At 38.3% G+C, this 144,179-nt stretch overlaps 2 protein-coding genes across 9 annotated transcripts; one reads left to right on the top strand and one right to left on the bottom strand.

Annotated features, from left to right (window-relative positions):
• Nucleotides 1-58,796: 58,796 nt before the first annotated feature.
• On the top strand, nt 58,797-105,328 carry VRK2 (VRK serine/threonine kinase 2). 5 transcript variants are annotated; one of them, XM_030021925.2, is made up of 16 exons: nt 58,797-58,995; nt 59,295-59,435; nt 69,872-69,927; nt 70,450-70,519; nt 71,337-71,424; nt 71,563-71,671; nt 73,114-73,206; nt 81,867-81,999; nt 92,078-92,198; nt 94,777-94,835; nt 95,811-95,843; nt 96,655-96,836; nt 100,897-101,070; nt 101,409-101,585; nt 102,335-102,424; nt 104,655-105,328. In XM_030021925.2, the coding sequence occupies exons 2-16, from the start codon at nt 59,300-59,302 to the stop codon at nt 104,895-104,897; spliced, it is 1,764 nt and encodes a 587-aa protein (XP_029877785.1). In that variant the 5' UTR covers nt 58,797-58,995; nt 59,295-59,299; the 3' UTR covers nt 104,898-105,328. The 5 variants fall into 5 exon arrangements, with proteins under 5 accessions (XP_029877785.1, XP_029877786.1, XP_029877787.1 ...); XM_030021926.2 differs by lacking the exon at nt 95,811-95,843 and having other exon boundaries at nt 58,798-58,995; XM_030021927.2 differs by lacking the exon at nt 102,335-102,424 and having other exon boundaries at nt 58,799-58,995.
• FANCL (FA complementation group L) lies at nt 104,312-137,041 on the bottom strand. 4 transcript variants are annotated; one of them, XM_030021931.2, is made up of 14 exons: nt 136,886-137,041; nt 133,754-133,807; nt 132,714-132,774; nt 131,640-131,696; nt 129,849-129,946; nt 123,086-123,200; nt 117,620-117,688; nt 109,531-109,681; nt 107,646-107,729; nt 106,970-107,015; nt 106,799-106,880; nt 105,879-105,995; nt 105,478-105,549; nt 104,312-104,994 (listed from the first exon to the last, which is right to left on the bottom strand). In XM_030021931.2, the coding sequence occupies exons 2-14, from the start codon at nt 133,777-133,779 to the stop codon at nt 104,959-104,961; spliced, it is 1,014 nt and encodes a 337-aa protein (XP_029877791.1). In that variant the 5' UTR covers nt 133,780-133,807; nt 136,886-137,041; the 3' UTR covers nt 104,312-104,958. The 4 variants fall into 4 exon arrangements, with proteins under 4 accessions (XP_029877791.1, XP_029877789.1, XP_029877790.1 ...); XM_030021929.2 differs by having other exon boundaries at nt 133,754-133,812; nt 136,886-137,038; XM_030021930.2 differs by having other exon boundaries at nt 123,086-123,182; nt 133,754-133,812; nt 136,886-137,038.
• Nucleotides 137,042-144,179: the final 7,138 nt, after the last annotated feature.

Raw genomic sequence — 144,179 nt, 5'->3', positions numbered from 1 at the left:
CCACATAGAAAGCTGAACTAATCTAGAATGAACAACAGAGTGGAAAATTTAAGATCTTCAACAGGAGCCAGTAAACTTTACTTTAACGTAAGATGGAAATAAGCATTTAACTTAGGGGCACTAAGGTAATACCAGTGACAAGACATTTTCTTCATTTTTTCTTTTGAAATTAATGTTAACCAGTACACTGAAAATGTAAGTATTACATTATTTCCTTGACCTGCCAAGAAGAATGAGGAGGAAGAAATGTGGATTCTTAATTGTAGGACGGAAAGAAGAAAAAAAACCAACCAGTGCTCCAAAAAGTGAAAGGATCATTTCAATGAAACAGGTATCCACTTCAAGCTTTACTAGAGTACAGAGATTCTGACCAAGAGTGGCTGTTTCAATCCAGGTGCCTTTATTAAGCAAAGATTGACATACATGCCCAACATGAAGGAGCTTTGTGATTGGTAACAAATGTCTGCCAAGGCTATGATGACAACAAAGCAGCAGATGTATGTAGCTTTCAGTAAATGTGATTTGAACATAGGTCTTTAGAGATGAAAGGCTAGCAAGCTGAGTTGCTTGCCAGCTTCACCTCACTGTCACCTAACTTACAACAATTCCTTAGAGGAAAACACATTATGTAGGACAATATCTATAGTAAAAAGAATTATATGTACAAGAACTTCCATGCACTCTATGGTCCCAGTCTAATTCACACACCAAACTACTCTGTCAGGCACTATGGACTGAACTGCTTCTGTTGATTTTATTTAGGCAAAATCTTTTGAAATAGCCAGCACAGAATGATTACTACAGAGTTATCAGGGTGTACAGTAACTACATGCAAAAGATGAGGTTCTTGCTTTGCATTTTGGTGGCTAAGGCCTTAGGTCAGAAGTCATATAATACGGACACTTTATATTTTGGGAATTCAAACATCAAGGAAGATAATGTGTGGAAGAAATTTTTCTTTTTCAACTCACTTGCACAGCCTTAGTTTATACTAAAAAGGAGACAGATGAACAGAATTGTCCTGACACAAGTCCTAGTGAAGTGTGCAACTAGTACCAGACCCAAGGAATCTAAGCAACAAAAGACTGAGTCTATCCTATCTACTCTGATGGTGTGTTATCGCAACAAGTCTCCCCTGATGCACTTCTCTGCGCTGCTGACAAGGAGTAAACCAGGTATAAATGCCAGCAGGAAAATACAGAGTTCTAACAGGTACCCTAGCCTGAACAGCCAAGGGAGCTGGCCTCCATACCTTGGGAAGTGGACATTGACCCCACAGCTGAGACACACACAACACATCTTTCCACTGTATTTCATGTTTGGTGTATGCTTAGATGCCTGTTGAATGGGAGGCTGCCTGTAAGGTGGCTCAAAAATTATTTAAAACAATTGCTTCAAAACCAGTATTAGAAAAACAAAAAAAATCCAGCAGCAATTATTGCAGCCTAAACCAATTAGCCATGTTGTTTCTTTGTGTAGCTGGTGATGGCTCCTCATCCAAAGAACGATCCATTCCCATCACTCTTCTTCAAACATTACCTTGCAACGTGTCCAGCCCCCGAGCTCATCAGAACCACTGTGACCTGATATCCTGCAGGTAAAGACTTGACTTTCTGCTGATTTATTAAAAAAATCTTATATTTTACTGCTCACATGTACTCTCTAGAGTGTGGTCACATGACAAGTATAATGACAATCTGTCTCTCTGCTAACATTTCTCTACTTTGGTTATTTGTTTGATAAAGTGAGGAGCTTCCCTTTTGTTGCCCTTCATCAGAGCTTAATGTCTTTACTTTGGGATCAATATACTTTATGAATAATTTTATTTCCTTCTATTTTTATGGTCTTTTCTCCTCATTATCATACTGAGTTTATTAGCTGGTGCTGTCAGTATCTTTACCCTGTCATATGTTCCTGAGGTACAGTAAATATCACTTGTGTTGTAATTAATATGCACACCCTCTGCAGTAATTAAAGCACAGACCCCTTCAACCAGCTGAGCTTCCTACACTAATTCCACCTTATCTTCATAATGAACTTATTGTAATCTGAAACTACCACTGAATATTGTTCAGTAAGGATAGAAGAATGAAATCTAACGAGATGCAATAATATTTGTGAACATGCTAATATGAAAAAATGAATTTAATTAGCCTTAAATCTAATTAAATTTCCTGTACAATCAAAATCCCCCCATTTATCCCACAAAAACACTAATGGTGCAACACTAGTGCCCCTTCGGAGATTTACACAAAGATGGAGACCAGATACCTCATCCTCTACCCATGAAATTCTCACAGTTAGTTATCTAGAGGGTTCCCTGCCCATAGATAATTATAGAAAGGACTTAGAATCTCTGTTCAGGGATGTGATTTGGAAGTAAGATTGGAAGGTGAAGATGGAGAGACAATTCGAGCCCCCTGAAAAGGGACCCAGCAATAAAACAGTTTGGCAAACGTTTCCAACAAGGGAGAGGAAAGGAATACTGAATATATAAGCATGATAGTATAACGCAGAATGATTAGAGGGAGACTGGATACAAGAAATTCAGTTCTTATTTTCTGAAAACATTTCCATATGGGAGACTAGCGCCTAAGGTGCAGACTCACACAATAGGAAGAAAACTGGCAGGCTACATAGACTGAAAATTGGCTGAAGGGCAAGAAACAAACAGTGGAAGTAAATGGGATTATTTCAAGGTGGAAAGAGGTTACCAGTAGGGTACAGCCCAGCTTTCTAATTATTCACAGTAATGACTTGGATGATAGTATGGAAAGGATCATTTCCAAGATTCTAGTAACTGGGAAGAACAGCGGTAACAAATACCAATGTAATCCAATAGCCATTTCATTAATAGTTAATTTGAGAACCAGAGAAGTTGCATAGGAAAGTGTTCGCATGTATCATGAGGCAGGATTGAGACATACAATGACACAAAAATTGAATGACCTTCTCTTGTAAATGGTCACTCTAGAAGAAGCTTAAGCAACAGTCATTGAGCAGCTCCTTGTGCTTTATTGATTGATGTCAATCTGTCCAGTTCCAGAGCGTTAACTTCACTTTAAAATGTGCCCTTTTCTGTCATTCTTTTCCTGTAACCCCCTAAACATGCCTCATTTCCTACACCAAAAAATTACGTGGTCAGATATTGATTTGTGACTCTCTGGCTGACATCTGAATAGTGAGAAAATGAATTGTCTTGAAGACATATGTGGATAAATAAGTAAAGGAAGTAAAAAAAACCCACCTAAATTTCTGCTAAACTGGACTGACACAATCTAGTGACTAGGAGAGCAGTATCATTATTCTCTTCCATCAAACTATGGAGAAGTGTCCTAAAATGAGAAGATTGTTCCCCAAATTCCCCAAAAGAGGAAGAAGAGTCATATTCCGTAAGCCATTGTGGAGAAATCCTTGGTCTGGAAAAAAATGACATCATCATAATTTTTTTTTCCTACTCATGAAAGAATTAATATATAGATGATTTCACTCACCTTCCAGACCCTATAAGGTACACACAGCCAACCAAAGAAGGAAAAAAAACCCAAACAAAACAAACCTGCAGTGCTTCATCTGTTCAAAATTCATTAGGTAATGCTCACAACTAAAATGCACCGCTGCACCGCACAAAAACTACCCTGTTTGTCAGCGCTCAGATCACAAAAAAAAGCAATCTATACCCAAGTACAGAAATTTCACACAAGCCTCCCTGCCCTGGAAACTGAGGGTTACAAACAGGCACTTAAATCCCCCCCTCACTGCCTTTCTGCACTTCGCTTCCAAGACAAGCAGCAAAGACTGACTCCGCATGTTTGCTGAAGTTGACAGTCTAAAAAGCAAGCAAATCTGAGCATTTTTAATTTTCTCTCAAACTGTACTTGGGAACTGGTGACCTAACTTTTAACCTTTCACTAATATGAAATAGTTCAGCTATTACCACTCAAAGCCTTCAGAATTTTAAACTTGGCAGTTCAAAAGAGTGCCAAGATTTTAAGCTACAGTGTATCACATCATGCCAGGGAAGGAGCAAGAGAAGAGAAGGATATGGAAGGGGCAAGAAAAAAGAATGTGCAAAACTAGGAGTGATAAGAGAGCAGAAATAAAGATATAAGGGCAGAAAATATGATCGTTTTTTCTTCTATATCCCTTTCATAAACCCTGCAGTCCTTATCTTGCTTCTGCTTTCTACATTTTTACATGTTTTTTTTTTTCCTCTGGCTGCTTCTTTATTTCTAGGCATGATCACAGCATTCTTCAGTTTAGAAGAGCAGACTCTTACCCTCAGACTGGATACCCGAGGACACCTTCTAGGAGCCTGTGTCCGATAGACTTGAATGGAGGCAGGTTCATACTTTTCAGTCTGCAACTGGTACCTTCTGCTCTCACTGCTGCAGATGCAGGGTATAGATGGGCTACTATTCTGACTCAGTAAGGCATTTCTTAGGAACTTATTAGTAATTACATAGCTCTGTCCCTGCAGCGGGCCACAGTAAGACTGTTGTTACCACAGATAAGGATTCCTGGCACCAAAGGATTTTAATTTCAGGGAGCAGCAATAGTGGCTTGCTCCTCAAAGGAGATGAGAAGGGAGCTGAGGAGCTGAGGAGCAAAGCGCGCAGGGCAGTGTCCTCACCATGAAAGGGCACAGTCTCACAGTACCCAAAAAACGTCCCGTGACAGTAACCGGCATCAGCCAAGAGTTCACTGATTGCCAGACAAGCTTATGGTGAAAAGGGTGGGTGAATCCAGAAGTTGAGTCAGCAGATCAGGGGTCCAGATCAGGATCAGCGAGGTACATGGCCAAGCACAGGCTCACCTGCAGCATAGCTCAGTCAAAGAGCCAGGCAAGTGCCTGAGTTTAAAAGCAGCTCCTGAGCGAAGTGGAGGAAGCCCCCAACACCACTTTTCACAGCAGTCTTGTCCAAGGTTACACAGCTGTGCCGTAGCAGAGCCAGCGCTGAGCACAGGCAGCTAAATTTTGACAAGGTTCCTGACACTAGAAGGGAAAATGTTAGCTTAATCAAAAAGATTGCTACAAATCTCACTTTAATGTCATCCTTAGCTAGTCTAATACAATTCCTTGTCTTCCATTCAAGCATCCCCTATAATCCAGAGTCACAGACCAGTTCTGGCAGTAGCAAACGGCAAAATGCCCAGCCATACAGTCCTTCTGCCCTCCAATTCCTTCACCCTCTTTCTCTCTTTGTAATTCAGAAAGTGCTCTTTTTTCCTGAGTTATCTTTCAAATTGTGATCAGCTTTTTTGAGTAAAGAATACTATGCCCACATATATATATTTGATCATGTAAGTACTTAACTCTTACAAGCTTTCAATAAATTCTTTGTCATAAACTTATGTTCTGCAAGCAACATTTGCAGACCATATCCCAAAGCATCAGACTGAATAAAAACACAAATTATGAGAAAAGATCTCTCTCAAACTCCTTGTGATATTTTAAATAGCAAGGAGAGGAGGGAGCAGGGATGGCCTCTCTTGTCAAATGCGGCTTTTAGACAGTTCAAGAGAGGTATCTAGGCCAATGCTACCTCCCTGGATGGCAGAGAGGCTGGGCAGACATCAGCTAATGACTATCTCCTGCCACAGCAGACAACCCACTGGGGAGAACCATCATCATGAGCCACCTGAGAGCTGCTCCAGACATCTTTTCTCTGGAATCTGGGTTGTGCAATGTGGGCCCTGTAGCTTTCAGCCACATAGAGCTTTCAGTTTTCAGCTTGCAGAGTGGCATTGGTTGGCCACTCCCAGAATTAAGTCACCCATTCAGTTGTGGGATTCAATAAAACCCCTGCAGACCTGCTAGGGGACCTAGATTTTAAAGGTTCGCTGTTCGTTTTCTTTGCAAATACAGCTTTTCCCCCATGATTAATTGCAGACACAATATCTGTTTCAGCACAGCCTTGTCACAGAGAGACCAGAACTGAATGTCTTGACCTTACAGCTTAGAAAGGCTGAGTCCAAAAACTTAGCTTGACCAACTACTTACCTTCTGGGCCAGATTCTCTGATGTTTTAATTCAGAGCAACTCTGTAAAAATTTAGTAAAGTTTTGCCAGTTGATCCTAATTTATCACTAATCAGTTATAGTCCTTTGAGTTAAAGCAATCAGATTCTACTCGTATTAGCAGAAAAAAAAATCCAAAATGAAAACAATCAGCATTTAATACTTGGCCCACTCAGCTGTCTAATACATTAGCTTTTCTGCAGCCAAGTACAGGAAAACTGTCTGTACCCTCTACCTCTCTGGGTCCAGGTCTCCCTCCCCCTCCATTGCCAGACTGCTTCTACAACTGCTGCCTTACTCTTCCTTTTACCAAAGATCATTGCCACCTTGTCCTCATGTGCCTCATCTCCCTCTTGCCAACATTACATACCACATTTGTTCCTCTACTCACAGCCTAGCAGCTGACCTACCTCACCCATACCAGTCCCACTGTAGATGAAGTTTGCATCAGACAGAGCCCAAGTTATTAAACCTGGAGACAGACACCATTCAGAGCCATAAATACTTTTGCCTCTACACCACCCATCGCGCTCCCAGTTCCAGCAACATGGCCCACTGCCAGCCTCACTGGCCATTCTCAAGGCCAGCAGAAGCCCAGCAGGGCTCAGCAGCGCATGCTGTGCCCCATCTCACACATGCTATGTGCTTACAGTTCCCTACATGGGAGGAAGGGACCTGGGACACTAGTACATGTGAGGTGAGGCTAAAGGCAGGACATGTTTTACTAATGGCTAGAATGAATTCTTCTGAAGTCCAGAGGTGGATCAGGTAACATCAGGTCTTTGTGTGAAACTGTCTGGTTTAGCTAACGAGCAGTAGGAAAGTCCAGCAGATTTACTCAAAACCTGTCCTAGGGTTATTCTAGGTCTGACAAGTTGCTCTTTTCTGACACTGAGATTTTTCATTGTTTTGCAGCTCATTCAGCCATCAGTAACAGTCGAAAAGGTGTGGAAAATGACTGTCAGTTTTCCTTCACATTTTACATCCACTTTGCTTAAGTGTGAATGATTATATAAGGTAGATAGGAATGGATAACCAAAATGCCAAAGTCCATAATGCAGACTTTTGCAAAACAGAAGCTAGTGTCCTTAGCATCCTATGTGTGGTCTTGCTCTATTTCCAGAGGAAATCTGGTGGGGATCTCCATTGCACTAAAGCTAGAGAAGCTGTGTTACAGCTCCTTTGGCTGAACACTGCATTCTGTCACTGAGCAAGCCCCTCTTGAAATCAGTGGCAGTTTTGCTTCTTTAGAGGCCTGCAGAACTTGTTCCTAGACAGATATTCAAAAGAAAACCCTTTGAATTAAATACAGCTAAATAGTGTAAGCCTGTGAGTGAGAGAAGAGGCAGCCAGTCCCATTCACAACAGGCAAATGCTCTTTCCGTTCAGTCTGCTCATCCTGTGGGTTTGGAGGCACTGACAAAGTGAACCCACTGAGAAATGGAAATAAATAGAGGTAGATGAAATCAAACTGAACTAAGAAAAAAGTTTACTGTCAGCTCCCCACCTCACACGTTCGATTACACAAAAGGACAGCTATGCCAATATAGTCAGGAAAACACAGTACTGTAAAAAAAAGAAGTAAGAGAATATGTTGAAATGCAGATAACTGAGTGCTCCATGATTAAACAAAAGGGCAGGAAATGCCCCTACTTGCTCCTGTCTCTGTGGGTTTTTTTAACTGCTACCATGTTAGCTACTTCATTAGCTAGAGATTTTTTTTCCACTTACCTATTCAACAGAAAGTAGCTTTAGATAATTAAGGTAGTTATTATTTATATTGTATTTTATAAAATCCCTAAAGGACCTGTTTATACAGTTACACGTTATAGGCTCTCGCTGAGAGGGGTCACAGCTCAGAAGACAATACGTTGTATAGGCGTCCTGGTTACAATCTTTCCTCTTGCCACTAGTCTATGCTGTTGTATAAAGTTCAGAACAGGCCTGGGGAAGCTCAGTGCAAATGTTGTGCACTTTTGTCTCAAAATCTTCTGAATTCAATTGCAGAACGGTATGCTCTATTGTTCTGTTCTGTAAAGTCTATTTAGCTTGCTTAATTAACCTATATTTCAGACAAGTCATGCAGGTGTTCACCTAACTCGGTATATGCCTTTGTGATTAAACTTTAATGAAAAGGAGTCTAAAGTAAATTCCTCCATGCTATGGTTCTGAAACAGACAAAAAAAAAAAAAAAAAAAAATTAAAACATACTATTTCTGTCAAACGAATTATTATTATTATGAATTTTCTCTGCAAAATGAAAAATAATATGGATCTCAATGAACAGAGGGTTGAGAGGAAAGGGTGTTTCCGCTTATGCTTAATAAAGGCTACTTCAACTAAAACCAGGTACAGAGATGTAAAACAGTTTGATGTGAAATCTGGATGAGGCACAGAGCACAAGAACTAGTCCATAGTTGTCAGAAGAAAGTTTATATTTCTTTGTAATGTGTGAAAAAACACATAATTCTTTATATTTGTGTCTTCTCCTAAACAAATATGCAGTAGTGCTATTCCTAAATAAGGGCAGGAATAAAATTTTAAAAAAATCAATGCCAGGCAGACTAGCATTCATAAGCAGCCTTATGACAGCAAACCAGCATGTGTCCATGAAGGAAGAAAAAAGGATTAGATAAGAAAACAGATTTCACTTTTTCAAGCCTCTAATGGATTCTTAAAAACAATGGAAGGAAAAAATTATTTTATCCACTGTTGGGAAAAAAAAGCTTTGCCCAGTGTCCTTTAAACTTTCAATTAGAGCAACTTGAGAGTCACAAAAATACACATTTGCTTGCTCCTCTGTTTTATGTTAAAAGACCTTTTGAAAACATATTTATTACTAGAATGAGATGAAGGTTGGTCTGATGAAACACTGGCATTATTATGATCTTAGTACATATTAATGAACTTTTAAAATGCAAATCATTGACCCACTAGGTGGTCTCATGGTCTCATAAATAGCAATCTTTTGCATTCCAGCATCCAAATACCTAGTTAGGAGCTTTACAGAATGCACATTATAGGTGATACAGACCATAACAAGTACTTTGGCAAGGGAAAAAAAGCCATTCTAGCCTATTGTGTCAATTAAAATGAAGGGATTTTTATGTTATGAACCATATGTTCAAAGAACATTACATGTAAAATTACATACAATCATTCTGACTACGAAGAACACAATAATCCTGGTACATTAGTATATGGCTTCTGGTGAAATTTGATACTGGTGTTTTTTCTGCTTAGCTTGCGTCAAATAATAATTTGGATTGCAGCCATTCCTTACTCTGTGCTGTGATCCCACCAAAAGTCAAGAGTAAGATTAGGGCAATTAGCTGGGAAAGCAAAGTACCAGTGAGATCTTTCAGAAGTGATGGTGGCAACAGTGTCACCACTCCCTTTCAGCCAGTGAAAATACAACTACATTGGTGCTTCAGAGGAGGTGTGGTTTAACGGCAGGAAAAGGACTCAGGTATGCTGTTGGCACACATATCCCGAGCCTCTTTTTCCCCCCTCCTAAATTTTGCAATCTAAACAGACATACAACCAAAGTCTTCAGGGCCTAGAGTAATGGGATGCATACCTTAGCACAGAATGCCTTTAAGTGGTACTGCATTAACAGCACATACCATCTTTTATGTGCCTTGAAACCAGAACAAAAATCCTGAGCAACAGTTCATAAGAAGTGCAGTGGCATGCAAACTAGAATTCATAGCATCCCAACTGCTGATGACACACATACACCCAAGTGTTGCTGCCTCTCTGATCACAAGGTTCAGTGGCCTTTGGTGATCCTAACCCATCACTAAGGACTGAAGCAGGTGCCTGACTTTGCAACTAAGCAGGGGTGCTCAGACAATTCACTCTGGTGTAGCTGCTACTGTGGGAGCAACCCACAGTTTTAAGGAAGGATTTAAACACAATTAATATTAAACTACAGAAAATGTTTACCAGTTTGTAAAATTATTAATTCTATTTTTTACTTATCTGTCTATTTACCAAATTAAGCCAATATATCAAAACTAATGTCTACCCTCTCTAATTATTATTAATAAAGACTGCTTATTTCCCCTTAACAAGAATTCATTTTCTCTCTTCAATTTAATAACAGTCTGAAGTAACTCAGGCACCACAGGGCCTGATTCCAGGCTCATTTTCAGTGAAGTTAATCTGGAGTAGCTCCAGAGCTTTCATGTAGCAAGATTTATAACTGTGTATATGGGAGCAGGATCTATCCCTCCACCTGTAGGCTCGCTCTCAGAAAGTTTTTCTGGTCTAAACTCCAAATCAAACTCTCCCATAGTACTAAGCAAATGAAAGCCATCAGCAGTACTATCTTAGCTTATGCTTCTGAAGCCAGTGGAGCTACGTATGCTGATTTTCACCATGTGAGCACCTGGTTTGGCCATAATCGTTAGAAAAAATGATTCCACACACTTAAGCAGATGAGGAAATATGCAGAAAGGGCAGAAGAAATGTTGCTGAAACAAAACAAGGCCACCTTGGGAACCCTGGCTACATTTCTGTAGTTCTCAGGATGTTCGTACACGAGGCTTGTGTGTACGTCCTGGACCACCCTTCCCTTGCCATAGGGCTTGCCAGGAAACGCCGCAGCCCCAGCCAGGGGCTTTCACAGCATACCCTCTCACACAGGAGACACCTGTGGCAGCACAGCAAGGAGAAGTCACAAACTTTAAGGAAGAGGAAGCTGACACCTGCTCCTTTGCCTGAAACCACAGGTTTTATAGGAAGAGAAGGGGGGAGACTGAAGGCTCCCCGCCTGCGCTCTTCCTTTGCTCCTGCCACCAGCAGCTGGGGCACAGGAGGCCGGGTGAATCGGGCACTGCTGGCCTCAGCCCAGAGCTGAGTCCTGCCTCCCACCAGTCTTTTCACAACTTTTTGCCCTAGTTTCATGCAGTTGTTTGGCTTCTGTCCATGCCTTTCAGTAGAAGAGAGCCTAAGATGAACTGCAAAGGAGCGAGTGCTTGCCGTTTTGTTTGGGTTTTTTTTCTTGCAAAGCCCTGCTTGTTGTTTTATAAATGCCCTTCTGACACGTATTTGTGCTTGAGGAGGTTAAGGAACTTTTGCCTCTCAGAAATGATGTCCTCAGTTTATCCACAACCTCTGTACAGTGAAAGCAACTGCAATCAAATACCCTCATGTTACCCAGCATTTAGCACAGCCCTGACCTGACAGTGCCATCCTCTCTAGGGAAGAGAGGTAATTTAGACTCCCTGATAGCTTTCTTCTGCCCAACTCTATAGTACCGGATGTTGCTTAATTATATGTGGGTTGTGCTTTGCTTTGTGCCTTTTTCCAAATTAAACCTCCCTTCATAATTTTAGCACAGCTTTTGTACTCCTGCTTTAGCTTCCTAAAGCTGCATCTGTACAGCATCTTCACCCAAGCATCATAAAAAATGCTAAATGACTTATGTAGGTCTTCTCACTTAAGGTCATTTCAATTATGGCAACATCAACAGATGTATATGTTCATTAATAAAAGTGTGATATGTGTTTGTGTCCCTCTGAAAGTTCAGTCAGAAAATTATAGATTATACTGAGACACTGCAGGAATTGCTACTCTGTAAGTCAAATGCTCTATTATTAAAAATGTCATCCCATATGAATTTCATAAATAGCAAAGCCAAGAACAGAGTAACCATTTTAAAAAGTCTAGAGGGGATTCCATAACAACATTTAAATGCATTACTACTCAAACAATTTGATTGGATTATAAAATATTTAAAACTGCAGCTGTACTTGTGGTGTTTAATGTTGACTATTTTGATTTCTGGAACATCTTACCTAAGAAGTACAAGTTTACAAAACTAGTTATATAATTAGTATATAAATATATGAGAAAATCTATAACCCATGGAAATACATAGTTTCTAACATACTGTATATAGCTGGCTTATTCTTCATACACAAATAAAAGAAAACTGAAAAAGAACATTAGGCATTAGAGTTCATTTAAGACTTTCCCCTGGAATAAAGCAGGACCTTATTTTGGCAAAGGTATCCTAATGACTAAAAATAAATAACCCAAGAGATGCTGGACAGTGTGTACTAAATAGATATTATTGGCCAGATTCTCAGGTGGTGTAAACTGGCATTGATCCATTGTAGTTAATGGTTACACTGACAAGTTTTGGCTTTATTTTCATTCTGTGTCCTCTAAATTTTTTTTCCCAGGATCTCTCTTACATATGTATTAGGTATGTTTGGGTTTATAATTAAATCTTCATTGACTTTTTAAGCAGAAAGGACAATTTTAAAACCTATTTTTCAGAAGAATAGCTATGTATTAATCCACAAATATATACTGATGCCCATATGTTATAGATATCCTTTCATATGCTAACTGTACCTCTTCTGCCAAACTATCTGTCATCTCCACTGCTTTACCTGGATGAGTGTCAAGACATAATTCATCCAACAAACTCATGTTATTGGTCACTGCATTTCCATGAAAAGCAACCTCGTTTCAGAAGCAGTGACTATAGAAGTACCTTTTGTAATGGCTGACGTTTTGACTGAGACTTCATGAATTAGACTGGGGCTGAAAGCGTAAAGCTTTGCAGCTTTAGCTATGGGATCCATTCTGTAGGCAAGTGTTATATCCACATCCTTTGTGCATGTGCAGAAAACAGTGTGGGCTACCTATTTTTGCCACAACTGTCCCAGGAATGCTCTAAATTCAAAGTTGCCATGGGACCTTGCTGCTGGTGTCTGCTTGTCTACTGCAGGCAGTCTGACCAGCTAATGAACTCAGGCAGTGCACAACCTGTCTGTCCTTACAGCAGGGGACAATGGACAAGGTCTTCTCTGCTTGACATTGCTCCTGCAAAGACAGACAGAAGCTGGAAGTGCAAGCATGCCCACAATGCATTTAAGTGTGTGCTACTGGGAGTTTCAAAGCTGTGGGTGCATCTGAAGGATTACCCAGCAGGGTCATCCCAAAACACACTTCTACCTGGTTTTGGCCATTCAAGAGCACAGCTATGATATTTCACTTCAACTTGAAGAGACACAAGGACATCCTTCCACACTTTCGATTCCTTTATATGACTCTCATTTCTCAAGAAATTTTGTTTTAGGCTATCTGATCTGCACATATGCAAATTCAAAATGCCTTTCTGAACCTTCTCTAATCCTGCCCAGCATTTAGGCTTGGCATAAAAGCATCATCCACATGTCTCAGCAAGCCAAATGACCTTGCAGACCCTGTTTTCCTGAGGGAGAGTCACCTGTATTTATTTCTATTAAACAGAAATTAACTTGGACCTCCATATGCAACCTCATTTGGCACAGTTAATTCCAGATTCCAGAGTTATCATTAAAACAAAAAGCACATCTTACACATTGAAATCAGTGAGAATTAGACTTCAGTAATGCACACAAGGCTATAACAAAGATAATCAAACAGCATAAGGATAATCCACTAATTGTTGAAATGAGGCGGAACATGTCCATGGCTTGTCTCAACAGCTAGCCTTGGGCTGAGTTGTGTTTGGAGTTCAGGAAGTTTTTATCATTTTAAACTGTGTCAAGCCTGTGCACTTCAGGGCACAGCAGGAAGCAGAGGGAGGATTTTGCCTGCCCTGAGGTAGGCAGTTCTAGTCAAGGAAATGCAGATCACCCAGTTCCAGTTGAGCAAGTGAACGCTCCTGGTTCCAGTTGAGGACACGCATATCCACCAGGCCTTCAAAACCAGGCCACTGCCTAACTGGTACACATTCTGCTTCCTTAGACGGTCTTTGAAAAATCATCCAGTCTTTAAAAGGAACACAAACCTGAAGTTTCTATAATTTCCTGGGTTTCTATATGACAAAGAGGCCAAAGGCTGCTGAAGCAAATTAGGATCATGCTCTCAGTATATCTTTAGAATTATTTTGTTCTCAGCCTGAAAGCAGAATCTGACATTCAGTAACCTTTGTAAGTCCAAAGAAATGGTATTGACTTCACTGCAACTACTAAAAATTTACACTCGATATAAGTGAGAGTGGAGCTGTGTCACAGTTTGGTCAATGCTCTATGAATTCGTATGATATAGAACAAGCCCAGCTATTATTTGTGGTGTTTTTATTTTAAACACCTAGCTTCTTGGCGCATGGTAATTTTCATGAGTAGTCCCTGCCCTTGATCATTTCAAGGTGTTTGAAGCATTTGGATCTTAAATATCTCACTGGCTTCCAGGAATAGTGCCTTTCCTATGACTGATTTTGAAGTTAGAGCTGTGCCATTTAAGAGAGAAGTTCAGAAAAAGGTGCATCAGAAATTTGTGCGTGAACCCATGTATATAGTGGAGAGGTGAAAACATCACAAAATTAAAGAAAATGTAATGCCAACAGAGCTCTTAACTTTTGGCTGCCTTTATGCCTCTCATTCTACCTATGTGTGGTCTCCTTGAAAACATAACTAAGTATATGGTAAATACATGATCAAACATTTATATTCATGTGTAGCATGAAGGAGCCTGCAATACCTTTCCCCCTTACTACAACTTCTTAGAATGATCGTGCTGGCAAGAAATTTGCCAGCTTGTGGTTATAGGGTGAGCAGCTCACACCTTGAACAAGATCAGTGCCCTACTGCATTCATATATCATCTTGGATGGATATAATGGACGTACATCTCATAGCCTTAGATACTTAGGAATGTACAATACTTTTGCAGATGATCCTATAGGTCCAAAAAGCCCAAAGACTATTTGAGAGGCAAAGTGCCTCTGAAAGGGACCAAATGTGAACAGACACCCAGCTTCATTCTTCACCATTAAAGCAGTGTTTAGGATTCAAGTTTTATAGTGGAGGGGCTCTATTTTATCTCAGTGGAGTTATTCTTGGTTTATACCAGATTAGAATTAATCCTCACAACTGGAGAAATCTATTCTACCAGGATGGTGATGGAACCATTGATCCTAAACAAATATAATGACCTTCTCTTTCAATTACTTTGGGCTTCACTAATTAAAATAATTTTGCTAATGAAAGCTGCAAAAATATTCACACAATTCTCATGCAGTCAGTCTGACCTTCTGCTGATGTTTCTGATGATGGCAAATACTTTACTCACCAGAAAATGTACAAGCTGTAGAGCCTCTTCTACAATGTAAGAAACCAGAAAACCTGAAAATAATAGTTCATTAGATACTTCAGTATCAGTGGCAGGCACTAGGTTCTGTGCATACATGCATGGTGACTTAAAGGTGCTAACACATCTTCTGATCTCATGGCTTCATTATTTCTTACTGACCTGTTGACCAAATCCATTGGTGTGATTTACAAACCACACCTGCGGATCCTCTGCAAATAGAGGTAATTTTTGTTGAAATAGTGTTCCTAGGGACAAAATTACTGACTCAAACAGGCAGTCAAAACTTAGGCAGAACTTCTTTTGAAATCAGAGTATTGAATGAACACTGTAAGAGCTGGGCCAAATAATATGTTTTGCATTAACATAAGCATCTGTGAAGTATGGCTTAATGCTGAAAAAAATGCCAGTCACATGCTTATGAGCTTGTACACTGGTAAAATGTAGGAGTTTTCACACATTGTTAAGAGTTATGATTGTTGAGATTTTTTTATCAGCACTAGCACAGATTGCAATGATATTCTAAACAAAAGGAAACATTTTGTTTGGGTGGACTTGGATATATAGGTGCCCTGCTAGTGAGCAAGAGAAGCACAGTGATCATTACTAAATTCTCATATTTTCATTTCAACATCTATTTTCTACAGGTATTTCATTCCAAGTCCTAAAACAATACTGTTGTACTAAAGAAATTTTGTTAATTAACCAGCTTCTTCTGATAGACAGTTCCCATTTTGACTTTTTTAGTGTTTTGACACACTGACATACCATTTTTAATTGCGGTACAGTCTGAGGTCCATGGCTTATCCTTAGAGGTCTCCCAAGACAAATCCAACTAAATGCTGGTTTAGCCATGCACATGGTAGTTGTTCCCAGAAGTAAAAACAAGGAAGCAGACAATGGAGGGGAATGGAGGTGAGGAAGTCTCAACACTGAAAAATGCTAATCCCCATAACATTTTATATGTTGGAAGCAACAATTAAAGTGCTGAAAAATACAGATGGAGTTAAAGGATCATAGCAGGGACTAAAGCTGACTCCAAAATAGTCTATCAGTTTTGTCTACACTTCCTTACAGTTTTGGTTACATTTCCCATTAATCTGTACCTTCCAAACTGTGCTGGTTTTGGCTGGGATAGACTTAATTTTCTTCACAGTAGCTACTATGGGGCTATGTTTTGGATTTGTGCTGAAAACAGTGTGGATAACGCAGAGATGTTTTTGTTACTGCTGAGCAGTGCTTACACAGAGTCAAGGCCTTCTATGCTTCTCACCCCACCCCACCAGCAAGGAGGCTGGGGATGCACAAGAAGTTGGGAGGGGACACAGCTGGGACAGCTGACCCCAACTGACCAAAGGGATATTCCAGACCATACAACATCATACTTAGCATGTAAAGCTGGGGGAAGAAGAAGGAAGGGGGAGACGTTCAGAGCTACAGAGTTCTGTCTTCCCAACTCACCATTATGCATGATGGAGCCCTGCTTTCCTGGACATGGCTGTACACCTGCCTGCCGATGGGAAGTAATGACTGAATTCCTTGTTTTGCTTTGCTTGTGTGCACTGCTTTTGCTTTAGCTATTAAACTGTCTTTATCTCAGCCCATGAATTTTCTCACTTTTACCTTTCTGATTCTCTCCCCCATCCCACTGTGAGGGAGGTGAGTGAGCAGCTGTGTGGTGCTTAGTTGCCAGCTGGGGTTAAACCATGACACAAACCTTTAGGTAGATTTAGCTGTGTGTTTATCATTATCAAGAATGAAAGATGTGTGCTAAATACCCTGTTCCATTTTGAAAATTTCAGCGTCTGTTATTTTGTGTAAATTCAGCAATCACTACATTGTATTTTAAGAAACTTCTTCCTGGAAAGGTTCAGACTCCACTCAAACACAGCACCACTTTGCAATCAAGAGTAAGGGTCATAGCCTAAAAAGCCCCAGGATTTATTAAAGAATGCATATAATTTTTCCTTTCCATTTCATCAAAGTGAAGAAAAACAATTAAAAAAAAATTATGTATGACTGGGCAGATCACAGGACTGGTGTACTTAGTATCCAGTAATCTGTTATTGACAAAGGTTATTACCAATTGCTGCAGAAAGATGAGCAATCAAACAGCTACCATAATGAGCATGCGTAGTTGCTCCCTAGCTCACATTAGGTAATGTCTGGCATATGCTTTGAAGCAGGATGGTTTATTTCCCTACAAAAATTTTTCTTCCTGTCTTTAAATATTTGCCATTAGAAATCTGGATAGTCTTGTTATATTTATATAAATGTCACTCCTTAGGCTTCACTGATATCTTCTGGCAATTAATTATTTATTCTAAGAGTGCACTGTATACTCATTTTTAATGTACAACCTTTCAATTTCATTTTAAGTTCCTTTTGCTCGTATTATAAACACTGCATGGTTGAAAATCAGAAAGGAGGAATCCCAGAAACCCAAGTCCTAATAGATGCAATATTAACTAGACGTCCCTGAACAAGCATGTAGTTGTGTATTTTGTGTACAGTGGTGTGTGTATTTTATCCTCATTTACTATTTGTACAGCTGCAGCATGCAGAGAACCACACAATTGTGAATCAGGGCTACATTATTCTATATACACTGCAAAGAGACTGGCACATCCCCAAAGGCCTTCTATATAGGAAAGGACAACATAAAATACAGAAGGTTTGCAGAGCACCCAGATCTACTATCATTTAAAGTTCCCAACTTCCAATGGCCTTACATTCTCATTACTGTGCAAATTTAGATTTTGAGTCTCGCATCTCTCACTGCAGATGCAGAACTGGTTTGATCCAGTGAGGCAACAGGGCAGCAGTAATTTGGCTAATTTCCCTGTAAACTAGTGTACAAGGACTGGTGTACAAGGAAGCAGAGTATGAAGGCAGAGCAATGCAGAATGAGCTACCAACAAGGCTCCTTTGGTCCTTCCCCCTTTCGCAGGAGCCCACTGAAGGCACAAAGGCTGCCCTACCCACCAGGCTGAAATTGCCATGGCAAGATAGCTCTATTGCCTTTCACAGCACAGAGGGCTACATCCCCCATTTTCCACAGGCAGGGCTCTCACCCACTCACAATTAGGTGTGGGTGCTGAGCAGAAGAAAGCGGCTTGTGCTTGTGATACCTTTTCATGTTTCATATAGCAAAACACATGAATTGCTGCCTACCTCAAACCAGCTCTGTTTAACTTTGCAGTTTTCTGGCTTTCTGGCATTTACAAAGGATTGTGCAAGGCTACATCCTCCCTAAGCAAAGCCTTAATCTGTTCTCAGTCAGTTTTTTTCTGGCAGCAGATAGAAGGCCACACAGTCAAATAATGAACTTGTCTTTCATTTGAATATAGTTTATTAATGACAAAAACGCTAATCCATTAATCAATTTAAAACAAGTTGGTAAATGAAAAAAATTCTCAGTCTCCTTTAGTAACAGGATCACATGCATCTTAAAAGGGGGCCATTATCTCCATGGGTTTCTCAGCTGAAGTTAAAAATCTAAAAATGATTTTCATTCATTTCTCATTAATATGCAAAATTATTCAAATTAGATAGTAATTAACCATCTACTCAGTAGAAAACCTTTTCATGATAATTTATGATAAACTCAGTAGCAGCTTTGATTGAGATTGATTTTTGGTGTTGAGAAGCTATCATGAATACAAAAAAGCACCTGAAAAAATATTTTTAAACACCTAACTTACTGCTCAGCTAATTATATGGTAACCATGTTCACAGATTATTTCAAAGGGAGGCCTATAGGCAAGATACTAATGCTGAATGAAACAGGCAAAACATCCTTTTGAGTTTGTCCTACATTTCATCTTAAAGCTCAGCTTTCTTCACATCTCCCAGCCTAATTCATTTAGAATGTTAAATGTTTAGCGCTGTTTAATTCAGCAAACGGATACATTGGAACTAGGGCTTTGCTTGATAAGGCTTACAGGATTGCTTTCAAGATAAAACTGTTTCGAAAAATCAAAATACATTCAAGACAAACTGTTGTTTTACAACGCAGTTTTCCTGGGAATATCACTATGATTTGTAAACAGACTCCAGATCTATTTTTGCAGATGGCAACGGGAGCTCAGTGGGTTACGGGGTTAATATCATGGGCATGTTGCACTATGGAGAATACGGTTTTGTTCTTAGTAGCAAAGATGAGCTTCAGGATTGGGGGACATCATGGCTCTAAACACTGGGGATTGCTGTTCAGCAATGTTACTCTCTTGAGGTGGGAAAACCAGAGGGAAAGAAGCATCGACCTTGTGCTGCTGAAGCAGCATTAAGGGGAGAAAAATCCCTATTCAATACCTACTGCTACTAGTGGGAATTGCTGTGAGCACCCATGCCAAAAAGGCAGGACTATGGAGGAAAGAAAAAACTGATATTCCTAAAGGCTTTTCCTCTGAACTTGATCACAGAACCAATGCAACCAACAACTGACGATCTCGTAATAACTAAGGTTTATACTGCACATTCTGGGGATTTTGTGTTATTTAAATAATTACCAACAGTAACAGGAAAAATAGGAATCTTGAAGCCAGACCTCTTGAACTATGTCATCGGGGGAAAGGAGAGAAGAGGAGGAGGGAAAGGGATCAGGTTTTGGTTATGAGCTCTGTTACTGTCCCTAAGGTTTAGCTCCAGCTCAGATCCAGAACTGAAAGGCCTGTTCTCCAGGGTGAAATCAAGGCTATGCATAAACTGCACCTCACCACAGGTAAATCGTTTTCAGTCCTTAAACCAAGACTCAGAATTGAGTAAACATGTATATGTCTAATAAACATGTAACTAGCAGCAAAAGGGTAGAGTATGATAGCTTTGAACAAAGCTCCATTCCTATAAATACAATGGCATCAGCTTTCACATACATTAGGTCTTGGCTGAGTTTTATTTACTGCCCCACTGCAACCCGCAAAATCCTTTTCCTCATCAGCGTGCTATATAAATGTTCTGGTTAGTAAATAATCCCCAACTGTACTTCCTGGCCCTGTATTATTTTCTACATTGAAATGTATTTGTCATCTATTGACCTAGTACCTACACAAGCTAAAACCTATTGAATCTGACTGCATTGTTCCTCATTATTTACCCTGCCTCCAATTGCTTCCAGATGGTACCATGTTACAATGACTCTATTCATTCCTCCCTAGAAGGCCCAGAGGGTGGCAATGGACAACCTTCCCCAAGAGCCCTCCTTTCTGCAGGCATAGAAGGGACCACATTCACCCTGACTCCATTCATCCACAGTCATGACATGAGAATGTTTTCAAAGGGTAGTAAAAAACTCTGTCAAGAAGCTACTGATGATACCCAAGTTAGTATTTCTTCTTCCAGGGACACAGTGAAAATCATCTCAGATGTGGTACAATACTTGCAGGATACTGAAACGGAAATTCCTGCTCAGGTGACATGTCACAGATGGGCCTCAAAAGGAAAGGCCATTTTGGGGAACAAAACACCATCTCTCAGCTGACACATTTAACTACTGGATCAAAGAGGGGGGAATCACACAGAGGAAGATGATAGAGAAGAATTTCAGAGGGACTGATGCAATTAACAGTGTTTTCTGAGACAGCAAAGACTAAAAGAAACAAGACATTTGTTCTGAACTTCCACATCCATTGCTTTTCAATGATCTATTTTTCCTACTTTTTGAGATTCAATTAAATTGAAGGTAGCCATGTCTTTGACAAAAGCAGCAATAATAACAATCCTCCAAGTACTTATAAACCTTTTATTCCTTCCATTGGAATATCTCAGGGGAGTTCGTAAGTATCAACTTCTCAAGCAGTGAAATACTATTCTACTTATTTTACCAATGGGGAAATTGCAGCAAAGGACAGGTTTGGTTATGTGTCCAATAGGTCACATAGGAAGTTTTTGTCGGAAGTAGAAACTGTTACTTAACATTAACCTGGAGCCCTAAGCATTAGTCACTAGATTTTCTTTGTGGTGTGGGGACACCAGATGCCAGTAACAAGTTTGGCTGAGTAAGTCTAGAACAAGCTCTGATAAGTGTGTGCTGTTCAGGCAGCTGATAGGTTATGGTGAACCACAAGAGCAAACAATATCACCCTTTAATGCAGCACACTTGAATCTGACAGACAAAAGCTTAACATTATCCAATGGCTGGCAGTCGACTCCTGAAGAAGTCCAACTGGAAATCAAGTGGCATCTCTCGGACCACTTCGCACCACTTAAATGAGAACAAAGCAGCTGGAAAGCTACGTAAGCCAGCAAGTTAAAGCCATCACAGCTCTTTTGTTGCAAAAAGAATCCAGCTCAGAAAGGTTTTGCCTCCTCAGGAGTGCTGGAGCAACCCTTTTCAACAAAACGCTACACACATTCTGGTGCTAAGCTTGCAGCTTCAAAGAGGATTCAAAATGAGGTGGGATAACGTATGGCCCAGCTGTAAAATTGGACAGCAGGGAGACCGCAGCAGCTACACAGGGCAAAATTGCCCTGGTCTCAGTCTATTTACTCATCTTCAGTGGGGTGAAACTGTAGCTTTGCCCTTGTGGTTTTTTAGTTTAATTTCTCTTTGCTGCTTGTGGAAATGTGAAATAGTTAACAACCTTCTTTCAATAATATATGTAATTCTGAAGGAGGAAAAATTGGGGACCTAAGGAACCTGGCTTTTTTTCCCCTCCCTTATTATAAAGTCATTTTTCAAATCACCTTTCTGACACATTTGTCCATATTGATTAGCTGCTTTTAGAATGACATTGTCTGACCTGTCTAAATCCATCAATTGCTCTCCTGCTGATGCTTAATTCCCAGGCTACTTTAGCTTCTAATGGTATGGTATGAATATTATTCATAAAGTCTTTTTGCTGAAAAGATCAATAATCACGTACATCTTAAGTTTGCTTTCTGGGTGTTGTTCAACTAGCCCTTTAACTGGCCACAGACTCTTCTATTTTCCTTTTATCACTGTAGACTGTAAATGTTTCATTAGTAGCATTTAGAGAGTACATACTTGATACTATATCCCCAGGAGTTTCAAGTGAGTTATTAGGAACTTGTTCAGCATTAGGATTAATGCATATTCCCAGTAGTTTTCATTGCATTTCCATTCTGTGTGCCACAAACTCTACTGTTAAATATGTTTTGTCCACTTAGAAACTGTTTGGTAGGGAAGGCATGCCTTAATTGTTCCCAAGACATTGGGTAATGCTCTACTGATGGGCCTAAGGTTGAACTAATAGGCAAGTAAGATGCAGTTTAGCTTCAGCAGGTTTTAAAGTACTAATGAGGCACAATATACTGAAGTTAGGAACTTGTCAAGACAGGCAGTTAATGTAAAAAGTTGAAACAACCTTTACTTTTTTTTTCTTTAAAAACCCAATGCTGAGAGGATATATTTAAGTTAAATATTTTCTAGATTAATGGACAGATATTTGCCTTACAAAACCTGAAGAATTCAAACATCACCTGAATTTTACTAGAAGTATGTTATTAAAAGAATTTTTAGGAAAGACTTTTCAAAACTAGACCCCCAAGTTGAACAAAGGACAAAATGTATCTGCCTGAACACTAGTAGGTCAATATGCTTGTAAAATATAGAGTTTTCAGTTTGCAAAATGTGAAGGTTGGATATCCTGTATTCCAAGCTGCAGTTTACACAACTGCTTGTCTATATTTAGCAGCCTTTGCAAGCTGGGAAATTTTAGAGTCTTTAAAGTACAAATACTGACTAGTCACCATTGTAACTTTACGACATTTTCCTGGAAGCCCTCTCAGAACAAAAATGCAAGATTCTAGGTATTTTAGTAACTACAGGATTGATTGGAACTTCATTGGCTTTTAACTACTGCATGCCAGCCTGTTGTGTTCAGTGACATAAAATATTTCATTTTCATTTTATGACATAAAAGTCTAAATGTCCTTCTGCTGAGATGTATCAATCAAATCAGAGGTTCAAATGGAATATTATCTTGATGCTGGTATGAGAGTGAAAATGATGCTTTAGTTCACAGTTAATCGGTACCGAATGTCTTCGCAGTCAATAACAGACTTCTGCATATACTTTTGCAGAGCCATTACTTCAGGGTTCATAAAGTGGAACACAGCACTTCTGACAATGCTGTAGGATTTATTTTTTTTTTTAGAACATAAAAATGTTGCTTACATTGAAAAGGAAAAATCAAACTCGTTTTTAGAAGGATCATTTTAAGAGAGGCATTTCAAACAATTAAGTCCCAAGTGTTTTGTGGATAGTGATATTTCACAGATGTTTAAAGAATGGTTATAACCTGCCCAAATCCATTTTTTATGAAGACCACTGGGGACCTGCAACAGTGGGTAGGGACACTTCAGGCTACGCAATAGGATTTTTTTTTTTTTTTTTTTTTTTTTTTTTAATGTGACCACCTCTCTGGCCATAGAGCACATGCTTAGTGTGGTTAAGTGGAATGTAATCTTCTCTGCACTTGAAAAGCTCAAACTGTTTTAATGCTGAGGGATGAACAAAACCATTTAATTAATTAAAAAGCAACTTCGCTTATATTACACTTACACCTTAAGCAGGCTTTTTCTTATACACATGCTCACCACACATGCTTAGTATACAGACTTTTAGTTGCATGCTTTACAAATTTAATGCAAGCGTATACCAAGTGGACAGTACATGCCCCAAATACTGTGTCTAGTGGCTCAGTGGAACTGTGGAGCACAGGTACTTTTCTTCCATAAGAGCTATTCAGCACCATGTTAAATTTCCTCAGTCAGGCACTCTGTTGAAATATTCAAATGAAAGCTGTTGCTGTAATTATAGAAAAACAGAATTTGGGATTTGGTTGTTTTTTCTGTATCTTTCTTGCAGTAAAAGAATAAAAAGATGACTGAACTGCTTAAATGTTAGAAAAAAGAAGGTATGACCTGCAGGTAGAAACCCAATTTGGAAAAAAAAAAAAAAAAAAAAAGTCCAAAAGATGAAGTGCTAAGCCTCCAGGCTAGACTGCATGCTGATTTCCAATGACTTGGCATGGGAATGAGCACATACCAAAAGGCCTCAATCAGTCAACCAACCAAAATTTGACTTTTTGCACCTCTCTACCAGAATCCTTCAAGTCCATGTTGTAGCCCAAGTAAATGCTCAGTTTCATAGGAATGCAGGATTGCCTTGAGTCTGTGACTCTCCAAGTACAGGAGAAAAGACTCAGCCTCTGCAGTCTGCGTTCCTGAAAAAAAACCAGTCTGCTTTACCCACTGTACTGGAGCACAACAGGGGACAGGTAGCCTTTTGCACCTGAAAGCCACAGAAAACATTTCTGCACATGCTTTAGATGCTTCTCCTGGCATGCTGCCACTCTTCTCTCTCCCTACGTACAGCTAGGCCGTGTAAGAGTGGCTAAGTTTTCATGAACCAGATACCTGAGACTGCTCTGCAGAAAGACATCAGGGGATAAAAACTAATAAGTGAAAACCTGCAAAATTTTGGTGGTATTAATTGCTTCTTATTTTCCTTAACAAGTTGCCCTCCTCTAAGGGAGACCTGAATCAGAACCTAAAGAGGCTCAAATGAACTTCCAGGACACTGAATGTTACTCTTAATAAGATTTCACTTGGTCTCTTACCTGTACCACCAACACATCAGACATTTCCCTCACACACACAGATATACCTTGTTACTTTGCTTTTGCTGATCCTTCACAAGACGACCTCCTTTGCAGCTTCTTATAAGTCAGTTTGAAAGTGCTGCTGTACTGTGCTTAACCCTGACTCAAAGGACAAAAGTCACTATGCTGCAAGGAATACTGCAGCATTTGTGGTGGTTAACACTTATACCTTACTGCTAACCTTGTGCTTTCTGCCCACCACATCACGGAGTTTTTCTGGACTCAGTATCAAGTAACAGGGAAGAAAGGGAGAAATCCAAATAAAGTAATTGCTCTGAAGGCTTGCTGCAACATAATTTATGATGCTTCCTTAGCAAATGACTAAGTAAGGCTTAATTTAATATTATTGTAGAGATTTTCACAGTAATATCCTTTTTCTCCTAAGCAAGGTAGATAATATTGACAAAGTTGCCAAGTAATTACAACAGCAAAGCAAATGTACGGCATTGTGCCCCTACAATTCCCTCTTCTGGCCACCCAGCAAGCAGCTCAGCAAGCAAGGATACAGGCCACTGACAGTAGAAGAAATGGTTTTATTTATTAATTGCGAAGCTCCAGGTTACAGAAATGCCACTTAGACTTGCTATGCTTCCCATATAAATAATTGATCATTTTATAGCTCAGTGCAGTTACTATGAGAGCACATAATGCACAAAGGATCAGGCATTTGTTGATACTTAGTGCAGTATGTAGGTAATGCAGTGGAAGCCAGACAAAATTTGTTCACATGGTTCCTTCTTTCACCCACTATTTGACAAGACCATAGGCTGAATGTAGTTGTGGGAACTGCTAGTTCAAACAAAAACCACCTATAGAGCATACCGCCTCACCCTTTGCAGGATCATCTTGCTCTATCATTGCCAGTAGATTTCTTGGAAATATCTGAAAGTCAGTGAGGGTCCCTTCAAATGGCAAGCACCTTGCCTCACCATCCTGAAGGTTAATCAGGCACATTTACAAATCTTAGTCCTCCGGATCCTATACTATGTCACTTGGTCAATCCAACCCACTAGTTTCCAACACAGTCCATGCTTTTCATCTTCATTGAGGCATCTAGCAGTCAGAGAACCTGGCAGAAGCACAACTAGAGGAGACACTCCAATAATCCTTCCCTCTATGGATGGCTCTGCTGCCATGACTATGTCTGACACAGCCTTAGCCTGATTAAGTTTAATGTAAGAATAACGTTCCTCAGCATGAGACACTTCTGGATCTCTTTTTCAAGACGTTCCATCTCAACCACGAAGATGGTTGTCAAATGCACCAACAATCCTCCTTGCATACCTATGAAATATGGATGCATGCACCCAGATGCAACAAAAAAGAATGACTACATGCTGACCTGCACATGCTAAAGAGAGCTTCAGAGACTACAAGCATTATCAGTGAAATAGCTGTCTTCCCTGACAACAGCAGATTTTACTGCAGCAGCTCCTGTGGTGGATTTCACTTCTCAAGTCTCTTTCATGTCCTATTGTATCATAACACATCCAGTCCAAGAGGTAAGACAAGTTCCCAAAGCTGATGAAAAGGAGCTGACAAAACCATTTAAGCCAAACTTACATTTTGTCCTAAATTGACACCTGTGATTTAGTGACACTTAGAGTAACAATTAAAGCAAACTCTGGAAGTGAGTAAACAAAAGCCATTTCGGGCATTTGCTCATGCTTTAGGAAAAGGCTTGGAAACTCCAACTTTCATAAAGTCCTTACCAGTACATGAGCATGAAAGCCTTTTTTCTTATGCATATGGACTGACTCAGGATTTTTTTTTCAGCTGTGACTAACTGCTCCCAATTATCTAACATAAATTACATGGTAATTTACTCTGGTTAAAAAATGGTAAGAATTTTTTGCCATTTACTGTGGTAAAAAAAGTTACAGTTATCTGCCCAGTGGATCAACTTTTATTTTTCTCCTACATGTCAGAATTGCCAACTTGATAGCATGGAAGTCTGCATGCCCTACAAGACACACCTGTACAGTAAATAAAGCAGCAAGTTATGTCTCCCCACTGCTGTACTGCAGTGTTTCAAGCCTCCTTTGGAAGGACAACCACAAAGAATTAGAATATAAATCCTTTCTAATGTCCATTCAATCCTTGGTCTATCTGCTATCACTGCTAAGCAGAGTGCCAATTAGTGTCACTTGTAATGGTGGTTTCTGTACTATGAACATTCTTCAACGGGGAATTGGACTAAAAGACCATCATCTCATTTCACACTGGAAACCAAAACAGTCATCATACAGTAATAACTTTTGGTCACTACTAACCCAGACCTCATCAAACCAGTGACCTTGAAATGAAAAGGTCCGTGTCCCATTCCCCTTCCTTCCATTTCTCAAGCGGAACAGCAATGCCAAGAGTTCTTAGGATTGGAAGGAATCCAAATGTAATGGATATGTCATTGAACCCTGAGCCCTAAACTGGAAGCCAGTGAGATCTATTCTGTACCACTCTTCTAAGGGAAGATTAAAAAAACAACCCAAACAACACCCCCCAAAAACCAAAAAACCAAGGATTCAATTTTCAGCAACAGGCTATGAGCTGTGCAATACCTACAAAACTCATAATCGCTGACCCCAGGACATCTCTCACCACCAGCTGATAACCATCCAACATTTTGCTATTGCAACCACTTTTGCTATAGTCTGATTTATATGTAGAACATTGCATATTTTGGACTCAGTCCACTGTAACTGACCATTTAAATTACTGGGTCCTTATTTATTTGAATTATTAGTTCAGACTAATTGAAGAGGTTTGCTACTGAGCCAATGCTGCTGTTACCCCTGTACAACTTCAGCCAAGAAGTAAGGTTGTTTGGAATAACAGAGATTAAATTTGGGTTCACTGTCTTTTATTTCTACTTTAAAAAGTTATAAATACTATATTAACTGGGTTTTAATATACATGGTGATCTCTTTAATTTCCACTCTTTTTATGTTGGTTTTTTTTTTGTACAACAGTTGCTGTCTTTTCACTTTCAGAAAATCAAGACCCAGAATTTAAAGTGAGATCTGTGTATAACTATATATACATATATGCATATATGTGCTATAAAAATTACAGCACAAATATCTACATATGCTGTCAGTTTTAGACACATTAATCTAAGGCTCTGAAAATATTCAATATGTGAGCATCCTACTTTTAGGTCCATGATATTTAAAACTACTAAGGCTGGCTTTTGCATCAGACATCAGGCTTTTTTCTGTTAAAAAAATAACAACTCTAAATCTGTTTTTTCATGCCCAAGTAGTCCTTTACGAGACATGTAAGGAAATGCAGTGTGGATTGTCACGAACAGAGCAATAATCATAAAATTAGAAACAAAAGAATCAGACAGAACAAAGCTTTTTTTTAAAGATTCTAAATCACACACAAAACATTTGTTCTGCTCCAGCTCTTTGTGAACTAATTGGCTCTCCTGGAGGGACAGGTAATTGTACTTGACTACACAAGCTGTCCTGAAGCTCCCTTGGAAAGCTCCAGTAAGCTTCCAGTGTTAGCAGCCATCAAGGATTTCACAGGTCAGGCATCGGATCGATACAGCTAAAAGCAGCAGGGACTGTAATGTCGACAGCAGGTTTCAGAAAACGCTGCAAGTGCCAGTTTGTTCCCCTTCATGCAGAAGCTCAAGACAGCTTAATTAACCCTTGGAAAATACAATTTATCCAGAGGCTCTGCGGGTCTGTACTAGGCCTTATTGGTGAACTGATAGCAGAGATACTGTAGCTGGCAGCTCTGAATTCCCATTTCCCCCTTTAATGCTGTTTCAGTTAGGATGCAAACAAAACATGATTTTAGGTGAATGTGTTCGCCTTGTCCTGAAGAGCATGCTACAGGATGCCACGAAGGCAGCTGTTTTGTTAGAACTCACTTGTGATTTCAGCAGGAGCCTGGCCCAGCAGGTGCATTGATCACTCATGTCTTGGGTTGTGTGTGTGTCTGAGCGTGTGCATATGTGTGTGAGAGAGAAAAAGAGAGAGGGGGGAAAGAGTCATCTCCCACAGGTCTAAATGCTTCTTTGCCCTCTTGTAAAGATGTTCCCTTGTTAGTTGTCTATTTTTACTGTCTTTTAATACCACATTGCCATGAAAAGTACAGACAAGGTAATTTTCCACATCCCAAAACACCTACATTTTAGAAGACAAAGAACTTGCCAGGGGTGACAGACCAGTAAGAAGTTAGCTTGTCTGATGTGATATTCAAATTTGCGTCTCCAATGTCAGGCCAACACACAGAAGGGTTTTTCCTTCCACAGCTCTTTTCAAGCTAAGGAAATCTTCTTAGAAGACAAGCACAGAACAACTAAGAAAGAAAAAAATATCCCAAGTTACTGAGGCTTACCAATTTTAACATATAAATCTGCCTGTGAATTCAATTAAATTATTTAAAATAGTAACTGCTTACACTTCCATTAGTACTGTTTTTAATTTGTATAATTTCAATTAAATCATGTAAATGTATCTTGTTCATTTTATATTTACTTCCTTTAGTGAATGAAAACATGCTGCTTTTGATCCAGAACACTGAACTCACTGGAGTAAGCAAGGTAGGTACCACTTCCTTTCCACTGGTTTGTTACTGTTTCTGATGGTAAAAGACCATGTGGATGAGTAGGTTGAAGTAGATAAAAATCAAGTTAGAAGGAGATTTTTTTGTGTGTGTGTGCATATCATCATATACAGCCACACATATACATGAAGACTTGGGACATTAACTACGCAACTTTGAATCCACATTTTCATCTTCAGTAACCAGTAGAGGCATAGGAATTTATGATGAAATACAAAAATGTTGAACAATAAGCAACTGGGATTCTAAAAAAAGCAAAAGCAGGCCAGACTATATCCACATGATTCTTGTATTAATACACTCACAAAAACGGCGCACAAAAAGCACTTGATAGAATTATTTAATACATCTATGTCACAGTCCCTCTATCCAAGCAACTAGATATTAATTTTTCAGGATAGCTTGTAGGAGACAGTCTGCCAGAGGTAGTGAAAGATGCTGCTTGAAGGCCTGCAAGCAAAGGGTAATGATAGATACTTAACACATTTCAACCTGGTATATTGCTACCTACTGGGGAGCCAGAAGTTTCTGAGGTAGGCCCACGCTCATTTGACACTTGTATTAATGACAGGCAAGAAAAAAATAAAACAGCACTTGAATGACAAATGCAGAAGTGAGAAAGGCCTGGACTGTGCCCAACATAGGTGTGCAAATACAGAAGATACATTGTGGATTAAGAACTTGGACTTCCTCATGTAAAGGCTAGTTTCACATGAGCAAAACCATGTTAAATACAAGTACACTGCACTCTCCATGAGGAGAGGGTTTTACAGGTGAATTGGCAACAAAAAAAGACATAAGTAGGCAACAGAAGTTTTATGGCCACTTACACCAACTGTAAGTCTGCCTCCAGAATCTGAGAAAACATCCTACCGTTTTAAAGTCTTTACTTACAGTTTGGACTACAACCAGAACATGCTTGGAAAGACCACAGAATCCAGCTGGTTATCTAAGATTTGTGGTATCAAGAAGAATAAAAGCGTTGCTTAACATGTTGTCCCAGTTCTTAGGCAAGCTTGAAGCTGGACTGAAGAACCTGCAAGATATAGTATTAAGGGAAAGTTTTATGATTACTGCTAGAATATCAATTAAATAAGTGAACATTTTTTACTCCAGACTACACATGCATGTCCATGGAAAGATGATGAGGTACACAGGTATGAAAAAAAGAGCTGAATTCTCTTTCTACCTCTGCCACCAAACCCCTTGCCATTTCTGTTTTTCCTGTCACTCTATCTTTTCATCTTTACCCACACCTTTGGTTTTGTTTTTACTGTTTTGGGGTGGGTTTTGTTGGTTTTTTGTTTGTTTTTTTGCAATACTTACCACCGTAAGGACCTGACCTCTGCTGGAAGCGCTTGGTGCTACCACAACACACAGTAACATCTGACCAGCTGGTGTGCGTGTGAGAACAATCACAAAATTTGTAGTTAATGCCACAATATGCTCTTGTGCTTAACAAATTAAGTATTGCAACATGTTATGTTCCAGAGCTCGAGAGGCATGCTGGCATCTATGCTGGTTAGACTGCTTGCTTTCACCTGCCACTACTTGCAATCAACTTTAGAAAAACAAACCAAAACATGTTGCAAGCATTTTCTTCAGGAGATACAAATGGTTTCTGAGGACACACACTGAAGTGCATTTTAGCATTTTTATGACAGTTCCAGAATATAGCAGGTAAAGATCCTTAAGGAGAGCTCTGCTCTGACATATTCTAAGCAGTGTTATTCATTAGAATCTGTAAGAGCAAAATCTAAATCTGTCATAGCTCAAAAAATTCAATTTTAATAATATCAACAAAGAGCTTTTACATTCCCACAACACAGTTTAAAAACTAAATCCTCCTGTTAATTATCAGGGAGTGCAGGCTCTCCAAGGTTGAGTACCTATTTCTGTTTAAAGGTCGACACTAAGTGGTTTAAAATCCACATACTTGCTCAAATTGCCTTGAAATTTGGTGTGCCTCATGGGGATGCAAGGTAAGGTTAGAGTCATAAGCTTAGGGTCATGTTTGCCTGTGCTTTTCAAGATATGGCTCGAAAAAACAGCTTTTCCTAAGTGATAAAATTCTGATAAACTGTTTTTTCTGTTCTTGCATATCCTTAGTGGATCAAATCACAGCTTTCCACAATGCTCCAAATGTTCTTAACATTCAACATTTGGCGCCCCGAATAGGTAAGTGTCTAAATTCCTGATCCTAAGCGACTACAGAACATTTTAGGATTCTGAAATCAAAACCGGCTTCCACCTTACAGACCAACTTTAGAATGAGCTGGGTGGTACAAGAGGATGAATAATATTAACTTATTGTATACCTAGTGGCAGTTTGCATTTGATCCTCAAAAGGAATTCTGAAAACCAACTGAGTAGGTATTATTAGTAATGCAAAAACCTTTGACAAAGACATACTTTATTATTTGGGGTAAATACAGTTAAAATATTTTTTGAAAAATAAAGCAAGTTACATGCACAAATTCTTGCTTTGGAGGACAGGGGAACTAATGAACAGTGAGGAGACCAAGGAAGGAAGAGCATTTTAAGGCAGTGGGGAGCCAGAGAGGAAGGTCATAAGATCCTGCAAAGAACTTGAGGAGACGAGGGAAGAAGGGAGTGAGCAACTCACACGCTTTTTCTACCCCCTTACGTGTGTTTCTGGAGTTTCAGAGGCTCCTCCACATTTGCGTAAGGTCCTGGGGAAACCCTGTTCCTCTGGGAAGTAAGGATGGGTGTCCAAAAGCATGTCCTGTGCACATGCACGAAATAGAATTTTAAATCTGTGAAAACCAGGACATTCAAAGTCAGGTACCTGCCACCTCTTTGTAGGGGGGGGGGCATGATGGAATAGGCCAGCCCTCACAGATGACTTGGACAAAGGCACAGGGAACAAGGCCACAGAGGTGGGCTAATAAGAAGTCATCAGGATACAAAAAAGTAATCTTATGACCTTATTTCTAAAGGAATATTGGCTTAATGAGACAGGAGAAAGGGCCTGGAAATGGTAGCTAGGGAGGCTCTATTTTTTTTAAGAAAATTACAAAGACAGATTCACTCACTAGTTTTATACTACATATTTAAAATTCCTGTAACCATCCCATAATAAAAAAAAAGCCCAAATGTTGGGCAATGTGACATATTTGTGATTTCTCTGTTAGTAAGCAGGAATTTCTGATTACATCAAGCATCTGCTTGCTGGTGGTGTTGTGAGGAAAATATGGCATGAGTTGATGACCATACGCTTAGTTATTTCCCTGCAACAATTTGTTGAGGGGGCTGTCTCAGCTTAGGGCATGTAGTGTCAGCCCTATCAGGAGAAAGTAAAGTTGAGCTTTAATGCTGTTTAAGCTCAAAAAGTCTTAAACTCATGCATGTCCCTACGTATATAGATGCATGCTTCATTCAAACTCCATGCAATCTGATCCATTTGTTTTTACTGAGAGCTTTGATATTGACAGTTTGAAAGTGTCATATACAGTCCAGTACCACCGGCCCCTCCTTTTCCACTTTTACATACTTATAAATTTGGGGGGGCAATGCTATCACAAAACACCAAATGCAGAGTTTGCACAATCTTATATATGTGGAATGGTACGTCCATGTATGTGCTACTGTTGTGTATTAATCAGTAAAGTGTTCTGAATAGCAATTCTCTCAATAATAAATGTGGTTTAAAACATCCCCAAACTGTTGTTGTAGTAAGGCTGAAATACCTTAGAAGTTCCAGCTCAAAAGAGTACTTGAAGAGAAAATACCCCAATATGAAATTTCCAAGAGGAAATTTGGCTAGCACCAAAAATGTGTCATTTGAGGTTGTGCTTGTACAAAATTTAGTCTAAGAAACTCTTGACAGTGGTATCACTTATTTTAAGTATGACTTTTTCTGTCATTGTTTCAGAGAACAGACAGACTTTGAAAATCAGTATATAACCTTTTGGATTTGATCTAATTAGATTTTTAATATTTCATTCATATATTCCCGCTGATGTATCACATAAAAATCATGCAAAATACAAGTTTATCAAGCCATAAATTCATTCCTTTTAAGTTTTGTTTTCTTTAGGTTCAGTGACTTAACTCTTCTAAACTTTCATCACCATCAACCACATACGGCCAAATGATTTCAGAAAGCCGAAAGGCATGAGTTAAATCTTATAAAAACTGCTCCATGAAGGAAGGATAAAACTGCATCAACAAGAGGTAGGAAGAGCCTTTTGTAAGGCTGCAATACAAGAAACTTTGTTAAATCTCCTGTAAGAATGTCACAGCAGAGCTGCTTGTCCATCTGTTGCTGAAACACATACACCTCCTGGCACCACATCTAACAGCATCAGATTCACAATGGTGTTGGATTAGGGTTTCCTGGGGGTGCTCAGCCAGGACATGGAACCTTTTCAGCCACAGTCTAAGCTTTGAGCAGTAAAAGAGGAAATGCAGCTAGAGCATATCAAAGTTGCCTAAAAAACCCCCAAGCCACTGCCTCCCTTCAGAATGTGCCCAGTGTACTCTGAAACATGTATTGTCCCCTTCTGACCACATTACAAGGCAGTTGATTGCTGTTTTTTTTAGAGTCCTCATTGTAGTTTGACATACATATGCCTGGTACAGCATTCAGGCATGTGAGTCTGCAGGTATGTACAATTGATTATACACAAGAAGAATGCTCATAGAAGCCAGTGAAACTGCACTGCAGAAGGCTGTCTTGCAAACGTGAGCACGGATCATGCTCCTGTTAACAGCAGACAGTTAAAACTGCAGACATCCAGAGCATATTGCCAAGAATGTGCTGGAGGTCAGAACCGCTGCTCTAGGTTGGCGCAAAGCGAATGAGAAGGGGAAGCAGGTGGCATAAAGACAGTCAATACAAACCCAAGTGACAGACAGAAGTGTACCTGACACTCCTGGGTGAGCAGCACGCTGCCCATTGTGAAGAAAGTCTTAGCTTCTCATAGTTATACACACTTAATACAGAGTTGAATTTACTATGTGAACCAATAGCTGTATTTTCTCCAAGCCCAAACAGATCATGATAGAATTAGATTGAGCAAGATGGCCCAAAAACTGGGGAAACACTGGAACATTAGGTGTTGTCAGAAAAGATCACCACAGCCATGAAAACCACCAGCCATTGCTCTACCCCAGAATGGGGAGACAGAGAGGACTGGTACAGAATTAAGACAGAATCAGGTCAGGAAAGTCATCCTACTACTCCTATTACTGCCAGAAAGAGAAGATAATCTTGCTACTTTTGAAAGGAACAACTGCCTTTTGCAGCAGTTTAAGTAACCTGGCCTAAACATGTCAGGAAAACTAATTTGCTTTTCAAATCTAGCCAAGATATACCAACGTCCAGCCAAATTCCTGAGAAGTGTAATGGTTCATGGTTTTACAGATAGCAAAGACATTTTCCCATAAGAAATAACATAATAGAAGAGGGATGGACTCAGGGACTTAAAAAATACATACCATTTAAGTGCACAGGGTCAGTATGGTGAGACAGAAGATCTTTCCAATTATCCTAGCAACACTGCTCATAAAAGTAAGATCTAAATGGTGGGAATGCAGAAGAGGCACGCTACTGTGTAGCCACACAGGTGATACTCCATGCATTTCTATCAGCATTGATGTGATACATAAATATTACTTAAACATTAAAAACACTGAAGACTATCTTATGTCTTATTTTAACATAAAGAAGTTCTCATCAGGCACCACTTCAGTGCAACTGGTTGGCTCAGGGCAGTCTCTGTCAGAAGGGTGAAGGAAGAATTATGATAACGGGTTAATTGATGGTCAACCCCTAACATGATGGCTAGAGAAGTCACAGACAGTGACACATTACTGTATAGACACAACAGCTCACAAAGCCAAAAGTCTTTGCTAACCATAGAAATCTGTTGCTCTAGGTAGCTACCTACAGGTGAAGTTAGTCCCAGTTTTCTCTTTAGAGGTGTTGTTGCTCCATTATCTGAGATTTTTAAGGCCCACTCCTCTGAAAGCAATCCTGGGAAATAAGCATATGTAAGAGGTTTTTTGCCTTGCTAGAAAAAGAATGTAAGGACCATATGGTTAGAAAGGGACAGGCTTCAGTTTCTTTGTCAGCATGAGGACTATGTGCTCTAAAGTACAGAATAAAGCTTCTGAAAACTGTGGGAGAAAATGGTTAGCATAAGCTATTAACGCTGTAACTTTCTACATGTGCTGGGCAAGTATCCTGTGAAATAGCAGGACTTTCTCTGCGGTTACAGGGACTATAAAGCAACCCTCAACAACTGTTTAGACAGGAACCTGTTTTAAATCCTGAAAGCCTGGAATCACTTTATTTAGTCAGCAGTGGGGCAAAAGATGATTTAGAAATAGCTTCCTGGTGTGTCTGGAAATACATCTGTATTTCATCATTTAATGGAACAAACATGGCATAGTTCAAATGCAGGAATCTGTTATATAGATGATGTGTTCATTATAGGTACAAATTAGGAAGCTCCTTTGGGAAGATCAGCCTATTCTGAAGGTCACTGTCAGGTCAGATTTATTCCAAAGCAGCTTCTTTTTACAGAACCTGGAACGAACACACTTCTCTTACATGCTCAACTTTTGTTCAGCTGAGTTTTTATTTGTGTTTTGCTTTTTAATTTCAGAGAAGCCCCAAACTTAGGCATACTCATTGCTGTCTTTACAACATTTAAAACCTTCATGCTGCAGTATCATACCTGGCGAGAGCTGACACTTGCCATGGCTGTCATTCCGTTTCTGCTGCTGATGGCAAGGCTCCTAAGCCTGAGCTGTGTGCACTGAGCCCTGCTTCCCCTGCAGCTTCACTACAGCCACAGACTACACTTTGCATTTCTGAGCAGAGGAGAAGCAGCACAGCTGTCCCTTATCCTTCTCACCCCAGTTGAATCTCACATCACAATAAAGCAGGATTACAATTGTACAGAAGAACAAAAGCTCAGCATGAGAAGGATCTGAAAAGTTTTTCTGTGAACAAGTGAAAGAGAAAGGAGTGTGGAGTGGTCTGGAAAGGAAGAACTGGGAGGTAAGGTGGGGCTTTCCAAGAAGAGGGGAGTGCAATGGGAAGGGAAAAGCAAGGGGAAAAGCAAAAGGATTAATAGGAAGAACAGGGTGAAAATGCTAGCAGAAAGACAGACAAGGAAGGAAAGGTCTTCTAGCTATACATTTATGTATATACATACAAATCTATTTCAGTCTTTGATACTGATTTCCTGTGGGACCTTAGAAGAGGCATGACTCTTTCATGTGCATATGTATAGGGAAGATAAGAGACACTTCCCACCCCACAAGAAAGTGGCAGCAGTTTCAGCTACTTGGAATGAAATACTGCTGCTTATATAGGTTCTATCTGTACCAGAACAACTACTAATGTTTTTGTGTATAAAGTGGGTAGTGAAAGTAATCAATGCAAAAGCTTAAATAGTTTATTGTGGAAAGCCAGGCTGAGGAAAAATACACAGAATCTTTTCTTCTCCAAGCAGTTAGCCAAAAACTCAAGAGTCTTAGGAGTTTATTCTAGTTAAAGGCAGAACTGGCAATGGAGCTGTGTATCCCCTCCAAGCAATTCTGTTCATCTGTAAAGAGCATACAAAGCTCCATTTCCCTGAAGACAGCAGGACTCAACAAGAAGCACTTTTTTTGCTCAAATTCCAAGACCCCTTCTCAGTCAGTGCCTAAGCATTCCTCCCTGGGATTTTTCTGTGACCCAAACACCTGGCCTTGTTTTTCTTCTCTCTCCTATACTCAGAAATGCAGATGCACACATTCAGTTAATTCCACTTGTTATGTGGTAGATGTATCAGTCCCTGGAAATACATCTTAGTGCTATTTGTCCTCACTTCTGTTCAATTTTGACAGACTAAGATATGGTGTGTCACATTTGGATCAAAAGTAAAAAAAAATTTGCCCCTTCTGAAGCCTAGATGGTAGGACAATTCCTAGACTCACCACCTGTTTGTTCACTGTATTAGCCTCTCTCAAAAATGAGCAAATTATGTAATAAAGTTGTATCGCATCCAGGATCTTTTTTATTCTTTCATTGTTGTCCTCTGATACTTGAAGTATCTCATAAAGCCCTAGGTTTCTTGGGGTATTGTGAGTCAATACAAATTTCAGCTCTTATTCTAAAAGATTGTAAACCTTGCCATTAAAAAGAAAAGTTGGAAAACATGAAATCATAGAAACCCAGGAGATAAATAAAAAGCCTGACAAACATTTACTTAATCACTTAAAGTCAATGCTAAAATGTTATACATGGATATATATTTTTTAACACTTGAGACTGACAATTCTGCAGATTTAAAAACTGAATTTTCAAGTTACATAGAATTTACATGACAGATAAGAGACTTACAGCTACTTCCCAGCAAAAGCAAATCCATGTATGTAGGAGCTGTGTCCATAACTGTCAGAAAGCTTCAATAATTTTTAACTCTACCTAGTTGAAATGGAAATTTCACCACTTTACCGTAAGTCCTGAATATAGGTAATAAGTCTGATGAGATGGTCCTTATAGAAGATCTTATTCAGACTAGAAAATATAATAAGATACATGAATATAGCAAGAAGCTGCAGATACCTTCAGCCTACACTTCTGTCAGGATTAGAATTTGAAAATTCTAATTTTCAAACCTGCAGTTGTGGGTGACTTCCTATCATGTGAAATATTAAAAAGTACTAAAGGGTAAATTACTTTCAGAAATCAACTTTTCTTTAAAGAAAAAAAAAAACAACCCAAACCAAACAACCCAACGCCACCAAAACCCAAACAAAAATTCCCACAAACATAACCATTAAAATAAAAGAGGATGCTCTAAGTACTTGCAGGAATTTGGAAATCCTGTAGATTTCTCAATAGGAAGATATTTACATTTTTATTAGATCACAAATATCTTGTTAACTTTTTAGGTCAAAAAGTTAAATGGTTAAAAAAAGGCTCTTTTATCAGTAAGTGAAAGAATCTGCCAAGTAATTTCAGTGAAATCAGTCAAATCAATGGAACACTTTACAGATGCATGACCCTGCATGTTCAGAGTTTACAACACTATGCAGGGATGGACAGCAGAAAACTGGCTTGCAATCACCTGCTAAAGCCAGCTAAAAAATACAGAAACGGATGCAATCTTTAGCTGCCATTACACATAATAGATCTACCATCACCACAGCATTTTCCAAGAATGAAAATTCTGAAATCTTGCAGAGCCTCAAAGAAAAACTGAATCAGACTGGAAATATACCTATCCCAGGGAAGATAACCCTGTTAAAAAAATTATGTCTGACACTCAGATAGGGTTCCTTCTGAATTCATCTCAAGAGCCAAACACTATAAGGAGAAGAGATATAGACCATATTTTGTGATGTTTATGTATAATGACAAAGGTCTTGTTGACAGAATTGCTTGGAAGAATCTCCTGAGAGACTGGGATAAACGTCAAATCAGCAAAAAGTAATTTTGGGTGCCATATTTATAGATGACTGGAGAATAGAGCAGAGACTGGTAAGTACAAAGCAGTCCGCTGAGTCTGGCAATGCAGTCTATTAGGAAAACATGACAGACCATAAGGAGCAAATGTTCCCCATAATGTGCTATAATGCTAAAGACTGCCAAACATGCTTTAAGCAATATGGCTTCCAAGAAGACTTCCGAAATTCTTTTTATTATGGTTTTTGCATAAACGCTTACAAAAACTTTTCAAACATTCACCTTTATATCTGAAGAATTCTAAACATTTGCAGAAAAAAAAAGATATTAAACACACTGACTGGCTTCTTATCACCTTGACTCAAATAGGTTTGCAAAGATTTTGGTCCAAATATCAGCATTTTGGGGAAAGGTATCCTATCCACTCTATTGATGAGTCACCACATAACTAATCTAATCTTTTCTTCCTGTGCTGACCTCCAAACAATGCTACATTGAAGTCCAGCTAACCTATTTAAAAATACCATCTTTGAATCCAATTTCCATTTTCACATGAGAGAATAACATAATAAACAAACTAGAAAAAAGTAAAAAAGCAGAAGTGAAAGAAGGAAGAACCAAGTATTATGTTCTAAGCCTTGTTTCCACAGAACACAGTGAGTTTTCCACTGACTTAATTGAGCTGGGACTTTACTTCAAGTGGGTGAGAAGGAAAAGAAAATAGAACAGTACTTAGATTTGTAATATAACTTGTAGCTACAAAATGTAAAAAGTTTAAAAGGAACTAAGTAATTTATCTAGCAGATACAATCATAAGACTTTTCACATCTTTGAAAACCTTCTGCAAGTAGAAGTTGTGTAGAAGACAGTTACCTTCCCTTTATTTAATAAACTAAATTTTCATACCACTAGATCAAACAGGCTTTTTGATGTTATACAAACCTTGACTAAATTCAGATTATTCTAGATATTCTGTTCTATATGTTACAATTTACTCAGTGGATTTGTTCTGAATTATAGAAAAATGACAAATCATTAATAACGATATTTCTTAAATGACAATTTTAACAAGGGGTAGAAAAACAGCGTAGAAAGCAAAATACTTGAAAGAATTTTCACTTGATTTAAAATAAAAAAATCATTTAAATTAAACTGTATCTAACTGTGAAAAGCTATTTTTGTAGTGGGTTGGAATATTACATATCTGTCATACAAGATACACTTCTATGAATTAAAATATAAAAATATAATATCCAAATATGTTTTATACACATTCTTGGTAATCTGTAAATCATCTGATATGTCACTATCTTCCTGGCCTACCAAGAGCACTGTAGCCTACTTCAAAAACACTAAGCAAATGCACTTTAATACAGGCTTGATAGTTTGCTGCTTTTCTTGGAAGTCAATGGTTTAATTAAAAAAAACAAACAAACAAACACACACAACAAACAAACCCCCACACAGATATAGATGTTTTGTGAAAAAAATCCAAATTCTTATGAATGATTGTTATACACCTTGGACAGGCATCTGCAAAACAGATGCAAGTTTCATGAAAATCTAAACAGATAAAGGTGAATTTGTTTGGTTCCCTTTGGTACTTCACACTTCTGCCAAATATCCATTAATCATGTCATCAGACTAATTGTCTGTTGTACCTCACCAAAGCAGAGACCTGAGATTTGTTTGGATTCCATTTAAACCCTAGAAGCAACTTCAATAGTCTGATCAGATCAGTAAAAGCATGTGCTTGTACTCTTACCTTCAATTGCTTCCCCTTCCAAAGCAGTAAAAGTTCTCTAACAGGTTCCCCCCCCCGCCCCTTTTTATCATAGTCCATAGTCTCAAGCTTGGTGCAGACAAAAGACTTACACTTGTAAGTTCGTAGTTTGATGCATAAACTACAAAGCTTTTGCTTTCTTTGCAAGACTGCAAAATCCTCAAATGACCTCATATGCGAGCATCATATGTCACTTGGGACAGTCCATCACATACTAGCTCATAGCACACTATAAGCTATGAGGTTTTTTTCAAAAAAAACCTTAAAAGTATGTTGCATACCTTAACAGTAACTAGTAAAACAGAAGAATAACACACTGAACTCTTGGACTTTTCAACACTTTATCTACATTTCTGTTTCATCTGCTTGTGTTTCTTGACTCATTCAAATGTCAGCATGAAATTCACAATTATAAACACAGCCCTCTAAGCATTCATGGTTTTTACTGTGCATTTTGAACAAGCTTTTTGATATTTTCATTTTACAACCAATTAATGAAAAACCACTCTGAGCTATAAAGAGGAAATAATGTCAGGTTCTGACAGATGTTTTGCATGCCTGCTGCATTTATTACAATGTTTTCACTGTAAAGCTGGAAAGAGAAGCTGCAAATAATATTTTGTTTACCACTGCACCTTAAAAATACATCTTGGGGAACCCTCAGGAAAATCAATGAAAAATCATTCCAGACATTGAAAACAAAGTTCCTTGAAGTTACAGAAATCTCCAACATTCCTGCCCCCCAAAATAAAAGCTAGGTTCTTTCCTTATTCTCTTTTACTTCTCTTTTTACAATCTCCTTAAACCTGGAATGTAAAATATCTATTACCCTTTTTCCACTTACTACACTTGGATGTCCTTTGCCTTCTGTTCTCTGGATTTCACTGCACGAATCAGAAGCTGAATGACTATCACTAGAACCATTCTGCAGAGGGTGAGCTTGTGTCTTTATCACAATGATTGTTGTTTGCAGTAGTCTCATAAAGCTGTTTTGTCCCCAACTACAGAGTTCAATAGGGAGACGGTTTTTATGCTTTTGCTATTTAGAAATGACCTCTTTGTTTAATCCATAAACCTCCTTCTTCTTCCCTTAAATATTTTTTTTAAAAGCTATATTATGCCAGCAATTTTTCTTTTTCTATCAGGAAAAAAAATCTCTCCTTGCTATAACAAAAATTTAAAAATAAAGTTACCCTTGAACTTTACCAAATGGCCTTGTACAAAAGATCCCAGACTAGCCAATGATAAGAACATAAATCTTTTAACACTTAGACACTTGCTTAAGTTCTGCCTTTTCTAACTGAAAATTATAATGACTTTTTCATCAGCCTGCCTCACACAGTTGCATTACAGCAACATTCAACATCAGCAACACAGTGTCATCTAGGGCAGCGTGGCTCTGAGAAGGATAGAGCTCAACTGAAGAAGGGAATTCCTCTGAGGGCTGCAGTGTAGTCCCTCATGAAGCTTATCAGGAATCACAAGCACAGCTGCATTAAGGCTCTCTGTACTAAGCAGTAGGTTGCTTACGACAGCAACTGCTCACTAAAGGAGATGAACAAAAACACGGGAGCAGGAGGGTTTCCACAGGGCAAGGTAACTTTTCTGCCATGGACTGACACCAAGTTTTTGCTCAGTGTTACTAAGACCCTCTAGAGCGGCCGTTCTCGAAACAGATCAAAGGTGATCTGGCAGTTACCAAGCACACACTCTTATTTAATCAGGAAGCCTGCATAAGAACACTGATGAAATTAAAGCCTTGCATTAGACAAATACAAAAGCATCACAGTATCGAGGAGTCAAGAAATACAGAGTAGCGCCCAGAGAGTGCGTTTGGAATTATCTTACTCTTCCCTTTTGCCAAAAAATAAGCTTGTAATAGTACAGAAGAACTGGGGACAAGAAATATCTCCCAATACCTAGAAACAAACGTCACTCCCTTGTGCATTTAGCTATTAAAAAAGAGATTTAAAAGTCACAGTGAAACTCCACTATAGAGTCAAAGAACAAAGCACATAAGAGCTAGAGAATGGCAAGATCACTGATAGCTTGAGGGAAACTTTGAGAACTTAGAAACAGAAAAAAAATATTGTGAAAATTAAGCAATTCCAACTCATCTAATTGTAGGGAACAAGTACATTCTGCAGGGCAGTAAAACAGACTGAACTGATTTCTATTTGGATTACAAAACTATGTTAAACTACTGAGCACAATTGCTATGAAACCAGAAACAATGCATGTATGTGATTAACAGTATGCTATGGGTAAAATGTTCGGGTCACTACATGATGATATTTATTTTCCAAGTTAGGGGCAGCTATGCAGAGGTGGGGAGCAGAGCTTCCTTTTAATGAAACAGGAGTGGCAACCAGGGTTACAAATAGCCAGTGGGTACACCTTTGCCTGACTGCATACAGTTGAAAGGTCTAGAAATTTCAGAGATGCAAAGGCTGTGACAGCCACTGTGATCATCTGTTCAAATAAGCACAAGCTATAAAACTTCACCCTGTAATTTCCATGCCCAACATAGTTAATGGGGCCAAATCTGTGGCCTGTCATAACTTGGTAGGATGGAAGAACTGATAGAGATTTACTCTGAAATAAAGATTACTTTTTTACAGACTGTAAGCAAGAAATTAATCTCACAAGACACCTGCAAATCTTTCCTCTCTTCCATATTTCATACTTCCCAGTCAGTACACAAGGCAAACCAAAATGGTTTCTAGACGTTTTTAAAGTAACCCCAGTTTTGGAAAGCTGAGGTATGGATTTGCTTCCTCTCTCCCAATCCTGTGACTTGACCATTAACTTCATCTCATAACTGTTGGCTGGGAGCTTTTGGCTTTGTGTCATTAAGCCTTTTTAAAATAATCTGGCTACTTTTCATGGAGAAAAATAATCTATTTGTCAATATGCATAGTGTGTAGCCATATGTCTGAGAACATCTATACTTGGTGACTGGCCATCTTTCCCTCCCAGAAGAGGAAGGAGAGCCTGTGGCCATGTATGCATTATGCAGTTGATGAAATGGGAAGGCATTCCCAGCACAGTATGCTTTCAAATCTGTGGTTCCAGAGTTTGTAAAGAAGGCTTAGCAGCACTGCAGATGTTTTGAGGCCTGGATGGGTGCTGGATTAAAGCCGATAGCGAGGATTCCCTGGAGGCCATCACCTTTTGGTTGCGGTGCTCCTTATACATATGTTCTTACCATACTGCACAGTACATATAGCCCTTCTATACTGTTAGTACGTGGTAGGCTCATCTTCTGTATAGGTAACATTTACCTTGGCTGCATTATTGCTTTTTCACATGCCTTGTGAACAAATTTACAAACAGCTGCTTTATAGATTTTCTGCCACTTATTACAATAGGGAATGTAACTCAATTTTCTTTATGCATATTGTCTCTCTCATTTGGATTCAGGTGCCCTTCACTCTTTAAGAGTACGGTCAGCTCTTTAAGAGAGAAAAAGTGCAAGATTGTATTTCTCAATCCAAAGGGGACGCTATCTACATGGTGATACTGCTGCTGGTTTACACATGGCTCTTGTAGTGTTTATAATGGTTTCATAAGAATGCGAATACAATTCAATATAACTTTATAAAGCTATGTTGCATACAATTACTGTATAGCTACAGTTACTACTTTCTCCTTACCAAAGTTTCATGCCCACCTCTTCCAGAAATTTAGCCACGTGTCTACCAAAACCTCTCACCAAAATTCCTAGGATGCCAGGTAGTTTCTAGCACTCTTTCCCCAAGCATTAACTGCATCATGTGCTGAACTGAGCCACATCGACAGAAAGGATACATTGGAGAAGATTTACTGGCTTACTCTGTGTATACACAGGCAGTGATGTAATAGGGGAGAATGGAAGGTGCAGGTTTTTTCCCCGCTCCAGCCCCCTAGAGACAGGAAGAGAGCCATAAGTATGTAGGTTTCTTTTCCCAGGTAACAAGTGATAGGACAAGAAGAAATGGCCTCAAGTTGCACCAGGAGAGGTTTAGACTGGATATTAGGAAAAACATCTTCACTGAGAGGGTTACCAAGCACTGGAACAGCCTACTGAGGGAAGTGGTTGAGTCACCATCCCTGGAGGTTATTTAAAAGACGTGTAGACATAGCGCTTAAGGACATGGTTTATTGGTGGACTTGGCAGTGTTAGGTTTACAGTTGACCTCAATGATCTTAAGGGTCTTTTCCAACCTAAACGATTCTATGATTCTAGTCTATGTGAACAAGGGGATGGACTGGGATAGATTATTAGAGCTTAATGACCTCTTGAGTAATTTGTTGTTGACATTTAGTCAGAGGAGGCAGCAGAACAAGAGAAGAGAGCCATAAGCAAAGGGAAGGATATCTCTGGAGATTGTCTAGGGTTTGGTGCGTATGTAAACAAAAGTTAGTACATGCTTGCAATGGTTAAGCTAAACAGCTGTTTCATTATTTATGTAAAAAGTAGTAGCATATGAAGACTAGGATTCTTGGAAGGAAATCTTTTTTCTTTTCCTAAAGACATGCCTCTGGATTCCTGCAAATGATATTTATATCCTTAAGGGATTTAATCAAATGCCTTCTCATGACAATCTACTCTCCATAAAGCCTCAATCTGATGAACCACTCAACTACAGTAGGTCACTGTAGTGATATAATGACAATGTCAGGGACAGACACTTATACAAGGCAGTAAGGCAGTTTTATGTTATACAAGCAGAAAAATTGTAGTCATCTCAATGGAATTTCTAGTTATTTCAGTTACAGTACTTTATTTTGGAGTCGCTTTTACCTTCTTGGTGCAATTTTCCAAGTGGGGCTTGACACAGTTTGCAAACAGTACATTCAGCACAACAAAGTCTGTGTACCATTGGTACTGCTGCTGGAAAGTTCCCTGTGTAACTAAAGAATTCAAAGATGGTCTAAACAACAACTGCTTCCCAAACCTGCCTGCCCCAAATTTCAGTCGCAATCTCCTTCCTACCCAAGCCACTCCACCCACAACCCACTCCAGAACATGAGCTGCAAGGTGGACAACACAAAGCCTTGAACATCTGCTGTCTCTATCTCATGCTCCCACCAAAGACAGGTTCTTGTAATCTACATACTAGTGATGACACCATGCAAGCCTCTTGTGATTTATGCATAATGCTGTAAAAAACTACAGTGAGCTCTTCTTTCCTCCCTTTCTGCCAACTTTTTCTCCATTCTCATTTAATCTTCTAATCTTTGGAAATGTTTCTGCCACTTGGACTCTAACTGAGCAGAATCCTTTCTTTTGAGTACTCAATTGCTCAAGTTCCCTTGGACCTCTGTAGCCTCATGTGTGCAAAATCTCTGCTCTGTTTCAGTACTGCAGAAGGTATGGGAGACCTCAAAGAATTGTCCAGAGCTTCCAGAATTGTGCCCAGAGAGCACGAGAATGGCCACTGTGCAACTCCTTCCTGCAAAATGAAACTGACTGTGCAAACATGTGACAGTGTCTAAGGAAACATTCAGCTCAGCTTTCTACTACTCAGCAATTCCATGACAAGGTGGCTTCAGAGTTAATAACTACTTTGCCTTTCGATGTGAGCAAAATTTATAAGCACAAAAAAAAAAAAAAAAAGACTGTCAGATGAACAGACCCCTCAATACTTACTGCCTCCGGCATAAAAGTCTGTAATCCATTCATTAGCTACCTCCAGGTCATTGTTTCTCCAACAAATTTATAGCTTAATGTCTTGAGCCCATCTTCCCCAGTGATGCTGAAGCGCAGACACTACAGAAGTAGGTTAAACAGTATTTTTAGAGGCTATAAGTATCTCAATATAAAGAGCTATGGACCACTACTGAAATGTAAATGATATTCACATTAATTAAATCATAAAATACTTCAAACTGATGTATACAAGATATATAACGATATATGTACTGCTAGGTTACCATGTATAGACTTGAATGAGTACTTGTGCATATTTTTCTTAAAGGTAGCAGTAAAAGCCTGTTGGTTTTGGTCAGATGAAACGCTGAATGTGTTCCCAAACAAATCTATCACAGTGGAACAGGAAAATTTACCCCCTGCCTTCTTACTGTCCACATAGTACACACAGATGATCCTGAGTCATGAATGCAGACATTGTCTGTAAGGTGCTGTACAAACAAAGCAACAGAAAGATGGCTTCTACTACCACAAAACATTTTTACCTTGTGATCATAAGCCACATTTCAGAGAGCAGCCACTTCCACCTCTTTATTTCTACCATGTTTGCTATGGGAAAGATCCAGTCCTAACAAAGGCCTGTGGATGCCACTGTAATATACCTCTGTTATTAGTGCAGATGAAAGCAATCAGAAAAAATGTAAATTGTAATAAAACTGCCAGACATTCAATAACAAACTATTACAGCTTTCAAGTGACAGGGAAGCTCTAGCCCTGAGCAATTTGATTTAACTTCGAAGATTGATATAACTTCACAATTGGTCCTGCTCTGTGTACTGGCATTGGACCAGATGACCTCAAGAGGTCCTTTGCAGCCTAAATTCTATGATTTTGTGAAATTACAGTTACCAAAGTGAAATATAAAATGTTTTGAACTTTTATGCAATATTAATTTACACCTTCAAACTGTAACTTGTATGTATGGTACAATTAGTTCCATGAGCAACATAAAAGCCTTCATTAGATGTGATGAATCACAAGAATTTATGTATCATCTAAGGAATCAAATCCCCAATAAAGAAATTAATACAAAGAGAAATCAGATATTTCATACAAAAGCTTTCTATAACCAAAGTCCTTTTATCATCATGTGCAACTTACAGACTTTCCTGCCTAAAGATGGTAGATTAATAGTCATGCTTGAGACTTGCACCTGTTCTTGCTTCACCTTTTCTTCTAAACTATGGATGCATCTCCACCAGTGTTTTAGTTCAGATCAGGGTTAAACTTTTGAAGCAAAGCTCCTATTTGTCGCCCTTCGTCATGCCTTCATTTGTGTTACAGAACAGTTGTGAAGTATGAGAACTGACTCCTTTTGGAGTGAATAAAGCTATGTAAATGTGAATTTTGGAGTGAATGTGAATATATCTAGACAGGTATTTCCTGGTGAGTTCTAGGATACTGATGCTGTTAAGTAGAGTTGCCTTTTTCAACTCTGTACATCAAGCATTACTAAAAAGTAACCCTGTGATATACCTAAAGGGTAAGTAAATATGATCCATATATTACTAATGATGGGAAGAGAAGCTGAACATAATGGCTTACCCAGTTAACAATACAGCTTTGGCAGAGCAACTGATAGAAAGCCAGCAGCGTCCTGACTTCCTGCTCCCCTCCCTTCTTAGGAATTGAAATGTCAGTAAATGAGAACTATTGCAAGCTACTGCTCAGCGGGCCAAAAGTCCTTTTAATGCCCCAGCATGGAAGGAACAGTTTATGGCTTTCATACAACCTTTGGCGCCCTATTTGCAACTTTGAGAGATGACTGCTGTAATTTGTCCTAATGCCCATCCCCTGGCTTGCTCACAAATTCACAGTTTCACTGCTGTGTCTATATAATACCTTAAATATTGGCAATATAGTCTCCATTCAGCAGTTAGAGCAAGTATGGAGTGTACTGTAGTAAAACAAACAGCTGTACCCTACACAGAATAGTTCAAACCTCCAAATGAAATACTGAAATGAATCTCTACAGTGCATCTAGCTTTATTGCACAGAGAGATGAGTCCATGAAGACTATATACACAGAAGCATTATTTTTTGATGGAAGTATAGTACTTAGCTTTTAGAAAAGCAGTGCTGACTGGTTTTCCTGTGCTCCACTTGTAAGTACCATGTACCCAGCTGTCCCTTTTACACAGCTTTATGTATCATTCTATGTATTATTTATACTTGGAAAAGGCAGAGCCACACAGGAGTCAGAACTCGTTTACATATCAGTTATGTAGTAAGCTATTGGTGCTATTGTGTCAAAGGTATATTTGTTTATTCAGCAGTCGTACGGTCCACAGACAACAAAAATAAATTAAAAAATAAGAAATGAAGTTTCAATTAAGCGACAGTTGTGATATTCCCCCCCAAATATATTATAGTTCTATATTGATTTAATGGCCTGTTACTTTTAAAGTGACTGCTTTTAAAACAGTTGCACATAGTTGCCTTTACTATTACAAAATCACTGTCAAGTGTAGAAGTATGGAATTAGTGTACTTACATTAAGGAAAATTAAGGCAGAATGCTCATCTTCTTAACTTTATCTTCCTTTAATAGGCACTCATTCTTCATCTTTTTCCTTTCAAATGTAAGAAAGCTTGAAAGACTTAAACCAGGTTGAGTTTAATAAAAGAAAATAAGAAGCCTGCCACACAGAAAATTACTAAATTATGCTCAGTTTAGGGGTTCCACTTTTCTTTTTTGCCTCAGGCTTTTGGGACATTAAGGCCATGTTATAAATCCTGGTCAGTGTTTTTTTCTAAAGAGCAGAAATGAGAGTTTATTAGCATCACAGTGGTTGCCTCAATAATGACAAAACAGTTGCTCATTACTGCTCATTAGATTCATATTAGGTTCATTTGCAATAGCAATACATCTTCTATTCATACTCGATTGCAAAACAACAGATATGATTTGACACCTGCTGTAGTGCAGAATTCATTAGAAAGTAATAATACAAATAGGAATTCAATGGATGGACTTAGTCTTCTGTCTCTGATGGGTCTAAAATTTGTCATTTAATGTAGAATTTATAAGGATAAATGCCACAGGAGGCAATCAGCTTCTTCAAATCATATGTGCTCCAATAAAATATCACACACAGAAGATATCCAAACAGCAGACATACAAACAAGCAAATTAACAGTACCATATGCAGTATATTATGTACACAGTAATATACATAAACTGTTTCTGTTGATATCCCTAATATATAAATGTAGTTACTAATTTTTAAAATCACAGCAAAATGCAAAAAGTTACATTTTCCACAAAATATTAAGTCAACAAGTGAACAGGTCTGATTTTGCCTTGAAAAATTCTGGGACAAACTGAGCCCAACATTACTGAAATACTACTTAAATGCTGTTGTCTTAATTTACTTGAATAGTGCATAACTATTATTGTATCACTATACTTTGGAAGGACCAAACTAATAATGGTGCTTAAATGGGCTGAAATCTCACCTTTTTCTAGAAAATCCCATGGGAAAAAAGAAAATTATCTCAAAGCTCAGCAGTTCTTGCCTTTTTTCCTGTGCAAGGGATAAAAGCATACCAAGTAATAGGTCTTCAGATCATGAAGTAGAGAAAGAAAAGGATAGGTTGATTCCAAAATTTAGCCCTGCGTATCCTAAAATAATTCACATTATATTACCCTCAGCCTCCCTATTACCTTTCATGGTATTTCCGATGTTATTTCTGAAGATACAAAACAGATATCGCCTTTCTGTCCTCAGCACAGCTCCTAATTAATCAAGTTAATTAATTCCCTACCACTTACTGTTTATGTAAAGCAGTTTCTGTGTATTCCTATGCCTCAGCACACCTAACATCTGAAAAACTATATAATTTTGCTTACTCTACCTCTGAAAAGAAATTTCTTCACAACTTCTTTTCAGATCCGTTTCTTACAAGAACTGCTTTCCAGCAAAAGAGGTCCTCTTCCAACTCAATTCACAGTCATAATCTAGCTCTGCTTTCCACAGCAGAACTGAATATGATCATCATCCTCTGCATGCATCGTTTGAGATAATATTCATGATTTAACATTTAAGGAATACACAGGACAGTAAAGATTAATTCTCAGTGAAAGACTACCAAATATGTATTCTGAATTTCATAATAAAAGTACTTGATCTGATACGGCCTAGAATGAGGCCTGACTTTTCTTCAAACTTCTTAAGTCATGTTACCAGCCCATGGTCATTCTGCGATTCTCCTCCTTTTCCTCCAAACCAGCAGCCTCAAAAAGCACAGCCTCAAATTGTGTATTATGAAATTCTGTTCTGTTTCTCTTACACCAATTGCCCAGTGCCTCACAACTTTATATTCATCAGCAAATTATATACGGAAATTTCTGTTTTGGTTTTATTACTCATGAAATTAGTAATACTGAATTAAACAGGTCCTGAGGTAGATTCTTAGGAAACTGGTAACCTCTCTGTCATTCACTATTTCCCCTTTCAGTTTATTACTCCTTGCCCATTTCTCCACTGTTTCACACTTTTTGCGCTTACTCTCACATTCTCCAGCTTTATTAATAATTTCCCATGTGATTCTGCATTAAGTGCCTTGAAGTCCAAATGAATTGGTTCTATCACATTTCTCATCTAGCAAATGAGTTATCGTAGCAAAGATAGATACCAAGTTAGTTTGGCACGATGCAAAGCAATACTGTATTTTGTTCCATTTTCCATTTATCATCATGGACTGTTACTATTCTTTCTTTCAGAATTAGTTCTAAAGCTGCAAACTGTAGAAGTCAGGCTACCAGATTTTTAGTTGCTCAAATCAATTTCTTTTCTTAATTTTAAGTATTTTCTGTATGGAAATATGTCATACTAGACACATTTATTTTCCTTGCTGTCTGTAACTACGGAATGCAAGCTGCCATCTTCCCTCTTGACTTATGCCACCTGACATAAAAACACTCAAAATGTGTATTAAACAGAAAGACCGCTCATAAACCAGCATTTATAAAAGCCGTGCAAGTATTCCTCCTCTAAGTGGGCACTGTTTTCTCAGCAGCTCTAGAAACTATACAGTATTATTTAAAGGTTATTTCAATGCATGATCTCTAAAAGTCATACACAATTACTCCTTGAGGAATATTTAAAAACAACGGATCTGCCTTGGTTCAGCTAACCATTAGAACAGCAGTACTAAGCCTGGATTTTCAAGAGTCACTATAAATGCAAAAAAGGGAAAAAAAGTCACACAAGCAGGGCAAAGACTCACTTGAATAAGCTAACTGATTTTAAGAATCAGCTATTAAGAAAATTACTAGCATGATTATTGGAGAAATCAGAGCCCCAGATACTGAATCCAAAACTGTCAAATTATCCCATCAGTCTCCTTTCACAACTATGATTCTGCTCACGGAACTGACTGCATGGCAATGGGTAGCGGAGCACTATCAGGTAAGGACAGCACCTTGCTTTCCCGGGCATGCTGGCAAAGCAACACATCGCTATCTTATTAGATGTATTATACAATCTATTTGCCACTTCATCACTGTTTTTAATTAAAAAACCCCCAAAAACCAAAACCCTACAACCAAAAAAAAACCCCAAAGCACAACAACAAATTGAAAGCAGTCTGAACAGTCGTTAAAATCAATGGCTTCCTGATTTCTCCTGGGAAAGAAGGCATCGGCACCCTGCCTCTTTCCTTCTGAATAGGAGCTGAGAAATAACAATGCAAATATATTAAGATTGCATGGTCAGGGCTACTTTCTATTAATATGCCATTAATATAACAACCTTTGCACTACATTTAAAGATCATGAAGATCAATATTTATTCTGAGGTCAGGAAAAAAATCAATCTTGCAGTAAAATGAGTCATATTTAATATATCCTATCATCATAATTAAGTTTATACATAAAAAGTAGCATTGATATGTGAATAATGAATGCTATGACAGATGAGTTTCCCTTCTCAGACAACTTTATGTGGATAATCTCAGAAATAGAAAGACTTAAATGAGTATATGCACCTTCTCCCTGAGTGCTTTGCCAAATTCCTCTTTGTTTCTCTAAACTTTTTCACATACACTGCTGTATAGGAAAAAAAAAAAGTCACTGCCTCCTGCAGACCAAGAACACTGGTGTGCTACTGCTAATATTCCTGTAATTTCTTCATTTCCATTCTTAGATATCCTTTGAAAAGACCTAGTGCCTAAGTAATAACCACCACAGAAGCTTAGCAACCTTCCTCCTGCTTTTTTGACCAGCGTATCTTTGCTTTTATGCCTAGGATAAAATGCACAAAAAAACCAGTGGAGGCAAACTACTTATTTTCTTTGCAAGGCTGTAATAACTTTAACTTCATGCAAATTTTGTGTGTTCCATGTGTGTTTGGTTTTGGAGGGGAAAAGCCTGAATAAAAAAAAGCTTGAAACAATGACAGAAAGAAGAACATACGTTCAAGCTGCCTATATGCAAAACCAGTTCTAATGCATCACATATTCCATGATAAGGGAGGGCTAATGTTCACCATCAGGTAATAGCCATGGCAATAATACATACACAGTAACTCTCATCTGAGAATCTCAGTGCCTTAAAACAAGCCACCCGTCTGCCTCAGATGGATGAAATGAAACAGATATGAAATTATTTGTATAAGGTCAGTCAGTAGCAGAGCCAGGATTGGGATTCCTGGAATTACTCCCATAAGGAAAATCATTCCCGATCCCCCTCTCTGCTCTAACCACTAGACATTCTGCTCTCCCTGCAAATACAATCCATTCCCACAACAACAATAAACTTACATTATCTCTTTGCACATTTCTGAAAGTAAATAAACATGGTTAAGAAAACACTTTTTCTTCAGTGCTCATAAATAATTGCTTTCTAAAGGTATGAGCAATAAAACCTCTAACATACAAGAGATAAGGAACACACCTAGGGTCTGGCTGTCTCTTCAGTTATAGTGATAGGAACTGGGAGTAACATCTCATCCCAACAGCCATTAAAATGGCACGAGAGCAGGAACAGACTTGGTGAGAGGAATCCTGACCCTGAATGGACAGAGAGATTCTGTAGCTCATTAAAAACCAGACATCACTTCTTCCCTGTTTCAGGGCTTTTGGTGCTTTTGTTGCCAGAAGGTTTGACCTTCTTGTATTAATCCCCTGTTCTGGCTGGTTCAGGACGTAGAACTGGTTACACATTTCCATGGTATTGGGAGCGAGGTGAGTGTAAAAGGGAGACTGGGTAGACAAGTTACAGAGGCTAAAGCAGCCCCTCTAGAAGTGTGGGAGTCATTCATTCAGGCTACTTTGTGTTAAAGCAAATGTTACCTATTGCCACTGTCATCTCTTGTACTTTAATAGAGCTTTTCAAATAATTTGTTTGCAGTATTATATTTAAGATGAAAGTTCTAAGATCTCTAATTTTTTGTATTTTCTTTAAAGAGAGGACTAATTTCTTGCCTGCCTTTTAAAAGTCTCAGCTGTTTTCTTCCGCTCTGTTTAACACATAAAAGCCTTTAATACTTTGAACTTATTGTGAGATGCAAAATACAAGAACTGTCTGTGTGGAAAACCTTAATCAGTCAGGAAGTTGGTAAATTATGTCTTCATGCCATCCATATTGAGTGTCCATTACTCCTGGACATAGCACATTAACTGACTCATTAGCTATTTCAAACCATATGGACTTAGGTTTGGGTGGGTTGCTCTGATAATATCCTGAGGTGAGCTTCCTAATTATTGTAATTATGTGATCTCAATCACAGGGCCAGTCACACAAAATAGAGTCAAGAGTCTTTAAAATGGGTGTCAATGCACCTAGACAATGACGGAGTTGAGCAACATGCCCCCTGGATGTTGGAGATCCCTTGATACTGCAAAAAGTAATTACTTTAAAAGTTCTAAGAAACTGGCAGCAAGCACAGTGACAACTGAATAAGCACGGCAAGAGCACGGGACTCTGCACAGATGCATGAACACAAATAGATTTCTCAGCAGAAACTGGGAAACAGTCTGAAACTTGATGCCTTGTTGTCAATGGTCTTAATGCAGAGATGTTACATCTCTAGTGTAAATTTAGCAATGATATTTTAAGCAACAAGGAGATCCAGAGTGGAAGGGGGGAATTAAATGTGGAAGTGTTAAAGTGTCAGTGTTAAATACCACAAAAGCATCACAAGGCAACACTGAGAGAAGCTACAAGTTGCTCACCTACTGTAGCAAATTTAAGGGGCTTTGTGTATTGGATACTACAAGATTTCATATAATTGACTAAAATCTTTCATACTCAAGCTTAGGTTTGAGCAAGGAGAGGAAAAAAAGGATTGAAATAAATGGAAAACAGAGCAAATGTTTAATGTACAGTGCTTTAAAACAAAGACAGAAACAAATACAGTCTCAGGACAGAGATAAAACCAGTTCGCTGTATTATTAAACACTTAATGAAAGCACTCACACCCTGAGAATCTCACCACACTTTTAAAACGCAACCCATGATAACATAGCATAGCTTTTTTAACCCTCTAGAACTTACTCTGGGAAAAGGATTAGGAGTACAATACTGCTTCTGAGCCACAGACGACAATAAAACTTCAAAAGTTTGTACCTTACAGGCTTACTTCCAACTTTCAAAGTGCCTCTTGGGCACCTACAAATCCAAAAGGCCAGATATTAAATAGCACCAGACACCTGAATACACAGCTAGACAGAAAACCATACATTCAAAAGTTACTTGGGTACCTAACTTTGATCTACTATGTAAAATGATCTACACTCACATCTTCACCCCCAAACTAGATCACTGTATTTACCTTTGCAGAAGAGCCAGCCCAGGATATTAGCAATGATCTTAGAATAACCTAAGTAGTACAGTGCCACCATTTTCTTTTTCAGTAATACAACAGTGACCACACCTGTATCAACTCTGCAGAGACACTTAGATTTTCTCATGTATTGTGTAAATATACACCAAGTAAAACAAATTAATAAAACCCTAAAAATACCCAGAACACTAAAACAAACATCTAAACTGCATCTTTTCTACCACTTCTAATATATAATTCTGAGTAATGAGAAAATGCCCACCTGAGCTGCATGAGGGATAGATTCTTCACGAGAAAGGCCTGTGGCCCTCAGCTGTTTGCAGCAATGTGCCATTAGGAAGTAAAATAACAGTAATTTGGTAGCATTTTCAGTTGTATGCTGGCAGGATTTGAATATTTTTACTCTTGTTAGCATACACACCTTTCTCCTATAAGGATTCTTGAATTTGGCAGTAATGGTGCCTACATCACCTTGAAAGGAAATTGCTTCCATCATAATTTGGCTTTCCTGAAAAAAACCCACCGTAGAACAAACTAAAACCCACCCTCATATCTATAATTATTTTGGCCATTCATCCCCTTTACATCACAACCCCAAACTGCTGATTTGAAGCAACTGTGAAGAGGCAATGGAGGCTTCAACCTGAAGCTCATGTTTCTTGGGAGGGTTGCTAGTTGGCTGATGATAAGCAGGGGGAAAAAAAAGCCCCATTTCCAATTCAGCCCGACAGGAAAAGAGGTTTCCTTAGTCCTGCCCACAAAACACAGGGATGTGCTATTTATAGGGCAAAAGGCCCTAGTATTAAGTTTTAATCTGATTAGAGTTTTTCCTCATGTAACGTCTTTGATCTTTGTTGATTTTTAAAAAGATTTGTGTGTTAAGTTTTTATTTCACATTGTCTAGAACAGAATTGTATAAAAAAAAAGTGACATTTGCATATATTGTTTCTGTGGGCCTACTAGTTATGGTGGTTTATTAATAAAGATCTGGATTTAAGTGACAAACTCATTCTTCAGGAGTAGCCTGGTATGTGCAAGAAACTTCTCTTTTTAGTAATTTTTTTTCTTTTTGTCTGAGTGATATTATTAGTCTCTATTACATTCCTATGTGTTTGCCTTTGAGGGTTTTTTAACTGTTGTAGTAAATGATAAAAGCTTTAAAAGTTTGTACTTTGTCCTCTCTCTCAAAAAAAAAAACAAATCCAACCAACCAAACCCATAAATATTTTCTGTGACTTGTAGGGTATATATCTTAAACCTTTTATACTACATGATAATGTTGAACTGTGCAAGTTATGAAAGAGCTGCATGATATTAAAGATGGCTAAGACTTCAGATACTCCTCCATTTTGGATGGAGTTGAAGCTGTAAACTTGCAATATCTTTTCTTTTAGTAGTACAAGAAAACTTTAATTTAAAAAATGAAGACCTTAAACTTCGACTACCTATGTAGGTATCTTTGTTGTACAAGTCAAACAGCTGTATACAACCTGACTGAAGTTTTCAAAAACAGTAACAGATTGCATATGCTACTGTATTCATTAACAATGAAATAGACCTTTGTATTTCTAGTTCTACTTTTAGTTTTGCTGTTAGCTTACAATGACTATTTTCAAAATAGCCTTTTCTGATGACTTCATTATTCCTCAGAACTGTAGGAACTTGTTTTCTTTCTGTGATCTTATCCTTACTCATGAATAAAAAGCACTAAATAAGCTCAGAACAACTTATATTTCTGAACTGTAAAGTTTTGCATTGAACCCCAACCTTTCATTAAATCAATACATTCCACTAACTTCCTGATGTTAGAGTATTCTCAATGGTTTTGTGGGAACAAAAGGGAAATCAATTCCAGTTCTTCTGTACTTAAATAAAATAAAAATATCTAATGAGTTCTGTTTCTGTAGGATCATGTATCTTTCTATTTATACTTAATCTGTTTTTTCCTCCACACAGTTTCTACAATTTTGAGTCTTCTAGTTTATGGGTTTTTTCCTCGTTCTAAAAAAAAAAAAAAAAAAAAAAAAAGCCTTAAACTATGTAACAATGTAGGCATCTGCTAGCAATCTAATGCTATCACTGGTATCTCCTGAATGTGTAGAAGACAGATGCAAACCTCACCTGATTTGTTTCACTATCTTGTCCTGATGTTGTTGTACTTTTGTGGGCAGGGAAAGATAGCTCAGAAGCAGTAAACCCTCTAATACATGCTTCCATTTCAGTTTATTCATGTGAATACCTCTTCACAACAGTTCAGCAAAAACGCTTTCTCCTTAAACAGACGCTTGTTCTCTTTTTCCTAGGCAACTATTTGAAGACAATTTTCTTCTGAAAAGATCCTTCACCCATGGCAGAACAGTGGCTGTCATACCAAGTGACAGACATCCCGAGAGCTTTGCCCAAATGGTCTCTGAATAAAGGTGCTAGCTCTCTCCAATGAGTGGTAATGGTTTCTTTGCAGCATGGGGCATCTGTGGTTTCGTTTGGTTTTTTTGAAGAAAAAAACCCCAACAAACAAAATAACCCCAACAAACAAAATAACCCCAACCCCACCCTCCTACAGTCTGTTTTGACTTTTGCAAAGGGGAGAAACCCTGTGAAATGCTTTATGGCAATCTTGAATTTGTTTGCTTTATGGTTGACCTTTCTACTGGTAATTCCTTAGCTGTTCCTTTCAGTAATGGTAAAACCACAATGCCTGCCACACTGATGAAGCTGAAAGGTTTGTTGTGTTAAGGCCTACTGTACTGATGGCAATATATACTTTGTAGTCATAATCTGTGTTACTACTGTTAAGTTCACTTGCAAATTACGTGGTTGCTGAAGATGTTCTGGATTTTGATTATTCTTGAACCTATTTTTTTTTTTTGGTAAAAGGACTGGTAGTCATTGCTTGGAAGACATGGTGGTCCCCAGTGAGCTCTAACTAGGTGTGGTGTGCTGGCAGGGTGGGTGGACCCTATTAATAAAGCAAAGATAGCACAAGGTGGTTGCTTGTGATTAGAGGCATGCCCTGTGAGCCTGGGGAATAAAAAAAGCACTCGTGTCCTTTATTCCCAACTTGCAGCCTAGTGGTGGTGATGGGGTGATCCACCGCTGGGTCAGCTGCATCTGTTCTCTGTACCTGCCTGGAGCAGTGGCTGACTAGCCTGTGAGGTGGCCATTGCCTCTTCCCGCTGTGCTATGGGGCTGCTGGTGGCTACCAACACTTGAGGCAGTGTGAGCCTCTGTCATCTCACCCGGGGATGAATGCAGGAGGTGTTGCATGCTGGTTTGGGGCAAGTTTCTATGTGTAGAAGTGATCCTCGACCTACACCTGGAAGATCCTGAGGTAAAAATGAAGCAGCCTGACTAAGGAGTGGCACTATGACAGCTCTGTGGCTTCATGACAGCTCCTGAAGTCTGTGCTGCACCCTGAAAACCCTGTGAGGTAAGATTTTTTTTTTAAATTATTATTATTTTTTTAAAACCTCGGGGAACAGTATCATTAACTACTTCTATATGCACCAAAGCACTTTAAGAAAAAAAAAAAGTAAATTGCTCACTTGCGAAGTGCGGCTCAAAAAGAGGCAAAGCCGAACCAGCTGGGGCTCCTCCAACGCCTCCGTTTCCCCCTGAAGCGAAGTGCCGGCGCCTCACGGGGGAGCGCTGCGCGAGCGGCCGCCGGCCTGAGGGGAAGCGAGAAACCGCGCGCGCCTGAGGGAGGCGCGCGACACCTCCCCCACCACCCCCGCGCCGGGCTCCGCCTCGCTGAGGGGAGCGGGGCGGCTGAGGGAGTCCCGCCCCGCCGCCGGCGAGGCAGGGCGGGTAGCGGCCGCGTCCCGGCCGGAGGCGGTCCGGCCCTTCCCAGTTCCCCGCCCCGGTGTTTGCCGCGGGAAGACGGCGGCCGTCCTCCTCCTCGTCCTGCGGGCGGGTCCTCGCCGCTTGGGCCCGGCTTGCGGGAAGTTCCCAGCTGGGAAGTTCGTAGCTGGCGGAGGTGGGTGTGGGGGGAGCGGGCGGTGGGGCCGAGCGCGGGCCGCTTACTACCCCCGTCCCGTCGGCCGTTGGAGGGGAGGCCGCTGCGAGTCAGCCGCCTCGGCCTGCCGCGCAGCTGAAAGGCCTTTTGGCCCTGAGGCGGGGAAGAACCGCCCGGCGCCGCCCTGAGGGGGATCGCCGAGGGCGGCCGATCGCGGAGAGCTGGGCCCCTGCTCGGTGCCTGTTAGCAAAGGGACACTGAGGGATATTGTTTCTTGTAAAAAAACCTCAACTTCTCCTTTAATTTTCCCCTCCCTCAAGGTGCGATGCCGCCTAAGGATCGAGGCAGAGGCAAGCTGCCGGTTCCTCTGCCAAGAGACATGATCCTGAAAGACACCGAAGGAAAAGTCTGGAGGCTGGGCAGTCAGATCGGCCATGGAGGATTTGGCTTGATCTATTTAGGTAAAATACGCGTGGTGATTAGAAGGGTGACTTCTAAATTTCTTTGTAACTTTCTGACATGAATAAGACAGAATGGGTTTAAAAAGTTACTGTTGTTTACGTGCTGGTGGTCATCTGTGTTGAAGTGTGGTTTTCTGACATTTGCAGCGCCCTGTTAGGTGTCCTTGTTCAGAAGTGTCGCTGATGGTGCAGCGTGTTCTCCGTGGGCTGTCTAGCCCAGTTCAGTGGTTCCTAGTGCGCTTTTCTGTGGAGCTTGGGTGGGGTAGGCAAGTTGCTGCTGCTGTCAAAAACTACCGAAGAGCACTGCCAGGCGATGCTCTTCAAAGTAATGGTGATGCTTTCGTTAGCCACCGCTTTGGACTTATGCCAGTCTTATGCTCTGGAGCGCTCTCTGGGTTTCTGGTTATTGGAAATGTTATCTTCTGGCCAAGACTGAATCAGTTTTCATCCAAGAAACATAACAGTAACAATAGTTAGCTGGGTGTTGCCTCCGAATTAAAACCTTTCGCCGGAGGTGGAAATGCTGTTCTTTATTTGCTCTAGCCTAGATACTTTTTTGTATTTTCTTCAGAAGAAGCTGCTGTGTTTCACTCAGCCAGTGTTTTATGAGGAATGAATGGTTCTCAAAGGCAGTTTGTAAAGCATGCTGGGTCACTGAAGAGGATATAATGTATGTAACTATTGCTGGTCTCTATGAAAGAGCAAATCCTGTTTTCAAAACAATATTATGAGTTTGGGTTTTGGTTTTTTTTTTTTTTTTTTTCATGGCAAACAAATACATGCGAACTAGCCAACAGTGACTGGTAGGGACTAAATTGAACTTGTATTAAGGCAGCAGTAAAGAATTATCTAGAAGCAGTTTAGTACATCATTCCTGGAACCAAACATGATCTTTTTAAGTTGGAGGTATGTTAACTCTCTATTTGGAGTATTAATGTTTAAAACTTGATAAGCAAGTCACTCCTATACATAAATCGACTTCTTTTTATGCATAAATCAGCTATACCTTTTTTTTTTTTTTTTAAGCTTTTCCTTGTTGTGTGTTTCTGCCATGGAAAATACAGTTTTGATTGTTACCTACTGTTGTTTTTTTTCAGTTGATCTCTTAATGATATTTCCTTCACATTGAGTGATTTGTTGGAAAATAATCTGTTAATACACTGTTAAGCAGCATGAGCTTTCCACTTAGTGCGATTTCCAGATTTTTATAACGAGACAAGTTTTCATTAGAACAGGCGTTACATGCCTTCTCAATTCTTTTGTCTTTAGTAACTCCTTTCAAATATGCAGAGTTGTGCTAGATTCAATGTGGTTTCATGGATGTGAAGGAGTTGTCCATCAGTGTCAAATTGTAGCATCAGGGACCTACTGTAGAGAGAAAAAAGGCGGATTTTCTATAGAAGGGTTAGCATGTTTGCTCTTTTCGTATTTGGAGACATAAGTGTAGCACTTGCATGCCACTGGCCTCTTGGTGACATTTACTGTGATCTTTGTTACATCTGTCTGGCTATCTCATGGTGCTTGTCTGCTTTCAGCTGTTAAGGAACATTTTATATTGCACTGAAGTGTTCTTCCTCTCCCTCTTTTTTTCCTCCTTATGTCCATTATAGTTAATCACAAAGAACTGAATGGCAACTGAAGACTCATATTTTATTTCATGGTGTGATAGTCCCATATGTGGTCAGATGTTGCTTCTCTAAAGTGGTTGCCCAGTTGTACTGTTCTTCCAGCTATTAATGTGTGGCTGTAAACTGTAGGAGGGTGGACAGTTTTACTTGTGCATCTGGACTTAAGTTGCATCTAGGCTTCAGGTTTGAGTGGAGAAACTTTCTAGGGGGGAAAAAAGGTGTAAGCTAGCACTTTGTTCCACTGAATGCCTGTGTAAATGAAGCAAAAAGATTTTAGTAACAACCTAAATGCCACTGCTTTTGCTTTTCTGCAGAGTAAACACAGTCACTGAAAAACCTGGAGAAAACTAAGGCAGTGTATATGTTTGCAAGTAGTTCAGTGTAACAGAAGTGAATGAGTAAATGGCAACAGTTGGTGGGTACATCTACCCTTTATTTAAGTTGAGGGTTTGTTTTACTTTGGGCTAGATTTGGTGTGGTCTGCTGCATTGAATTTCTTCACCAAGTGCATGGTTGGAGGCTGTCTGAAGGAACTGTTTTGAATGTGTAAGACAAAAAATGTATTCCTGAATCACTCAGAATATAGCTCTGTCGTTTGCTGTTGCAGTCAAATCACACTGGACCTTGTGGGTGATATAGCACGTGGGATTCAGTCAGTTTCATGCAGATTTGATTAGTTTTCTGCCTGAGCACACAGACCACTGAAGTGATTTCATATATTGTGGTGTTTGTTGCAGTTTGGCTCCCACTAACGGAAGTGGAAAGCAGTCAGTCAGTTAGTTGAGAATGAGAATACAATCTGGGACCCTTGGTATTACTACTCTGTGTTTCTTCGTAAGTGACAGCATGGCTGAAGAAATATAGCTGCCACTTCTATAATGGTATTTGTGTTCATTTAATCTCTTCTTTCAGAAGGGGTAGTGAATGTTACATGTAGCACTGAACTGAAGGCTTAGTTCTCCTTGTAGCTCATCCTACAATTAAAAGAGGGAATGGGCAAGATTTATTCCCAAGTATTGACACTGACTGTAGCTTTTTTGTTTAGTCCACCTCTTTATCTCTGATAAGTATTTATATTATGTAAAGTATACCATTCAGTAGCTTTTTTGGGGCTTGATCCTACCAAAGATTTGAGCTGTCTTTGAGAGTCAAGGGGAGTGAAGTAGATGATGAACCTTTGAGGGTATGATATGGATGCTTGGTGCTGAGAGGCACCTTCTTTTTCTGTGGTGTTCAGACTAGTTTTTAGTGCATATACAACAAGATGTGAGAGGACCACTAAACTTTCAGTGAGAAGCTAACCCAGAAAGAGCTGTAGAGAGGTGGGCAAGATAGGAGAGAAGAGACAGATTCAACTGCCTGCCAGATATGAACAGCACAGCCCTTTTGTAAAAGTAAAGGTTAACTCTGCCGGCTGTATCTTTTAATAAGTATTTTTACAGTAGCAGTGTAAAGATTTTGATGTGCATTGTTATAGCTTAATTTCCCATTAAGGGTACTCCATACTCCATTAATCTGTAACAATGTTCTTGAGAAATTTTACAGTATCTCTGCAAAATATATTTACAAGGGATGCATTCTGTGGAAGGTTCTGTTCGCTAGATCAAAGCTGCTGAAAACCATTTACTGATCCTGAGCCCTAAGATGCAAATAGTCTCTTCAGGTGCAGGGCTTCTAAACTTCTAGTTATGTACATGAAAGTTATCACTATCTATAAGTTCTGTCCTGCCTCACAAATGTTTCCCTGGTTTCGTAATTATTCTTTCTCTTTCCTGTCTGTGCCATGTTATCTGTTCCTTTGTTGACTTTTTCCTTCCCTTGGACTCCCTTTGCATTTTCATCTCAACCAGAGCAAATCCAGCAGCAGAAGGCTTACAAATGCTGATTCCTCCCAATGCTTCTGAAGAGGAGAGCTTCCTCTGCTGCCAGAAGCAATAGAAGCCATCTAGAGATGTTCTCTCAAGCATTGCTTTTGTTGTAGCAAAAGCAATATGGATCATAAGCTGGAATTAATTATACTGTTTTATGTTAGAAGTTTTATTTTATTTTATTTTTGTAAATGGGGTTGATTTGCTGTCAGGCATCTCAGACAGAACTGCTACGCTTTGATAAGGGGGAGCAGAATGGAGAGCAGCTGGGGAAGAATGACATTGGTGATCTCACGGCTAGTTTGTAGCCTTGTGGAGAACAGCGGCAGTACACTGGAAAATTAAGCAAGAGTTGAGGAGGGTGCTACTGAGAGCCTTACATTCTCTCATTTATCTTCCTGATCACAGTCAGTAATTAACACCAGTCTTTATATAAATCATTCTCTAGTTCTGCTGCAAGCACTCTATTAATGCACAATTTGGACTGAAAATTTAAATGCAGAAAGGTCACACAATGTTTTGTTAAGATTCCACTGTCACAGTGAAATCTGCTGTACACAGCACTATCTGCTTGAAGGCTTCTTTCTCGTGGAAACTGATGGGTTTTTTATATATATATATTTATATATGCACATGTTTGTTAGCGTCTTTTACAATAGAACTTACTACATTGTAAATGTGTTTTAATTGTATTATGTGTGTATATTGTAATGAAACTTTGTAAGTGATAGGTGAAAACTTAAGAGTTTTGAAACCATTTGAAACCTGGCTTTGCAGCAGGTGTTTGTGTGTTGCAGTTTGACTGCTATTTTTGCGTGTGTTGTTACAATATGGGAAGCTCAGGAAAGTACATACTGATAAAGCTATAACCGGTGATAATTCTGCCCTACTTGGAGATCTGTCACCAATATAGCCAGCACACTATCCTTTTCTTTTTTTTCTTTTTTTTTTTCTCCCTCATTTTCCAAGAAGAGGCAAAGAATATCTGCTTCAACAGTAAACAGCAATTAAATGGGTGAGCATTGTCTTTTAATACCAGCAGCACAGGGAGCTCTGCTGCTGGTGGAGGTAGGGAAGAGGTGTGGTTGTGGCCTTTTCTACTTTTAAGCTTGGACTATAGTACACTCTGCCATTGATATTGTGAGGCCTGGTGTTCTGGGAATCAGGCTGAGGTGTGAAAGAAAGGTTGTCTCTATTTCAGAAAGAGTAATTTCCATGGATAATTTATGTAGCTGTGAGCAGGGGTGTACATGTGTCAGGGAAGAGAAGCGTTGATGGAAGCACATTCTGTCGTTGTCATAGTGTTCATTCCTTGGTTTGCGTTAGGAAGCCAGCTTCAGCAATTGGTTCTAGAGAAATGAAGTACTTCGGCAGTTGCTTAAATTAACTTCACTGAAAATATTTACTATAGTGCAGCAAATGAATTAAAAATGCAGTAAAAATGATACCGAAAGGTATACATTCAGCATAATTTTTATAAACTGAATAGAAAGAAGAATATTAATAGCAAAACCTTGTAATTAATAGCACCAATAGGTAACTGTCTGGTTAGGGATGGATTTTTCTTAACCTTCAGATGTTAAAATGCATTTCAGTAAAGGTCTCATTGTACCTGCAGGTGTGAATCTTAGTGTGAAAAGAAATTCGTTGGCAGACAAGCACCACTTCAGGAAAGAGTCTTTTTATCTAGTCACTAATATTAGACTGTATAGATATAGATATAGCAAGCAGATTACCTAATTTTTCGCCCTGTCTGTAGGCAAACTAAATCATAAATTTAGCCTGATTTTGCTACTCGGGAGTTACTTAGGACTGACACGTGGTACAGCATCGGCCTGTACCATCTGTTAAAGAGGAAATACTCTTCACCTCAATTTGTTCTTGCTCATGGCTGCTTCCTCTTGAATCTTCCTTCCTTCTTTTTTTGGTCCTCCGTAGGCTAGAAGTCTTAACTTTGAAAGCATAAGTCATTTTTACCCAGTAGTCTAAAGCCTGTTATGTTACAAAGTCTGCAGAGATCATTACTATTACACTTTAGTGTTCTGCCACATAATGTATTGGGTGTTTCCCCCCCCCCCCCCCATATGTGTGGACCTGTCATTTGGGAGCTGTTGTCATGCTCTTCATTAGTCCACCTTGTGAGAGTTCTGGTCAGGGACTGAGACCTTGGCATGCAAACTAAAACTAGAAAGTCAAGAGAGCAGGTTTGATTTTTTTGTTGTTGTTGGGTAGGTTGTTTGTTGGGTTTTTTTTTGCCTTCAGTGGGGGATGTGTTTCTGAGCAGTGTTATATGGTAACAGGAGGAGCTTTGGATGAGAGATAGGGCACCTGTTGCTTTATGGAGGGCACTCCCTTCAGCCGTCTTTGGCACCTGGACCCTACTGAAACTGGCATAGTATATTCTGAGTGGGCACCATGTCAGACTAGCAGATGGGCTGGAGCAGAATCTTGCCAGAAAAGAGTTTGTGCATCAAGTTTTAAATATTAGAGGCCTGGACTCCCATCTGAGAGTGCTGTAAGAGCAGACCATGCATAGCTTTTCTGCCTGGGGTTAAAGGATGTGTCATACCTATTTTAGCTTAGAGTAATTAACTTTGAAAGTCAAACAGTGGCTTCGATTGCTGTGGAATACAAAACTTTGGCTCTAGTGAATCAACATTAAGGTTTCATAGAAAGATGAGTAAGTAGTAGTAGCAGTGAAATTTCCTACCAGTACTGAATGCTCTTAACTTGGAGGTGTTTGCAGTTACCCGCAAAACAGTTTAGCAGTTGAACACAATTTTCTACCAAAACCAGTTTAGTTGGGTCTTGTAGAAGATGGTTTCACAAGCATGGTACAGAGGGCTATGTATCTGTAATCTGTATAATAAAACTCTACATTCATAAAGCTACCTAGAAGAAGAATCTAGAAAAAACCCTATTCATAAACACTGCTCAGAAAAGAATCTGTCCAGGAAATGATGATGTATCTTTAAAGTAACAATATGAGCAGAGAAGCAGGTCTTCCTTAGGGTATGTTAAAAACAGACTTAAAGCACAGAATGTTTCAGTTCTTGGGAAATACTGGATATTGCAAAGGTGTGGGGGGAATGCAATGTGCTTTGTTTGCCTTTAAATATTTGCCTTAGTACCCTCCATATGTAGGAAGTATTTGAAGTTGCGTGTTAAATAGCAGATGCTACTTTTTATTTATTTGTTTACATTTTGTTTTTAGTAACTATATTCCTGCAACTTGGATCATTTTTTATTGTTAGATGCTCTGAGCGACACTCCCCCCCGCTGTTTGTTAGCCATTGAATTTAACAGCTCTTGGCTTGACTTAAACAGGGTCAGAATTTTTCCAGCTTTTTTTATAGGTAGGCTGTAACTTCGAAGTGTGGTATTTTTGAGGTTAGTTTTTTATTTCTGCAAAAAACTAAGCTGACAATATCACTCTTCAGGATTAGTTAACCAATGAAGCAAAGCAAAAATAAAATACTAGCAACCCAAGAACTTCTGAAAATAATTTTATTCATGTTTCCCAAACAAATATATTCTCAAAATATCCAGCAGTGGCAAAGACACCAGCTGTGGACAGGAGCAGGGATGTTTTTCCAAACTGCCAAATCAATGCTGTTTTCTTTTCCACTGTGCAAACTTTGTCAACAAAACTGGTTCTGTGAGAGCCATTGAAAATATTTCACCATATTCCAAATGTGACTACCACATATTAACTGCTAAAACTACAACAAGCACGTTTGAACTGGCAAATAGAATTGGCACATTTGTTTGTCAGACTGCATGCAATTGTGCTGTGTGGTTGTAGGAAATTGCAGTTCATCCAGAAACACCCTTTTGTTACCATGTCTTATTAACATTTAGAAAGCTACATTAATTAAGATTGTGGCGCTCAGCAACAAAATGGATGAAATTTACAATTAAAGTGGATGATAAGACCATAACTGCTGTGCCTGGGTGAAGCTAGGGAATTCTGGACATGGGTTAATTTGAGGTAAATTATTTGCTGTGTTGTGTAGGCACAACAGTTGGAAATTATGGCAAAGAATGCGAATCTTCCTGCACTGCTTTATTTCAGACTGCATTTTAAATTCATATGCTTTTCCTACGATTGTGGGATGAAGGGGAGGAAGGGGAAACAGAGCTGTGTCCTTTGCCCTTTGCAAATGTTTTGTGAGTCTCATCTTGGCATGAGATAGAAACAGCCACAGCCCCCTACACAGCTTCATCTTGCGCCAGTGTTCCCAGTTAACGATTATGCAGACAATGGTTTTGATTATATGCATACATCAGCGCCCCTCCCCCAAAATGCAAGGAGATTGTGCATCTCTAGTTGGTAAAAGCAACATAAACTGTAAACTGGGAACACTCACACTTGTTATGCTATTTCAAGATATCCTTTGCAAACGTAATCTCGCCATATAGTGCTCCTGGTACTCTATGTGTGTACTTATATGCCATCAGAGACCTCCTGCCTATCAGCATTGCTTTCCTGCAGGGTCTCTGCTTACTGTCCTGCAGTCTAGCATTTAACTGATTGTAATATTATAAATAGCCATGTGCTACCACACAGAACGAGGCTAGCACATGGCTAATTACGAGTATACAGTAATTAACTATGAGCTAAACTCACAGGAGAGTATGTGGTGGTGGTCTATGAGGTATGTAATCAGACTGTTTGTTAAACCTTGGGAGCCTTTCCACTCTGTTAAGTAACTATACATAGTAATGAGACAATTTTTTAAAAACCATTTATGTATGTTTATGGACAAAAAATAGCCTGTCTTATTTCTGAGTTGCGGCTAAAGTATTGTTGCCTGATATATGAATGGTTAATTAAAATGATGTAACAAAAGGTACGCATGCAACTTCTGCTTATCTGTATGTATGAGATTAATTGTCTAAGCATTATCTATGTAAGAAGTTCAGAATGTTATTAACTGTGAATGTTATGCCTTGTTTCATGTATGTGCAGTAAAAACAATAATACCATTTCTCCTTTTGTGGATTTGAATGTCACATTACTCATTTTGTGGAGCTTCTGTTCCTGTATGTTGTTGAGCTTTGTCTGACTCTTCTCCCTTTTCACGTTGTAATGATTGCCAGTTAGTTTTGGTTTTATTTTTCTTCAGGATGTTCTTTCAGTGTGACTCCAAAAAGCATCCACACTGGCATAGTGTAAGAACCATGGGGGTTAGGCCCTTTTGCTAGGCTACCTCCCGTTAATTGCTCTTCCTCATTACCCTGACAACTGTTACTGTCTGTTCCAGATTACCATGAATGAGGCCCTTCTTTATAAAATGTCAAGATGTCTACAGGGAAGTTAGATCAGACTCTTTCAAATACATTTAAATTTGATACTTCTCTATACCTATCAAACCTCTGTTAAGTAACTTGGTATTAAAATACACTTGCTTATACACAGGTTCTTTTCTGATCTGTGTCAGTAAGGGAGCACATCTAATTCTGTTTGGGTAATGTGATGTTGTTGAATACAGTGAAAACACATGGGATGTGTTCCTTTAAACTAATGTCTTCAGCTATTAACTCATAGTCTACATGTGGCAGAGAAAGATAAAGACTTCAAGCACCTGTGCCTTAATTCCCAGTTCTGTACAATAATATGGTAAGAACACAGTTTACCAAAATTTCCTTCCTGGTTGTATGATAGTTTTAAATTGTATTCTGAATGTGACTGCTACCCGTTTGACTCTACGGATAGTTCGCACCTTACAGAGCTACTGTTTTAGGATATGTTCATTTTATCTTAATGTGTTATTAGCACAGAACCATTCACATGGGGAGATGTGAAGCAGAAGGCAGTGGGGACCCCGCAGGTGTTTGGGGTGTGTATGCTGCCAGATTCAACCCAGGTGCTGAACAGAATTGAAGGAAGATGGCAGCTGAAGGAGTCTGTTCATTGTAAAAATATTTTTATGCCCTGACCATCAAAAAATGTAAGCTTGGATGGTTTGATTAGGTCCAAGTTTACTTGATTTTTATTATGCGGATAATACTAGTCTATTTTTGTGTGTGCTGATAGTAGAAGTGCTTCACACCTGGACTGTTGTTGGTATTTGATCATTATAAGAAGTTTGAAAGGGACACTTATTTCCTAGGAACTGTATTCTTTTTAGTTTTTTTTTAGTGATGATTCTAAAAGATGATTTAGTCTCATTAAATTTTAATCCCAGTGTAGCTGCATGTAGCTTCAGTAGTATCAGAGAGAACTGATAGTTCTCTCAGGGTCAGAAGAAAATAGGATTGCATTGTCTGTGCAGAGAGGTTCTGTCTCCTGGGCTGTAATTGGCACATGTGGTCAATTATTGTTTTGAAATCTCTACTTGCACTAAGAGGCACAATCCCTCATCTCCCCTTTAGGCAGGTGGTGGCTGTGCTGTCCCTAACTTAGGCCGGTGTCTAAATAATGTCACAATAGAAATCAAGGTTCTAGGGCCAAATTAATTTGTAATAGAGGAGAGCAGACAGTCCTGTCTACAGGCATAATGTAGGTCACAACTTTTAAGCGGTGTCTTTGTCACGACAGTGGATTGACAGCAACCAAATACAGAGCTTATCCAATTGACTGGAATGACTTAAACATAGTCTGTTATAATGGAGTACCTCATTGTGGTGCAAACGTGCAATAGGGACATCCTGCTTACTCCTTAATTAGCATCGAAGGAAAGAGTTCTGAAAATGTGGGTTAAAATTGCTTCTGTACTTGTTGATTAAAACTTCTGTGTGTGCGTGTGTGTTGTTTTCATTTTGTTTTTCTTTGAACTTGGCAAAACTCTGACCTTTAAAAGCAGGAATTCAAACAAAATGTTGGATATCTTTGTCATGGTTTTTTTGGTCACCTTATGCAATGTTAGGTAGGTCTTTGTTTGCAATTACGTTTTGTTACATACAGCTTGATCCCCATCTCTTTCTCATTTTGCAGCTTCCCCTCAGACTCATGTTCCTGTAGAAGATGATGCAGTGCATGTAATTAAAGTGGTAATATGTAGATCTCATTTCTAAATTGTTAACTTGTATGTGTTTCTTTCTCTTAATTATCTATCCTCATTTTCAACATTGGGTCTGTATTGCATGCTTGTGGCTTTTGGTTTTTTCCCTGTTTTTTTATATCTTGATATACTTTCCCTCCTTGGGGATATATTTGGCGTTTCTGTGACACACAGTATTTCCTTGACTTGATTCTTTCCTTTCCTTGATTACTGCCCTCAACAGTTTAGTAAGGAAAAGTAGACTATGAACTTAGACACACCTGATCTACAGTATTTCTGAAAATAGTGTCTTAAATAATTCCTGAAAGAATCAGAGTTGTTTATGAAAATGTGTTGCCAAACAACTTTTCTTTTTAGCTGCTTATTAAAATTACATTTCAGATGGCATGGTACATGGGAGGTAGGGAAAAAAAGGGGTTTCATCCCCTTTGAATTTCTCATACGCTCTTCTTTAGAAACTGTTGTCTTTCTAATGCATTTTATGATACTAAGTTTATTTATTTCTCAATAGGAATATCTTGAAAATGGACCCTTATTTTCTGAACTGAAATTTTACCAGAGGGCTGCAAAACAAGAGCATAGTAAGTAATATATCAGTTCTGGTTCAGGTAGATTTAAGGACAAGTTTGGGTTTAACTGCTTCTAATAAGAACTGTTGCTTTAGAGCTTGATAGCCAACTCATTTCACATACACTGAACTAATCCTAGTTGGTCCTATAATAATTTTAGATTGCTATAGGTTTCTTTACGTGGATGTCATCCTTGTCCTTTCTGATCAGAAGGGAGAACAGAAACATGCCAAATTTATTATGTGTGCACTTCAGAGTGCACAACGATGAATGGAAAGAGGCCAGCCTTAGAACAGAGGTACTACATGGACTAGTCGGTGACCATATTTCTGCTAGTAACTATTTCCATGTGCAGAGCTAAGAGTGTGTGTAATCATCACAGGATTTAGTAGTAATCAAGGCACTTGATTCTGCAGACACTTAAGCATGGATGTGATTTATTCATGGGAACCGTCCTAAAGACTTTAGATGACTTAGATTGCTGGTAGACATAAGCACTTTTGATAGCTTGAAGCATTCTGTATTGAATAACGTAGAGCTTCTAAAGGAATTATTTCTTCAGCTATTGATAATTGCTTATCTGCCTTCTAAGGGATCAAAGTGTTTGCTAGAACAAAAAACTTGTTTTGCAGAATGTAGAGAACTTCAGAGTAAAGTTGTGGTCTGAATTGTTTGCTACACAACCTGCCAAATAAGCGTTATTTGTTCCATTGTTTCATTTAAAGTCTTGGCTTGATAGCTAAAACAAAAACAACAAAAAAACCTCACACCAAACCTGAAATTCTCTAGCTACCTTTAACCCAATGTTATCTTTTTTTTATTATTACAGTAAGAAAATGGATGAATCTCAAAAAAATAAGATGTTTAGGAATTCCAGTGTTTTGGGGATCAGGCTTGGCTGAGTACAAGGGAAAAAGGTAACAAGATTAATTGTAATTAAGCCTCAAATTGACTGAAGATCCATTTTCAACAAAATCGAGATAAGTCCTTTCAATCTGACACAAACTTGCAGTCTTGTCTTAAAGGATTCCTCCCTTTTATGTATTTCCGGATAGCTATAGATTCATGGTCATGGAGAGACTGGGGGAAGACCTTCAAAGAATCTTTGAAGATTGTGGAAGGAGATTTAAGAAGGAGACTGTTCTGCAACTTGGGGCACGAATGGTATGTATAGAGAGAGCGGAAATTGCTATGTCACAAACTTGCTGAGTTCAGCTAGAAAATTATCTTTCTAGTGTTGTTCCTTTAGGTAGCTCTTGAGTTTAGAATTAAACATGCGTAAATGCTATGTGTTTTCTTATTTTTCTTTTCTTTTCTTTTTTTTTTTTTTTTAATAAAATGAGTATTAAGTAGAAAATCAAGACCCCCTGCAGACTGGAAGTTGGTGGGCTTAAACAGATTTTTTTTTTTAATAGGTTAAAACATAGACCATACACTTCAAAATGTATGTCTAGACTGAGATGTGTAAGCCTATTCTCATATGCTTTAACATGTACTGATTTTTTTTTTTTCAGTGTCTGAAGGGTATTGTATTAGACATCCATATTTGTCAAAGTTCACAATTGCATGCCTGAATGCAAAATTTTCAGTGTGTTTGCTGAACACACTGATTGTACAGGCCAGGATTAGGCTAGTCTGCAAATACAGTTTTGTTTTCAAATGCTTGTAGACTGGCACATACTAATGGAAGGTTGTATACATGCTCCTTTGTAATATCATTTGTGTTGTGAAAGACTGCTATTGCTGAACAGAGGTGCACAGCAAATGGGAGGCAATAGTCTGAAGTTACAGGAAGAGGAACTCTGAGTGTAAAGGAAAAGTTTTTGCAGAAAGAGTGTCTTAGCACTGGAACATGCTTCCCAGAGGCTGTGAAATGTCCATGCTTGGGGACTTTTAAAACTTGACTATTCAATCTCTCGTACAACCTGACCTAACTGACATTAGTCCTGCTTGAAGCAGGGGGTTTAGACTGGAGACCTCCAAAGTTTCCTTCTAACCTAAATAATAGTAATAATTTAAAAAAAAAAAAAAAAAAAAAAAAAAAGAAGGGCTTTTGTAGTCCCATAATTGACAAACTTGTAACACTCTTTGTACTCTCCAAAAGCCAAGATTAGATTGTCCTTTGTATGAGTTGCCAAGTGCAAACATGTGCAAGGGGCTGAAGAAGGATGATGATGATGCAGGGGGATGGTGACATGAAATGCAAGTCAAATAATAACTGGCAGGATCAAATATAAACCTTCAGGGCTGATTGAATATGTTCTTTTTAAGAGCTTGTTGTTCTCAACATTTCCTCCAGTGTTTATAAAGTACTAGTTTCATTCTTGTTTTGTGACCTTAGAAGCCGGTACTCATAGGTAGTTACACAGGGATACCTCATGGCAAAGTATGGCTTGTTTATGATTTACCATCAGCTATGTGCCTGGCAGGAGCAGACCCTGTGGACAGAGTGGGTAGTCCTTGTGCTCTAACTCAAAACAAATTTGTCAGCTCGGTCTGTGTAGCCCTTGATTTCACTGTATAAGTGAGAAATACTTGCCGGTAGGGTTAGGGGCAGAGTGGAGAAGATGATGATGTTTTCTTTTCTGTTCTAAATCCTTTCCTAGTTGGATACTTTGGAATATATACATGAAAATGAGTATGTTCATGGTGACATTAAAGCAGCAAATCTACTTTTGGGCTATACCAATCCACATGAGGTAAGCGTGTTTACTTATCTAGGCTATTACTCTAATGTGTTTGTAACTGTTTAATAGTTTTAAGTTATGTATATTCTGCATTAACAATTCACATGTTAAAAGAAGTTTATGCATGAACATTCACATCCTCTCACGACAAATCCGAGAGTGGCTCTGTGGAGCTTAAGTTCTGAGAAAGAAGCAGGACAAAACTCTGCTTTGTTCCTTTTGTGCTCTGCTGACTGGGGTACTGGTATGGATTGGTAAACTAATCAAGAGAGTAAGTTAGAGGACCTAATTGCTGTTCTAGGTTATGCTAGTTTAAGTATATTAGTAGAGTTTAAGGATGTGGCCTGTTGTTTTTCATTCTTGGGAAGTTCTAGATTTCTAATAATTGTCATGAATTGTGTTTCTATGCCACTAACTCTTATGTCTTGCTCATTGTAGTGGATATAACAGGTAAGTAGGATTAAGGTTGCTGGTCTTTAACACTCTAAAGCCTAAAGCTAGCCTTGAAATTGAAGCGTTTTGGTGAAGCATTTTGAAACAAATCTTTTGATCCTGTCATACTCCGCATGCTCTTACGATGCCTTTTTTTCTTCAGTCAAATCTAAGTATGCTTTTTTCTTGGAAGAAAATCATTTAGGAAAAAAGGACATCTCTAACTCCACTTAAATATAATTAGCATAAGCAGTACTTGTTTTCTTTCAGTTTTTGTTTTTCTACTGCAGTGATGAAGAAACAGATCTTGCAGAACAGCTCACTGCCATTGGAGGTTGAACTGTTGAACTGTATCTGCATTTTTACAGGTTTCAAGTGAAATGGTTGAGTCAAATTTAACTATTCAGCTTTCTAAAACACATAGTTTGAAAACTATCATGGCTGTTTAGAACAACCATGTTTTTAGACAGTGGTAGCTGCTAGTACATAATCTCAGTTTATGGTGTTTACCAGCCTGCTGAATCCAAAGAAGGAGGCTATTTAGAGGCAAAACGATCTGCTACCCAAACCCATTAGCATAACTCAAATGACTTTTTTTGTCTTGGCTATTGTGTATTTTTATGACAGCAAGATATGCTGCTGTTTTTCACATTGAAGTCATTTTGGAAGTGTCCATTTACAGTAATCATAAAATTTTAAGACATGTAGCTGACTTTGATCAGCTGCTTTTGAATTAGCCAGGTTGTGGGGTGATTTTCTGATTTGTTTCTCATGTTGTCTGCATGAAGATCATGCTATACTAGCATTTTGTTTTCACGAGTAGTAAATTCATTGACAGATTAAAAATAAGGTATTTGTGAGTTACTGGACAGAGGTTTTAGGTGGAAATATGACCTAAGTTATATTTATTAAATAAAAGAAATCAATAGATATTCCAGTTTAAGTAGCTCCTAGCTCAACACGTACAAAGTGTATGTTACTGCTGAGAGGCTTTGCGTAGAATTTTGTTTCGGTAAAATTTCTTTTCCACTGGAATTATTCTATACAACATTTTAAAAAGTTCACATTCTCATTCAGAAGAGCTAACAGGACAGAATTTCTAATATTTGCTTGATTTGTAAGGTATGAATTAAACTTTCATTTCTGTATGCTTAAGAAAACTTAGAGCTGTTCAGATATTATTCAGATAAACTTCCCAGTCATGGGCCCCAGAAAATACAGCAAGTGGCCACAGGTCTGCTAATTTCACTGAAGCCATGATACTATACTGTACCAGTCTACAACCATGTATTTTAAGGTAATGTGTACTATATTTAGCTTGCACAGCAGGGCAGATGGTTTAATGGGACTGTTCCTGGTCAAATAAAAAATTCTCTTCCAGACACAGCTTGCACAATATCTTGAAGCATGTATGCTCTGTGGCTTGTGGGGCATGAAAAGAAGAAATAATCTCACCAACACCACAGCTAAAACTTTAAAATTGGCAGATCTACATATGACACTAACTGAATATCCTTCCCCTGGAATTGTTGACTCTGATGTGCTGTCTGCCCCCATACTTCAATAAACGTTCTTTACCTGGGTTAGGAGCAGTACTAGACAATATTGTCACACAGATTCAGGTATTCAGAACTGTACGTGTGTACTTGCACAGATGATTTTGCATTTGTCATGTCCTGGATATTTGCATGTGTCGTTAATTTGCATGCAATTTTGCCATGAAAGTTGCTTCTTCCTATTCCAAATGCGTCCAGTTCCTATGTAAGACTTTGTGATGTTGCGACAGCCTTTTCTACAAATCAAGCTGTCTTTATAATGTGCTGGTGAGCTGAATGTATTATGTATTTACCAGAACAGTATTTTGGGAAGCTCTGTGGAGCATTGCTGTTGACTGACTATGACAACAATATGGAATATCCTGTCCTGTATCCTCTAAACTGTTGTCAGAGATGCTGTATTTTAATTTGGCAATCTTGTACTAACCTTAGATACTTCAGATAAAACCTCGGACACTGTTATTGCTACCAAATCCCTGTGAAGTGTTTTGTCCAACCTTCTCTCTCTGCTAAAATGGTGGATAGCTAGATTGCGTTGGTCTTGTTTTTTTAAAACAGTGGAACTGAGAGGTAAAGTGATCAACCTAATCTCATAAATAGGGAGAGCATCTAGCCAGTGGCAAACTCAGACTCAGGCATACAAGCTGAGAGACCTGTAGCTCCAGCGGGAGTTGGCATAATAAAGCTGTCTGACCTAACAATTTCTGTGGTGAGTTTTTGTTAAGAATTTTATGCTAGTGGGTTCTTGCTCTTTGGGGTCTAGGATTTTAAGAGAAAATAAATTGGACGTGTTCTTTAATTCTAAAAATTTTTTTTTTTTTAAAGAAACACATAACCAATATCTTAAAAAAAAGTACATATTCAAAAAGTATTTCTGTATTCTCTTTTGGTGAAGAGACTTAAATCTCTGTTCAAAAAAGTATGTGTACCTTAATACTCAGCTTTGTGGGTTTTTGTCATTTAGTGGCTGTTCGTGTGTACTCTGATGTGCAAATTTGTCACAGATTTCCTGCAGTTCCAAAAAACCCCATTTTTCTGTTAGACTTTCTGCTGCTACTCTCTCCTGTAAATTAACCTGGTAAGTTTACACCACAGCCAATAAATAGAATAGTCCCCTTTTTTGAAAGAATGTGTGAAATCCATACTGCTGTCCCCTACCTTCTGTGGCAAGACAGAGAAACAAATAAAGTAAAGGTCCTGTCACTCTGTGACCTCCAAATGATGTTTAGAAATGGTTAGAAGATCAGAATCAACTGACCTCAAAGAGCAGGTTGCTGCAGATCTATTCAATAGAAGGGAGTTAGGCCATTCAGTGAGTTACAGGTCAAAAGATCAATTCTCTAGTCAATATGTTTCTGAACATGGACCCAGCACAATGACTGACAATAGGAGTGATGTACTGAGGGAAGTACACAGCCCATGAATCTCAGAGAGGCCTGAAAGAAAACTTGAAGTGGTCAGACCTATAAATTACAGAACAAGTGAAGCACTGTCTCAGTATTGCAGCTAGTTAAAGATAATTTGGTGCATATCAGTAGCAGTTTGCATGATAAAGTAGAATAAGCATTATTGATATAGACTCTAAAAGAGAAATTCAAATCCATGAAACTCATTTAAATTGTGATACCATTAAAAGGGACAAGTGGTCACCAAACAAGCTTAAAAACAGAGGTTTTTAATAAATGAAATAAGGTTTGGAAGAAGGCCTCTTCAAAACAATTTTCTTGCAGTATTTTCTTCCCTCCCCTCCCCCCATGGATTATATGGGCAGACATGCTGCAGTGTTGCAGACTCAGCTCTGCACCAGAAGTTGCCTATTTGGATTTTTAAGCCGTAAATTTTAATTGCATTTGCATCTCAGTTCTGATTTTGATTTCAAGCGTTTCTTAGACAAGACAGTTACAGAATAAAACTCTCAGCCTTGATAATCATAGACAGCCCTAACCAAAAAGGAAAAAAGAATACAAAAATGTTTCAAAATGTTAACTTTTAAGACCGGCTTTCAGTGGACCAACGTAGAAGATACAGAGCTCACACATTGATCGTTTGGTGAAAACATGCTTGAAAACAATTCCAACTTTAAGCCATTTTTCATTCTGAGGTGAATCATTGTCATTCCTGCTCTTTAGTTTAGTATGACAGATGAATTGAGAAAAAGGAAAATCTTTTCTGTTCTCCTTCCCGTGTTTTTAGGAGGGATACAGTATGCAGAGATACCATACAGAAACAGTTGAATTTTAACTCACGGGTGCTGGCTACGCCCCTGATCTGAGATGTAGCTTCATGATCAGACGGCCTTAATTTTCATTCATCAGTCCTACTGCTACATTTGGATAGAACTGTTTACACTGGTTTAATTTCTTTTTGTAGTAATGGCCCAAATATGTTGGAGTTCAATTGATTCCAGCATCGGGACTTGCCACTGACAAGTCACAGAAGATTTCTTCCCCTCTCTGCTTTGTTTAACCTGCTTTCCTCCTTCCTTGGCTTCTGTTTTGTGAAAGATGCTATTTCTGTCCCAAACACTATACTTCAGACTTCCTGTGCCAAGATGGACTTCAGTCTACCTTTAGACTTCTTGTAGTGTGGTGTCCCAACTGAAGTTGACAGTGCTATGGCCATTAGCAACCAATCTGCCTCTTATTAGTAGGTATCTACATAATTATTTACAGTGCTTTATGTAAGCCTAGTAGTGGAACCACTGGAAAGAAAGTTACGGAGAAAACCACTGTATTGTTATCCTTTCAGTGATAAATCTCCTGCTATGTGTGCTTCAAGATAGAGAATGCCATGAGAATCTGAAGTGCCGGACTTACGACTTCCCAGATCAGTGCAGTTATATATCATAATGTATACAAGTTGTAAGAATTTTATGTTTAGCAGATATTTAGCACTTCAGATATAAAGCACTGTGAGGGAGTCATGCACAGAAAGGACAAGAGGACTGCCAAATCTACGGCTGGTTGCTTGTGCACATAAATAATTATTTGTGCCTGTGTGGCTGTTTGCTTGAATAAGATGGGCACATTCATGTTTGCATGAAATTAAGTGCAAAGACTTTAGAAATCTGGCTTCTAATCTATAACAAAATCTATTAGTAACAGACTGTGCTAAACACTGCTGAGTCTAGTGCAGAATGGGATGTGTAAAAAAGAGAAACTTGAACAAAAACAAGAGTTAAAATAAGTAAGTGTGTGGGAAGGAGTGTACAGTGTAACACAGCTAAACCCAGCTGTTCTAGGCTTATGTCACTGTTGCACCTTCATCATCCATGTTACTATTTCTTGTTTCAAGTGTCTTGTTTATCTTACTCTGCATGTTTTGTTCTCTTTTTGTTCTTATTTGTTTTGTTGTTCCTAAAAAAAGCACACAGATGAAAAATATTTATGGTATTGAAACACATACTAACACTGACTTAATTTTTCTCAATATTCTTTAATACTCATCTTCTCCCCCCCCCCCCCCCCCCAATAACCTTAAAAAAACCGCAGCAACCTACAAATTCGTTAACCACCCCTACCCACCATGTTCTGAGCAAATTTGGAAGGGCATGCTGTGTTACATTATAAAAAAGTGACAACTAGCTATAAAGAACTATATATCTTTTTAATGATGAAAGGGTTGTAATGAGAATTGATGAAATGAAGTTAATGTTAATTTAAAATAATGTAGTCATTCTGATAATGGTTGTGGCAAGGTTGTAACAGTGCATTGCTGGTTTTGTACAAGCTGAAGGGGATTGATATTTGTTGGTGGCCAAGAGGCTTTGCCTTGAGAGGCTACCATTGGTTGCATATTTGTGGAAAAAATCTGATGTGACAGTTGTGGAAGCGTTAAATGGCTCAGCTAATGACACTCATGACCAACTTCTGGAGCTAACTGTGGTACAATCATAGATGTTGTTACGATTTCACGTGAGTGGCTTTAAGAAGTAATTGCTTCTTGGTTTCCAGGTCTTGCCACCATCAGTCAAGGCAGGATAACCTAAAACTGCTTCTCACTTTTAGAGGGGTTTTTCAGTATAAATTTAAAACTGCCCTGCTGATACAACTACTGAAGGTATTTTAACCAAATCTGTTGCTTAAAAATGGATTAAGAGTTACTGTGATTTACCTGTAGGATAACTGGTAACTTTTTTACATAGTTCAAGTTTGACTAGCAAATATTTGTGGCTACTTTCTAGATGCCCTGTTGTTAAGATAGTTTGAAAGACCACCAAGGCTGGGCTGCCATATGGGAGTGTCTATCACATAAGCTAGCTTTCCCAGCCCAGACAGAACCAGAGCTGGCAGAGGTGCTTTTCTTGTATTGTTTTTTCTAACAGTTAACATTTCATTTTAATATAAGGCATAACCTGAATTTTTAAAGGTTGAAATCAGCTCTGTATTTCATCTTATTGTGTCTGGTCAACTGTACGTGTCAGATATCTATAGTCAAGCAAAATCCAGAATGTACCACTTAGCCTGGGAAGAATGCACCTTCTAGCCTACTCTGTCCTTCCCAGCCCACAAAGGATGCAGAAGACTCGCAAAACTTGATATTAGGGTAGTTTAAATTAGTTCTCTCACACTGACTGTGGGCTCAATTAGGACAGGTACCAAAGCATCAGGAATACGCTGGAGAATGGTTACAGGAAAAAATCAAATTGGTCAACCCAACAAAGTTTATGCCTTGTTCCAGATTTTCTAAACATGCCTACGGTCTTTAATCTTGTATCACAGTTTGTATAGTCTGTCAGGTGAAAAACATCATTGGTAATCTTAAAAGCCATCACCCTGCAGGAAGTGAGTGCTGCATGCCGGCTTACATGCTCCAAATAAGCACAGATCCTGCAGCAGAAACAGTAAAACCAAGAGACCAGCCATCCCAGGATTTGAAGCTGCCTGGAGCACAAACAGGAATCAGTAGTTCAACAGAATGTGGTACAAAATAATGCGTTAAGTTTTCTTGAGGGTTTTTGTTTGTTTGTTTTTCCTCTACCAGGAGTGACATAATTAAATTACAAGTAAGTGCCAGAAGAGTTTATTTTAGACTTTTATAGGATAAACTGTTTTTTAGCTAAAGAGGAAACAAAACTAAGGTTCAAATAAGAAAAAGTTTTTCTTTATAATATAATATGATTTAGTAGAAATGATCTTTATATGCCTTCAGATGATTTAGCTTTTGCCCAAGAGATCAGTTCCATTGACAATATAATAGCAGTCTGTGGCTTTTTTTTTTTTTCTCTTAAGTGAAAGTACCATACTTGGATATTTATAAAAAAAGCAATTACCTAATGTGAGAACTGGTCAATGTAAGGGCCAAAGGCCACGTGGGAGTGTGAAAATGACAGAGTGAGAAAATAACCTACGGGATATTGTGGGATGGACAGACTGTGATTAAATTCCAGCTGGTTTCAACAAGTTACTGCTTGTCAGCTGTGCTGCAGTAATTGACCATGTGCATGTATTAAGTCCACCCCTGTTGGAGGGTAGAACTTGTTAATCTGAACTTCATAGAGTGGACTTGTGCCCTTAATCTAAATCATGTGAGTGGCAGAATTGACAGAGATGCAGTACCACATGCACTATGCATATAGTTCTCTACGGACGTGTAGGAGCCAGATGGCATGTTTGGGTTTGTCTTGACAGGCAGCAGAAGAATGGAAAGTAAAATTCAGCTCTCCTGAGCTGTACTGTTTTCAGCTTCAAATACCATAAAAGTGAGCAAGACTAAGTTTAAAGTCAGTTAATACTTTTACAGTTAAGTCCCAAGAATATGCAAGTGCATCTCCCAGATACGTCACTCAGAACTGTGGGGCTTCCTCCCTCTGGTTATTTAGGTAGCTACAGTGAAGCATCTTGGGGAAAAAAAAATCACCTGTGCCAGGATGGAAAGGTAGGTGTGGCAGAATGCATGAGCTTGCTGCAGTAAATTTTTTTCTCTTACGCTGATTTAGCTCCATGGATTTGCTTCAGAGTAACTTAGAGTGAAGACTGGCTCTGTGCCTTTTTAAAATTTATTATAAATTCAGGAGTGATTTACTAAGATTGCTTTCTGGGTTGAGGGGGGCTAGTTGTTTTGCTTTGTTTCATCTTACACTTTATGTTTAAATAGTTGTTGCCAGTATGAAGTTACTGACAGTGACATTCAGAAAGATGAGACTACAGTTAGGCTGATGTCCAGCAGCCCTGTGGTCACACTCCCTGTTAGCGCTGGAGCCCCGTGTCCGGTCTGGCTGGGGGAAGCTGCTGCCTTTTGCTTCCTCTGGATTTTAAGTTGCACTGCTGTTATGAAATTGTACAGTCTCAGCTGATGGAAAATTTGAACAGGAGTGTATATTTGCCTGTTTAAGTAAGGAGGGGAAGGGGTCCCATAAGCAACGTGAGGGTACATAAAAAGCATATTGCAATTTATGATGTCTAGATTCCCACCCGGAGAGGAGAGAGCTTGGGAACAAAATAAAAAGACTGAAATTCTGCTCAACTCTGAAATAAGATAAGAGTATAGTAGTGGAAGGATTTAAATGGGGAGGGCAGCTGTTATAGCCCCCAGTTGTACATATTTTATCCTGAGGCACCATTTGGTTTAATAAAATTTAGATCTAAGGCTGTCCTTAACCTATCAGTTTCTTAAGACTTAATTATAAAGGTTATACTTTCAAAGGACAAAAGCATTATTCATTTGTCTGTTCATGTCTTCCAGGTTTATCTTGCAGATTATGGACTTTCCTACAGATATTGTCCCAATGGGAACCACAAACAGTATCAGGAAAATCCTAGGAAGGGCCATAATGGGACAATAGAGTTTACCAGCGTAGATGCCCACAAGGGAGTAGGTAGGTTTCTTTTTTTTTATTTCAGAGAAGTGATTACAGAATGAGTAATCAGGCTGTGTGAGCTGATGTATACAATAGAAGTAGTCTTGGGGATTGCTCAGGGTTGATCAGACCCTTGTGTGGTGACCTCTTCTTGTGCCTGGGAAGGCTCTTCCGGGGCTCATGGGGGAAGAGGGGCAGCACGATTAAAACTGAAAGGCTGCTGCATGTGTGGTACTGGAAGGCGGACCAAGACGCCTTAAGAAGAGCTTGCTATTAAACTTAATTGGTTCATGTTGGGAGTACTGGTTTGCGTTTGCTATACTCTATAGAGGCAGAGGCAATATTTGCTAGTGTTGCATTGTCAAGGAAAAATGTTTTGAGGCTGCACTGTCCTTTAGGGAGAGCTGTGTCTGAGTGTCACCATCTGTGTTATGAGAGGATATTTCAAGATGACATTTCTTCAGCAAGGAGAAGAACCTTTTTTGAAGCCATAAAGTGTTAACTTTTTGAAATCTTTTTCCAGTAGCCTTTCATATATCTTACTTATTTAAACTCACTTTGATGGTATTGGAAACACATTTGCAGGTAAATTACATACATAGTCCTTTTATTGGATATTGATTGTACTGCCTTGCATTCCAAGGCAGACTTAATTCAACAATTCCCTAATTAGTTAAAGTCATAACCTATGTCTTGTATTCATTTACCATTAATTAAACCTTAGCTGTTTATTACACTGCAGTCCAAATCCAATAGCAGACCCATAGAGCCATGGAAAAGGGAATGGGAGGTCAATATCGAAAATATATGGTGCAAAGTCCCACTGATGGCTGCATTGTTCACAATCAATATGGTCAATGCAACACAACTTTCTTAGTTGCTATGTCAGCAAGACAAAAAGTCAATTCTAATGTTATGCTAGTGAAAAAAATGGTGATTATTGAAAAACTTTGATTCTTGCTACGAAACACTGTTTTTGTTAACTTTTCTTTCCCCTGTTGCCCCAGTCCCCTCACCCCCAGGATCTTCTAAAACAAAAGGAATGGTTTTCTGCTGCCAGCTTTGCTAGGATCATAGTGTCACAAGCGATAACTGTAGAAATTTGTGCTTGTTAATAGCTGCTGAACTGTTACCTTAAACTAATACTTTCTAACGAGTTTTAGTTGGCACAAACAACTGTATATTATTGCTTTTTCTATTAAAAGGACCATTGACCATGTAATGTAGAGGGTCTTGATAATTTGCCGGCGCTGTTAAAACCTGCAATCGTTTAACTCTGGTCATTAGGAAAAATGAAATAAGACTGTCAAGTATTTGCTGCTAAGACAATTGCACAATTTCAGCTGCTAAAAAATACTTTGTGGTGAAGAGGGCATCTGTTTCAGACTCTAGCCCTCCCAAGCATACAGTGCATTTTCTGGAGATCTGACTCTGGCTGTTTTTCCTGGTAGTGTGAGCATTGTGGCTGCGTACTAGTATTTGATGTGGATGCTGTTTGAAGAATAGGTGGAAGCTGAAGTATTTGGGATTTGGCAGTTGGATAGTTAGAGCAGCTAGTTTGCCTAGAGGACAGGTGTCTGTTGATGGGTATGTGATTACAGGACAGGTAATTCCTTTTATTTGAAAGAGTAGGGAGATTTTACAAACTTGGGTGGCAAAAGGTGTGCACATGCAAGTGTGAGTTAAGTTGTCTTTTGCAATCTGTGGGTTAGATTACCCCCTCAAGTAGCTAAAGCCATGATGGAATTGGTGAAAAGCAGAGGACTCCAGAAAACAAAATATTCAGAAAGATAGCTTGAGGGAGCTTACCCCATCTTACACTTGAAAATTTTTTGCTTGTTAATAGCCGCAAACAGAAAATCTACAGATTTTTCTGATGCTCCTGCCGGAAAAGCCTGCAGAACATGATGTGGTATCTGGTATGTTGCAGAGAATCCAAACTATTCCTGTTGAATGCCTCAGCTCTGACCTTGTAACAGCCTGAATCCATTAAGGTCGAATTACCAGAGTTCCCATTTGCAGCAGGTCTCTCAACATCCCAGGGAAAATATGCATCTGTAGTGACTTCTGTCAGAGATTGCACAGGTCCGGATGACAGAACACAGCGACTGGTTTCCATCATCTCATCTCTTGTTGTGAGGTTTAGAGTTGCGGGGATGTTTCAGGATACTAAAGGACTTCCAACAGCTGGGGCAAAGGGCTGCTTTGCTCAACAGACTGCTGTACTCCCGACTCATGATTAAGTCTCAGCACAGTCTGATGTACCAAGTGAGGTGGGGTGCTCTTCTGAAAGGTGTTTAAAGACTGCTTTGCTGATGGCAAATTGAAGCTGCATAGATAGCCTTCATTCTAGTATTACCTGATTTTTCAGAGTGGAGTATTTTTTTATTTCAATGCACATGGAATATAGTTCTAATTTTCAAATGTTATTTTATATAAATGAGATCCTTTCCAGAGGGCGTTTCCTGAATGCACTTAGCGACATAAATATCTCAAACCTCAAAAACCCTTAATAGTACCAGTTGCTGTATTGAGCTAGACAAATGAGAACATTTTGACTTGCTCATAAAGTAGCAACCTGAATATATACAGCGATTTGAGGTACATGCTGAAACTTAAAACAAAATTATGAGTTTGTTGCTTTCAAAAGTGCCTCTTGGCAATGCTTGAAGCTGATAACCTCCTTGCATAACACCAGTAACTACTTCCCACTAATTTAAATCAACACTGGTGTTTCCCTAGTTGAACTGAGAGTTTAATTCAGCTGCATGCCTGTTTATTCCCCAAGCTCTCTGTACAGTTCATCAGCTCAACCTCCTGTAGAGGTTAGGCAGTCCACTGAGATCCAGAAAGTTTCCTACCAGCGGCCACCGCATGGTAACACTTTCGGGTGGTAGAATTAGTCCGTATTCTTCTGACAGCCTCTGGTAAGGGCCGAGTCGGATGTGCTGTTCCAGTGGCAGCTGATGGCGAATTGCTGCCTTAAACAAGTTACTTTAATGCGTGCTGGTGCACACTGATGGTACTGATGGTGCTGGTGGCTTTGACTTTGTGCTGGAACTGAAGAGGAATTCCCCCTGAGCTGGGAAAGGCTGGGAGCAGCTGCCCTGCCTCGTGTCCCAGCTCTCCATGCTGGTTTTGTCTTTAGTTTTGCATGACTCACCTCTGCTCTGCCCAGTGTGTGTGGGCCCCACAGACTGGCTTTTCTGTGCCACAGCACTGCTTGGGGCTTCCAGACTTGGCAGGTGTTCGCAAATATTCGTTGCAACCTCAGTTACATCCGCTATCTATGTCTAGAGTTCACTTTGAACCAAGTCAGGGCCCAAGTTGGACTTTGCCACAAGATCTGACCCACATCATCAGCACTCCTGTATTTGGTGGCTGGATCTCATTGCAACCAGCATGTGGGTTTTTTAAACTTAAAACCTTTTTATTTTGATGCAAATTTCATGTGGCACAACTGCATTGTTAGTTTTAGAGTAGTATTTGAGTGTATTCATTGTATTCATTTTTAAAGACCATACTGTATAAACAGTACTACATTTTTGTTTGTTGATTGATAATTAAAGAGAATTATATCTGCACCCAGTATACATTTAAAAAGTTGTTACATAGTTAGTGTTAAAAAGTAATATTTGGATCAATGCCTCCTATGGATTTTTGTAGATTTTCTACTCACTGAGGCATGCAGTCAATACCTAATTTCTCTGGAGATATACTGCGCTTAACGTATTGAGTTTTTTTTAAATACTCTGGTCCTGTGCATTGAGTGCGTAAGACCAGTTTTAATTTGCTATCATTGATGAACATAAGAGTATGAACTGTCTATGTTGAATTCCCTCCAGCACATATTTGTGTTTGCCATAGATTTCAAGATGACTCTCTTCCTTTTAACAACATTTCACAGCAACTATTAGCAGTTTTGCCACCTCGCGTTGGGTAGAGGGCCTACTGAAATCCTTGCAGAACTTCTATCTACATCTGGAATAGTAAAAGCCGCTTAAGACAGTAGTAGTGACTTTTGACAAGCTTAAGGATAAGTAGAATGTCTAATGACATTTGCCTCAATTAGGCCCACTGGTTGTCGCTTTTTTGTAGCTGGTGAGTAAGTGTTGTCTGAGCTGGTTTCATTGAGCAAAAGTGTGTTTATTTATTTTCATCTTCTGTGTTGGGGAAGGCAGTTGCAGCTATGTTTGATGCCATATTTTAGCCAGTTCTTTCTTTGTGCCCCTCACATTGGGTTATTGCAACATGCGCTCCTTGAGGTCCATCTGAATGCCTGTACTCTGTGTTTGTACAGGGCAATGCAGGCATCGGGCTGATTGTAGGGAAAGCTCTGCAGTTCTTGTTCGTACTTTCCCCGCTGGTCTGACAGAACTGTTGCTGTTTGATATTAAAAACATAGCTCAATGCTGGTCCATTTTTCCTTTTCTTTTACATGCAGGGGTCGACTAGAATATATGCAGGGTTCATTTTGTGAGGAAGGATGTGCAAGAATATAAACACCTATGCCTGGGAACATATTCTTTCTGAGCCCACATGGCTTCCAGAGAACAGAGCTCTAAATGGCTCTGGATCAAGAGGTTTGTTTGGCATCTGTCCATGTGTAGTTAGGATTCAGAGGGAGACTGCTGGATTTTTTTGTCGGTCAAATGAATTATTGATTTGCTGCAGTTTGGTATGTGTTTCCCAAAGACTGTGTGCAGGACAAATTTTAAATCCTAAAAATAAAAGGCAAATATAACTGATCTGGTGAAAAATGGGTGGAACTTTGCAGTGTGAAATAAATAAAAAGATGCCTTAGTTAGAGTGTTGGATTAGACATGTGTACCCAGCAGAAGAGGGAGCAGGAAGTCATTGTAAGCGAAAGAAGAGTCAGGCTTTAGCAAGGAGAAGATTGAATAGGTTCCTATAACCACCTCTGTAAGCTTATTCTGTCCTGCCAACAATGTCCAGAAGCAGCAAAAATAATATGATGAGCATCACAACTTTCTAGCACAACTGATGAGTGTGGCTGGGAATTGGCTGTTTAATTTTGGCTCTCATTCTCTACGCCAGGAATTCAAAAAATTAGTGAGTCTCACAGCTGCTTGCCAGCCCCTTACCTTTATGATTTTTTTTTTTTTTTCTGCCACACAGATGTGAAAGAAGAGTAAAACTTCCTGTCCCTACTCTCCTGCCACACGTTCTCCTTACTGCAAGCTTGGAACCTTTTACTTCCGACCAGGTACCTGCACCTCTTGCCACCACCATTTTATCTCCCACCCAGATCTTGTGGTGAAGTTCCCTTGCATCTTCCAGCCTTCCCACTACATAAACTTCTCCCCATCAAATAAGGACCCCAGCCGCCTTCTTTTCAGCACATCCCATTCTACCAGTCCTGATGATTATTCACTCTCTGTCCATGTTTAGAGGAGAATTTTGCTGCTGGCTACACTCTTCTATTACGGATGGAGCAGAGCAAGCATGAAAACGAGGAGGCTCTGCAGTTAGATCTTGCTGGTCAGTGGATATGTGTAACTGCTTGTTTGGAGGTTGCTGTGCACATGTCTGCACATTAGGCTGTTGTGATTGTCTGGGCCGGCTCTGCTATTTTGAAGAGGTTTGAGGATCACAGTTTGGGAACTTCTGGCCTGCTGGCTCACAGTGTGCTCATGAGCTTGGCCGTGGCAGGACAGCGGCAGAGGTGTTCCTGCTTTTGTGGGTCTTGAAGTGAGTTATTCAACTACTGTGCTGGGACTGCATCCCGTGACCGACAGTGCTGATGTGCGGGCTGGTCTCCAGGTTCGAGGCTGCCTTTGAGAGGACATGAGCCTTCAGGACTGTGAGGCTGATATTGTCAGCGTGGCATCTCTGTGACTGCCCAAGGCGAGGTCAGTGCTGGGGAGTTGCGGTTGTATCCTCCCTGTGAACAACTGCAGGAACTCCTGCCAGCTCTGCAGTATGTTTTGTGCTGCTCAGCCATATGACCAGTTGAGTGTATAGCTGTAGGATCCGAGTTGAGGAGAGAGACCATAGCTGGCACAGGAAAAGTCACTCATTGCCATGTCCCAGACTGAGTTCTCTGGAAGAGTTGTAGTCCAGTCGTGGTGACACCATGTTTGCGCTGGATTTTTCTTTCCAGCATTCTGTGGTGGTGGTTATTGTCAGTGAGTACTTCAGCAACATGCCAAGCTAACAGTGCAGAACTGTACATGAGAGGAGGAGAGATTGTTCCTGGCCCCTGCTGGCAGTTGCCCTGCCTGAGACTGGATAACTCTGTACAGAATGGCCTCCAAGCATTAAAATTTATAATTAATTTAACTATATTTATCTAACCTTTTCTCTGTAGCCACCCGCTCTATCCAGTTAGTCACTGTCCTGCTGAAGTGAACTCCTCAGACTGACCAGTACCTTGGGGAAGCAATACTTCATTATTAGTTTTTTTTTTGGTCTTTTCCTTTCTCCTGCCCCTAATGTAGGCAGATTTTTGACAAGTCTTGTATTTGTCTGGTTTTTTATCATCTCAACCTTGAGTTAAGAAGTTATATCACTTTTAGTTCATTTATTAAAACATTGTGATGATACATTTTTAACATAATTATATTTCTCTGTGGTCATGTTAACACTCCTTTCCTTTATGGGCTTTTGGATTAATGGCTGTGAGTTATATTTGTTTGTGAATTAACATGAATTTGTATGCTGTAATGCCAGTGAGAATTGGAGGTTCCACTGCATGCAGATGCAATATGAGCAACTAAAATGATCCTTTTTATGAAAACCTTCCAATCTAAAGAAATGCTAATGGTGAAATTATAATGTAACAGTGCTAATTAAACATAATAGAAGAACATTTCATCTGTCACTTGTTAGCCTCCTAGATCTTTACAAAAGGCTTGAGAAAGTTAGCTTAATAAGGGCCATAGAGGAAAACTCCCATTTTTATGTGGGTTTCAGATGAGTTCTTGGGAGCAGTGTAGTTTTGAGAGCATATTGTGGCCAGTGTGATATCATTTATGACCTATTTTGAAATAGTAATCTGAATATAAATTAGGGCTCAGGTAGCTGCCAAATCCAGTATACAGAGATACATAGTACATTTTCTTCTCAGGGTGAATTGCTTCAGTTACGTTGTTCTGAGTTATCATTGAACCCTGTGTCTTCATGTTTGAGTATATGTTTGTGGTGTACATTAAACTTGTTATGGCCTGACTCTGATTTCATTGACATGGTTGTTAATTCATTAACTTCAGTGGAGTTGTTCCTCATTTATTTTGGCAGGAGTGAGGACAGAATCAGGTGTTAAATCTTCAAATTAAAAAATTAAAATATAAAAATACTGTGAAATAAAATATCACCAATGTGTTCCCGTTAAATAGTATTTCATATGAGACTAAAATAATAATTAAAAAAATCCTGGTTAATAGAAAAGCAGAAATCAAATATCTATTAAAAAGAAAGAAAAAAAAAACCCAACAAGTCTTTAGTCTACAGAGAAGTAAGAGAATTTGATTTAAATAAGTACTATTTTGAATGTATACTCTTGTAACAGTTATCAAGCAGAATAATTTTATTTTTGCATGGCTATCAGATTTAAAATGAACGCAGATTGACTTCTGTCAGTTGATGTTTACCAAGAATTCTTGGAATCTCCAGTTGTATTAGCAGATTTATTTTTGCAAGTAAACATGTAGTTGAAACTTATGTACTAGTGCTTTATTTGGGGTGAAACCCTAATTATTCCATTGTTCATAGATCATATTAATTCATTAAAGATTAGTTAGTGAATACTTTTTTTTATAAGGATCTAAATGATTAAAAAAGTTGTGGAAGTTAGCATCTCTAATACCAAGCTGACAAAGGAGCAGAGAGAAAGAATAAGATAGTACAATCAAATAATCAAACATTGACGTTTTCACGTGGTTCTATGAAAAAAACACATGTAAATATCTTTATGTAGTAACACTTGCAGTGACCTGAGAGATAAAGTGATATGGGAGTTTACCATCTCTCTGTATAACATTTCCCCTTTTATTTTTTAGTGATGTATGGCTTAGTTACACATACCTTTTTTTTTCCCTAGCTGACTACTGTGGCTTTAGGAAGGTACTAGTAACGTCTTACTTGCACACGTCTCCCTATTTGTGATGGTTTTGGCCTAGTGTTAGTCAGAAAATGGCTCAAGATTGGCATGTGAGCAAGAAGGTAATTAGTCATGGCCAAACTGTTAACTGCGAAGTAAACTTTACTCTTTGGGGACTGCTTTGTCAGAAAACAAGTTATCTTAGGTTAGCTTCTGAAATCTAATTGACTTAGCATTATTTACAGATTCATATCAATTAGTCCCTCAGTGGAAAAAAGTGGTCTATTGTAATTTTGACAGTTTTTCTCCAAAGGCCACTTTCTGTAGCCCATCTTACACAAGCAGGTGCCAGAAAAGCATTGTGTGAAAATTAGAGGATCTGCAATCAAAAATGCTGGCTTATATGGTTATAATCTGGAATTGCCATAATGGAAAAAGGAGTTGTGAACACATGTGTATGAATGGAATTGTTCCACAGTTAACAGGAGATTTATGGCTGAAGAAATCACTACAGAACAGCAAGTGGTAGAGATTGTGTTTTTATTTTAATATGAGAGCCAAGTCTTGCATTAGGATGTTGCTGAATCTAGTGCAGAAGATAAATGACACCCAAGGGATAGTGTAGCATTCTGTTAGATAGAAGGGCCTTTAATAATCCCATAGTCTAATAGCAGTTAAGATAGAGAATGTATAAGAACTGATCTTCTGCTTTTACAATAAAGTGTGTATGGTAACAAGAAACAGTTATGATGTGTTGGCACCGTAGCTTTTAGCAGATGACTCTTTAAATTAAAAAATAAGTTTGCTGAGTGACTTTCTGGAATTTATTTAATGAAGGCCCATAAAATATGGTATCTGTTTACAGCTGGATTAACAGCACAGTGCTCAACTACTAGGCTTTAGGCTAAACAAAAAGTACCAAACAAATCTGAAATCTTCTTTCCTTTCTGGAAAGTGCAAATTCATTTTGGAAAAGCATAAATTTAACTTCTACACCTGTCTGTCTTTAATCACAATTAACAGTTTCTGGTTTTGCAGCTTCCATTTGGTTTCGACTTGCAAACTATAGGCTGCAAGTCAAATGTGTACGAAGAAATATTACAGCAATCCTGCTTGTTCAGTTTTTTTCAAGTTTGGTTTCCTCTGAATAGCAGCAAGCAATAGCAATTCTATTAGTATTGCACTTTCCCCCCTCCCCCTTTCTCTTGGAAAAGTCAATCTATAGATTAATTTCAGTTACCCATTTTTCTGCATAGAAGATGGTTGGGGATGGGCTTAATTTGTGATTGAATTATGTACTGTATTTGTATTCTGTAGTTAGTGTATCTGGGGTGTGCAGAGTGAGAATAAAATGTTCCTGAAATAACTTCCTTTTTGGAAGCAATAGTGGTAAGTTTACACAGGACTTGCTAAACACCAAGTATATTTTAGCCTATGCTACAACTCTCTAAACAAACAGTTCACAGTACTTGTAAGCAGACAACTTTGGTGTGTAAATGTACACTAGATGGCAGTTTTGTCATATCTTCCAAGTTCAAATAGCTCTGTAGGAGAACAGGAAAGGCCATCAGTGTTTAGTCTGCACTCACAGGGTCCCTGCATGACCAATGTGGACCCCATGGACTTCCTGGAACATGTGTTAGCAATTTAGCAGCAGACATTTATTTCTTTGTTTTACTGCTTGGCTCTTTGAGAAAGTGTTGGTACTCAGTTATGGGCTGTCTGGATCATGTCAGAGGCCATGGGGATCAAGTCCATGTGACAGGCCAGACTGAGGAAGGATGAAGTTGGAGGAGGTGAGGAAACTGACCCTTACTTCAACAGTAACAAGTCACTGCCTGTCTGTGGACTGTGGCCAAATGCCGGGGCGTTTTAGGTCTAATACAGCTGAATAAACAAAACACTTTGCCCATTTGGCTTTTTCATATTTCATCAACACTAGTTCAATCAAAGTCTTTTCTATTTCCTAAGAAGAGGTTCTTATTCTTTTTTTTTTTTTTTTTTCCTCTTCCCCCCTCCTTCCCCATGTTTTAGCCCCATCCAGACGAGGTGACCTTGAAATCCTTGGCTACTGCATGCTGCAATGGTTATGTGGGAAGCTACCCTGGGAACAGAACCTGAAGGACCCTGTAGCTGTCCAGACTGCGAAAACAAAGTAAAAATAAAACAACACGCATGTACACATGTATACGCGCATACCACCCTAGAACCCTGCAATGCCCTCATCACTTAACAAAACAGGTCTGAAAAAGACAGCTTTACATGCTGTAGAGTAACACATTATGAGAAAGCTAAAACAATTTTCCTTAAGAAAGAAGCAGTTAAAGATGTGGATTCTATGTGCATGGATACCCTCTTCCACATGTTTATGTGTGTACTGCTGTACCGAGATGATAAATTCAAATGCACAGTACACAGTCATTTTGTCTGCTGTGTATTTTTTTAATACTCCTTTTTAAAGAAAACATTTGTGAATTAGTGCAGGCCTGATTGCATGTATAGAAGGTTGTTGTGTGTTTCCATTAAACTTCATGGGTGCTTTGTAGAGACTATAATACAAACATCTCTTGGAAGTTTTTCCACACATGCATTCAATTTATTTAACTTTATATATGATACTGTTTTTCAGATGTCTTTATGTAGGTTTTTAATGTTATATAAGCCTACTGCCATTAAAAACAATTAAATACCAGAATACTAAGGAACTTGATTAAAATCTTTCCTTTTTCCCAGCATGACTCATTTAGAGCTTACTAAAGGAACCAAGTGCATTAGTGTTTTCTTTCTCTGCTTTCACGGTTGGGACTTGAGAGAGTTAATTGCATGTGGTACAGTGTAGGCTGTAGAAGACTATACAGAAAAGTAGTTACCCATAAATGTAACATCACAATTGGAGAAGGCAGCAAACTTTTAAGTAGGGCAAGTCACAACAGAGGTACACAATAGGGATAGCTGATCCACAGAAATCAATCTGCAAATTCAGTGTGGCATTGGCTCTCAACAGAGAAAAAGGTTAGCCTGCAGACTGTGGATAATACAGATTGCATCTGTAAATGTTGACATCGTATGTTATGTTTAATATTTCTCCTTTAGAAGTTCTGATCATTACACAACCCCCTGCAAGGTAACACTTATACAATTCAATGTTAAATCAATTTAATCAATCAAGCTGCTTCACTAATTCTTCCCTTGCGGTTAACCCTTAGATTGCTAGCATTTTCAGGATGCCAAGCAAACAGATGCTTTGAGGGAAATGTACAGAAAATTATATGGATTCTATTTATCAGAAATATCCAGTTAGTCTAATGAATTATGTTCTTGGTATTAAGTAACTTGGTCAGGTCATCCCCTTTTATTTATCTTAATTTTCAGTGCCTATACTGTTTTCAAAGGCCAGAAACAGACATCTGGATATATGTGTGTATCCAGTTGCCTACAGGTTAGTTAGTACATTAAGCAGCACAGTTGAATCACTGCTAAGCGTGCCAGTCCTTTGCTGCAGAGTCTGTGTGATGCTGAGGAAGAAGGGGCTGGGCCTGGATGGTGGGGTGCAGTTGAAAGGCAGGAGCCCGAGCAGCACCTCCAACTCTGTTCATAAATTGTCTCATCCCCTCACCCTTTCACTACAAGTTCTTAGTCTTTCCTCCCAGTAACACTGGGGCAATGAGGCAACTGTGCCAAAGCTTTCGGCATTGGTAAGGGGATATTTAAGGACTGCTGGTATATTTGAGTTTAGAAATGTTAGTGCCATTCCATAATTGGAGGAGAGGCTCCATTTGAATTGGAATTTAAGCTAGGTTACAGAAAATGTTTATGTTTGTTTCATTTCCCCAAAATTGAAACCCCTATTTCTGATACTAAACAACAGATTACTGAATTGAAGGTATTAGCTTATGTACCCCAACTTTATGCATTTGAGAACACACCCCGTTACTTATTGGTGGAGCTTTATGGCTCCTTTAAACAAACAAACAAAAGGGATCCTTTAACAGTATTAACAGCTAGACTGAACTAACAGATTTCACTTACTCGGGGCAAGGGGGCTTGTGCAGCTGCAGGTTCCTACAGGTGCTAGGAGATCATCCTGGTTCATGTCTGCACAAAGATGAGCTGGTGATACTTCATCTGTTTTTAGGGTATGATTGATTCTAAGCTCCAGTGTCCTTTGCTATTTCTGTGTCTGGATAGATAGAAAGTACATCTGTGACCCTGCCCTTCAGTTTATGAAGTGCATGGGACTTAAGGTCGTTTAACCTCCCTCTCCCCTTTTGTCCCTGCCATGCCTGCTTGTAATTTTGACAGCCATCACCCAGCTGCCCGTGAGCTATGTGGCAGAAAGAGCCTGATGCTAAATGACTAGTAGGCAGACCAGAACTGCTTCTTAAATTCCAAAATACAAGTATTAATCATTAAGCTGAAATCAGAACAAGCCATTTCAGCTCAAAGGATTTTTCTTTTTCTTTCTAGAAAGCTTAAAACATCCGCAAAGAAAAACTTAATGTTAAAGCGCAGTCTTAGCTGTAAGCCTGGTCTTGGTGAAATCAGCAGTCTCCAAAGAGTTAAAAATATAGCTGGTAAGAGGAGATTTTGTTTTAAAAGCAGTACTGTGAATCATTAGCTATCCCGGAGGTCCACTCCCTTTGGAATTGAGACTTGCTGTCTTCCGAAATCCCAAATGAAGAATTACCTGCTCCAAAACCACATTAAATTGTTGCACTCTCATGTTGTTTCAGGCTTATGGATGAGCTCCCAGATTCAGTGATGGAATGGGATTCTTCTGGAAGCAGCTGTAGTAAGTGTACTTGCACTATGTACCATATAGTTCTTTAGCCTGTTACAAAAAATACTTGAATGTCTTACTCTATTTGGGGAAGCAGAAGATAAGTAAAAGTAACACAAATTTAACAAAGTCTTCGGTTTAAAATCTTAAATGCAATTGCTAAGTTTTGCACCTTAAGGCAAGTGCAAAGGACTAGGCCTGAGTCCATGCAGTATTACTGGGCTCTGGTCTTAGGGCAAACTGTAGTGTGCAAGCAGAAGTCATCCTTGAATCAAGCCCTTGAAATCAAGCCTGCGTGAACCACTCTTACGCATACGTATCCAACAGAAGAATTCAGCCTGCAGTATCTGTGTTTAGCTGATAACGCAGTAGTTACGTAATACTCATTGTTAGATTATGTCACACTCGTTAATTCAGGGTGCAGTTTAATTGAACTAATATTTCTGAATTCAGTGGAACTGGATCAGGCCCTTCATGTACAAGCTTATTATATTTTAAGCATTTTTAGCTCAAAGGCTTCTTTACTGCAGAGGAAGAAGGTAAATTCTGGATGCTGTTGAATGCTGGTCACTCTGCAATAAATGAAATTACTCTTGATGATTACTGATACAGGATACTTGGGATGCTTAATGCTTTTATTGCAGGAACTCTTTTTCTGCTACTTTCCTGCATTATCCCATAAACAAGTACGAAGCAGATGAAATGGACATTGAGGGCTAAATTTTCAACCCCAGTGTGTGGTAGTATAAAAATCTTAATCAGTCTCATCTGTGATGTATGCCATAGAGTGACATAAGGGATCTTAGCCATATGTAATCCAAGGTGTTAGGAAGCAGTGACTATCTTAGAAACAGAAGTAGCTCTTAGTATGGAAATAGTAAGCAACTGTCTACAAAAGGTTTATTGCTTAGTATTCAGAATTTGAAAAAGCAAGTGAATGGACAGTTTATCTTGTCATATGTTTCTTCTTTCACTGAAATACAAAAGTAACCCAGGGAAAACACCAAATTTTCTTCAAAGGTCAGTATCTATTTTGATTTATTCACTTATTTTCATAGCATTTCTGTATTGGAATTATTGGAATGCATCGTGTATTACATAAAATATATTCATGATGTGTATACATATTTAATAAATCTTTACTTCTGGGATTTTATCAGATGCTAATATCTGGTGTAGTACTCCAGTTTTAGGATACACTTGGGTCTTCAACTGAAATAAAAGTTTGATCCCCCCCATATGTTTTTCCTAATGGCATTATTTCTGCCCATTCAGTGGTTTCCCTGTTTCTAGAACTGCTTGATAACGATAGCAAAATAATGCTGCTGTTAGACTGCTCTAGGATGTAATCTCAAAAACAATATGTCCAAGTAGTAGAAGTATAAAAAAAAAAGGTAGCTTTTTTCCAAAGCATTCAAAGTGTAATATCTATGCAGATTAAAATAGTGTTGTTGAGAGTAGTTAATATTTAAAGGGGTATTATGATCTATCAAATATAAAATACTTCTATTTTATACAGAACTATCAATATTTGTCGGTAAATTATTTTGATTAATTTTTATACTTAGCTAGCTTTCGGTACTATATGAATTAGTGCATGTGCATAACAAGACATAGCACTTAAGGGTTAGCTTGTTTATCCAAGTCTATCTTTTCCTTTTCTCATCTCAAAAAGACAAGATAGTGTCAGTTCTGTGTTTTGAGTGTGTCTTCAGCTGAAATGGTGTCATCTTGTTTGGCAGTGTAGGATTGGCATCCATTTTGGAATTAAATTCTTTCTGAAGTTCTAGGTCTACAGCAAGTGAAATTTACATTAAAATATGCTCCACAGGTGAAATATCCAAGTTTTTGGCATGTGTTTATGGCTTAGCTTATGATGAGAAGCCAAAGTATCAAGTGCTCAAGAAAATCCTGCTGGATGGACTAGAGTCAAGTGGAACTCGCTACGATGGCCCTCTGGAATTTTCCGCTGCAGCCTGCACACGAACTCACTGTGCTGCTAAAGTGTCAAAAGTAAGAAAGACAGTTCTGGGATTATTTCTGACATCTCCTGCTTGATTGTTGCCATTTCTTTTGTAGAAGAGGAAATGGTTTAAGATCTCAAAACGAGACTGACACAGCAGTTCTTTTGCCTTAAATACACCATGTTTGTTACTTCCTGTTTCCCCTGGCTTTGCTAAAAAGTGGGATGTCAACCCTTAAGGAGGAAGAACTGTCATGAGTCCTTTTGACCTACAGCCTTTCACTTCAAAGCAGTAGCTCTGTGGAGAATGATTTACTTTCAGGATAATGGGGAAGTAAAGGACTTTGTTCACTAACATCTTGAAGACAAGCCTGAGTGCCAGGTTTTTCCTTCGTTCCAGATTAAAAGCAAACTTACCTTTATTAGTGAAAGCATTTAATTCATTTTCTTGCTTTCAAACTGCTCTTTGTCGTTTGCCTTTATACTCCTGCAGCCACTAATGTGGAGGAGGTATTATTCTGGGGTTTAACTGTGTTATTGGTATGCAGTGGTATGTGATGCACTAACACAGAATTTTAAAACTGACAGCTATCGTGTTACATTTTCCTTTTGTACTTTTAAGTCTGAAATTGTACAGTTAATAAAACTGTGTTTTAATAAGTAGAGATTGAGGTAATTAGCAGTCTTACTGGACTTGCTGTGAAATGTCAGTCCCATCATACCTCTGCCTTGAAACTCCCCGTATGCAAAAGCCCCGTTTCTGTCTCTGATGCGTGTGCAATAAGGCAGGGTCAGGGTACCATTCATTTTTAATATTTCTGGTGAACTTTGGACCATCACAAGTGTATGTGAGCCAAGAATGCAGGATGCAAACTAATGTGACTGATAGGCTGCTAGATGAATGGTGATTCAAGTATCAGTGCACAGATGGTTCTGATTTGCTGAGTTTTGTAGCTGCTGCAACTGAAGACATAAAATATCCTTCTAGTCATAAATTAGCTCTTTGGAAGCAAAACCTTGGCACCAGAGCTTTACAACCTTCAATTAGTAGGGAAAGAAGTATTTGAATGACTGTGGTATTGACATCTGTAGGCCTGCATAGTAATCATTCCTAATAGAAGAGAATATCTGTTTGAGGGGGTTTTGCATGGCTAATTAACCACCAGTGAGAATATGTAATTTTTTCATGATCTCCTGATTGTCACCTTTCTCTCATGATACAATTACATTTTATTGTAGCAAGTGCCTCACAAACCAATTGTCAGCAGTATTTACGTATTATGGAAGGCAGAACAAAAGTTCATGTTTAATAAAAAGGCACTGGTTTTTGATCTTGGTAATTACAGATACTTATTTTGGCAATTTTATTGACTTTTCTGGTTTTATTATTATTTTTTTTTCTTTTAACAAAACCAAAAGCTATTTCAGTGACAGTATTTCTCTTGCTATGATGGTGACCACTTTGTCCTCACTAATTTGAGAAGCTTTTTTTTTAAGTTTGTACTGTTTTCTGAACTGAATTGAAATATCAGGTAGCTGTTAACTGATCTCCAGCTGATCCTGTTGGATCTCTGGTTCACAGGAGTCTTTGATTTCTTAGAGTCAGATACTGAATAGTAAATCTATTTTCTTCTTATTGCCTGGCCTAACACTTGACAGTATGCTGGCATAAAGGGTGATCCTGACCTTCCAGGCTGTAAAAGCTGCTGTAGCACTTGCTATTTGCAAGTGCACAACCCCACTGAAAAATCCATGAATGAGGAGTGTCAGTTATCAGCACTCTTGTGCTGTAGGACTACGCGGAATTGGTTTTGATGGCCAAGAACAAGATCAGAGAGAGAGTGTGTCTGCATATTACTAAATCTTGGCATCTGTCATCACTTTCTCAGAGAAGTTTTTAATGTTGAGTGTCTCGCTTCTTGGAATAGTAAGAATGCTAGCACTGCACCAATGATCACCTATTTCTTACCTGAGTATGTTTCTTCAGCCAGTTCTGCTGCCTTACATGAGCAAGTTGCCTGTAACATTCCCTGCAGAACAGCTGTAGAAAGGAAATTTTAGGGTTATTCAGAGGACTTACGGAGTACTTAAATACAAGTAGAGAGAGCAGATAACTGGACTTTCTCTAAATTTATTGCTGTTTTCAGAAAATCCAATTTTTCCATCTGTGGTTACGGGCTGCGGAGGATGTTCAAGGCCTGGTGCACTTTGGTGCTATAGTCCTGACAAAGTGTTCGACGACAGGCAGGCACTTCCCACTGCATCTCTTCACGGCCCTGTCTGTAGTTATCCTAGGTCTGACTCTTTTCATCTCTGCATTCCCTTTCCACCTCTCCTTTTATTCACCAAACACTTCTCCCATTAAAGAGGCAACCTAAGAATAGTGGGAGCCACTACAAACAATCCACTGTCTCCTCACTTCTTTGCTTATGAGCAGAATCTGACTCCAGATGACCTGTCTGATTCTACCTGTACCAGTTTGGTACACAGGAAAGAGGTGATTTTGGGTTAATTCCCTTCTGAAGACCAGTAAACACCCATAAATACCAATAAGGGGATCCTGTAACATCAGCTCCTTGAAGATGATGTGAAGAGGAATTGCTACAGAACATGAATTTTAAGATGCAGCTCCCTATAATAGTATATGAGTCTAATCTTGAGGTGACATAAAAAGCCTAACAGTGGCTACATCCTGCTTCTTTGTTTCAATTGCACACCAAACATAGGTGATAAAATATTAATTGCATTAATTCTCAAATTTGTTTACCGCAGTTTTTAGCAGTGGATAAATATTTTCAGCTTTTTCACCTGCAGTGAAAGTGCCAGCATTGGGCCCAAATGAAGTATGGTAAGGCCAGCTGACTACCTGCTAGATTTTGTATTAAAAAATAATTACATCAATACCAACCTGTAATTTTTATTAGTGTGGACTATGGTAATTTTTAGGCATAAAATAAATATTTTCACAAGTGCTCCAAGTCCTGTTTTGAAACTGGTGTAGTCATTTAAAGTATGTATACATTGTGAAGATACCAGAGGTTGCTGGCAACAAGCTCAGCAGTTCTTGCACGGCGCAGTGTGGTGCCCTGATGGAGAGAAAACAGCTTGGGCCCCTGCATTCAGATAACTGTCAGTGTGGCACCGAGCCTCGCCTGTGCAATTCCATTGCTCAGGGCTACCTACAGCATTAGGTCCTGAGGTAGACTGTTTGAAACTAGCTTGAGTTGTTGTTCAGAACAGATACACCTTTACGTCTCTAAAGTTAGTAATTTTCACAGAGCAGAACTATACAGATTATATTCTTAAGAGGTGTTTTGGATTAAACAATATATGAAGTGCCTGCTGGCACTTTCAATGGTATTTAGTTTGTGCAGTTTCTATCTCCTGTATGTATTTAATTTGCAGAATAAAAAAGCAGCCCATTATTTCTTTTTTAGCTGCTATATTCAGATACAGCTGCTGCATAGAGGACCATATGCAAACATTACAGTTACAGAGTTATTAGTGTGCCAGAAGTACCAAAGGCATGTGGCATACAGCCTGTGTTTTGGCTACATTTGTCTTCCAAGTTGCAAAAGCCAAAACCAGACATCATTTGATACTTACCGCTTAGAGCAGCACTGGAAAAAACTTGCATTAACTCATGCAACTATTCACCCTGTATTCCCCATTTACATTTTAGGAGACTGTAGAAGAATATAAGCCTTAACTCTTAAATTAGATTACCCAAGTCAGAAGACTTAGCGATTATCTTACTTTAGAGAATTTTGCATTTGACTCAATCCAGTGATACAAAATGCATTCGGCTCTACTTGTTAATGAAACAAACAGTGACTTACTGGCATCATTCCCAATAAAGGCTATTAGTGAATGTTTTGAAATGTATAACTGAAGTTTATTTTATAGCATACTTCGCAAATACAGCATAGCTCTTACTTTGTACTGTTTGAAGAAGACATTTATTGATAATTAAAATGCTGAAAAAAATTCTTTTGAGAAAGATAAAAGCTTACTCTCATTCTGTGTTCTCGGAACTGAAGACAGAACATTTTTCTTTTTGAAATACTGACTTTTTTTCACTATACAAAATTGTTCACTGTACATCAACAGGTTCGCTTACCAAAGCCTATGCCAAAGCCAGTTCAGCAGAAGCAAAAAAAGATGGAAGGTGAAGAATACGTCTGTCAAAACAAAGCCTGTACTGGGGTAACAGGCAAACAACTCCAAGATGAAGAAAAGCCAACTAAGTTTAACAGGATGCTTCACCAAACGGAGCCTCAGCAGGTGAGGATTTGGGCATTGCAGTAATGCATGGAATCTCCTGGGCGTTTGTCTGCTCTGTCAGCTCAATGTCCGCCTTTTGGGGTGGGCAAGGGAAAAAAGTGCTTGAAAAAAGCCAGGAGCTGTCTCATACTCCAGAAGTTGGCATATGCTTACTGGCTTGTATTATTCCAAGCCTAAAACTCAGAGTTTCTTGTAAGCCCAGGGAATAAGTGCAGAGAGGGCACTAGACTTGCCTGTCTCAAACCTGACAGGTCCAAGTATCAGAAGGGTACCTGTGGTAATTTTGAACGTTACTGAATTCTTGTCAGCATACAGAATTACTATCTCTACATCTACAGGTTCGCTTACCAAAGCCTTCACCAAAGCCAGTGCAACAGAAGCAAAACACAGTGAAAGAGGAAGAATATAACTGCCTAAGCAGGCCCCATGCTCGGGTAACACACCGGCAATTCCAGGCTGAAGAGAAGCCAGTTAAATTTTACGCTGCGATTCAGGAGACTGAACACCCACAAAAGGTGAGGGTTTTGGTGTTACCTTAGAACAGTCATGGCACCCTGCAAGAGAAAGATCAGCTTTTCTAAAAATAAGAGTTAAAAAAAAAAACAAAAAAACCAAAACACCACACGACCACAAACAAAGCCTAAACTAAATATATGCCACAAACACTATAAGTCTGTGTATAGTTGCTTGGTCATACTATTCCCAAACTACCACTCCTGGTTTTTTATAGTTTGATAGTAAAACACTGCACTTTGACTACTGTACCAGTGTGTCTGCCCAACAGATAAAGGTGCTGGGGAAACAACAATCTCCATTTGTGAACCCTGTTGTTTTCTTGGTAGAAACTTACTTTAGTAGTTTCCTTTTCTACATAGTGGAAAACTTCATAGCACTCTTAATTAAGTTCTTAAATTCTGACTGTTTAATCTGAGGATTTTAGTAGTTAACTAACTAATCTCAAATATTATTGGTAATTTACTGCATAAAAGGGTTGAATGAATGTATTCAGTCTTACTCTTCAACTGTACATGAAAAAATCGATGAAAAAATGTTAGTAAAATAATGCAGAATAAAGTACACCTTAGTAATCATGCTGTGCTCCTTTTCTATGGAGTTTATGTATACTTTAACAAAGAGATTCTACCCTGTTTGTTTCTTTCATATAGAAAAATAACTTGTTAAATGAGGATGATTTCTAATAAGCACAAAAATGCAACTTTAAGGATAGCTTTATTATTAATCCAAAACTCTTTGCTTCAAGCAGTCTGCTGATCACTGCCTGGAGACTCTGGTACAAGCTAGGAGTGAAGCAGAAAAAGCACAGCTGTACCTGAGAGCATCAGGCAGTAAAGTGGTGAGCAGAACAATTTTTGGAGATGTTTTGGCTGATAGCAAGGTAGACAGATTCTGAAAAGTCTCTCAAGTCCTGACACAACAGTGACTCAAAGTAACAAATACGATTTTGTAATACGAAGGTATTGCAGTGCTACTTCCTAGTCCGCAAATGTAACATTTAAAAGATATTAGCAAAAAAAGGTAGCAAATTCTTCCCCCAAATCTTCTCCCTCCTCTAATTTTGTGTAAAAGCTACCATAGTCCTAAGAAAGAAGCCAATATGGAAAGAGAGCCACATTTAGGTTTCCAACATGGCATAGGAAAAAAAAAAAAGATCTGGTGTAAATTCCCCCGTTTACTTGAACAGCAAGCACACAGTATGGATTACAGATCTTGACACTGGAGAGTAATTTGGGGATTCGTGTTTCCCAACTTTTTGTGGGAGGAATGAAAAGCACATTCTTGCAGAAAAGGGACCAATCACTGGTCTAGTATTTAGATATTTGTGTTTTGATTTAGTCTTTATAAAGGAGAAGCTGCTACTCCAGTATGATTAATAGTGCTGCATTGATGTAGAATAGTTCTGTGGTACTCACTGAATATTATGCATAATAGGGGAGAGTTAAAACGGATGTCAGATAACATTTAAGATAGATATTCAAGTGAGAAACTGGAGAAGGAAAAAAAGGCAAGATTGTATTAGTTTCATTTTGCAGACTTCCTCTCAATTTCTTTCACATAATTTAGGAGGTTGGTAAAGGAAAGCTATATAGGAAATTTTAGAGTACTGAGGTTATAAAAATTCAGGAGGATTCTTCAGGCACAAAGCAGGGAAAAAACAATGGTTCATGCAGGAACTAGAGTGGCGAGAGGCTGTCACACATTCTCCAGAGAGCAATTCCAAACCCTTTGGGTAGGCAACTGCCTGCAGTAGTAAACTGCAGGCACCTCACGCTAAGTAAGTTAGGCACTTAGAGGGGATGGCCACCCTGTTGCCATTAACAGATGATGCAGTTAACTGTCTGAATACAGAACTTGGAGGGAAAGTTCTCTTTCTCCCTGTTTTTTTATCTTTTGGGGAAGTCCATTCAGAAGAACATCACGTAGCTGGGACAATGAACAAATGAGTGTGTCTGCTTAGTAAGATGCTACTGGAAAGCAGTTAAAGTGTAGGTATAAATTAAACCAAGAAACATTTCTATGCTGAAAGGGGAACACCTGACCAAGAAGAGTAGGACAAGAAGGGTAGGATGCTTATGAGAGACAGGACAGCTAGACAACCTGGGGAAGAGAGAACGAGGTAATATCTAAAAAATATATGGAAACAACAAAAAGCAGAGAAGAAAAAACCTGTGAGCTGCCCTTGCATTGGACATAATAGTATCCTTCTGTCAGATGGAGCCCATATTTAATTAAAAGAAGAGAAACAGACATGTCTGTCACCAACTTGAGAGAGGAATAAAACAGGAAGACAGGAAATTTCTATTAGAGAAATACAATTTACATTATGAATTTTCATGAAGAAAACTACATTGCTAGGGTTGAAATTGAGTGGGATGTATTGGTAAAAAATAACATATTGCAAATGGGATCATGGAAAGGAAACCAGAGGTAGAAATTTTTCTAAGGGACAATGGAAAATATGGTCAAGTCTTGGATAGATGAGAAACAGAATCATAGTGTTTGGGGATTCCTTTCAGAAATGGAGATCAAAAAGGTAAGCCAAGGATGACACTGCTTCTGGAGACCTAAAAAGCCCCCAACCACCACCCTATCCAACTAGAACAAAATCCCCACTACTAGCATATTTATGCTATCTGTGATAAAGCAGGAGAAGTTTAGCTTCACTAGGAAAAGCAAAAACTTACACAAATTAAAACAGCAAATCAGACTTCAGAGTAATGTCTAGGGTTTCCAGGCTAAACTTTATTAGCAGGAACACTGTAAAGACTTAAAATATTAACATTATTTGGAAACAAGTTAAAGATATAGAAGGATTTCAGCTGTTGACTTCAGTAATAGAGTATGTCTCCTTAGACGGTGTTTAATCATACCTGATGTTGTACACTTAATATACAATATACTTATACCTGCAAATTCCAGAGTTAAGACTTTGTAAGAATTGTCTTGCTTTCTCCAGGATAATTTAAATACCTAGATGTCATCTTTCACGTCTTTGTTTTTCCGATTCACACTCGCTTATTCAATATTAAGTTTGCTATTACCATATTTATTTTCTTTTCCTGCAGAAAGACACTGCAAGAGAATTACCACCATTCGACCCCCAAGCAACATTCTCAGAATCCAAAAAGAAACACAATCAACTCTTAACTACAGATCATCCACTATCACTGCAAGAAACTGGTTCTGACATCACTAGTCCTTCGATGTCCATTATATTTAGGCTTGCATTTACTGACGAAACATACCACTACAGTATAGCTATACTTGTACTTCTGCTACTAATATTACTTTCCTTGTATTTTCTTTGATGTCACTGTTTCAGTGTCTTCAGTGTAAGTGCAGCGGTGTGCCCATCACCCAGTTTTTCCCTCAAAGTTTCTTCACTGAAGATTTCAGCGTCAGTGGCTTGAAAAAGATTTTTTTAAATAATACTGTCAGTACATCTATTTTACAGACAAGTTCTCTTAAAATTTCCAAATCTGTACTCAATAGTTACGTATGCACTAAGCTATTTGTACAAGGCTGTTTCGTGTTATAAATGTTAAAATGTTGGGATGCTTTTTTTTTTTTTTTTTTTGAAACTGGACCTTTACTACAGCAACATTAAAAAAGTATCATGGAGTAGAATGGGGCGTGACATTAATTACTCTCACTAGTATGTTGATAACTGGTGTGTAGCTGTCTTTATACTGTTTCAGAAAACCTTTAATTAAATGCTGATGCATTAAATGCATGGGAATTTAAAGTTTTCCTCTCTTTATGCCAATGTGTAAAGGGAATATAGTAGCCACACACTCTCTTTTACAATTGACTTAGTCTGTGGTAGCTTACATAAAGGCGAAACCTAACAATTTAGTTCAATCACTCATCTTCATGAGATTTCCTTACCTTATTACAATATGGACATTCACCAAAGATGACATTAAAACTCTGTCTGCTAGAAGGAAGACTTTGTAGCCACTGCAACATAAGTAAGTGGATTAAAATTCACATTTGTTCCATATCAAATTTAAGAACAATCTACTACCAGGGGTTTTTCCAAACAGAGTTCAGTTGATCAACACCTGACACGGTGTGTGTCAAGTCAGAGTCTGTATAATCACAAAGTGAGGCAGGTTCCCTTCCACAGGGAGCTTATTTATGAATTGTGGGTTAGGAGAGAAGAGGAGGCACAGTGACTGCTATAGCACTCCTTAAAGGATTTTGCTTCATCTGAAATTTCAGTGGGCAATGCTTACTTTCTAGACTCTGTGAGTTAATGAGCAAGTCTGTCCCATTAATTACTTTACCTCATAGAGGCAAGCCTGGTGAAAAGGTTGTCCGCATCGGGGATCATCACACACTTGATCTGGAGTAGTGCCATTGAGTCGATAGGCATAGCAGATTCCACAGTCCTTAGCAAAATCCTTAAAACACAACATGTTTTAGCTTGCAGTACAACTGAAAGGAAGAAATAGGGCTGGTAACACAGAAAACACGTTCATCTATTTGTCTTTGCTTTTGCGGGTTTTGTTACTTAGAATTACTAAGTATTTTTGCCTTCAATATATATATGTTTATGCCATTATGGCATAAAGAGTGAGATTAGGTGCCGGACGTACAAGACTTTAGTAGGTTCTATTTTATCTTCTCACTGAATTACATCTAGTTTGACAAGCATTTTCATGCTCTTGGGCCCCATTGTTTCTTTTTTATTAAACACAATGATTTGTCATTACATTTGGACATTAGACACAAGACCTCAGTCAGATATTAATTTAAAAATTTCACAAGTTGAAAGCGAAGCTAGTAAATACAGCGTTGTCAAAAATTAATTCCGAGTTTGTTTGAAATGCACCAGTATTTGGACGGCCTCTTGTCCCCTCTAAGGAGCTCTGCCTAATTAGAACTTAAGTCATCAACATCTGTAACAGAGTGTTTGGATTTTCCACATCTCATTAGCTACTCTGGAACTTCCTCTTTCCCTTTTAATAGTGAAGCCCGTTATTAATCACCTTACTGCTCTGAAGGCCACAGGAAAGTCTGCACCTCTAATCAAAGGTTAACAAGCTCTGACAATTGTTGCTTGAAGTTCAGAAGTACTTATGACAATATATTAATCCAATTACCTCTCTTTGAAGTCTCTTATTTTTGCTGGCAGTTATAAAGTGACTATTTAAATTTTACTTATTCAGAAATAACGACTGATGATTAACAAAAAGCAACTTACACTTTTTTCTAACACAGCACGAGATGGAAAATCAATTTCTAAGAGGTCTTTCAAGTTTTGTAATAAACTGATTTCTGGATCCCTGCAGGTGGGAGAGAGGGTGAAAAAAGTCAACACTAGGAATGGCAAATACCATTTCAGTTTCAAACCTATATTATTAAAGATGCTTACCATAAGTGCATATTGTTGTTCAGCTTAATTCTCAAAGGGTTAACCACTGCAAACAATGTACATAAATAATTACATCATCTTTACGATCCCCTTCGCTCCCCCACCCAATTTAACCTCTCATATTTCAGCACTGAAGGGGAAGGCATAGGTCAGGGGTTTTTTAATTACTTAAGGTACCTAAGTCAAAGACTGCTCTTAGTTTTCAGTTTGGGGAATTCATTACACTAATATTTAAAACATCATACTGTTGAAGATACGATCGTAGTTACCTTAAAAAGTTGGTAAAAAGCTGTGGGACACAGAATAAGAGACTTAAATATTCCCAAACACTATTAGGACATAGGTAGTAATTTTTTTTCTTTTTTTTAAGAAAATTATATTAAAATATAAACACAGTTAGGTAATCACCTGTAGGGGACAGAGTTCCCTCCAAACTGTGCTAGGAAAGCACTGGAAAAAAGTGTCACTCACAGAGCAAACCAGCATGCTATGGATTTAGGCTGTTAAAAACCCCAGCGTCTACTGTGTAACACTCTCCTACACACGTATTCAGCTTAATTCCTGGCTCTGCTTAAGTAAAGTTTACCCCAGGAGTCTGACATAGCTTACGCTACTATCTGCTTGCCAGAGATCAGATTCTAGAAGAGAAACAAACGGTGTGTGTCTGCTGCCTTACCATGATCTGCTCCAAGAAAATAACACTCAGGGAGCATGCTTGGATGCAGAGGATCTACCTCTATGGTCACAGAGACATTGTTCCCTACAATGAGAAAGCAAGTAAGTCATAGGGGAAGCTTTTCTTTGCAGTCGAGTATTTGAAAATGGAAACAATAACCTTTTTTTAAAAGCAGTTTTAAATTGGTTAATTCAGGCTGTTTTTCATTGCAGTAAATGATTAAAAAGTTGGTAGGTATCCAAATTAACTGTACAAAATATCAGTATATATTAAATATTTAAAATTCAATGGACTGTAATTAAAAATAGCAACTGATTAAAACCTGCCAGTCTTGCATTTCTTTTAGACTAGTCTTAACCTAACACTTAGACTTGTTTCTGAATAATCAAACTCAAGCTAGATGACATAATCCACTTGAAATCTTAGTGAAATTTTAAAGGTAGTAGGGAGGTAATTGTTATTAATTCCTCATTATCTTTTACAGCCAAAGAGAGAAGCATAAAGACCCTTATTAAGCAGTAAAAGTCCCCCCCCAGCATACTCCTGGACTGAGTGAACAATGGCATATTTTTGAAATAGCAAATACTTTTTCTTTTACAAGATACCCCATCATCCTCCTAAGGTCTGCTATTCATAAGGGGTAAGCAGCTCAAAAATGTTCTGGATCCAGGTTAAAAACCTCACAGCAAATTCTCTTCTAAATAAAACCAGGTGAAACCCAACATTTTTTGTAATAAAGAGGTACGTTAGGCTTGCCCTCCTTGAAGAAATCGGAATGACTGAAATAAAAGTTTAGTCATAACTGTTGTTCATCACAATCTTCAAAGGGCTCAAAGCCTTGTACTGCCCTCCATTGATGTAACGTGAGGCACTTTTTGAGGCGCTTCTTTCCTTTTCATTGGTCTGTGTCAAAGTACAGCAGAACCAAGATAAAGCCACCCTGACTGCACGCACACACAAAAAAGAAGTGTTGTCCGACCGTTGTAATTTTAGCCAGTTGCTGAACTTTTTCTGTCCCTCCCTCCACCCCCAATGAAGAAGCAGCTTCAGCACCCCACTAGCTCCTTTCCTTCTTCAGTCAGTCTTGCCACTGGTTTCGGGGACAACGTAGGTCTACTTTGGTCCATTGTATGTTCTCAGATTTCTACAATGTGCTATTGATATTTTGGATTTAAGCTAAAAATCAGAACTCTTCTTTCAAAGATAACACTCGGCTCCCCCCCCCCCCCCCAACCCCCGGCATTTCTAACCTCTGACAGTGGCAAGTTTCTCCTTTTCTCCTTTACAAGACTCCTCATCCTATATATATTAAGACCTTGAAATGCCAGCCATCAGCATGTGAATTAAGGTACTTTAACACTGTAAGCTTCGCATTTCCTCTCTTCTCTTATTTCTTTGTCCTTTCCACCTGCCTCTTTTAACCCCCTTTTCTCCCTTTTGACTGCACTCTTAACATTCCTTTCACTCTTCCAGGACAGGATCAATCTGAAGTAATAAGCTGTTAAAAAACCCCTGGAATTTGTGAACAAGGGCTTCATCGAAGCTGATTTTTTACAAATAACTGATTTTTCTCGAGTCATCATACAAGTCCTCAGTTTTTGACAGTTACATGTTCATAATTTACAAATACACAATATTTTCCTGCAGAAACTTTCATTTTATGTGACACCATAAAGTTGTAAATAATTTTCTGAACAAGTTCAGTATTCTGTGGGAGGTTATTTTTTTAACTACACAGAATAAGAGAGCTGTGTCTTGCTGGTTTTAAGTGCTACCTTTCATTTTCCTAACACCAACAAGCACCATCTGATTAGATAAGCAAAGCACAACAGCACCCTGAGTTTTACTTCTCAGACCCACTGTATTCCTTCAAATCTTTTCGTACCTATTGCAATTTTTCTTGTTGTAGCACTCCGTGTGGGATTTTCTGGCTCAAGCACCCATGTCTTCCCATCAACTTCATCCACGGCATTCCAGAATTCTTTCAGCGATTCTAATGCCGCCAGGAACTGGTTATAAATGTCTATTAAAGAGTTCTAAGAAAAGAAGAAATTTAAACAAGTTTCATATAGCTTCCACCTACAGCCATCAGAATATTTCAAAAACAAACTGTAGGTAATTTAAGGTGTTAAAATCTAGTTATGTATCCAATTGTATCATGGTAGCATAAAAGGTTGAACCTCATAGGTTTTTTTAATTGAAACCACACAGTGTTGTATCCTGAGTACAAATAAGTACTCTAATCCTGGTAGTTCTAACATGTTGTGATATACATACATCATACCCGGATTTGATAGTGTTTTATACTCCTTTTCAGAAAACTTTTATGAAAACTGGTAACAACTATTAATTTGCATTGTAACTTGTAACAAACTACTGTAAAATTAAAGTAAAAATCATCATTATCTACTGTTAAACTTCTAACGTTCTGATATTTTGTCTCTACTTCAGCTGAGCAACACGGCAGTAGTACCAAATATAAATACACAGAAATACCCACATAACTAATGTGGCTTATTTATTTTTTAAAGACTCTAAGAAATATAGCCTAACAATGGCATAATTATTTCAAAATTAAGCGGTATAAAAACAGGTACTTAACATTAGATTTCAAGCCATGCAAGTATGGTAAGAGAAGAAGAAACCATCTAATAATCAGAGGATTACACTCAAGGGATTTCAGTATTTGAGAGTGGATTAGATGGAATCAGAAAAATCTTTCATTATACAGGAGAATATACAGAACAGCAATGCAAAAGAAGTCTTTTTAAAATCATCACTGAGCACAAGAGAAGTAACTATTTCTACAGGGAAAGACTTAACCAAGCAGAGAAAACACTCAGCAGTCAAGTTAACCCCTTTCCAAATGCAGATGCCCAGAGGGTACAGAACATGAATTTAGGGAACCGAAAGGAGGTGAAGGATGCACGAGGAGGAACTGAACGAGAGGAGTTCTATTTGGCGTAATGCCCCATACAGCTTTTGAGCCTGACATCAGAGGGAATCGGTGGAGGAACTGGGAAGTGTCCTGACCTGACCAGCAGGAGAACAAGGAGCCATAAGAATGTGGCTTCCTGGGGAGAGACGAAGCTACGACAGTCAAAAAGTGAAGGTGTCAAGGAACTAGACAAGGGCGGCAGTGAAGAGAGATCAAGGGTGGGGGGAAGCATTTTGGAGACAAACTCTTCCCAGATAACTTCCTTCTCAAATTGTTTGGTAGTGCGAAACTCAAGAGTGGAAAGAGAGGAATCATTTGGGAGCACCAAAGGGGATTTTAGAATCGTTTACACAGAACACAACTGACCAATTAAATGCATGAGTAAAAGCAGGAAGGATAGGAGAGAACTGACAGGACTTCCTTCTTCAATTAGGATAAAGAGATGGTAACATATGTTCTAAAAACCCAAAAAGATAACACAAAAAGATTTCAGGTATCTTTTAGCCTGGGAAAGAGTTCTTGGGGTCAAAAAGGAAAAGCAAAGCAAGTGATCAGTTCTTAAAGAGGTATTTTTCTATAAATAACACAAAATATACATGGAATGGTTTCCTTTAATCTTTAGTGATTATGTTCTTCCTTTCTCACCTGGACAAAAAGAAGCACGTTATATGAACATTCTCAGATGAAGAAATATGATTTTTATATGTAATAAGTTTTTATATTTTACGCATACATATTTTAGAAAGAAACGGTGTAGCTTAGAAATAAAATGCTACATTTTTTCCTGCTGTTATTAAATTATATTAAAGTAGGAAAGCACTTAAGCAGAAAAGTGTGAATACTGCCAATCTCAAAATGTAACGCTTATTATCTTTAAAAGCATTTTGTTACTTTTATAATACCTGAAGTGATATAATAGTGTCAGTCACTTAACCACATCTTAGAGTATAATATCTTCATCTTAAGTACTATTATTTCCAGTATTTTAATAATTTTCACACAGTCCTGAAATGTGATCTTTTGTGCTCTGATGACACTTAAATTAATAGCATAATTTTCTGGTACTTGCAACAGTTGCTTTCCATTTTGATTTTTTACATTTTTCTATATCACATACAGATAAATCCTCTAATAATCATTTTTATCTTTATCTTCTGGGAATTCAAAGGGTTTCACTAGAAAAAAGAAACATCAAGGGATTATAACCCACAGATAAGTTTTAAAATCCAATTAATTTTAATACTAATTGTAATTTTTCAATGATGTTCCTTAAAAAGGTAGTTAAATCTTTTTTTTTAATGCACTGTTCATTTGATCTTATTTGCATGCTTCATTGATGTTGCCAGCTGTCTCCTGCTACATACATAAATGCATCTATAGCTATTTAAATACATCACATGCTTGTCATGCAAACCATGAAAACTGTAATGTTCCTTTTTATTTGATTAACCAACTAATTTTTGGTCATTGCCCAACACTCTTCCTAGAAAAGACTGCTATCATGCTTTTTTTTTTTTTTTGTCTACACTACACCAAGGTAGTCACTAATAATGTCAAACAGCACAAGCTCTTTGTTTCTTGGCAACCTTTGTACAAATGCATTAGAATTTGTATGAAATATGTCAAATATTCTTTGGAAAATAAGACATTCATAATTCAGGATATCATCGCTGGGTGCCCCGACTCTAAAAAGCACTAGCAAAACCAAACTGGTTACTCCATCCTCTATATCTGCTAGGGTTACCATGCTCATCAGGCAAGACATCCATTACAAAACCAGAGAACATTGTGGCAGTTTAATCTTTCACAACAACGTAAAACAAAATGAAGATATTTTTAATGTGTAGCATCAACCTTGCATTTTATTTCTAACTACTGAGGATACTGACATCAGCTGCCCATACGAGTAATAATGAGTAGCTAGCAGAGGTGAGGAAATACTAGCGCTGGAATAGTCACAAAACCTTAATGCAGTTTTTTGCGCAAGTGGATATCAGTCTTTTCTAACTTGATCACATACTACTATTTCCACCCCCCGCTCCGTGGGATCGCTGACATCTCTTGCAGTGGCTGGAAGGCGATCCCTCTGCAGCTGTGCTCCCTGATCCCCAGCCTGACCAGGCACTACTGAAGCCAGGGCAGAAGGCACTAGTGAGGGCGCATGATTCTGACCAGACCTTCTCAAGCAAACCAACCATGGCTGGGACAAAAATGTTTCCAAGATGGGGAATGGAGACTCCACCATTCGACAAGGTCAAAAAAGTTTTACTGGTTTAGACTAGCAAACCAGCCTAGGAGGAGATGCGATGATTAACTACTGTTACCTATGCTATGGTAGTTGTACGAGATACCGAGAGCTCGGGCTGGTTGAAGGACCCATCAAATGTGAATTCATACCAAATCAGCAGCCGGAGCTGGCTTCCTCTCCCTTACAGCACTGAGGTCCCGAGAAAGCCCTCCAGTCCCAGGACACCTCATTACTTTCAAGTGGGAGCTTGGTAAGTTTTTGACAGAGATACACTGCATGATTTAATGACCCCGTTCCCTTCGGCTCTCTACAATGACCACCACAGCAGCTGAGCAGCCCAAAAACATTACTGGGTTTACCATCAAAATGCATTTTTCACATTAGATGGCCTCATTCTGTGTTTTCATATGGAAAAACAAGAGACTGAGAAAATGTTAGTTGGGAACACCCAGCTTGAGATCCTTTCCTCTGGCTTTAAGAGGACTGGTTTTATTAGAACATCACCTCCCGTGACCATAGTCATAGCTTTAAACACTCAACACTTCTCCAGATTTTTCAAATTTCAAGTTGTGAGCGTAGAAAACAAAGAATACGATTAGTGACAACTCCTGAAAAAGCACTGTAAGTGACTCTCAGCACACACAGTTTTCTCTTCAACAAAGCATATATTTAGCCTCAAAGTCCTTGTTATTCAAGGCTCTATGAGGCAAAAATCTGACACATAGTGACACAAGCTATACCAACATAGTCCTTTGGACTGAACAGCAATTTCATGTTAATTTGGAGGGCCATGATTCTGTGATCTTCACTTCTGAAAACAGGTGTTTGTAGAGACTGGGTTAAATTGGTTATTTTACAGGAAAACAGACATGTAAACATATCTACTGTGGCGATTCCCCAGAAGTTTTCGAAAACTTTGACCCAAATGTTACCTTTGTGCTGTCAGACTACATGTATCCTCCATGCAGTTCAACAACTGGTAGGAGACAAAGAACTTACTTTGGTCAGTGAAAATCAGGTATCTGGACCTATCTATTTCCAAGGGGAACATACTTTCTCTGCTACCAGGAAAGAGTCTCACATAGTTTTGCAACATGTTTATTTCCATTTCAACCCTCTGCACTCTTGTCTCCATCTCATTACTGGTAGCTCTTCATGCCAATCCTTTCCTTCTTTTTTTACTTTACTGCAATTCAAACACCTTCCCAAGTTCACCCTTATTGCCCATACACTGTTTCCTTCAATTAAAGGATTAAGAAGGAATGGAAAAAGAGTCACTCTACTCTTGGTCCTTATTTCTACAGCCATAGAGGCTGGGAACAATAAAGAGAAAGTCTTGAGTCTGCTCCTGCCATAAAATCCATGAAGCCTTGCAGTAACTCTTAAGAAGTGCTATATGCTTATGCTGCCAAATTTCAAACACCTGCTCCAAATCCTCAGTGGACTAAACATTAACCAAATAGTAGTAAGAATGTTCTAATTAAGGCAAATACAGCACAATTTATTATTTTTTTTAAAGATTTTTTAAAAAATATTTTAAAGATATTCTGAGATATTTTTTTTTGCTAAAATTCTTCCTAACACAAAATTTGCTTATCCAAAATTGAAACAACTGCAAAGCCTCCTAATGGAAAAGGTAAAGTAGCCTAAAATGCAGGTGCTGTTACTTGTTTGCCCTTTATGAATTCATAGGTAAAATACAGTTTAATAAAGCAAACAGTTGTTGACTGGAAAAGGGATCACCTGTATCACCTAAATAATTTATGATTCTTTAGATTTGCTTGGGAACTGTTCATTTCTCACAAACAGAACTTTGGCAACTTTCCCCCTCCTTAGCACAAATCAAAATGAGACACAACACTCTGAAATCTTTATAAAGTGTCTTGTCAACCATCTCCATTTTTTGTATCTATAGAGGCATATAAAGCCAGTGTCTGTGAAGCTCCTTTGCTAAGAAAAAGCACAATTATGATGCATTTTACTGTGTTTTCATCAAAATAACTGAATAACCTCATTCATACCACTATACATTCTGAATCTTGTATTACTGTTTCATTGTTGGCTGGCTGCATGACCTCATTAGTCATTAATTTCCACTCTCATGACCTTCATGTAGCCAACCAGGTGGGCAGTGGTCAGTATAGAAACAATACCCTGATGTGAGGGCAGCAGAATATAGATGCAGTGAAACTGCAGACCCATGCTTACAGTGTATGCTAAAATGTGGAGACAGCACATTTATCTGGTTATTTAGAAAAAGAATATAACTGAAATAAGTAGATGTTCTTGCACTTGTCATTGAGAAGCACTTTGCATTTATTTGGCACTTATAACAGTAGCAGCAGCAGCATTGCCCTTGGTGCTGATTTCTTACTACTCTAAAATGTCTCCTCTGAGCCAGAATACACTGGCTGTTGCTGATCATGCTGTGAGACACCTGCACTGGCTACTAGGCTTGTCATGACGCACAAAACCCTACCATCTTCAGCTTGACATTGTGCAAGTTATAATTATTCATCCAAATGAATATGTCAGAGCAGCAGCAGCAGACCTCTCATCAGAGCAAAAGAAAAATACATCAAAACATTATCAACCCAGCAGGAAGACAGGGACCATAAGGAAAATTACCCATTTTTAATATGGATGCCATAAAGCCATGTCTATTATTATACGGAGGGGAGGGGAAAAAAAAAAAAGAAAAGAAAAAAAAACCCAAAACAACCACCCAACAAACCCTCAAGTTTAAAGTCCACGAGCACTGAAAAGAACCTGAAATAGGCAACAGCACACACAGGAGGGTGAAAAAAGAAAAAAGAAATCAATTATCTGAAATTTATTTATATTTTCTTTCATAGGTGTTTAGATTCTAACAGTGCAAGTCCATAAATTTAATTAAGCCTTGTTGGTTTTTACATTAAAGATGACCAATAAATATTAAAATTTAAGACCTATCAGTATCAAAACTTCATGTTACTTTACTAGAAAATAGGTATAGCGTGGGGGTTTTGCCTTTTAGGAACCAAAACTTTCAACCACTTGAGGACCTGCTAAATTCTGTTACCAGTGGTGTTTCAGCATTACCTAAGCTTAACCCTTATTTTACCATGGCGTGAAGACTGCTCACTGCAATGATTTCTATGCATTTTGAAAATAAACACAATTTACACAATTACTACAGAAATTTTTTTCCTGAAGTGTTAGGTTCACGTCACCCACACAGATAAGGTCAATTTTCAAAAAAGACTGTACAACTAAAGCATTTCTATCAGCAGAATGCACAGGTTGCTGGTATTTGGTTCAGTATTAAAGCAGGCTATCAGCAGCTAGAATTAGTATCTCATGATTTCAAAACCTGGTCTTCAGTTACATACAAACATCTATTGTTCATGTTTTCAAATAGTCCATAGGTAATTCTAACTGTAAAAAGATTTTAAAATCTCAAGCATCAGAATGTCATATTTTTAACATTAGATTTTTACTTGGTTGTAGTATCAATATTAATATATTCACTACCATCTTTAACTTGTCAGAGGCTGCTTCATACCATGTTTTTCAAGAACATTTTATTAAAACACAAGGCCAGCTAGTAGCTTTAAAGTTACAAACAGTAAACACAGAGAAGTAATGACTGTCAAGGATATTTGAAATGTTGTTAATTTAAGGCATCATAAATTGCAAAACTGTAAAATTAATAAAATACTATTGAAAGTATGTATAAAGTTTGAGGTTAGAAAGAGCACTTGAAATCCTGCCTGTAGTATATGGAATCCAGTATAATTTAAGGGAAAAACAGTATCTGTTTAAGTTGTTCCAAACCATACCAGAGAATCAAACCCTAAAATTACATGTGAAACTAAATATATTTTTCACTTGCAATGGTCCCTTCTTGCAGTTAGTTCCTCAAGCTCTCATATTAGGGGATCTGAGGGGACACACAGAACCTTGAGCTTTGCAGTCAAAATTATATGCCCATCCTAAAATCATTCTGATGCAACCTTTCAGCCATGTTCCCTATGTAAATTTAGTACCATAAAGACAGGCTATATTGATGGTTAGAAATCCTCACAAGAGTTAGAATTATGAAATGCAATCATTTATGTAAAATCTATTTTCCTGAATTAAACAGAATTAAACATCAACTATTTTCTAGAGATAATTCAAATTAACTTACATATAAGTGGCCACATTTAAATCCATTTAGTCAAGTACACATGCTCTATTAAGGAAAAAAGATACATAAAATAATGCAAGAGAGACTAAAACAAGACAATGGCTTTTGGTTCTTTATATTAACAATATCAGTTAAACTATGAAATTGGAATTCTATTAAGTACTTTTCTGTTGTTCTTTTGATTGTAACTGAAAAGGTTTTGTTATGTTATGAAAACTATATAGGATAACAAACTGGGGGACCGCCTTTTTTTAAGTTCTGTCAACTTTAGAGGGTGCTTCTTTTCTATAAGACAATTGTTTCTCATGCATATATTTTCCCAATCTCATTCCTAAAGATATTTCAGCTGTAGGAAGAGCTTAAGAAAAAAACCAGCCAGTATGAGTGCAAAGCATACAACATGCGAGGTGTATCTATATGGCAAGGAAAATACTTAAAACTCTATCATAAGGAATATGGAGTTCAGTATTATTACATTTACATAAGCATGTATAAAAGTAAAATGCACACAGTGAAAAAAGCTGGAGTTAAAAAATAAAGTCCAACCCCTCATTACCACCTGCATATTGTGTAAGTATCTCAGTTATTAAAAAAAGAAGTATAGTACAGCAGTTTACCTGTGGCATCCAAGAAATAGCAAACTGAACAGGAAAATCCACAAGGCAATCTGGTGGTTCGGTTGGATACTGAGGGAGGGAAAGAAAATACAGTTTTTTGGGTTTTTTTTTTTTTTCAGTGATTTAAAGTCAGACTGATACTCAGCTGCCAAATTTGATAACGAAATACAAGCATTTCAAGCATCTTGAGAACTTGGCTCTTGGAGGAAACAGTATGTAAAACATTTTCAGAAATAGTTATGATTGTTAATTATCATTTAAAGACGAAATCTACATATAAACAGTTTTTATATACCAGTTTTTTGTAAAGGCAGGAGAATCACAGTTTTCTGTGTTCAGTGTTCACAGACACATTAAAAAAGAACTTAAAACATCAAATATTTTAAAAAAATTTCTCCTCAATTACCTGTACTGGATAGGAAAGGTTAAAAAAACCCAAACAACCCTTTCATGGGTCAAGAACTAATTTTCATTTAAACTAAAATATTTGCTCTAATTGGCAACATTTTTGTTTTGAAACTGAAAGTAATCAGTAAATACATAACTATTTAGAAATAGATTAATAAACACACACCCCAAATTAAAACAACTCCCCACCCCCTGCCCCAAATTAAAAGGTATCAATGAGGAAAAGAAAAAATAGCTGTATTAAGAAAACTGAAGCTATAAAAGGTTTGATAACTCCAAAAATAAGCACTGACTATTCATTACACTAGTAAATCTATTGCTGTTCAGCATCCAATATGAAGTCTGTGGGAAAAAACCTGGTATTTTCTGAAAAACAAAGCAGCAAAGGAAAGAAACATCTAATTACAAATAAACTATGTCCTTTCTAAAAGCACCCATCCAAAATTTTATTCACCTGAGAAGTTGCCTCCTTTAGTCCTATGCAACCTTTCAAATTCTACCAATGATGTCCACAGCAGTTTTATAGAAATTGTATTAGTATTGCATCAACTGCCAAGACAAGAAGATGTTACAGAGAATCTTATTTGGGGAGACATATGAAAAAAACAGTCCGAGCTTCCTCACAGAATTAGAGAGCTAAGACAAAGAGGCGAAGTTTAGCTGTGCTGCCTCCCATAACCATTCTCCATCCAAAGTAAACCTCTAGACATAGACACTGTCCTTATTTATCAGACATCTGGCAATCAATTTATCAGAGTTTTTTAAATGTGTCTTTATTTTATGTAAAATGTAATTCTACAGTACTTAGTTTCAAACAGTTCTCTATGGCAAAGAGCAAAAAAGAGACGCAGCTTCCGTAGAGCATCCATTCTTCACTGCTTGATTTTAATAATAATTTACTGGATTTATGATTTTACAGAAATTTGTTTAAACTTGCTTTTTGATTTCCCTTCATTTGTGGTTTGTGTTAGGTATCCACTTTCTGAAGACAACTCCTATAACTTGAATATTTTGTGCTTTACCATTTTATCAAATTGGTGGCAGACAAGTTAAACAACAGCGAAAGAGCAAGAGAAGTGAAACAACCAGTTTGGACAGGAGGCGGTTACAACTTAGAAATGTATAGCCACAAAAGCTGTTACAGTTTCTTTTATTGTAGTGTTACTGTTCATGTATTGTATTGTAGTGTTAGTGGTTTTGTATTGTAGGTATTATTTTTCATGAAATACTTCAATGCTTGCATAGAAATAAACTTGTTTTCAATGTATAAAAGTATGCCTAGAACAAACTAAGTCAGAACAATTTTTCCGTAGGATTGGTTTTAGGACTACCTCATTTAAATCCCAGCAGCACTAGCCAATTATGGGTTTACTTTCTTGGTAAATAAATTCATTTTATGCAGTCTTTTGTAGGGTGCCTTTGAACAAGTGCTTGCAAACAGATTCTAACTTTATATTACTTTAAAAAAAACCAAACCAAAAAAACCTACAGCACATTTTCCCTGCATTTTTAGTCAAATTTTCTTTAAGAGCACAGTTTTGTACTGTGCACTAGATAATTGCCAAGAACTATGCAACAATGATTCTGTACATATGTACATAATGTTTTTAGACCTTGCAGAATGAAATCCTATATAAAATAAGGTGAATGATTCCCCAGGAGACAGTATTTTAAAATACTATACCAGAGCATATCAATGACATCGTATGTTATTACAGTTACATTCAAATACGTATGTCAGAAACCATCCTATTATTCTTTAGAAAATTTAAGCAATTGTTGAACAAAATATTTATATTGTATTTTTGAGCATGCAGCTAAATTTATCTAGAAAAAGTATTTTCACAACCCTTGCCAAATCATTCAGATGTTTACCAAAGCATCTTGATTACTACATGGTATGCAAATTCTTGCAGTGGCCTATTTGAATTCTCAGGATCTGAAATGGCAAGCACCCAACCCACTTCTCATGCAATACAAAATGAAATCTGATAAATAAAATGCAATGTATTTGGTTTCATACTTGTAAAGATGCATGCTTTGTTTTCAGAAAACTTCTCTAGTTATTTATTTAAATTGTGAATGGATAAAGATTTCTGGACCAGGCATTTTCAACCAAATAAATCAGAAAACTATTTCACGAAATGTAATCTGAGCATTAAACAATATATCCTCTTATGAGGTTTAAGCCTAATAATTTACAAAAGTCAAAATTGTGTAGTGCGTGATTTGACTAACATACCTAACTATGATATGACCATTCTCAATTCTTCCAGGTTTGAACTGATCACCCCATTTCCTAGACACTTCTGTTTTGAAAGGACAGTTCCTAACACAAAGCACATTAAAACAAGGATGACAGGTGGAAACATCTGACAGCGCTTTAAGGAAAGGTCCTCAAAATACATCCAAACCATTAAGAGTGACAGCAAAGGAATATTTAGGTGATTATCTGAATACACATGATAACTTTATGAAAAAGAATTTACTAAATCACTTATTGAAGACCTTCTTCCTGAAAACATTGTCAGCAGGCTCATGAACTCATTTCACTGTATGGCATCCATGAGGGCAAGGCTGAACAAACCCATCTGCCAGAATACAGACAAGAGCCAGCAATATATGCTGGGGAGGTTTAGCTCAGATAGTAATCTTAATCAAAGAAACAGCATAACAGAAATAAACATACTTTTATTAACGCAGGTTATCAAAAGAAATCCCTTCAAAAAATACTTCGGCAAAGTCTTTTCAAGTGTATTAGATATGTACATGAAGGAAAATCAAATCCCCATGTCACCAAAACCACATTTCACATATAAATTTTCTCTTGTGGCAAGTTTAAATGCCAGACATAGTTTAAAAAGGACAAGCAATTGATCGTTCATCATAACAATCACTTGGAGAAAAAAAAAAAAAAAAAAATTGATGATTACTTGTTGCAATGGACAAGTTGGATAATCTAATCTTTTTATTACACTATATCCTTAGTTTTTAGATGGTGCTTTCTTCTGCTACGAGGAGTCTCAACTTCAGATATTTTATTACTATAAAAATATACACAAGTTTTTACAAGAACAGAAAAGGGTAATCTTGATTCCCCTCACAGTTCAGTGATAAGTTAAAGCTAAACAGAACCAGCCAATGTGTAAGTGTAATAGTGTTTGACCATGGCAGTTGCTTGGTAAAAATGGGTATTGCACTGTATTTTTTTTTCTGCACTTTTATGCTTCCAAATAGTTAAAATACTTTACTTCAGTCACCATAAAATCAAGAAAAAACTTTGGGGCAACAGGCTGCACTTAATTTCTAGTGTCATATTAAGTATGGGATAGCAGCTCCCTTATAAACAATGACAATACAGTCTGGATACTCTCCCCGCACATTAAATAGACCATAATTGTACTTCCTGATATATTTTCTCCATTGATGTATTTAATAACAGACTGACTAGCAAATTAATTATGCATTCATTACTCTGTGCAGGTAGGATAGTTTTACTCTTTTTTTTTTTTTAAATCCACTTGTCCTGGTTTCAGCTGGGATAGAGTTAATTGTTTTCCTAGTAGCTGGTATAGTGCTATGTTTTGGGTTCCGCATGAGAAGAATGTTGATAACACACTGATGTTTTCAGTTGTTGCTCAGTAGTGTTTAGACTAAGTCAAGGATTTTTCAGCTTCTCATGCCCAGCCAGCAAGAAGGCTGGAGGGGCACAAGAAGTTGGGAGGGGACACAGCCAGGGCAGCTGACCCAAACTGGCCAAAGGGATATTCCATACCATGTGACATCATGCCCAGTATATAGACTGGGGGGAGTTGGCCTGGGGGGCAGATTGCTGCTCGGGAACTAACTGGGCATCGGTCAGCGAGTGGTGAGCAATTGCATTTTGCATCACTTGTTTTATATATTCAAATCCTTTTATTATTACTGTGATTTTATTATTGTTACCATTATCATTATTATTTTCTTCCTTTCTGTCCTGTTAAACTGTTCGTATCTCAACCCGTAAGTTTTACTTTTTTTTGTCCGATTCTCTCCCCCATCCCACTGGCTGGGGGGTAAGTGAGTAAGCAGCTGCATGGTGCTTAGTTGCTGGCTGGGGTTAAACCACGACACCACTTTAGCAACCTCAATTCCAAAAGACTACTTTTTTCACGGGCTCCTTTTTCCCCTCTGAGGTAAAATTAGCTTGTCTTATGTAAAACTAAAATATCCTGGTATCTAAAGGAATATAGGACATCTGCAAAGGAGAAATTTAATCTTACAATACCACGCCCACTCCTCAGCCCTTCAAGATTATTACTCCGGTTGATGGACCAAGGTTAGTCCCAAACAACAACGTTTAGACACTTTTGGATCTACTTTTTCCCCTGGACTAATTTTTTGAAGACAACAGCTATTACCATACAATTGTCACCATACAGCCTGGATATTCATAGTTTCCGATAAGAGATTTATGCCTTGAAATGAGAAATTTTACGAAAAACATTGCAATTTGAGTTCAGTTCTAAGTACCAGGAAGAATTAAAATTTTTCTGCTTCTGCGCATGCCATGCATTTGCTTTGCAAGCAATGTCAAAATCAGCCATTTATTTAGACTAAGAAGAAATATTTTTTTTAACATAAGGAACTCACTTCTGTAGTCAGTTTTTCATAAATCTTTATCTCTATAGCTTTCACAGTAAGACTTGCTAAAGAAGAAACCCAACATCCTCTAATTCTTGTTATATGCATAGTCTCTGGACTGAGTGATAATGAATGAAAGTCTTCCAGATGGCTTTGTCTGTAATCCAGTAAAATAATTGCAATATCATAAAGTGTTTTTCATGTGATGCACAGTTTCATATGAAGAGATTTTTAGATAACCATAATGCAATATTAATTTTAAATACAGTTAAAGTCTGAAAACTCTCTATAAAAAAAATTCTCAAAACCCGCCCCACCGTTATCTTGCAGAATAGACATACTAACAAACAAACCAACTCTCTAAAATCCTTATGAATTAACAAAAGTCCATTTATATCAAGGAAGCCTTAAAATATTTTCTCCACATAAATTCACCTTTGCATTTAACTTCAGAGTCATGAGATGCTGTCGACCACAAGAGTCTTCAGCCTTTAGCTTGATTGTGGTAAGACCAGTATCCACATATGCAACTCTGAAAGGGAAAAGAAAACTAACAGCATTGTAAGAAGTACAGTTTGAAATGTTTGCAATACTCTTATTAGTCTGTTACAATATTAATCAGAGGAAGTTCTATATGCCAACCATTTCTGCTGTTCTAGATTTACTGCTGTTAATATACCAGTCTACTGCTTAATGCAGTCATATATCTTTGGGTTATTTACAATGTGTGTCAAGGCTCATGCTGTGGTCAGTGAGCACTGTGTTTCAGTTTTCCATCACTGGAACCTTTGACACACACAGCATGTTCCTGTCAGCCTCTACTTATGTACACATTAAACTTCCTGTCAAATCTTTGATCCATTTCTGCAGTTTCTTACTGTATGAGACTTTTATGCTCTTGATTTGCTTTTCTCTTCAATGAAGTTCTCTTTTATTATCAATACTATTATTGTGGAAAATTCAGCGGATATTGGTTCATATTCCGAAATTGATTTTCTGCAGAAAATAGTACCCAAACAGGTACAAAATGAGTTATTTATGATGATTTGCCTTCGTTTCATGACAGTTTTACACAGTACACATGCACCCAAGCAAGTAGCAAGTACGTACTAAATGTAAATAAGTTTTAAAACTTCTGACATAATCACTGACTCTTTGCTTAAGATGTCACTGATTTGTGCTCCCACAACAATGAAGACAAATACAATTGTAAAATACATTGTTCTCTAGAAATATGTTCTGCTGAATAGCTTCAACAACTGCCAAGAAGGTTCAAACTTCTCCATATATTTATTACCAGTGAACTAGGCATATGGATATTTTGGCATTTTTACTACGTCATTCTTGTGCGAAGATAAAAAGCAGTCCAAGATTATTGTACAACTTATCACCTAGACTGCTGGAAAGGCCTATCACAGTTCAAAGAAAGCATCTGCTCGCTGGCCTAAGTAACATGGGTTTTTTAAACCATTACATACTAGCCCAGTCACTCAAGAGAGCATGCTGGGAAAAATGGTTCTCTTTCAAGTGAAACTGGCAACAGAGTTGTAGAAGCCTGTACAAGAAAAAGTAGACGTACACCAAAGGGTGTGCACATTCCTAGGAAGGAAGTGAAAAGAAGAAAAGAAATTTATCTATGTAAGTGACATAGCCTCAATACGAGGGAACTCAAAAATACAGTGGTAGTAGGTAGGGAAAGAGATATATTATTTCATGTTTAATCCTGATTAACTTTAATGCAATATTAAATAGTCCTACAGATTCCTGGGAGTATTTTGACACTCCTTTTCTCCACAACAGTTGAAAGAAGTACAAGTCTTGATAAAAGTGTAATTCAACTGTAGTCAATTAAACTCAATTTATTTAGAAAGAATTAGAGCATTCTTCCTCTAATTGGAAAAAACAAAAACATTACTCCTGCTTTGTTCCAACTTTACCTCAAAATTATATCACAGAGTTTTATAAAGATAAGAAATTACCTATATCGCACCCCTCCACCTACTGTTGCCTGGGGTGGGGAAATCCTAAACCAGCAGCTAAGGCACAGAATGGTTACTGCAATAAAATATATAGCAGTACCCAAAACAAAGCACAACTAGTGCCCGCATCAACACACTGTGAGGTTAGATAGCAAAAGAGAATGAAAAAATTAAAGGGATACTGTCAAGGCATTTAGGATTTAAAATTATCTGTTCTAACAGTCATCTTGTTTGGACCACTTCACTCTTGAGGTATCAGAAAGGTATGGATTATTTTAGTTTAAAATCAAACATTTTTGCAGTTCCTTGCTCCTTAGGTGAGAGGGAACAAGATTATAATTTTTTTTTTTTTCTTAGATAACAATGGACATATATCTTAAAATTTATTTCTGAAATCCTTAAGGGTTCAGTACTTCTACAATTAGTTTAACAACCCAAGAGCCTCTAAAATAAACATACATACCTGTGTGCACCTATTTATATATTTAAAATATAAATACATGCACACCATTATAGTAAAAATATAGAGACAATGATTATGTTCAGTCATATTTGTAAAGAACCTTCACATTCAGTTTTACTGACAGAGTGTAAATTAGATAAACTTTTTTTTTTAAAGTAAGCATTTGGAAAAGCATTTAAAAAAAAAGTAAGCAATATTTGCCAATAATGGCTACCTGTTTAATTATGTATGGAGGAATACATCATAAAACGATTTTCAGGTTCTGTCAGTTATTCAATTTTTAACATATTTTTAGTTTTAGAATTCATATTCATAGTGAGTTTGGAAATAACAGAAAAAAAATGTTAAAAAAATGTAGATCATCACCACTATGAAGCACCCCTACAATCCAGATCAGTCTGGAAATTCTTACAACTTTTATTTAATTTTGACTTCAACAACTAGCCGCTAGAAGAAGACAAATATTCAAGCTAAGCAACACACCTTTTAAGTACTCTTCATTACAAACCACGTACTTAGAGGTTTTTTTAGTAAAACGTTCTTTTCACTTACAAACTTTTTCACAAACAGGAACTCCAAGGAATAAAAAACTCAGCTGACAAGTGGCATAGAGGGCTGAAGAATGCCCAGAATGAAAATTCATAGCTAGCCTTCCTTCTTCTCAACAGAATGTAAAAACAGTAAACTGCCTCTGGGAAATTAAGGAGTATTCAATTTTCCATTTAGGATAGAAAAAAGGAACTCAGTAGCTTTGTGGCTACCTGTTCTGTAACACCACTCTACCACACTACTCTTTGGATAAGAAGAGATAAAAGGGTTAGTTCTGTAGGACTGGAGAAAGTTGGACAAAGCTGTAAGAGTTGTATGAACTTCTTCCTATGATTGTATAATCAAAAAAGGAATTGTTTACATAGGTGATATTTCAGTTATATAAAACTTCATTCCTCTGTAGGCTCCATCATTTTATCACATAGAAAAAAATGCCATGACCATAAAGATGGAAAACTTGAGTTAAATCTCTGAAGTACTGTAATTCAACATAACACAAATGATTGAGAGCATACGACAAGGCAGGATTCCCTTGGAAACGGAGAACGCAAAAGGAGAAGATACTTCCTATGAAAAAACTTGGCAAGTATCAAGCAGAAATGCATTGAGACTTCAGAGATCATGACTCACTCTATGGACTTAAGAGATACTAGCAACCTTATGAATCCACATGAGGGTGATAAGAGTCCTACAAATGTTTTATAGTCGATAATTCACCTTCCCAAGACATTGTCATTGAATCAACCAGCAAGATTATGAGGTAGTATTAGAAGAGCCTTTCCTATGGCTTAATACTACTACATGTGTACTCTCTCCCACCTCAGTGACTAGGTTTGTGCTGGTAATTTTCCATGTTCTTAAAATGAGGAAGTACCCTTCTTTGAACCCCTCAGCTGTTAGGACAGCACTTAGTGTTGCCAATTTGGTACAATTTTAACCTGTTGAACTGTGACTTTTGTGTACAAGTATTTGAATATGAAAGCATATTCACCCTCCCCCACACCTAAATTAGGTCAAAGAATCAACTTTTCTGTATCACAGAGAAAGTGATTATATCTAATCACAGCAGCCTGCACATTTGGAATCTTCATTACAGTTTGTACTTTCAGTGGTTTAGGAGGAAACAGGTGTAAGATCATTGCAGACAATGTCTTCAATTTTTTTCTGAGAAACTTCACATATTCCTTAGATGAAAGCCATGAGAACACACTAAATTTGTGCCATACCTGAGAGCTTCTTAACTCACTTCAGAGGTCAAGCAACCATAGCCTATTGCTTTGATTCTCTTTCAAACAAAATATCCTTCAGTTTTTCAGTTGGATTTGGATGCAGTCAGCTTCCAGCATGACCCAAAAGTCACTAGGAAAAACTAAATCTAGGGTCCACAACAAGTCAGTTCTTTTCTAAGAAAAATCCTGATAAGTAAAGCTGGAGGCTTCTCAAGGTGTGAGCAGTGTTTGATCCTTACTGCCAGTACTAAATGCAGGCTTAGTTTTGTGCTGAAAGACCACACCAGGATGTTTTTAACTAACATGCAAATACACATCACCTGCAACACAAAATCAGTCTAGGTTAAGAGGCCTTCTTAGTAGTTCATTATACTGTTAAAAGCACAGTTAAGCACAATTCTGTTAAGAATTAGAGGTGTAACTTCCCAACGTACTTCAGATCACCTCTCTAGGTAATTATCCTTCCAACTCACAGTAAACCAGGTATGATCCTCTTATGTACAGACTAGCCCTTTGATTAATGATTGACTTCCCCAACCAAAAAACCCCAATCAAATAGAGATTTTATCTGTAACGTAAGTCAATCAAGAGGTGTGTGTTTAGTGACTTACATGACTACACTGGACAAAAGCACAGAGTAAGTTGTGTGTCTACATGAAGACCACATCTTTGCCTAGAAACCAGGTCAAATTCTGCCCTAAAAGCATGCTCTCTGACAAAACACTGATGTGTTTTTTAATAATAAACCACTGGATGTTTTGTATGTACAGCAAGTCAGAAGAAATAGAAGTTTTGAGATAAGCTACTAAATTGTATTTTCTAAGTTTATTTTTAGTATATTTAGCTATACACTATATTTATATATCCAATTATAAATATAGTACATTTTATATTTATATTTTTAAAGTATATTTATTGTGTGTCAGTGTCTATTTTGCTGGCATGGGCTTTTTTAAGGTTTTGCTTTTTTTTTTTTTTTTCATTTGGGAGAGCAGGCATGATTCAAAATTTATTTCCCATGTATTTAGGAAATTTTAACTAATATTCTCAGACCTGATTCTGAGAAATTTGAATAGAGAATGTCATCAGCTGGCACAACAACACATTTAATAATGGAAATCACTGAAAAAACTTCAGCTGATTTAACAAGGATGTTTTAAATCTTTAAATAAAAGTGGGCCTTCAAAGCAAATTCCTACTTAATGTTAATCACATATTATTTATTTATATATAAATCAGGTGAGAAAACTCAAAACTGTGCTTAAACCCAAGGCTTCTTTATTTCATTTACCAAAATAAACACTTGTTAAAGTTAACTTACCATCCAAGACTAAGATAAAAGTAGATTTGTCATATTGAAGACCACAAATGTAGACTTTTTCTTTTAACTTTCACTTTACTGAAATTAAGAAGTAGCTTCTCATTCAAAACTCTTCAACATCCTACAAAATCTTTCACCTTAACCCCTTGAAAGAAGGCACTGTGAGATTAATTGCATATTATTAGTTAAAGACAGCCTTCAAATATATTTCCTTAATGCCTCCCTACACAGAAACAACTACCTTCAACACCACAGAGGTCTCCTGGAGGTTCTAGGGGAAAGGATAGAAATCAGTCCATTCCAGGCTCTCTGCTGGAGAAGTAAAAGACTCAGTATCAGAGAACTTGCCAGTGGTGGCACATGTGATGGCAGTTAAAGCCTTTCAAGTAAAAGTCTGCAAAACAGGAAGCTTTGCAGATTTCTGAAAAATTTCCACACGGACTTCATGTACTTGATCACAACTGTGTGTTCTTTCAGGTTTCTATAGGAGGTAGGAGAACAACCTTGTTTTCTTCTGCAGGAGGATGAAATTAAATTTGTTGTATGAGCTCATCTGAGAGTATATGGGACTGAATAATATAATCTGTTTGCACTCATTCAGACCCTAATGAGAAGGCACCCAGAGGCAGCTATGTGTATATTTGATTCCTCAACAAAGTCAAATATCCTTTGCTAATGTGACATTCTTTCTCATGGTATTAAACCATCCATGTTAGTTGGGGTGAAAAGATTCATATCTAGTTCTCCTTCCCCCAGAAAAAGACCTGAACTGTCACATCTTGATCCACAGATACTCAATTTGTAGTACAGCACATACATGAAACCACGTTCTTGGATGCACTGAGCCTCTGTCCTCAGGTGACAGTTTATACTTGTGCAGTAACCAACGTTTTTCCCACGTGGAAATGCCCCCCTGCTACCCCAAATATGGTCTGCTTGCACAGTTTTTGGAGACTAATGAATGCTTTTCAATAGCCCTCATTGCTGTTTGAGCCCAGCTGGGTAGCAAAAAAATATATATACATTTCTCTCTGTGGGTGTTACAAAGAGCTGGCTGTTTTGAAGTCCTGGATTTGCAGCTTTCCAAATTCTCCCTTCCACTCACATTTCTTTTTTTTGTAGATTTACTTTTTTGTGGATTAACTATGTTATTCCTTTGTCTAAGGAGATCCTTGTGCTATGAAGAGAAAGATAGAACTGTTCTTTAAAAATAATTACTCTGATTCTAAAAAATGTATGAGCTGTTTTTATGAAAGCATAAAGGTACATGATGATCAACCTTAGCATATGGGAATAGTTGAAAAAAGCTGTACAAAGCAGGGAAAAGAAGGAAGAAAAAGGAGAACTGTTAGAAGTTGTATTAAATATGTTTACTATACCAATAGTTTATAGGTCAAAGAAGAATTGATTTCTTAGTAGTAGCAGCATCTCACCTTTCAGCTCAGTTATTTGAGACTGAAAGTATACCTTCAGTTGATACAGGTTTGTTGGGTTTTTTTTAAGTTAAAAACAAAGCAGCTGAGTTTTTAAAAGCAAAACCAGTTTCTGAACAGGATAAATTAACAGAACAAGTATATTTGATATGTTCAACTCACAAATATAAAAGAAGAACAGATATTCTAAAGATAATGCCTATTAAGAAATAAAATAAACATACTTATTCCAACCCAGTATTTCTAGATCTCTGACAAGACAGGAGTAGTATTCTGGTGGCCGTGGTATATGCAGGTCTTGTGTATTCTTTAAAGCAATTTCCTGTTTAAAAGAACATTAAAAACATCATTAAGAGAGATTTCAATATTTTTGCATCTATTTAGTCATGTGACTTTTGCAATTCATTCAAAAATATTAAGCTTATGTAAAATTAACTGTACACTGCATTTGTTTTGTTATAGCCTCCAGCTAAAGCAGACAAAGAAGCTGTTTGGTAAATTACTTCAGATACTGGTAATGAAAACATCTGCAATTTAAAAAAACCCCACAGATGTTGACAACATAGTCTTCAGATGCAAATATCAAATGTGCCTCTTTTTCAGCTAATAAATTTGAAGTCAAGCATCTTGACTGAAAGAACATTGCAAAAAAAGTTCTATTAAGCCCACAGCTGTCTCCTGGGCTCCACAGCCACAAAAGACGACACATATATGAAATCCCCCATATTATTTTTAAGTAGCTATATACAACTTTATATAGCAATTAAAAAAAAAAAAGTCAATTTCTCAGTTTTAACATCATAGGATCCCAGAGAGTAAGTTCTGACACAGACACTCATCAAGTACGTCATGATGCCTCAAGAAGAAATTTTTATCAAAAAAGTAATGCCACATCACAAAGAAAAACAAAACCAAACTATATGTTCCACATTTGTGTTGTGCTACTTGTTCTTTAAAAGTATACTTAAGTTAAAATTGTGCTTACAGGACAAATAATGAAATTTATAATAAAATTATTAATAATTTAAAATAAAATAAATTTAAATAAATGACATAAGAAATAGAATTAATAATAAAATCAGTGTAACAATCATTTCTGCCCAGTTCTCCCACAGCATCTTCTGTTGTTTTTACTACCTGCACTGAGGATCACTATTTTACTATTTTGAATGCATTATACTTTCATTGCATTCTCATTTTCTGAGTGCTTGTGTATCCGGGCAAATAAATTGGAATAACTATTGTGAAATATTCCAAAATAGCCACATGTAGACATTCTTTATTCAGTCCTATTCCAAGCGCCTTTGCCTGGTTTAGTGGAATCCAGTTTGGCAGGCATTGAACCAATACTGAGGAAAGGCATTCCCAGTATAGAGCAGCAGTGTAATACCAGGGGAGTATCTTTGTTGTTGTTTTGAAGAATACTTAACTGCGTTTTATTTCTAAGTTAAGTAGGTTGTATGCCAGTATTCTTTACCAAGAACGCTCATAGGATAATGTTTTACTAACAGACAAGAAATTGTCAGTTTCATGTTGTTAACTAAAGATTTTGCTACTCTTCAATCCCAGATTAGAAACTACTTAAAAAAAAAAACCAAACAAGTCTCTGAACTACAAAAAAAAAAGCTTTCTGCATTTATTGGTCAAGTTGTCACACAGGTGAAAGCACCTTCAGCAATCCACTGACTGTATAATCCTCTGTGTGATTATAAGCCTTCTTTACTATCTGGACAATATCAGAAATTCCAAGAAAATCACTGTAAAGAGGATAGCTCTATACTGAGATCCCTTGCCAGGATTTTAATTTTTCTATAACACTTCAATTTCCAGAGAGTACAGTCACTTAAAATCCTAAAGGATATTTATACAAATATTACATGAACAGCATGCATACAAAATCACCTCTTCTTAAAGAAAACCATAAATTCATCCACCAAACAGTAAACTGTAAAAAACCTGAAAGTGAAGCCAAAGCTATAAGATCCCATCTCCCACATATATATTCTGTCACTTACCAAAATAGTTTTCAGCTCCACCATAAAACTGACAAGATCTGGACAGCTGTGCAACCTCTGGAGGGAACACAGTATCAGTTCCTTTTCTTAAACTCATAACTTTTAGTGGTAAACAATTTCAGTCTATCTACTTTTCCAGCATTGTCAAACCAACTAACATAAAAAACCCCAACCGCATACCACATGTTTAAATATTTCTATCACAGAACACATCTCCCAAAGTACAGGAAACTTTACTGAAAATTAACCATCACCTTCATCACATCATGTCACATTACACATTTATATAGTTTATGAAGACTTTACACTTTATGTATTTATGAACACTTTAGTCTTCACCAATGAGAACAGAAGCTTTAGAATCAATCAAAAACGTTTCTTAGTTCGTTACATTTTCTTCAGGAATTCTCCAGACCCATCTGCTTTTAGATGCTGTACATGATTAAGGATCCCTGTCTATCTTCAGATGTGGTACATATTTACACTTCTGTTTCCTCAGCTCTGTATCTCTGGTTACTCAAAACCCTTGGGGTGCCCAGTCTGTGAGATACAGTGTCTCAACTAGCAGGTGTGGCAAAGATGTCTTCTTAGAAGCAAAATACTCTTTGTGACTGCGGGGCTGTTGTACCCTTGCTCCAAAGTTCTTTCTGGATAGGGAGGTTTAACTCAGATTCCTTGACTGTCTACAACACAGAATGAGCTAGATCTATCAATAATTAATGTGAATTCTCTTCTTTGCATTATGAACAGTTTGTAAAAAATAAATATATAAAAAAGGAAAAAAAAGGAAAAACAAAATCTGTTTGAGAGATTAAAGAAAAATTCCAGTAAAATGTCAGCAGCCATTTATTAAAAATTGTTCTATCTCAATCTTCAAAAAAAATAAAATAATTTACTAAATTCTATCCCTCTCTATCTAGATTGACCTGCAAATCCTCAAGCATTTCAAAATAAATCTTGCCTATACAAGGAAAGGAGAGTTCTTTAACACTTTTAGAATAGATGTACAAGTATAAGCTTCTCAGAATTATTATAAATATACATTAAACAGAAACAGTTTTAAAAGTTGTATACCTGCTTTAAAATATGCTGATATCCACGCAGTATCTTCTTTAGGTGCCAGCTACACTCTATCCTAGACAAACAGTATTTTATATACATTTTAAATTCACAGTACATGATTTTTAGAATAGATCAGAAAGTCTGCTACACAACAACATAAAAGTTTTTCTTTAAAAAAATGAAGTAAACAATACTTTAGTTTGAGTTTCATATTCAAAGTTATTTAAAACTTTCAAATGTCACTATCCCAAAGCCCATTAAAAATTAAGCGTTTACCTACAAAAGCCTGTTCTTTGCCGAAGACAACAACATAATTCTTGCAAGCTAATATGACTTCATAAAATATACCAATATTTAAAAATGATATCCTGAAAATGTCAAAGTTGCCTATAATGCAGTTTTAAGTATCCAACCTAGAAAGTAATAAAGCTATCGAATACCACATCTGTTCACAGTTCAGAGCAGACTGGCCTAGGCAAAAGTACAGAATACAATGTTAAAGACTAATCCATGTATGTGTGCATACACACAATACACCGCCCCCCGCCCAAATTACTATGATAAACACTCACAGTATTAAGAACTGAGTTTTTAAAGAAAGGTTGGGTAACACAAATTAATATGTATTAACAGGAAAGAGAAAATTAAGTTAAAAAACCTATGCTAACCATCAAGTACATAATTGCTTAAATTTACAACTTTGCACCAAATTTTCTGTTTCCCGAATGGTGACATATAAATAATCTGATTTAAATGAACATGTTTTTTTCCCCAAGTACATTGATTTATATATAAATACAACCAATTAATTACAACAGGTTTCAAAGTTAATTAACAACAAAATATTTTGATATAGGCAATGTTTATTGTCAGTGTTTATTAACACTGATGCTGTACAATTTTGCTGCAAGGTTAAGCTGAAACCAGTAAGAATTAATTACCAACACTGATAATGGAAAAAAGAATAATTCATATGCATATCCATCATTGCTTTTATCAAAATAAACTCTTGTTACATACACTTACAAATTGCTTTCATAAAACTATCTTACCTTGCATTTTTCAGTTGAAAATCCATTGGTAACAGTATCCTGATATGGAAGTCTCTACCCTTGAAAATAAACATTTAGTTAATAGGAAGGTCAGCAAAGAAAAATATTACACACTTGTGGGAAGCATTCTCCATAAGATCAGCTTCTAAGAAAGAAAGTTGGTCTTATCTGACTTTCAGGAATATTATTCAGAATTTCTTTATTTAGGAGAAAGCAGCATGAGTGACAGGTAGAAATAAGCTGATTTTAATTCTGAAGTTGAAATGCTCTTGACCTCTAACTCACAGAATTCAGTAAAAACACTTCAGTGCACATTTCATAAAGACAAAAATAACACCTTTCAGAAGAAAAATAAACATTATCCAAATTTGGACAAAACCAAGAAATATAATTTAATCCAGGTCATGATGAAGTACATGAAAGTCTGTCTTCAACTCAAGAAAAAGTCAAACCTGACTCTTATAATAAAAGCACTACACTGAAAAGGAACTTGGGCACTCATCCACAACACATTTCAGCAAGGTTTTAGAAACTGTAAACAAAACCAATCCCAAGTACATTAATGTAATTTTTCTTCCTGTTAGTGCAATCCATATGGGGCAGTTCCTAAATGCCACCTACTTATATTTTCAATTATTGTCCCTATTTGTGATCCTCCTTCTACTTTCTTAAGGGATGATCAAAATAAAACTGAAATAAAGAAGGTTTGCGAGTAGGTTTAATTTCTCCCTCAACGAAGACAGCGGTTAACTCCTCTCTCAATTTTTATTCCAGAGCAGCATACCTTGAATTATGTCCACGAATTCTGAAATTCCTTCAGCAGGAAGTTAAGAACAAACCCAGATTTCCTCCTGTGATTAGATGAGTGATACAGTGGATGCTTTATCTCAATTTCAGAAAGGCCTTTAATACTGTTTCCCATAACATTCTCATAGACAAACTGAAGAAGGATGAACTGGATAAGCTGATGGTCAACTGAAAACCCACAGAACTGCTGGGCTCAAAGGGTTGTGACCAGCAGGACAAAGTCCAGCAGGAAGGCCCCTGACTAACTGCACACCAGGGGCCAGTCCTGGGGCCAACACTATTTAACCTTCACTAGTGACCTGGATGATGGGACAGGATGCACCCTCGCTCAGCAAGTTGGCAGAGGATACAAAACTGGGAGGAGTGGTTGATAGACCGTGTGATTGTGCTACCATTCAGAGGGACCTCAACAGGCTGAGGAAATGGGCTGACAGGAAACTCAAGAAAGGAAAGTGCAAAGTCTTGCACCAGGAGAGGATTCAGCCCATGCACCAGCACGTGCTGGTGACTGACCAGCTAGAGAGCACTTCTGCAGAAAAGGACCTGGTGGTCCTCATGGATGTGACATTGACCCTGAGCCAGCAATGCACCGTTGCAGCAAAGAAGGCCAAAAGCCTCGTGTGCTGGATTAGGCAAAGCATTTCCAAGAAGTCAAGGGGGTGATCCTTCCCCTCTGGTCAGTGCTGGTGAGGCACACCAGGAGTGCTGGGTCCCCAGTACAAGAAAGGCATGGACATACTGGAGTTAGTCCAGTGAAGAGCTATGAAGCTGACCAAGAGCTTAAAGCATTTCTCATACGAGGAGAGACTGGGGGAGCTCAACTGGTTAGCCTGGAGAAAAGAAGGCTCAGGGGGCACCTTGCCAGTGTACCTGATAGAGGACTAGAGAAGGTATAGCCAGACTCTGAGCGACACACTGCCAGGATGAGAGGCAATGGGTACAAGTTGAAACACAGGAAATTTCACCTAAATGCAATGAAAAAAACTCCGTGAGGGTAGTCAAACAATGGAACAGGCTGCCCGAGACGTCACGTGGTCTCCGTGCTTGGAAATATTAAAAAACGGACTGGACATGGTCTAGAGCAACCTGCTCCAGCTGACCCTGCTAGAGGACCTCCAGAGGTTCATTTCAACCTCAGTGTTTCTGTGATGCTCACAAGCAAAAATAAGATACCTGTTTCAGAGCTGAATATAGCCTATTGGCACATCAGTTGCTTCCAAACTCCTCCAAAGCTGATGTTTACTGGACGCTTAAATTAAGCGCATAACCTCAGACTTTGTTACATTATGGCCTTAGCCCTAATCAAAAAATCACATCCGAGAACAGATGTTCACACTTGCATCTTAACCTTCCCATTATTTCCAGGATGTGTTCTAACACACAGGGCTTTTCAAAAGTTGCAGCTTTGAGAGTAATGCAAATATAAACACATGCTTGCACATGTCTTGTGAAAGTTGAATACAAGAATCACCAAACACCTTCCTGAATTTTGACTGCAAAACTACATTTTTGAAAACACAAAGTGTCTTTTGACTTTTACTTATTTTTACAGGTAGAAAATCCCACGCTATTTCTAAATGAAAATACACCTGCTAAGAGGTGTTTCTGCGATCTGTATGCACGTGCCTGTGTGATATTTTAATGAGCCATGGCTGTAGCGTCACTGCTCTGATGGCAAAGTTGGCTTACGAGCATCCACTCTCAACCTGTCTGAGGTGCTGTTCTTCTCCCGGCACTGCAATTTACCAGATCCTCAGAGAGATGATGCAGCTACTTAAGCTGAAACCTTACAAACACGGTTAAGTGAAAGGAAAATACCCACCATTAGTCATTTGCTTCAACCTTCACCCTAGGCCAAGAGTGCAGGCACATCGAATCTGCCCCCCAAAAAAACATTTGCCAGCACAAGTCCAGCCCACAAGCCATCAGCGAGACCGCGCCGCCAAAAGTAGAGCAATTCCGGGGGCACAAACAGCGCAAACCCGCGGGATCGCAGCCCGGGCGCCTCTCCACAGCCCCCTCACGGCACACGGCAGGGAACCGGGCGCAGGAAGGCGGCGCGAGCCGAGGTGCCCTGCTACACCGCCCCCCCCCCTCCCAGCCCCGGCGTTTCCTGCTTCACCAACCCGGCGGCTCCGCGCTCGGCCGGGAAGCCGCCGGCCCGGCAACGGGGCGAGGCGGGAAGCGCCCGCCCTCCCCTCCACCCCGCCCCCGCCCGGCTGACGGGGGCTGCCCGCCAGCGCAGGCCTTGGAGAGAGCGGCAGCGGGGGGGAGGCTGACGCGGTGTAACGGCCGCCGGCCAAGCGGCGGCGCGGGCTCCGGTACCTGCGCGGTGACGAAGCCCTCGTAGGCCGTCCCCTCCCGGTTCTGAGGCAGCAGCAGCGGGCACTGGCGGAGCAAGGCCCCCGAGCCCGTCATGCCGCGTCGCTCCTTCCCTCCCGCCCGGCACGGCCGTTCGAATCCGACGCGCCGCCGGGTGAGGCCCCGCCCCCGGCGGCAGACGGCGCACGCGCCTGAGGGGGAGGGAGGGGCGCGTGCCGACCGTTACCGGAGGGGGGCAGTCCTGCGGAGACGCCCGCGGCGAGGAGCAGCAGCTGGAACCGTGAGGATGCGCGGCTTTTCAGGAGCCGAGCCGGGCCGCGGCCCAGCCCCGGGGTTTTCTCACGCTTTAGCGCGTCCTGAGGGCACGAGCACCCTGGGCTAAGGAGAACTGTCGAGCAAGGCTCTTAATACGCAGCCGGCTGCGCCAAGCAGGTCGAAGTGCCACCCAAAGCAAGGCAAGGGTTTACTTCTGGCTCGATTCGTGCCTTGCTTTTCTAGGAATCATATAATGTTTCCTGCCGCAACACAGTCAGGGTGATAAAAGTTCTTCTGCCCTCTCACGCAGCTGTTGGGATAAAAACCTTCCTCACTTTCCTGGGTGCCCTGCCCCTAGGGCCTGACAGTCCCTGTGTTTGGGAAAGCCTGAGGAAAGAGACTTAAACACAACTTTGGGGTTTATTACGTATGTTTCAGGAGGCATTAAGACTTTGCATATCACCAAGGCTAGGCATCACGCAAAACACAACGGGAGGCAGTTTCTGCTAAAATGGACACGTTTGAGAAAGAAAAAAGTTTTACAAAGGGATAGGTGACTTGCCAAAGTCACCTAAGAGGTGTGTTGCAGAACTAGTGACTGAATCTTGAGAATCCCTGAGGCTGCTTCCTGTGGGAACAAATGCAAATGCAATCTGATTAGCATGCAATATATTACTGAAGTTTGTAGAAGGTCATATATTTATAGGCCAGCTGATAAGGCCTCTACTGTTGGATATGGTGTGAATGACTAAAGTGGCTAAATCTTGTCAATTTTTCCAGTTATTCATCTCTTGTAGTAGAGGAGGTTATTTCTCCCAATGCACGTTGAGTCATTCATGTCTTTAAACCAGTGCTTCTCACTGTGGAAATGAGTACAGAAGGCTCACAAGATGTAGAAAAGGCATTATTAGCAGGAGATCAGCTGTTCCAGGCCAGGGAACTGGGAACCCGCTGCAAGTGTTTTCTGCAAGTTTTTATGGCAGTCAGAGAAACACTGTCTCTGATGGTTGGCAGCAGCTCAGTACCTGCGGGACATGAGGAGAATTGAAAGAGAAGGAAAGAAAGCAACAAAAATGTTTATACCTGCAGCTAGATCTTGTTCCCTTAGCTTGGGAGATCTGTATATGGCTATTGCATGGAAACAGAGGAGTCAAAAAGGGTCAAACCCTTTGCAGTTTTATATTGTAGTGGCTATTAGAAATATAGCTACCATGTGAGGGAATGAACATGAAGCCTTGTTTGCTCATTTGAGCTACATGTTAAAGTCTCTTGTGTTCTGTTTTCTTTTTGTATGCCGCCAAAGTTCCTCTGTCCTGTATCCAGATTCTGCCAATGATTTGCCCAAGCATCAGGCATAAAATGCACTAAGAAGAGTCAATAGAGAGGTGAAAGATTCCCAAGATTTGCCATTTAAATTCATCATAATAAGATTTTCAGGAATACATGATAATAAAAATATCTCCTCAGTGCTGGTTAACATGGTTTTTTACACCTTGCAAGTGTCACTGATGATCTCCAGACTTCCAGCAAGTTATCTGTACCTGAGAAAGACATGTTCTAGCAGTTCAGTTCTTTGCAAGCAACTATGTTGCTCTAGTCACCCTTTTTTGCTCCAGAGAACTTTGGACAATGCAAGACTCAGTTACCAATTTAGGAAATATTTTCTAAATATATGCACAAACAGGTTTTAAATACCACTGTGTTTAAGCTGTATGCCCATATTTTGCTCCCCTAAAGCTGCGCATGTGCATTTCAATACCCAGCATGGCTCACCTTGAACAGTTAATCCATTGCTTCATAGTAAATTGTGTCCTTCATGTTATCTATTAATTTCATTTTGATCAAAACATTTCTTCTCTTGAGCTGTTTTCTCTCAATGTGCATTATACTAGAAATTACCTTATTTAATTACAAAGTATCTCTGTACTTTACCAGTTAGAGAGATTATTTCTTAATTGCATCAAATGCAAAACTGAAAACGGTTTTTCTTCTTCTTTTGGACATGTTTATCTTAGTCTCTGACATTAAAAGAAATGTCAAGTCACTTTAGCCAAGTGCAGTTATGGATTAATGTATCTAAATAAAAATACTGTAATATCAGAACCATAAAATATTTTAGTACTCAGGCCCAGAGAACATTAATCGTTATCTTACACTGTATATACTGCACACTTTTAAACTTTGTATAAAAATGCAGTTACTTGAAACGTCATGTTCCTTTGATCTGGCACACAGACTTCAAAATTTTTAAAACAGGAAAATAACAAAATCAAAGCAAGAAAGAGGTTTGACAGGTATACTTCTTAAGGCAAAGGAGTCCTGATCTGATCTTTCAGCCACAGGCCACCTTTACTAATTTAATTACAATCATTGTTTGCAAGAATCATAATGGAGTTTGTTATTAATTATTTGTCCATTCAAATATCACATGCAGCCAGTTAAGTAATCAAAAAAATCATGACTTGAGTGACAAAACAAACAGTATGCAGACCAAACACTTGAAAGCGACAATTTCTAAGCTAGATTTTGTAAGTAAAATTATCCCACAGTCAGACAGCAAGTACATTCACAGAAGACAGAATTCACGTGAAACCACTCAGTAACCTAAAAAAAAATTCATTGAAATAATGTAGATTTCTTAAGAGCTTGTTTTTTTTATTTATTTAAGGATATTGTGAAAGGCAGGAAAATAACAGCGCATTGTTCTCCAACATTAGTATCTCCAACATAAAACAATCAATTTAAAAACATGCAAAATTGCTAATACTGTTGTTGCTGTCCTTCATAACTCAGTGTCATTTTGTTCATCTTGCCCCTAAAAAATGACCTTTTCTGTGTGTATCCCCACCTTTTTCCACAAATCCCCTGAGTGACAGAATCTCATCCTAAGCCCATTTCCATTTAGATGTTATAGAAAAGCATTGTAGACCTTCAAGGAAGTAAGTAATCATAATGGGAAGATAATAATATGTTTATGAAATCTGGATTTTATAATAGCAAATTGGAAAATTACAATAGCATTTCAAGCCACTGAAGGTCAATGTTACTAAGAGAGCAAAGCCATTGATCAAGTGTTTTTAAACTTTCATAGTTTAGATTATTTTTTAATACAGAACATCTCTATTTCAGAGAGCACCTCTCTTCTGAGGTGATTCCTCACCTACCTGGTGATCACAAAATCTGGTGTTAAAAGCAGTAGTTTGTAAGGAAAAGCCACACTAGAAAAATATTTATTATGTTTTAGCTTCTGCGCAGACCTAAACACACAGAACAACTTCACAGGCCTCTACAAAATGCACCATAGACTACAGTTTAAGAATTCCAGCCCTAATGAATTCTTAAAGGTAGAAGCATATGAAAGTATTCTTAATTAAATATAGCAAAAGAATACTTTGAATAGTATGCAGTTGTACCCTTTTTTTACTAAAGGTAAATTTCCTTGCTCATGCCTAAAAGCTACACCAAAGGTGTACATACTGAAAACCAGTGAAAATTAACTGAGGTCTTAGACAAAGAAATAACGCTTAAACCTTGTCCTCAGCTAATTGAGGAGTTTCCCTCTCGAGCTTCAATTTTCCACTGAAAGCACGGCTCAGACGCTAACAGCCATTGGGACTAGATGGAAGTTTCTGTGACTAAACCAGCAGGCCATGGTTGTCACGTAAAAGAGGTTTTATTGTACTACTGATCCCACTGAAGGGCTCACGGTTGTGAAGGACTGTCATGCTCTTGCCTTCACCCTGCTCCTGGCCATGCAGCCCCTTCTTCTCACTTCTGCCAACTCTGGTTCCTCATCGATCCGCTTGTACACTGGGCCAGTTTGTTCACTGACCAAAAACTAACTGCTTTTTTGATGAATTAGTTTTAGGCTGGCCTGGCTTGCTGAAGCTGTAACACAAGCACTGGAGCTGCCATGAAGCAAGCATCAGGAGGGCACATCCACAAGCCAAACCACCCTTTTTGGAAACAGTGAGATGTCAGATCGGACACTGGAAGAGTACGCAGGTGAGAACCACCAGGCTTCCCCTTCTACCACAATCCTCCCAGGCCACAGCCTGTTACTGGCACAGTTTTCATGTGTACTCCCTGCTTTGTTTTACCCATGAAATTTTTGCTACAAAATACTTCTAGTGATTTGCACAGAGTTGTCTTACTTTTATTTCGGGCTATTTTAAAACCATTTTGCATCATTAACAGTTCACAAACTCAGATGGAAACTCTGGACATCTCTAATACCTCAGTACAAAGCAGTGCAGCTGTTAACAAAAGTGTCTGAAGCAGCAAATGAGTCTGTTCTGATGATTTTGAATGCAATTGTTCTTCTGTATTTAAGAACTTCAATATTAGAAAACATATGCTAGTACCAAACCCAAGAACACTGACTGATATATTAACAGTATAAAATTATTAAGTAAGCATTGGATATTTTAAAATGTCTTCAGTCCAGAGGGCTTTCAAAGCTCATGTTCATCTTTGTACATATAGGAAAAATCTTGGCACTCTTTTTGGCAGATGACCCAGTGAAATAACTGATGTATGAACATTAATGGATTCACATAAATTAACTTGTGCACATAAAAAACACAGAGGCTTTAAGCCCAATTACATCTTCCTGAATTGTACAAATACTCCCTTTGCAGTCAGTGGCAACTCAAGAAGACAAGGCCAATCCATATGTTATATTGATTCTAAAGGCATGAGAGTATGCAGTTAATCCCTTTCAAGCCTTGCAGAGCACAGACTCTTGGAGATCTTCCAAGCAGCCAGATGAAAGTTGCCTTTCAGAACCAGGGAACGTATGTTGTTAGGAATTCCAAAAGATGCTGGGCCAAAATCTGGCCTTGCTTTTACCAATGTAAAATGAGACTGTTTCAGTGGAGATGTGCATATGTATGCCAACATAAAATTGATCATTATCCTGCAAAATAGAGTATAATGCTACCATCCTCTTTTTTGTTAATCCATAAGAAAATCAAAGTGAAGATAACCAATATTGTCTTGTTCCAGCTAGAATTTTATAACCCCCAAAACATTTGTCAAATACTTCATGATAGCTTTGAGGGTCTTTTGTGCTGCTAATAGGTTTTACCTGGAGATAATTCAGATACCAGGGTGATGACTGACAGTACAAATCTTCCCAGGTAGGTTGAAAACTGTTAAAAGTTGCAAATGCACCCATGGTCTGTGTTTGCATGTGAATGGGATCTCCTGTACACACGTAAATTGTACCATCCATGGCAGTCTTTACAGATGTGAAACTTGAGAAACATCTTTCTGTAAAGTTAAAGGCTTAGCACCTTTAGATACATTCACACTGAATTTTTGTCCATCAGCCAGTCACTGAATCTGAGTATTTTGAACCTATGGTATTTCGCTTGGGTGTTGGCACTACCTTTTTGTGGCATTTTCTAAATACTGTAGGAATACAAAACCATCTCTCAAGCATAGCTCAGAATCCACAGTCTGACTCCCAGGATCCAGGTCAGAATCCTCAGATTTCACAGTGTAGCTAGATCATGCAAGTAATACTGAGGTCAAAATGAACTAGGTTACTAAAGAAATGTTGTATTTTTATGGTGTTAAACTACACTGTTAATGACTGGCTAAGTTCCAACCTTCATGCCCATTGTCAGTCAATATTGTCTAGCAAAATAAAATAAAATGCCTGTATTATCCAAAATGAGGGAATTCATTAAGACAGAGCCATATCACCGAGCATCATTTTTCCTACATTTTCAAGGTTTCCTCACCACAGTTTAGAAAAACTTACATAATAATAACAACAAATTTTGAAGCCAAACTAAATATTTTTTTATAAATTTCATGGTGACATAAGCATGTAAAAAAGGATCTAAGTTTGTATGCATTTTTAAATGATAAAATTACTCTGTATTCCCAGATTGTTGGGAAGTGCAAAGTATACTTACAGCAAACACTAATTTTTAGAACACTAAGGGCAGAAAGGTGAGTCGTTGCTGCCCAGTACATTAAGAATGTCTTTAATTACTTTTAACTCTTGAACCATTTCAAAGAGTTGCCTCAAAACTCACAGAAAAAACAGCCATTATTCATGGATAGCAGTCTATAAATTGGGGCAAATCCATTCTTTGTCTTAGAAACAAAGATGATGAATACTTACTGTTCTGTCTAAATTTAAAGTTGTATGTGGTCAGTGGCTTCAAAATTCATTGTATCTGTATATGCACCTTATGAAGAAAGCTAGTGTTTGTCTAGATTAGCTTTCAAGCCAGTAGATGCAACTCTAGTGATTTTATGTTAAGCAAAAAGTTTACATTATAGCATTTTATTACATTTAACTTTATAATAGTTTTAAGTAAATGCCTAAGAGGAGCACAGACTATAAAAGTAGAGAATACTGTGCAGAAATTAGAAAGAAAAAAGAAAAATACATAATGTATGATGCAAAAAGAAACAGATAACGAAAATTAAAAGGATTTTACTAGAGAAAAACAATTTCATTTTATTGTAAAGCTCTAAATGAATAAAATAAAGTCTTTGAATGTGAGGATGATTAAAAAGACAAAATCATTAGCTAAAGATATTTACAAGTTTAGACTTTCATTTTGATTGTAATTTTAATTAGCTGGACACTGGGGGGGATGAAAATGAAAGCCTACATCATCTACTTACTCTTTAAATTGCATTCCACCTTAATTTTCTGCTCTTCAGTTCTTAATTTTCTCTATTTTTGTTCTAAGTAATCCGGTTATCAGAATAAAGTGATTTTCTCTCAGCCAGGTTTAACATTCAGTATTTGAGTCTGTAAACCAAAAGTTCACCCCACTGCTTCAATTTTTATTCTTTCAATAGCAGAAACTCTCCAGGAAACTTTTCCAGTCTTTTGTCTGTACAGCAGGGTGCTTTATGTACATATGACAGTTATGTAGCTAATAACAAAGGATTCTATTTTAAAAATAATTATGTTCCATTTACACAGTTTCCCATGGAATTTACTCATAAAATGCAGGATGCACTGAAAGATTAAATGCCATTTTCCTGTTCATTAAAGCCATTTTTCTAA

The sequence above is a fragment of the Aquila chrysaetos genome, chromosome 8 (assembly GCF_900496995.4).
Source record: "Aquila chrysaetos chrysaetos chromosome 8, bAquChr1.4, whole genome shotgun sequence".
Classification (NCBI taxonomy): domain Eukaryota; kingdom Metazoa; phylum Chordata; class Aves; order Accipitriformes; family Accipitridae; genus Aquila; species Aquila chrysaetos.
The sequence above is the reverse complement of the archived record's forward strand: the minus strand, read 5'-3'. Positions and strand labels throughout refer to the sequence as shown.

Excerpts from the sequence above, each read along its gene's own strand:
- VRK2 (XM_030021925.2), top strand. The coding sequence starts at position 59,300 with ATGCCGCCTAAGGATCGAGGCAGAGGCAAGCTGCCGGTTCCTCTGCCA. Across the intron at positions 82,000-92,077 it reads AGATGCCCACAAGGGAGTAG|CCCCATCCAGACGAGGTGAC; the intron begins GTAGGTTTCTTT and ends CCCATGTTTTAG. Across the intron at positions 95,844-96,654 it reads ACACCAAATTTTCTTCAAAG|GTGAAATATCCAAGTTTTTG; the intron begins GTCAGTATCTAT and ends TATGCTCCACAG.
- FANCL (XM_030021929.2), bottom strand. The coding sequence starts at position 136,978 with ATGACGGGCTCGGGGGCCTTGCTCCGCCAGTGCCCGCTGCTGCTGCCT. Across the intron at positions 129,947-131,639 it reads TGGAGCTGAAAACTATTTTG|GAAATTGCTTTAAAGAATAC; the intron begins GTAAGTGACAGA and ends TCTTTTAAACAG. Across the intron at positions 107,016-107,645 it reads TTTTCTTGGAGCAGATCATG|TGGTTAACCCTTTGAGAATT; the intron begins GTAAGGCAGCAG and ends CATTGTTTGCAG.